General features: G+C 37.9%; 2 protein-coding genes and 1 long non-coding RNA gene across 6 annotated transcripts in view; 1 reads left to right on the forward strand and 2 right to left on the reverse strand.

The window, feature by feature from the left end:
- Positions 1–214: 214 nt before the first annotated feature.
- LOC135718972 (uncharacterized) lies at positions 215–46,494 on the forward strand. The gene is made up of 3 exons (XR_012335001.1): positions 215–336; positions 1,216–1,339; positions 44,785–46,494. It is a non-coding gene; the product is annotated as an uncharacterized lncRNA (long non-coding RNA).
- A 7,235-nt stretch (positions 46,495–53,729) lies between these two features.
- Positions 53,730–92,244, reverse strand: mdfi (MyoD family inhibitor). Of its 2 annotated transcripts, XM_065241415.1 has the most exons (5): positions 91,838–92,244; positions 90,863–90,997; positions 75,810–75,944; positions 56,763–57,035; positions 53,730–55,464 (listed from the first exon to the last, which is right to left on the reverse strand). In XM_065241415.1, exons 2-5 carry the CDS (start codon positions 90,957–90,959, stop codon positions 55,211–55,213), a joined length of 759 nt encoding a protein of 252 aa, XP_065097487.1. In that variant the 5' UTR covers positions 90,960–90,997; positions 91,838–92,244; the 3' UTR covers positions 53,730–55,210. The 2 variants fall into 2 exon arrangements, with proteins under 2 accessions (XP_065097487.1, XP_065097488.1); XM_065241416.1 differs by lacking the exon at positions 90,863–90,997.
- A 13,089-nt stretch (positions 92,245–105,333) lies between these two features.
- The window catches only part of foxp4 (forkhead box P4), a 128,025-nt gene continuing 89,179 nt past the window's right edge, over positions 105,334–144,179 (reverse strand). For 2 of the 3 annotated variants that reach the window (XM_065241419.2, XM_065241417.2), the window contains exons 6-18: positions 141,399–141,552; positions 136,400–136,604; positions 135,757–135,852; positions 134,099–134,203; positions 126,313–126,400; positions 121,478–121,561; positions 118,106–118,307; positions 117,735–117,811; positions 117,368–117,469; positions 111,533–111,654; positions 110,544–110,610; positions 106,905–107,077; positions 105,334–106,575 (exon numbers count right to left, since the gene is read on the reverse strand). In XM_065241419.2, coding sequence (XP_065097491.1) covers positions 106,428–106,575; positions 106,905–107,077; positions 110,544–110,610; positions 111,533–111,654; positions 117,368–117,469; positions 117,735–117,811; positions 118,106–118,307; positions 121,478–121,561; positions 126,313–126,400; positions 134,099–134,203; positions 135,757–135,852; positions 136,400–136,604; positions 141,399–141,552 — 1,623 coding nt within the window. In that variant the 3' untranslated portion in view covers positions 105,334–106,427. The remainder of the gene's footprint in view (positions 106,576–106,904; positions 107,078–110,543; positions 110,611–111,532; positions 111,655–117,367; positions 117,470–117,734; positions 117,812–118,105; positions 118,308–121,477; positions 121,562–126,312; positions 126,401–134,098; positions 134,204–135,756; positions 135,853–136,399; positions 136,605–141,398; positions 141,553–144,179) is intronic. The other variant, XM_065241418.2, reaches the window with a different exon arrangement.

The following is a 144,179-nucleotide window of genomic DNA, read 5'->3' on the forward strand; positions in this document are numbered from 1 at the left end:
CTTATGCACACTTCAGTGTGTTTTAGTGTGTGTGATTGTTTATGTGCACGCTCATGTGTTTAGACGTGACATGTACAGATGTTTGTTTATACTGCTGGACCCCTCCAGCTGTGTTTTCTTGGGCCTCTTTCTGGCTGAATGAATCTCCAAGCCAAATAAACTAAAGCTAAGTCTGATTAAAACCCATATTTCTCCTTGTGGCTTTTACAGATCTCCTCGGCCTGCACCAGGGTATCAGCAAACAGATGAGATTCACCATACAGCAACCGGCAGATATAACAAGAGTCAGAGAACCAGCAGGGGGAAGCAGTGGTCCACATCTACCGTGTCTTCAAGGTCAGTAAATTATGCCTGAGGGCAGACTTAAGCTTGATACCAAAAATCATGTTCGGTTTGCAGCGCCTGTACATATCTAGGTGTTTTGTGAGTGTTTGTTAAAGTCATAAGTACTTAAGTGCTAAGTGGGAGCAACCAAAACCATGACCAGACTCCTTGTGTCACTAAAGAGAGCATAAAGCAGGAAACCAAACACACAAATATTGTTAGACATTATTTAAAAAACAATTTATTTTAATGGATCAAGACTCAAGTTAGCATTCAAGCACATTTCACCGTGTATAAAAGGAAGTTGATCATTTAGTTTGATTGATAGAGAGGGATGTAGAGAGGACATATATTTATTCAGTTGATGCTTGGCCCCAAAGATTGTGTAGAGAATTCAAGCAAAGGATTGTGCAATAATGCATCTGCCAAATAAAACTCTTAACACACAAAATTTATTTCACAATGACACTGTTGCAAAAGTCTTGTGCAATGAATCACTGTTTATTACACCATTTGATATTGCATAATCAAATAGAAAAAGAATAAAATCTGACCGTAATTCATGTCAAAAAATGGCACACTGAACATGTACTGTATACAGATATATATTATGTGTTTGAATAAGGGAAAGAAAATGTCAAAATAATACATATTATGGTTTTAATAAAGGTCTCATATTATCCCGAGGTCAATACTGCATTCAGCAAGAGTGGATACTGAAGATGGCTCTACACGGTCATAAATCTCACTCATTTGACTACCAATCCTTGAATAAAATTAAGGATGATACAGTCGCCCACAAAATCCCTTTCTTATATCTGTCGATTTAAAGTCTTGGACAATAGCGCTACTTCACCGATTCCACTTAAACCCACTTTCTCTTTGCTGAAGGGCCCCGAACCCAAACCTCATGAACTTCAGACGGAGCGAGTGTGTACTGAAAGTGTCAGGTCGGATCCGGTCTTCTGCTGAGATACGTGGCGACTTAAAGTTGGATTTCATTTTCACTTTCCAGGTAATAAGAAAAGTTTCTTCTTTCGTCTGTGCCGCTCGCAGGAGATAAAGCCCTGGAATGACTTTGTGGCGGAGAGATCTTAACACCACATAAGGCACCAAGAAGCTCTCCTCAACTATTATTACAGCCCTTAAAAAAGAAAGAAAAGATGGGGAGAGCAAGAATACGGTATAAGGGAAAGAAGTTAGCCGGTAAATGCAACGGAACCTGGTTACAATTAGAGGGCGATTTCCAAAAAGGTCAATGAATTCAGATAATATCCTTAGAGGGAGGGAATTTAATACCCTTTTTTGCTGAATTAATTAATTGTAATATTAGGCTCACTCAAGGGGGCTCTTTCTTGAGTGATTAAGCGAGCACATATCTTTAAAAGACTCCTTAACTCTCATGGGCTTTGTGCCTTTGAACCCAGGGTGTAGGATATATTTATATATAATGCATGAGTTTAAAATAATATACATAAATGTGAGCTTACCTCCATCGTGCTACGATTATTCAGACGATGAATTGGAGACGTTTCTTTTGCGCCATTAACTTTCCAGGACAAATTTGGAGCTACCTTTGCTTTAGTTATTTCAAAATGATTTCCATATTGATATGCCAAGTACGATATTCTGTTTAAAATCATTGGGGATCTGTGGTTTAAAAATTTTAGAAATATTCTTTAAAACTTTTTGAATTAGGTGTCTGAAATCCAGGCTAAACATAATCTAAAAATGAGATTTGGAGCATCAAAGTTGGATTTTATTCATTGATCTCACATTGATTTTAATCTTTCACATGACCTTACTCAGTCAATATTAAAAATATCAAGGTTATACTTTCACAGAACGTTCTTTACATTAGGTGGTATAATTTTATGTAGAAAACAGTAGATCACAAAAAAACGACTTGAGCTGCGTTTTTACAGGCATGCAGGGTCAAAGTTTGCCTCTTATTGTTCACTTACATGCATTCCAATAGCACCTTATTTAAAAGGCAGAGCCATATAGCTGACATTTTGAAATTTATTAGAGTCTGTGTAAAGTCAGATATTAAACATGATTTTTTCACACCACAAAAAAATAAGTAAATAAAATAAGTTATCAAAATCTTGGAAAAATAGGCAGCATTCTCTGTTCTCAAGCTTTGGGAGTGTGTTCGCTTTCGGTGCTGAAACCACGCCCACTCAAGGGAAAGCTGCCATCTCTCTCAACTCTTAAATAGTGCTAGAACCTAAATAGATGATTGCGATTGTTTTAGGGGTGGAGCCATGCACGGTGGCTCAATTGCATCATCATGCATCGTTTTAGGCCCGCATAAAAATCATGAAATTTGTTTAAAAAAACTTTTAACGATCTAACTCTGCAATTCAGTATTACATAGTTTACAGTCCTTGTGGTGTGTTTTAGCAATACATTTTTAATATTTATCAAGTGTTTAGAAACAATTTTCAAGATTCACCTTAAAGGGACATTTCACAAGACTTTTTTATGATGTAAAATAAATCTTTGGTGTCCCCAGAGTGCGTATGTGACGTTTTAGCTCAAAATGCCATTTAGATAATTTATTATAGCATGTAAAAATTGCCACTTTGAAAAATGTGCAGTTTTTGGTTGTGTCCTTTTTAATGCAAATGAGCTGATCTCTGCATTAAATGGCAGTGCTGTGGTTGGATAGTGCAGATTAAGGGGCGGTATTATCCCCTTCTGACATCACAAGGAGAGCCAAATTTCAATGACCTTTTTTTCACATGCTTGCAGAGAATGGTTTACCAAAACTAAGTTACTGGGTTGATCTTTTTCACGTTTTCTAGGTTGATAGAAGAGCTGGGGACCCATGTAAAAAGTCAGATTTTCATGATATGTCCCCATTTAAACTAGTTTTGATACTCCTAATTTTATCTGATCTTCACTGAAATATCTGGCTTCACAATAGCTAGGTATGGTCTTAGTGAGCACTTTTCAAAGTAAAGACACAATTAAGTCACTGGTGCCAACGGCTAACAAAAAATGAGGCTGGATCTTCACAATACAATGTAGGCCGTGCTGGCCCCGTAATTGCAGCTTGAAGCTATGTTTTATTAGTTCCATACTGTCACTTAAACTTTTGTATTCGGTGGGCAGAGATACCTTGTTAACATGTCAGAAGTAACTTAATATTCCAGTCCATTCTAACCTGTATATTTGAGCTGACTGTTTGGCACATAAAATCATTTCAGATACAGCCAAGCATCTCCTTGATCTTACTTTAATGTTTCCATTCTTACAACCTCGCCCTCCATTCGTTTCTGTTTTGTCCCAGGAAAGGTCCCGTCAATTGCCGTTGCCCCGGGGAGAGCTGCACAAAGACCCGCAACATGACAGCTTCCTTAACCTGCTGCCAGCAGTCCCCAATCAACCTCTCGTAATGTGCCGTGTCCAGCAGGAAAATAACCTCGCTCATTCTCTCTTAGACTGGCGAACGTGTCAGTCACTTCGTGCCCATTGAAATGTCAATCAAACCTTCTCTTTTGAAAAGCAGCTGGGCCTTTTTAATGCTTTACGGCTTTACAAAACCATTACAAAGTATCATCATTCACTTCAAATTCTGTTAGCATGCCATCATAACACTTTATCTTTAGAGACTGATCCCTCTGTTGGTTCACAGGTGGGATTTTATATAGACTAAAGACTGGAGCCATGTTATGGATTTTGACCAGCGTTTTCCTTATGAAGGTTCAGGTAGCTTATTTATCTAGATACTCCTAGAACCCATAACTGAAATAGTAAATTGTTTTCTTTGATGTTTTTCTCAATATGCCCCAGATGGAAGTCTTTGACAGTTGATTGTAACTCAAAAGCACATCTGTGGACCCTTGTGTTTTGCACTGTGCTTTTATATGATTCCTCAATAGCGTTTTTAAAAATGCAAGAACAAATTCTGTGTAAACGGCCCTAAAACATCATCTTTCCAAGGTGAGGGGTTAATGTTTTGGTGTCATAAATGGCAATCTCTTTTTAATAAACATTTGTCGAAGTTAGGTGCAGTCAGGATTGTGCTACTAAACTCTACACTTTTCCCTCTCTCCCCTTCCAAATCTGTCACATCAGGTTTCTTCCACCGGTAATGATCAAAGTCACATTAAAACAACGCTTGTTGCGCACAGGGGGGTGGGGGCAACGTGGGCGCCTCCAGCTCGGGTTCTTGAATTAATTTCCAGATGAAAATGTTGGTTTAGCGCAATCAAGTGATGTTATAAACATCCCTCCACCTCGGGCATTGTGCTACCATTCTCTGACCTTGCTAAACATTCAGGTGCAATTAATTATTTCACCGAGATCTTGCGACCGCTCCGAAACTAGTTAACATCCCTGGGGGATTGGACGTTATTTTAAAAACACTTTCTCATCATGAATTTTAATCATCGCAAAATGTATTGATTAATTATTAACTAGGTAACTTTAAGTGATGCCAGGTGGGTATCATTTCAAAAAGAATTGGAAAAATCCTTTTGGGGGTGAAAACTTTAAAGTACAGACGCTGTGAATTTATGAACCAAGCAGTTTGGCTTCTTTCATGTTCAAAAACACTTTTTATCTCCACAAAGTGAGTATTTGGTCTTTTGTTTGGACAGAGGAGACTTAGTATGGACATTTTTTTCTCTTGTTTGCACGGAGCAGCAGTTCTTTGGCCCCTAAGATATATTTAAAGAGCCCCTATTTTCCTTTTCACTTTTTTTTGGTGTGTAAGTTTTTGTTAAAGATCTACAAAGTTACAAATCCCAAAATGTACGATCTCGTGAGTTATCGTCTCCAATTGAAAACTCTTTTCTTGGATAACAATAAACACAAGATTGTAGGCAACAGTTTACTTGCGTAACGAGTCGACATTGACTTGCGTTTGTTTGTTTATTTTATTATTTTTCTTTATTACTTTTAATTTCTTTCATTCTCGTACTATGATCTAGTTTCCTTTTATAAAATGCCAACAGATAATCTGTATAAATGTCATATGTGAATACCTGTTTATTACTGAAACAAATGCATTAGCAGAAAACTTAAGAAATGTTATTTTTCACTAAAACAAAGCAAAATAGCTGATTTTTCTGGTGTGCGGTGGCTGTGTAATTTTGTTGGACCTTTATTCTACATTAGCTGTACTAAAGATTATTTAGATACAGAGTCAAGTTCAGAAACAGATAATAACATTGTAAACATTGCATTATGTATAATACAAAAATGTTGGAACAGACGAAAGAGGAAAAATACCTACATTTGTAACAATAAGTTAATAGGAACCCAATTGCTGCAATTTCTAACTTAAATGAAAATTAATAGAAAATCAAGTCTTTGAAATTTGTATAATTGCATTGTTAATATTAAATAACAAGCCCAGGTAATGCAAGTTAAATGTACTTCAAATTCCACTTCAAATAGTGCATGTTAACCTATACAGCAGGACCTGGGTGAAAACACAGCAAATTACAAATTACCTGCCTGATTATGACTGACCCCAAATATCCTACAGGCATGAATATTCATTATGAAATTTATCCCAGTCTCAAAAATTATTAATTTCTTCCTCCTCTATCTCCACTCACTCTCCGCGTCTCGTTCTCTCGTCTGGGTGGACTGTGAATAAGAATGATTAATGAAATTCTCACACATACAAATTCATCATTCTCAGGGAGCCGGAATGGTAATAAGGATCCAATTAAAGGCACAGTATGAGGCTTTAGATTCACACCGCACTCTCACTGCATTGAGGGCAAGTGAGATAAAGAAGGAAAATCACTTAGTTTGGCACAATATGCTTAGGTGATGTTACAGATGTGCCACTGAAGTTGTAAACTTTTACGGTAATTTTGCGGTAAAATTGCGGTTAATTCTAAATATAGGTTATATCTCTAAAAAAAGAACGAGAGCATGATTCAATTTTTCTTTGCAAGTCTAAAGCCTTGTTACTAAGCGCTTGACACCTTCGACCTCTCTGTTGTGTTTACTGAGGCCTAAATCGTGTTTTCTGTTGCTTCGCACCCCTGCCTGTCTGCACACTGCTTAATTTCATGTTCGGTTGGATTCTAAGACGGCTCATCCTCCAGCCAAATATTTGTTGTGGGTTGGCAGGGCAATCTATGGCTGAGTACATATACTTATCTTTTGAAGTCGGCACCGGAAAGGAAGGACGCTGGAGTTGTAGAGGGTAGGAGTCTGGGGGCATGCTGAACCCTGAGATAAAAGCATTTGGGTAAATCCTGAACATTGCCAATATCGCTTCAACCATGGGGCATTAGGGCTGAATCCACTCTGTGGGACCTCTTTACAAAGAACTTCAAGGTTGCCATTGGATGCTGTGATCCAAGCAGTGCAATGGCAAAAAACATTAGCTGCATATTTTGTCAATTAAGTGTTTACAAAAAACAGCTAAAATAGGGTGCAATTAAAAGTCACATCTAAAGAATATAAAAGAAGATCGAAGTCCCAAAGGTACTCTCACATAACACTTTTTCAGGCTCTTCCTCAGACATAGTTAATAAAGTGTTGGCTACACTTTTTTTTTTTGAGTGCCAAATCACAAAAATGTCCTCAAAAAGTAAGAATAAAATGTCCAAATTGTCAATATATGTGTTACTTTTTACTAAATCAAATATTGTCAAAAGGTTTGTGTGAAGATCTTGAATAATCGGTCTTATTATGGTAAAACAAAGCTTAAGTATTGTCTGATATATATATATATATATACTTTCTTGTGCATATAGGTAAATATATATGCAAAAATGTAATGTAATGGACATTAGAAATAATTAAATTGGTGATTATGTTCATAATAATCCTTTTTAAATCCCGACTCCAATAGAATCAGATTTGGCTCGTGGATGAAGAGCAAAGACAAAAATGTTTTTTTTTTCTGTTGCATGCCCCTTTCTGCCACACACACAATAACTTCGCCTGTGCTAATTAACAATTAGTAAAGACTCGGTGGCTAATTGTGTTATTCCTCGTAATTAAGGGGCTAATTACTAGAATGTCAATTTAGATTTAATTACTAAGTGCTTTGGTAATTCCCAGTGCCATTTTCCAGCCTTTTTCCTGTCTGTTCACAGGAAACCTTTTGACACTTCTCCATGCCCTATTCCTTTCGGTTAAAAAAGGAAAGGAGGAAATATGTAAATAAAAATAAATGAGAGGTGTTAGCCTTCCAGGCCCGTTATCAAGACTGTCACGATTAATAAAATGGTTTATACCTCTGGACCACCAACTAGAAATCTTTATCCGTTTACTAATAAATGAATAAAGACTGTTTTGCATACATTCATTTTCTCCACTAATACTGTAACAACCTAATGTAATGTTATTTACTATATCTACCGTTTATACAATACAATAGACTTTATTCATTATTAATAACAATAAGAAACAATGATATTATGCTGATAAGATGCTAATACATATGTGTGTGACTGCCAAACTCTGCAATTGAACGCTAATGGGTGCTATTGGCTTAAACATGGTTGAGTCCACGTGAAACGTGCAAATTGGCAATGGCCTACAGTACAATTCCTCTCGCTCTCCTGTTCCTTCAGCATAACGGCTTTGATTTTCATCGTAACTGTCTGACTCCCTCAAACCGCTGCCAAAATACAATAGGACAGGGTATAATATATATAATTACACCCACTTACATTAGCCATTATGCCAGTGAAGCATTCCTTGGAAAATGACACACGACCTGTCAAGACTTCATTCACGCCATTAATAAGCATCATTAGTGTCTACTTTGAATACCTCTCTTGCACATTGCAGTCATTTCAACATGTCATATATTTTAATTTGAGGCCAAAAATAGCTGTGTGGATATTATGCACTCTCCCCGCTAGTCTTTGTGATCTTTTAATGGCCAGGAAGTTCAGAGTTTGACCTTGGATCCGCTCTCATTGGGATTAAAAATTCTTGCCCCTCATAAACTATCAAATATGTGTCAGGTTGTTCTTGTTGTTCATTTTGCATCATATTAATTCGCTTAAAAAAGAAAGAAAGAAAAAAAACCAGGCAATTATCTGTTGTAAGGAATGCCAATGGGAATTGATGCACTTAAATTGAAGAGGAAAATAAGATTTCATAAATCCTCCCTTGAGCTGGATCTCACAATATACTGATCTCTCAAATCTCTCCATCCTGTCCCCCAAAAGTGTCTGCGTTTCCCCTGATGACGAACTGATAAAAGGAAACATCTTGGTGTTGCTGAAGCTCAACCAAACCTCCCACAGGTATCGATGAAAAATAAAGACAATAACGCATGCTTTGATCTAAGTAAGTCATTAACTTCTCTGCGCCTTGTTTACCGCCTTTGACAAAAAGCAGCTTAAGGGGCTAATTAATTGTTAAAGTGACACACAATGGTTAATTAGCCAGCGTCTGTTGTCAGTGATGTACCATGGCAGATTTTCGTACAGGTCTTCTTCTTAACGCTCCTCCTCCCGCTGGTACAGTGAGAGGCTTAATTTTTCATCCGGATACATGAGTGAGGCTGGCTGACATTTTAGCTGGTAAACCCATAGGAGGTCACATCAGAAAATCCTCACGGTCCCCTTTTAAAAACCCTAATGTGTAATGTGCATGCAGGGCATCGGAGGTTCAGGGGTAAATGGAGTCACGTTTACAGTAATTGACTGGCAGTTACTGGGTTTAAAGGGCAAAGGAAAGTACCATTTAAATGTATAGCGCACATCAGCGATGTCCTTGTGCTTTCGCTCAGATTAACATGTAAATAAAATGGGAGATGAAGTTATACATGCTGTGCATGTTGTTGTGATTTAAATTTTATTTTATTTGATTCAGGGCTGAACACGCTTTGGTGTAAAACAGTGCTGTATTGCCTAATTTATTTAATATAAGCAAATGAAGTGTGTTGTTAACAGCTTAAAGGAGGCAGAAGTAGCTGCGTGACTGATACTATAGCAGAGATTTTGTGATTTGATACAAAACATTTGAGAGAGAGAGAGAGAGAGAGAGAGAGAGAGAGAGAGAGAGAGAGAGAGAGAGAGAGAGAGAGAGAGAGCATTTAATGTTTTTCCGAAATGTTTTATAAATAATAAATAATAAAATATAATAAAAAAATAAAATAATTATAGTAATAAATAATAAATAAAATGAAACAAAGAAAATACAGAGCAGGTAGGAAAAAGGGGGAAAATGTTGCTTTTCACAAGTGCTTGACTTGTTTAGCTTTTCAGTGGATGAGGACCAATTAAGCTGTTATGACTTTACACCTCTGTGGTCATACGACCATAACTCCCAGCATGCACCTGCCTTGCCAGGCACCACATAGCCAACTGCTGTTTACTGCCACACACTGTGAACATCTTATATCTATCATTAACTCCCTGTAAACAGTGCTGTTATTTGTAAAGGTGCCATTTATGAGAAGACATTGCAGCTGTATTTACAGGTTTAGTCTCAGTGTATAATGTGGTGTTTATTTTATTTAGACTGTCTCTAGAAATGTCTACATAGAAACTCAAAGAAGAATATCCCTTTCAAACCAGTACCAGTTTTATCCATTAATGTGGGAACCTATGCTTCTCCCTCATTATTACAATGAAAGAATAAAAAAGCTGCAAGACAAACGTGACCTTTCAAAGCCACCCATGAGGAGTGCATTTGTCTCTCAGTTTCTGAAGGTGCTTGAAATCACAATCATCTAGACATGTTGCAATATGTTTATTGAAATGAATAATAATGACGGACAGATTCAGTGTATAAACATTTTGGGTGTGAATTCTGTTTGCTAGGTAAACGCCCCAGAGATTTGGACTGTTTACCCAGCTGCAGTTTCGTTGAGAGATTTGTGTATTTAATGGACAGTCTTTGTTCTGATATACAGTAGTGTGAAACAGACTTTACAATATACACACACTCACAAAACGAAAAATACAAAAGCTGACACCGGGGCGGGACACCTTTTTACCTAAAGGGTGCATATTCATACCTTAAAGGTGCATATTGCTACAGTACCAAATGTATGTATCTGTACCAAAATGGTGCATAGTAGGACCTTTTATAAAGGATGCTGTGCTTTTCTTCTGAGAGTGCAGGGTGATTTCTTCACAATCATTTTTGGTGGTTGTTTTTTTGAATATTTCAAAAGCTTTATCGATACTCTCATTACTTACATCAATTAAACATTCCAGCGTCATTCCAGGAGAGATTGATAGGAAAGCTTATTTTTTTTATTTAATAGCATCTTTCCCTGAATATAATGAATATACATGCTCTCACTCTTATGATTTTAGCCTATTAAAGCCAACTAGTCCAATAATAATTGTAGCTTAGAATTCGACAGACGTTTTCTTCATTTTAACTTTGCCCATTAAGTAACAAAAATATGACTGACTATATGTAAAAGAAAAAATTGGGAATAGCGGGCGAGGGGGTGGTGCTGTCGAAGATTTACATTTGAATGAGAAAAGGCACTCGACTGCCATTTTTTCTTGTGACATATTTCTCCCATTACAGTAAATTAAATTCATTCAATTAGACCACTAATCTCACAGCTTTCCACTTCAGTCACATCAGCTGAGATGTCATGAAATCTCTGTTTTATATCACAATGTTTGTGTTTTTGCAGTATGTAACATATCTGTATTCATTACACATCAGTTTACACATCTAGATAGATAGATAGATAGATAGATAGATAGATAGATAGATAGATAGATAGATAGATAGATAGATAGATAGATAGATAGATAGATAGAACATGATACAATGCAGTATTGTCTGTGTGACAGAAGTCAATATATGATATTATATTGAAGGTCAAGAAGCCATCTCTGATTACCTAAAATTAATCAAAGCCCTGAGGGCTGCCTGCTGTAAATAGACTCACAAGCACACGGGGGATTTTCACTGCATGAGGCCGACAGCAACGCGTCATTGTCACATTCAGTTTTGGATATTACGATCTGCCAGGATCTCGATAATAAAGGGGTGAGCGTGTCACGCATCCACCCCGAGACTGAGACATAAAATTGATGTCATAATCTTCTCCTGAAGCTTTAATCATTAATGTAATTGAAAGCAATGCTACAGCGGGCCTGGCACCACACACCGTAGCTTTGATCGTCTTTTTGTGCCGTGAAGTTGCACGACGGAATTCAATGCATATTTATCCATTTAGACAAAGCACGTGTGTTAGAGTGCACGTGTGGGGTCGCAGGAGTTAAACTGAGTGGATAAGAGGGGTCCTTCATATCATCTCGGCACTCACCCCACCAACGACACCACAAACTTCCCATCTCCTTCAGCTCTCCTCTAGTGCTGCCGTGATTGGCAGAGATGTAAAGTGCCATTTGACATCTGATAGGGTGAAAATTTGTGCGAGTGGGCAGTAATGAATTGGAGACGTCTGCGCAATTAAAATCACTGTTAATTTCTCCAGGGAGATGGGGGCCCAGGGGAGCCCGTGAATCACAGGACAGGAGGGGAGAGAGAAAGAGTGAAGGATGGGGGGGGGGTTAAAGGATGAGTCATTGGGTTTCGTGAATGGGTAGATGAACAGAGAGCAAGGGCTCCCTGTCTGTATCTCAGTTAACAGAAAAAACACATTGGTAGTTGTTAAGTATATTTGATTAAGAACTGTCATATTCCCTGCTTGATTTTTATTCTGCTTCTCATTTGGTGGAAATTACTTACTTTGGTCATCATTTGGAATGATGGTGGAGCTGCTGTGGATATGATTGTGGTACTTGATGTTCTAATCAGCGATCATTGACACTGATTAAGATGTGCATTGTTTAGTGGGAAAAATTTATGTTTGAGTGGGAAAGAAGGAGGCCAGGAGGCCAGTGTGTCTCCCTCTCAATCGAGAGCGATTTTGACCGCCCACAGTTTGTTTTTTGTCTATTTGATGCAAAAACTATACTATTTTAGGGAGGTAGCTCAACCCCCAGAAAACTACAACTACATTATGACATGACTCAACATGTCATAATGATTTCATCATCATTTGTGGGCATCAGGGAGCTGCTACACTGTCAAAATTCCTTGTTGCACTTACATTTTTAAGTTTAATCAACTTAAGTTTACAATTCATTTTAACTTTCTTGATTAGTTAGGAGTATAAATTGTAAAAATAAAAGTGAAATAACTTGAACTAATTCAACTTTATTTTTATGTTTTATTGCAACTCAGTAGTCAGGAAAGTTAATGTTATGTAAAATTACATTAGGTCTTAAATGGACACTACACTTTTTTTTGAAAATATGCTCATTTTCCAGCTCCCCTAGAGTTAAACATTTGATTTTTACCATTTTGGAATCCATTCAGCTGATCTCCGGGTCTTGCATTATCATTTTAATTATAGCTTAGCATAATTAATTGAATCTGATTAGACCATTAGTATCGCACTCAAACATATTTTTCTGTAATTACCGGGTGTGCCTCATAAGCCTTGAAAAGTGAAGCCTCTGGCTCTTTGATCGCCCCCTGGTGGCTGGCTGCAGTACAAGTGATAAACCCCGCCCTCTCCAATCAAACGAATGTGAGTCCGCTTTAAATAAAAAAATATTTACACTCCCAATAAAAGTTTCCGAAAGATTGTTTTGGTCCTTTCAAGTAGTTGTTATTATCACGCTGATATATGTTCAAGTGTTCATTGTTGTGGTAAGTTTCATTTTAGCTTGTAATTTGATGCTATAGAAACGGGGTGTGTCGTTATGATTGGCGTGGTTGAATTGGTCGCGCGAGCATTTGGGCGGAAGTTTGATACGCCTCTGGCTCCACGGACGATTCCTTCTGCGCATGCCTTGGCTCCAAACTGACGTTTTTACGTAACATGGCGGCAACCGTGGTCAGACATTTTTGGCTTCAATTCATTACAATAGTGGGAGGCGACGTCGCGTCGTCCATCTTTTTTTACGGTCTATAGTAATTACATTGTGTACTAAGACCGACGGAAAATTTAAAGTTGCGATTTTCTAGGCCGATCACTACATAATATCACTACGCCTGCTGCAGTCATGTTACAGCAGCAAAGACCTTGATTAATACGCCAGAATGAGAGTTTAGTTCCTAGCCATATCAGCCTAGAAAATCGCAATTTTTAATTTTCGGTCGGTCTTAGTACATGATGTAACTACAGAAGAGTCAAGTTTTCAATAGGAAAAATATCGAAACTCTTTGGTTATTTTTAGCGCGATGCTAACGGTCTAATCAGATTCAATGGATTATGCTAAGCTATGCTAAAAGATGTACCGCAAGACCCGGAGATTCGCCATTATTTTACGCGAAGTCAACGAAAATCGAGCAGGACCAAAACATTTTACAGCTGATCGCTGTCAAGAAAGTTTAGCAACGACATACCAAGGATGACAGAAGCAATGACAGTGTTCTTAATATGACAAAGTAAGTGTTTTTATTAATGCGATTAATGTTTCTTTTTTTAATCAGTGTATACCACTAGTCAACTAAGTAAGGGATAATGTAGAGGCAGCCGGTAGTTATCGGGAAATAAGCCCCGACAGTGTGATCAGGACCCGACGCGAAGCGGAGGGTCTTGTATCACACTGAAGGGGCTTATTTCCCGATAACTACCGGCTGACTCTACATTATCCCGCTTATTACACGGCTACTTGTCACATAAGAAAAAAAACTGGACATGAATATGAATTTGAAACATTTTATTGGCATATTTGTTTTAAATTAAAATTTTTATCCTTCCGCGAAACTTTGCACAGATGCATAAAATGATCGTAATACCTTATTAAGATCCTCTGCTTCATACTTGTCTGTCTCCATTTTTTTCTCTTTTAGCCAGTCTTTGAGAAGTTTTAATGCCCATTCTGTATTTTTTTGTGTGTTGGCTTCGTAGCTGTCATGCTCTATTTTGTCAAGTTCAGTCTCAGTAAGCTCTCTGTGTCTTGTCGTGGTTGTCCAGTGTTTGTCACAAGATGGCGCCAAACAGACAGTAATCTTTATTGATCTTTATTGGCGCGGAGCGATCTTACTCGTAAAAGTAGCACCGGCTATGCGTTATTATTTTGGAGCGGTTATTATTCGAAAAGAACGAACCTGCAAATGTCTCAACTGACCAATCAGAATCAAGCATTCCAGAGAGCCGTGTAATAAATGAATATAACATGGGAAAGATGAATGCACAATGATATATTGATTCAATAGATTTATAGCATTTAAAAAAAAAATTTGTCATGGATTTATTGCATTTTGCAGGGGAAAAAAAATTCCGGTTTTATAATAAATCTTTGAAAATCAAATTATGGATTTGAATTTTTATGTTTTTATAACCTAAAAATGCTATGTGAAAGTTTGAAACAGAAAATAATGTTTTTCATCTGGTCACTTTTTTGGTATAGAATTTTTTTTTACCGAAATTAGTCAAAATAGATTTATTGCGTTTTGGAACCAAACTCTTCTTTTGCAATCTGGCTTTGCAATGAGATTTAGAATTTTTTTCCTTTATGTCGTGTCAGATATTTGACTGCGTTTCCTCCCACAGGATGAGCTGGAGGAAAACGCTGTGACTTTGGCAGTTGACCCGGCTGATGAGCAGGTCGAGGGGTGCACAAAGCAAATGCCAAGCTGCAGCAGATCCGGGTAACATTATAAACTGGGAAACTATCGAGTTCAAACAGCGAACGAGTGTTTTTGTTTGCATTCGGGTAAGGCTACAATTTCCACATTTCCTTCGGTTTGTTCCGCATGAACCCTTTTGACACAGTAAACCGATGAACTCCTTTTACCATGAATTTGGTATTCCTTCGACCTCAATAATGTCACCCAAGTGATATGTGTGGACCTAACATAATGTATGAGGAAATGTAGAAGTGTAATTTCTGTCATAGTTCAAGCCAATTAATAGAGTCTGTCAAAGTCTTTTCTTTCTTTGACCAAGAAAGTGTTCTCAAAGCCGACCAGAAACCTCCAGGGGTGAGACTGACCTTAGCAAGCCCAGAGCAACCCTTGCGCTGATCAGAGTGTCACGACACCCAGGCATTCTCTGACTGCCATGTGTTTAAATTACCTCCCACTGGCATTCAAATTACAGCCCCTATCTCATCTGTGGAGATCTGGCATTACAGCGAGTCCATCTCCCCGCCACACGCACACACGCCACCCAAGCACATAATGAGCCAAAGTCATCTTCATTCGAATCCCCACTGGGTGTACCTGAGAAGTGCAAGGCCCAGATGTGCTATTTTCGAAGTGCCTTTTTTAATTTATTTCCATGATTTGGTGATAATAATAATAATTGTGCTGAAGGTGCTGTATTGAAATTAGCTGACAGTTCCTCGGGCGTTATCGCCCAGCCATCGCATCCAAAAGTGCCTCTTCCTCTCCTCGCGTGCCTTTACTTCTCCTCAGCGTTGACACAAAGGCTGTTGAAGCAGTTTCTCCCTTCATTTCCCTTTGCTTTTTTCAGCTTATTCAAATCAGGTGTTTGAAAACTAACCTTGTTTGAATTGTAACGGCGCGACGGAGGGTTTACAATTTACTGATACAGCGGCATAATAGGAAGCAGAGCGGGCCTGAATTTAAAATGAATTAAATTTCTGCTTGTCTGTATTCTAATCACAATGTTACATGATAGCTTACAAGAGACGGTCTTTCTAACTAAATAAATTTGATTTTGTAAGGGTGTGTTTGGCAGATTGGCTCCTGCATATTGCCAGGTGCTGTCATGGATAAAGTGGGTAGTTTATTGTACATAATAGGATGCAAGGATTGAAAAACATACATGGATTCTATTTGACAGAGAAATGCAATATCACAAAGACTCCCGCCCGCTCGGAGATGTCATTTACCCAGCATTCAGATGGTCCATGACACTGGGCAGAGATTAATCAGTATGCTAAATAGGGAACTAACATGTACATGTGACACATTTTACAATTCTTTCTGGCTGAATAACAGAGAAGGCACGAGCTAAATAAACCACATTATTAAAAATATTTATTTAACAGTAAGGAACACAGAGTTTATTTAAGTCTCCAGAAGTATCCTAGTTTTGTTCAGCGGTGACGTGTTTAACATAACTCCTGATGATCATCTCAGATCAGGTCTCAGGTTTCCATGTCTGAAGCTGGAACTTCACTTTGCAGAGAAACTTCCTCTGTCTTGCCACAGCTGCCATCACTATGTGGTTGTTTTTCAGGCCAGCTGAGCTCATAATTATCTGATGGAGCTCATTATGAGCTATAATAGGAGAGCTTCAGCAAGACGACTGTATCCTCTGAGAGAGAAAGAGCAATAAAATAAGCAGAAAATTGTGGGATACTGTGAACCCCTGGGCCCTTTTCTCCCCATTACTTACGTCTTTTCTGAATATGTGCAAACAACATCTCTGCAATGCAAATGATTTTCACATATATTTGTATGGGCACTCTGATCAATGACCAATTAATGACCTGAGAGCAGTCATGTGACTTCTGACCACGGTAATCGCATGTGACAGGTTGGCTGATGCACACTTGGTGCCATGTTTACAGAGAATCATAGGTTCAATTTAATACAAATTAAAGGTAATATAACAAAGAATTAATATTTGCTGCTGTGACCTTGAGTATGAGAGCCTCTCCGAAATGGGTATGTGAAATTTTTGGCATACATTTTTATTTTATTTTAATTATTAATAATGATTAGTGTATATTGGTTTTTATTATTTATAATTAAATTATTAAATTAATAATTTATTATTATTGTTGTTGTAAAACGAGTTCAGATGCGCCTGACATGTTTACTTATAAATCAGACTTTTGTGTTTCGCTGCAAAACCCTCTAAGTGCATGCTTGCTTTTTTGGCGCTTCTTTGGGCAAGATATAGTGAATAGTTGCAAAATCAATAAAGATCCAACTAGAAACATTGCAAATAATGAAAGTCTGAATTCAAAATGTAAAAAATTAAGAAATTGAGCATCACATTATGGGGCGCTGTGATGCTTGTGTCGTTTAACGGATTCTGCAATAAACTGGTATTTCTGAATGGCATCAAGCCGGGATTAAAGGTCCCGTTCTTTCTGTGTTTTTGAAGCTTTGTTTGTGTTTACAGTGGGCAAAATAAAATGTGTTCATGTTTCATGTGTAAAATATACCGCTGTTTTCACTGTTTTTAAAACGCTTGATGTCTTTCTTATTCTTTGAAGTCCCTCCTTCAGAAATACGTATTATGTTCTGATTGTGTAGTTTGTTTAGTGTGTTGTGATTCGATAGCACCTTAGCTTGCCGTTGGCTTAGTTGGCGACTGACGTATTCCTGTGGGCGGAGTTTAGTCGAAAAACTTTTCTACTGACGTCATCAAAGCAGGAAGTAGAGGACTGTAGTCCAAACTGGCCTTTCGCTGTAGGCATTTATGCTATTATAGCTACATTACACACTAACTAGGGTTTAAAAATGGGATCAGAAAGAACGTGACCTTTAAGCGGATTTGAAGCTAAAGTATTTGATGAGCGTATAATACGTGCCAAGGGCATTTGGTCAATATCATTATCTAATTTTTGACAGTGGTGGTGGTGTTTAGCAACTTTTGTATCTGAGCTCTTAAGTTCTTTTTTATACCTAATCCCTAATGGCATAAATATTTATAAGCACTTATTCTTTCCTTTAAGTCCCAACTGAGCACCAGTAACCAAGTCCCTATCAAAATGATCAAAGAAAGCAAAAAGTGAAGAAAAAAACAACACTCTAAGGCCTAGCCGGCATTGTTTTCCATCCCATCACACATGTTGAAAACATCAACCCCTTCACCCCCCTCCCCATAAAAGCGTGACGGCATCACAACTGGGACCGTTCCACTGTCCCTTTAAGATAAAATATTCTATCTTCTACATCATAATTATCTCCTTAAGGTAGAAATATTAGCATATCTTCCAATCTTATTATCTGAGAAATTGCCTCATTAAGTCGCCTGCCTCCCCTTGTGCCCACCTTGCACACCATTGTCCATATTTCATCAGTGGTCCCATAGAGCTCGAGGCTGCTCTGATTGGCAAGAGGCATATGCCTTATACCAAGTCTCTATGGGGAACGAGAGTGGGCCGAAATACGCCGGCACGGCTCTTTTTTCTGACAGCAGGACGATCATTGTTAATTTCATGTGCTTCTGCTTCTTTGTAGACAACCTACAAATGAGTGGCTTCCGTTTCTCTCTGCCATCGCCTCTCCTCCCCGTCCTTCACTTCTGAAGAGGGGATGATGCCAGTCATGAGAAAAACTTGCTCGGTTGCAAACGAGAGTCACGCACGGTGGGAGATTGAGTTCGGGGTTGAATAGCTGTCTGAATGTATGAGGAGGTAATCAGATATTTGCCTGCAGCTTTTCATGTAGATGTGTGAATGTGAATATACAGTGTGCTCAGACTTGTTTGGATGAGTGTTATATTTAGCGATGGATCACCTTGCAGGTCTCTTTATGGACACTTCACTTTTCTGAAAATATGCTCATTTTTTAGCTCCCCTAGAGCTAAACATTTGTGTTTTACTGTTTTGGAATCCATTCAGGCGATCTCCGGGTCTGGCGGTACCACTTTTAGCATAGCTTAGCATAATCCATTGAATCTGATTAGACCATTAGCATCGCGCAAAAAATAACCAGAGTTTAATTTTTTTCTATTTTAAACTTTACTCTTCTTTACTCCCCAGCTATTGAAAGTTACCATAGGGACTATTTTCAGGCACTGCGTAATATCATTGCGCCTGCTGCACCCATGGTACGGCAACAAAGTCCTTGATTATTACGCAGGAATGAGAGTATAGTTCCTAGCCATATCTGCCTAGAAAATCGCAGCTTTATATTTTTCGTCGGTCTTAGTACACAATGTAACTACAGAAGAGTCAAGTTTTAAATAGGAAAAATATTTTAATTTTTTGTGCGATGCTAATGGTCTAATTAGATTCAATGAATTATGCTAAGCTATGCTAAAAGTGGTACCGCCAGACCCTGAAATCAGCTGAATAAATTCCAAAACGGTAAAAATCAAATGTTTAACTCTAGTGAAGCTGAAAAATAAGGCTATTTTCAAAAAAAGTGGAGTGTCCCTTTAAAATACATTTTTATGGGTGGGCTAGTTAATGTCTGCTCAGAAGTGGATTTTCATCTTTTCTAGCTATCTCATATATCTATATTATATATAGTTCTATATTTATTTATATCAAATATTTTATCAAATAAATAACTATAAAAAAAATAAATACTCACAGTAAAAGTGTACAATGTACATTTTCAACTTACTATTTTTAATCTCGACTACAGTTATTAACTTTTTAGTAAGTAATGTGAAAACGTATGTTGCCATGACTTGCTGATCACAATTTTTAAATAGGTTTTTAGTTAAAAAAATGAAATAGAAAGAATTAAGCAAGGAATAAATAACTGCTAGCAGTATTTGTGGCCTAAGAAGACCCTGGTAAATTTAGGATTTTGGTATGGCAGTAAGGCTCAATGATCATGTTACCAGACCCTAATGTTTCCGGTTCAGCCCCTTTTCTACACACCGACTCGCCTATGACCCTAGTTTTTTATCCGTCTGAGAAATAACCGAGGACAAATCCCTGTTTGCAATTATAAGTTAATTGTCAAACAGATAGAAGCCCCACAGTGTTTAAGCCTGAAGTCCACTTCTGCATACATTCACAGAAATTATTTTAATGATCACCAGCACAAATTACACATAGCCACTTTCAGATATTAATGAGATGCGCTGGAATATCTCTAGCAGCTTAATCTTCACATTTTTAGGCATGAAATGAAATCTGACACCCGTTGATTCATAATGTCTTTATCCTAAATAGTGACCGAGCTGGTAAGATTTGAAATGCTGAACCTGGAGATCACATTTGGAAAAATGCAGCTGTTGACAAGTTGTGTGGATGCGAATGATTCGATTTAAGTGCATAACCATGACCTGTCTTCATTCAGCTTTGATGAGAAGAGAATGAAGATGAAATCTAATTGTGGTCTGACTGATACTGGCATTCTCTCACATGGATCGGTGGACTTGAGCCTCAGATGTTAATTGAATCTATTGCTCAGTTAAATGATTTTAATGCTGTGTTATAAATAGGTAGCCTCCAGCTTGGGTAATGTTCTGCTCCACAGCGTGTTGGTAAAAGAGCGCTCATTTAAATCTAGATTAATTTGCATAATCATAATTTTGCATTCTCGCATAATGAAACCTTTTTCCTTGAATTACTCAACGTTACAACATCTACAGCATTAAATTATCTGCCTTTATCTAAATTTCATTTATACAGGTGAACGTGAAGCCTTGCATTGACTTATGAACAATGATTCATTTCATATCAGAGTGCATTATTCATGGAAATTTAATGATAAAAGCCAGGAAATAAAAACAACGAATCAGTAAAGCTCTTAATTATTGGATTCTAATTTTTTTTAACCTCTTTGTTTCTGCAAGAAGTTATTTGTTGGATAATTTTGTCAAATGATTATTATTATGTTCATCCAAACTCATTTACTGTTATTTTTTCTGTTGATTACATTTAAGAAAAATAGTTATGACAATTTAAAATCAGATTTTGTAGATGCTTTCAGCAGTAACAATATAAACAAACGGCTTTTGTGAACTAAACGCAAATTCCGGTAGATTTCCACATAGAATCAATAACAACAGTAGTTTATTATTTATTATAACAAGAGAAATAAATGACTAATAAATAATTGTTGTATATCTAACACCTATCAACTATCCTACCCAGTCTCACGAAATTATGTACCTATAGGCAGGTAATTTTTTGATTCTTTTGCGTGATACTGTCACGAATATCCCCCCAATTTTCGTGAACGTATCACAATTTTCTGTTTATGTGTCATTATCACGTATTGGTTACTCAACTGCTTTTTCCTATTTTCAAACCATTGTCGCTTCGATTTAGGGTTAGATTTGGTGTTTGCATTAGGATGTCTCTTTAAGTATTGGTTTGAAAATTGTAAGAAAATAGGACAAACAGTTGAGTAGCAAATACGTGACAATGACACATAAACAGTAATTCGTGATACGATCACGAAAAAACGCGGAAATTCGTGTCACGATAAAGAATAAAAAAAATTACGTGACTTTAGGTATGTAATTTCGTAAGACTAGGCTGCAACTATTACACAAAATGAATGTATACAATGTTAGCTACAGGTCTTTGAATTCTTGTCTGGCTGCCAAACTTCTCCGCAGAGTTGTGATCCATGTTCGTTGTCTCCTTTCGTCTTTAGCAAATCAAAACAATTTATTTTCGACAAGGTATTTGTTTCAGAGATCAGTTTAGCCACTAGCCAGACCGATTAATAAATAAATACAGAACGGAATTTTACTTCGGCTCCGGCGCATCACTGCGACAACACGCGTGCGTCCGATGAAACTGATGAAACCGACTATAACTATACAGCTTTACTGAAAATTCCATGCTTGGGAAATTGTAATGGCTCCCAATAAACTGGAAATAATATGATGCTGCTTTGTTTAGAGGAAATGAAAGCAAGTTGCACACAGAGTATAACTTCACGAGTGCTTGTGTGGGTGAGCGAGAGGGCGGGCGAGGGTGTATGTTGTGTTCATTCTGGAGCATGTGTGGGGCAGGTTGGTCGAGTCCTGATATGCTTAACAGCCAATTTACAAAGGTCAGGTCCTATGGATTAAACCGTTCAGTAAATTGCACCTTCAAACTCATAAATGAGAAACAATCATCTTGCTAAAGGTCACAGCGCTAGCACTGTGGATTACAATAATAAAGTAAGCCACCCTGCTCTTCCACTAATTTACTCTCAAGGAACTAAAGAACATCTCCTTTGTTTCTTTTCTCACTTTCTCCATCGCTCTCTCTCTCTCTCACTCTTTGTCTCTATCCGTGACCCGATTCACAGTTTGACTGGAAGGAAACTCTCCTTCAAGAGTGTTCATTAATTTTCACAACCAGGAAAGGTGATTATTTTGAGAGTTACACTGTACACAGACACACACCAGCACCACACACCTAAAAAACTGAAACAATGACATCTAAATAGTGATCTTCATAGCATGAATTTCAAGTAATATGTCCGGTTCTTGATAACTAGTTGCAGTAATTCGATGTACTATCACACTCAGTGACCTCACTCACTTAAAGTTTTGAAATATGAAATATGATAGTAGTAAAAAGTTTGATGAGTTTTAATGAAATTATTCAGTTTGTTCATTTCAGGTATATTGCGCCAAGTTCATAAGAGCAGACATTTACCGCTGGACTCTGCCAAGTGTCAGATTACTTTTGACACCTTATTAGCAAAGCATCTATAAAGACCGACCATGACATCACCCCATCACTCAACTACTGTAGAGGCACATTCATTCACAGGTCTGAGTTTGGTGTTGAACTAAATGAACTTACCCTTGCTCTCTTTAATGTTAATATATGTTGTCATGTGTTAAAGCTGCGAAAAGAAATCTTACATTATGAATCGTTCTGAATGTGGCCTCTTGGGTATCAAAACCCACACGTTCATGCTTCCCTTACCCAAGCTCTTTAACTGGGGATGGGTGAGAATAAGAACAATCTGGGGAAAGACTGGCAGCCTAATTAAGCCCGGGGAAAGATGCCTGGGGTCAGCCAATTACAGCCTCATCTACATGCATCTGTTAGAAAGAGATCTCCAGGGAGACTGGGGATGGGAGTATGGTGACATCGAACGGACAGTAACCGAATCCAAAGCCCCAAAACGTTAGAATGTCCATTTGTTTTACTTCTGGGGAATTTTTTTTTAACTGATGAGAAGCCATTAATTTTAGAAGACTTAAGGAGTCATATGGGCCATTTTGAATAATATTTGCATGGACAAAAGCCACCAGTACACTGTCAAAAATGGCCCGGGTGAAAAAGTAGTATACACTTCCATAGTGTACTCAAAGTGCTTTATTTTCGCATACTATTTACTGTAAAAAAATTAGCTGTAATTATGCAGCTGGTTGCCAGTAACTTACTGTAGAAGCTAAAGACTGAAAATGTTTCATGTTCATTTATCTTTGAACAAACTGTTCAAAGTAAATAAGAAATGTAAAATCTATAGTACGTTACTGGCAGCTAGTTGCTAGTAATACCCAGTAATACTGTAATTTCTACAGAATTTTTTTACAGTGTAATATACTAAAAATTCATCTTTAGCACTTCTTAAGATGTTCTTAAGATCAACTAAGTGTACTTCATTGTGCTATTTTAAGACACCATAAATATGAACTAAAATGTGCTAAAAATGTATTTGGGTACCACTTGTAGTAAACATCTTTGTATGAAAGTTGAGTTCAAAAAAGTGTTAACTAAATAAATTTTTTAATACAGAGAATACGATCAAAATTATCCTCCAACAAAATTCTGGCAGTGTCAAAATTTGAGATACAATCCTGCTGTGTGACATCTCCCTACAACAACCGGCAGCTCAATAACCAATAGAAGCACAGAACCCGATGACGCATTTAGTGTGGCGACACCAACAAATCAACGCAGACAAATGTAAAAAAGAACCAGGTAGACTGTACAGCAGGAGGAGAAACTTGTGGAGTTATGGAAACAATAAAGAGTGTTTGTACAACGTGTCATCGCCACTGTACCATGATAGGATAAACATGAAGCAGCCTGGAGAGAAATCGCGCTGGAAATTCAAATGCCAGGTACTCGTCTCCTTCGTTTTGTCTTCTTTTTATGCTCGAGACAAGTCATGATTAAAATGAACAGTAGATGTTGTTTCGGTTTGTTAGCCTTCGCTTCAGCGTGTGTTTTCCCAGCCGTCGTCAATCGATGGCGTAAAACTGCGGATGCGTGCGTCCGATTTTTAAAAGTCTTTAAACTCGTACAGTCTGACATTGATGGAAACGGATATCATATAGTGTGACATGGACTTAATTACGATCTTAATCGCACAGTGTGGCAAGCAACAATCCTGAAAGACTATTTAAAATTGCACAGTGTATACCGGGCTTTAGATGATCTTAAGAACATCTTAATGCTGCTTTTACACCAACCACGTTTCAGGCGTCAAAATCGCGTCTACTGCGCCTAGTTTGCTGCTTTAACAGTTTGAATGCATTCGCGCATGTATAGTGAAGTAGAACGCGGAAAAAGCAAGCATTTGATGCACGTCAGAAGCCAAATCCGCTTCCTGTGGGAGGGGCAAGTTCTATGCGGTTGTCTGTTTGCAGGATGGCTGATGTTGATTGTGCATTTGTCGAGAGAGTTACCGGTTTGTATTTAGTCACCTTACTATAGGGGGAAAATATACGGCGCAGGACCTCCAGACGCGTGTCAACGCATCTTCACATTGACTTAAAATTCAAATCACTCGCGCTTGCCGCCTCTATCGCGTCTGGTGTAAACGCAACATAAGAAAAGCCAAAGATTAATTTTTAGTATATTAAGTACAAAATTAGTGTGCGAAAATAAAAAACTTTAAGTACATTATGGAAGTGTACTACTTTTTCACCTGGGGTCCCTAGCTGTGTAGTGGACAGTTCACTGTAGGCTTTGAAAGGCAAATTCTGTTAAAGAAAATATATCGCCTGGCAGTGAACTTTGAACTTTATCATTTTACAGGTATTATTTTTGCTCTAACAGCAACATTACACACCAACTAGGGATTAAAAAATGTGATCAGGAAGTACATGACCTTTAAGTTGACCCATAAAGACCTCTAATAGAGGTACATATTGGTACCAAAGAGTGCATATTAGTATATAAAGGTACATATTGGTACCAAATGTATACATATCTGTACCTAAATGGTTATAGATTTTATGTTCTAAAGAAAAAGAAAACCATTCAGGTTTAGAATGAGATGAGGTCAGGACAAGGACAGAAACTGATAGATGTTAATTTTTGGGTGAACTTTCCCTTTAAGATTGGTGTAGAGATGCGTACAGTCCTAGTTCACTGATAAAGGGTAATGTACATGATGCAAATCTCAGCTAGCGGCTTTTTACTCCTCCGAGTCAAAGCTAATGGGTCCGTCGATGAGACACTAATGACAGATTGGACTAATCACAGCTTCCTTCCGTATGACTGAAGTCTTCTGAAGCGCTGTTTTAGCAACACTCATTTCTCGGCCGATACTTTTTCACTCTCTTTCTCCCCATTGTCCTTTTAAGCGGACGCAAAATGATTCTGTTAGTGTATCCCCCAGCATTCACTATTCACCTGTCAAATGACACAAAATACCAAATTGCTCTGTCTTTCACTGCCTCTGGAAGCTATTTGTACAAATGCTGCGAGAGAAAAGAGACGATTGCTTACAGTGTGCAGTCATCAGGGGGTGACACGCAGACAATAGGTTTTGCTGTGAGGTAATTGCAGCCCGTTGTGGTGTCAGTCTGCCCAACAGAGGCCTGCTTACGCGCTACAGGCGTGCCGTGCCACCGTCGATGCACAAATGAGACTCGGATAATGGAGCTTCGTGCAGACAACAGGGGGCAGTATTGAGTCAAATTTCTCCTGTTGAAGGAGCTTCTTCATTTTGTTGCATCCAATCCAGAAGATGCTGGCAGGGGTCCAGGATGTGGACGGAGGCAGATTAATTACACTTTTTCAATTAATGCTGTAATGACGAACTGTTGTGTATTTGGCCGATAAGCATGTATAATCTACATGTCGAGGGGGTTATAGAGACAGAGAGAAATAATATTTCAAACCTGACTGAAGCAAATACAACCAGAACAGACATGTACATCATACAGTATACTACATTAATATGTTTTGTTTAATTCAAATTCAAACTTTACGATTTTTTAATGTCATAATTTGTCTTTGGGAGGAGTACGCAGGGATGCATCCTACACAAGGGGGAAGTTTGAGAACTACTGCACTATACTGTACGAATTTATCAGACGTTGAATGATCGTTCAAGTGCACGTGATTTGGGGCCGGTGGGAATATTGGTAATAATGATCCAAAAAGCTGAATTTCAAGTCATTTATTGGTTAGATGGCCAATTTGACCCAGTGAAGGTCTTTAGTTTAACACCATTTAGTTTAATGATGAATGGAGATGTTATAACAGACTAACAGTGATGGACTGTTCACTAAGGTCAAACTGCATTTTGTACTGGGAGCTATGGCAGTGATTTAAGCAAGTAAAAAACTACATTTTGCCATTTTAAATTGATACAACCGAATTAAAAATAACAAAAGCTTTCATTATCACATTCTAAAAATGATATGTTGGATTTACTTAAAATATATATGTACCATTTTTGCATCACACTTTTTAAGTAATCCCAACTTGAAATAATTGTACTTACAATTAACAATAAAAAATGTGTTATACAGTATGAAATTAAATATTTCAGTTTATGTAACATTCTTTAATTAAACATTTAAGTACACAAGACACAGGATTTCTTGTTAATTTTAAGTAAAATTATCCAAGTTGGGATTACTTAAAAAGTGTAATGCAAAAATGGCGCATATATATTTTAAGTAAATCCAACACATAATTTTTTTAGAGTGTACGTCCAGTCAACAAAATAATAGTTGTTAGCAGGATGATTATGCTTATTTCATTCAGTGAACACAAAATAATGAATTTATGCCCTTCAACAAAAAAATCTTTGTTCAAGTTACTTAATTATCTTTGTTGAAAGAACATTTTGAAGTTGGATTTTTTTACAGTGCATGTGCTTCACAAAATTGTAACGACAGATGTCAGAATTTTGGGTTGGAAAGGCATCATGGGAAATTTGCATATCACGTGTCTCTATAGTTACTTAAAATGTTATGCTAGATGTACTTAATTTTGACACAATTGTTATAGTAGTTGGCCTTTTTTGCATACATTTAAGTTCACCTGGTAACTTACATTTTTGTGTTACACATACTAAATATGTTAAGTAGAGGTTGAAAAGTTTTTTGTGTTTAATCTAATTACATTAATATAAGTAATGGTTGTTCAGCCAACAAATCATTTTTACACACATTCTCTTTTAAAGAGATATTTCTTAAAAAAGAAACAAAGTATACTCACTACTTATTTTACCCACAATATGAATTGTTTATAGTTTGAAAGTAAATAATTAGAATAAATGTCATTTCACATTATCATTAATATAATTATCATAGCATTTTATAAAATAATTTGTATATAAAATAAAAACATTACTGTTTTGTATCTAAACTTTTCTGAGCATGAAAAAGCATGTTTGGTAGTTTGGTCTCTATTTAATTTCAATTAATGTTTAATTCCTGTTCAAGTTCTGGCCATGTAACATGACAATATCATATCAATTATAATATTCTTCTGAAACGGCATACGGTAGTTCAAATTTTGGAGATTGCTTTAAAAACATTAGCTGTTAAACTCAGCCTTTCCTCATCTACCGAGAGAGGGAAAATAATCAGTTTTTAATTCCACAGACACTTAACATGAGTCTTATTCTCACTTTAGCTAATCAGGGCAAATTATTTCATTACACATAGTTTTTAAGATAATAGGAACTCAAAGTGTGTTAAATTAAAACACGTCGTCCGTCTATGTGCTGTGCAACATTACTGAAGGAGAATAAAATATTGGGACCAAGGGCTAGTCTTCTGTCCATTATATCATCTCCATCCAATTCATGAGAGAGAGAGAATAAAAGATCGAGAGATAGCTCCTTTACTGCCTTCTGACTATTCAACTTCCCATTAAAGTGTTAAAAAATTTAAATAATAAAAAGGAAAGAAAAAACCCTAACGCACTTTTTAATTAAAAAGGATCCTAATAATCCACATCATATTATACACCGTAGATTCATCGGTCAATTTAATAACATGGAGTCTTTTGGATCTTAATATCTTTGGAAACAGGTTTCCTTCATAACTGAGGGGCTTTGTTAATTACACACAGGGCCTAATGATTGTGAATATTCAGTGGCTCTCGATGTTTTGATAAATGGGCTTCCACTAAGATTTATTCCTAATTATCTCATTTGTCTTTCTCCATTACTTTTTATAGCTTAAATTTATGAAGTCATTAAGACGTTAGTGGCCCTGATAATGATTAGGAGAAAGAATTGTATGAAAGTGAATTATATGAAAATGATTATGGCTAAAGAAGTCTTAAAAATGAAGCCGGTGAGGAAGTTGTGTGGGCTTTGTTTAAAGGTGCAGGGAGCGTTTCAATCACGCAACCCCTGGCACGCTCTTCATTCGCCTGGGCGCAGGCGGAAATAACGGTGATTAAAATGTCTTTTTGTCACCGTTCGGCCCTTTCTCTTCCTCTCTTCTGTTCTTTCTTCCACTGATTCATCTTCTAATGTCGGCGAGTGCTGACGGTAGCAATATTCGCAGTGGGACCCGAGATGAGATGGCTCTCTGAGAAAGGGTCTATTTTTAAAATGGCCCATTTTGCACTCGCACGTTTGTTTAATTTCAGCCCGTCTTTGAAGATAAAATGAAACACATAAATACAGGCCATTACATCCACATTTGGGCGCCTTTATTATTATTACATTTTTACTGGGTTTGCAGCTTCCAGACCGACAACCGGGCAGAAACATTTACTTTATTGCTTTTCCCCTCTCTCATTCAAAACGGATTTCCTCTTTTTCTTACCTAATTAAACAAGAAGGTATTTAATATACCATGTGCCGTCTCTTCACATTGTCATCGTCTCTTATGCAGAAACATCTGGTGATCCAAACACTGGTCATGCGGTGATTTTTATTTTGAGCAATCTGAATGATGTTGGCATTTTAATAGTAAACACTTTGCTATCGCTTACACGCTGTCTGATCTTTAAAGCTGGCATATCTAGAATGATAAAGATTGCTTTCAAATACATTCCTTAAACATCCCTGTCTGCAATTGGTCATTCAAACAGGTGGTACCCTTCTAAATACAAATTAAATTCTTGCTTATAGATGTGTCTTCCTATTATGCTATGATAGGAAATGTATTTTCAAGTGAGCTTTATTGCCATTCCACTATATTTGGAAACAAACAGATCCACTAAACAAATTTAAACAAAGCTATGTGATCCAAAATGTTGATGTCTTTCTTTGTTCAGTCGAGAAGAAATTATGTTTTTTGAGGAAAACATTCCAGGATTTTTCTAATTTAAATGGACTTTAATGGAACCCAACACTTAACACTTAAATTTTTTTTTTAACTGAATTTTAAAAGACTCTGCACGATCCCAAACAAGGCATTTCTAGTGATGATTGTCATTTTTGACTATATAAAAAAATGCACTTTTAAACTACAACTTCTCGCCCATCTCCGGTCTTTGATGCGCCAGTGCGACCTCACGCAATACGTCATCACGTCAAGAGGTCACGGATGACGAATGCGAAACTACGCCCCACTGTTTACAAGTGTGGAGAAAGAGGACCGTTCCTACGTTGTTGTATGTGGAATGATACTAATAAATGTCTTTGTGTCAGTTTATTGTTTAAAATGGTCCGGAAATGTGCGTTTCATATATGTAACATGTCACCTTTCGACGTCACTACCCAATTACGTGAGGTCGCGCTGGGGCTTCACATGATCGGAGATAGACGAGAAGTTGTGGTTTAAAAGTGCATATTTTTTATTTTTCTTGTCAAAAATGACAATCGTTTATGCCTCGTTTGTGATCGTTTAGAGTAACTCTGTTGAAAAAACTTGTAAGTGTTAAGTTAAGAGTTAAGTGTTGGGGTGCATTAAAGTCCATTAAAATAAGAAAAATCCTGGAATATTTTCCTCAAAAAAACATAATTTCTTCTCTACTGTACAAAGAAAGACATCAACATTTTGGATGACATAGTGGTGAGTAAATTATCTGGATTTTTTTATAAAATGGACTAATGCTTTAACATATATCTTATAATTCCCTACCAATGTTTTAAATAAGAGTATAAAAACTAAATCTAACTACTAGTATACATACTTTACATTGATATAGAATATAGTGCAACTACTCACTACTCTTTTTTTTATATAAAAAGTCACACTTTTATAAGCTGTAAGGATTATATTGTATATGTGTGCACAGGTTTGGCCCTGGATAGGTCCAGTTTTTTTTTAAATGTAAGTGATCCTCACTAGTTAAAAAGTCATGCAAACCAACCAAAACATCACATGTTTAACTTTAAATCTGATATTAACAGGATTCTTTGAGAGTTACTGTAAGTTTATAAAACATCATTAGTCTAATAAAAAAATTTTGCACTATAAAAAAGTTGAATCAACTCAGATTTACAAGTCATTATAACTTACTTTATTATCTTGACTAGATATGAGTTGTTATAACTTATAAAATATATTTGAAAGAGGTCAACTTCATTTTATAAGTTGTAGCAACTCATCTCTTGCCAAGATACATAATAGTAAGTTGACATGCTTGTAAATCTGAGTTGATTAAACAAAAAAAAAGAAAAGAAAATTAAGTAAAACAGTAAAACATTGTTCACAGCTATCAAGCTATATGATTGTATGAAATCAATACAAGTCCAAATGTATTAATATAAAATAAAACGTGTTTGAGGATGAGAAGAAGAAGAATATCTCGATTTGCCATCCAGATGGAAGTAAAATCACATCTGTGCTTTTTACTCGCTCTCTCCCTCGCTCTTGTTCCTCTCTACAGAGCAAGACAGATCTGAAGAGGTGGTGTAAGCCCTCTGGTTAATTCATTATTTAATTATCTAATCAAGCAGATGAAGAGCATCTCCCTACACCAGTGTTAATTATGAAACAGCTGGGGCAAGTGTGCTGAAGGAATATTGAAACAGGGTTTGGCAGCCTTTAGTTTTGTCTCGTTCACTCCCTGGCTCTCTCCAATCTCCCAAGCGCTGTTTCCTCCAGCAGGGGGAGCAGGATCTCTGCCGGAGAGGAGAGTTGCATTGGGTGAAAACTTCCTCAGTATTAGGTGAGAGTTTATGGCTCAGACTTTGCATAGATTCCTATGAAGTGCATTTATGTTTACAAAGTGTGTGTATCACATTTGAGGGTGCACACATTATTATTTTTGGTCTTTGATAGGCTAGTTTTTAATGCGCAGAGACTATTTGGAGGATAGTTATTTGTGATTCAGATGTTGCTTATATTTGTGCATTCTAACAATACTGAATTGTTTGGTTGGGTAAAATATGACCCTGCCTGTGAAAGCAATTTTTTTGTACATAAAATCATCATACATAATGTACAGAACAATCTGTGAAAATATAGCCTTGATATCTTTCATTTTGACTGTCATGACAAGAATTAAAATGAAAGTGAAATCAGTGTTTGAATTCAAACTTTGATCTCAAAATTATATTATGAGACTTTAACCTGTCAGCCAATTCTATTCTAACCATCCAAACTTTGACCCTTTGTGTGTGAAGAAATATTCAAGAATTGTCTGAGACGTAAAACTGTATAACTATTAGATCAGTGAATGAGAGGAAGAAAAAGTTAAATGGCAATGAAAATCTCACTAGGACATTGCATTATTCGAACCTGTATTTCCCACATGAGCACCACAGCTTAACGTGTCTGCAGCACACGCTCTTAATTGCAATACCACCAGCATTCCTCTGCACCGAATTATCTCTCTCCTTCATATTGCCTAATTAAAGCATTTGAATAAGGATGTCAAAAATAGGCCGTCACACCGTTCAATGATTAAGACCACCCCGAGCTTCTCCCCCGTCTCCTTTCTCAACAGCAGATCCACCTAACAGAAGCCGAGCAGTGGAATTGCCTTTAATTGCAATCATCTAGACAGGCCCTCGGTGTCCGCCTGGTAGTGAGACACAGTTTCACAGGCTCCATACGTTGCATAAAATTAAAGGCAGAGTGGGGACTGGATAATTGGCTTGAGTCTCCTGCTCTCCTCAGTCACGCTAAAGGGCCGGTGTGTGCATTTCTCCGACACGCATGTTCCACGGTCACTTCCGCTGGCAGGCCAGCACTCAGCAGGCCAAGATTAATGAGAGCTGGCTTGCCTCGTTCAGCTATATGTGCTCTTTGGGTTAGGACACCCAATGTGGGGTCTGACGAACTAATTGTGCTCAATTTAGCAATGAGTGCCGTGTTCCCACTGAAAGGTCTGTAGCTGTGGCAAAGCATGTTTGTGTTTGGAATGGAAGCGGTTTTACAGCTGGACAATAGCACGCAATAACAAATACTTGGGTTTCCCATAAAAGTGATGTCACAGTTTTTCCTCCATTGCCACCATTCATTACTGTCCCTCTTGAAACTGCAAATCTTTTACTTGTAATGTGTATTCCAGTGTCATTCAGTGCATTTCATTGGTGGAAATTCACTGGTGGACTGACTGAAAGTGGGCTTTCTTGCTTTGTTTACTTCTTGCTTAATGTCGAAAATAAAAGCAGAGTACACCTTAGCGCATAAAGAGTTCATAGCAGTACCATACCAAATGTATCTGTACCTAAATGGCACATATTAGGTACCTTTTTAAAGTCCCAGTGACTTATTTTGACTATTTTTTTGACAGTGCACCACTGTCCCCTGCTTTTATTTTTGACACTTCCCACTCTGTCAAGTATAATATAAAAGCATTTTTTATTCTGACTCTTTTGACATCCACATTTCAGTTTTTGTCTAGAAACTGATTTACACACTAAAGCATTTGTTTGTGTGCAAATACAAATTTGGGACAAACTGAATCTTTATGGCTTTAATGCAACATTTTATTTTTTAAGTTTTTATCCACTTTTATATGATGAGTTTAACAACACTTCCCTATGGTGTGATTGTGTCTCATTTAAAGCAAATGAAATGGATCGCTGTGAGTTCCTGTCAATGTATAGACTGTTATCTCTTTCTCCATTCACGGATTAGTTTTCTATATTGTCGCTTAGGGACTGTTGAGTGTGTTTATTTGGGAGAATTTGGCAGAACTGAGAAAGCCGAGCTACTTTAGATGAAGGAACAGGAGAGATTACAAGGATCATATTCATCAAAATCAGCATTGGACGTTTCTGGCAACTGGAAAATTCAAGCTAATGGTATTTGATTTTCCATAACTGTTTGGCACTGCTTTATCCGGTGTGCAATTTCCTTCTCAAATTGTACATGGGATAAAGGTTTGGATGGTTAGTTAGACAGTTATCTCCTGCTGGCAGATCCTGTAAGCAAAAGCCAGCTGGATGAAGCATAACTGATGAGTTATTTTAATGTGTAGTTTAGTTTTAAAAATAGTATGTATCTATATATATATATATATATATACATATATATACAGTCTTGTTCAAAATAATAGCAGTACAATGTGACTAACCAGAATAATCAAGGTTTTTAGTATATTTTTTATTGCTATGTGGCAAACAAGTTACCAGTAGGTTCAGTAGATTCTCAGAAAACAAACGAGACCCAGCATTCATGATATGCACGCTCTTAAGGCTGTGCAATTGGGCAATTAGTTGAATTAGTTGAAAGGGGTGTGTTCAAAAAAATAGCAGTGTGGCATTCAATCACTGAGGTCATCAATTTTGTGAAGAAACAGGTGTGAATCAGGTGGCCCCTATTTAAGGATAAAGCCAACACTTGTTGAACATGCATTTGAAAGCTGAGGAAAATGGGTCGTTCAAGACATTGTTCAGAAAAACAGCGTACTTTGATTAAAAAGTTGATTGGAGAGGGGAAAACCTATAAAGAGGTGCAAAAAATGATAGGCTGTTCAGCTAAAATGATCTCCAATGCCTTAAAATGGAGAGCTAAACCAGAGAGACGTGGAAGAAAACGGAAGACAACCATCAAAATGGATAGAAGAATAACCAGAATGGCAAAGGCTCAGCCAATGATCACCTCCAGGATGATCAAAGACAGTCTGGAGTTACCTGTAAGTACTGTGACAGTTAGAAGACGTCTGTGTGAAGCTAATCTATTTTCAAGAATCCCCCGCAAAGTCCCTCTGTTAAAAAAAAGGCATGTGCAGAAGAGGTTACAATTTGCCAAAGAACACATCAACTGGCCTAAAGAGAAATGGAGAAACATTTTGTGGACTGATGAGAGTAAAATTGTTCTTTTTGGGTCCAAGGGCCACAGGCAGTTTGTGAGACGACCCCCAAACTCTGAATTCAAGCCACAGTACACAGTGAAGACAGTGAAGCATGGAGCATGATATTGGCATGATTCTCCTACTATGGTGTTGGGCCTATTTATCGCATACCAGGGATCATGGATCAGTTTGCATATGTTAAAATACTTGAAGAGGTCATGTTGCCCTATGCTGAAGAGGACATGCCCTTGAAATGGTTGTTTCAACAAGACAATGACCCAAAACACACTAGTAAACGGGCAAAGTCTTGGTTCCAAACCAACAAAATTAATGTTATGGAGTGGCCAGCCCAATCTCCAGACCTTAATCCAATTGAGAACTTGTGGGGTGATATCTAAAATGCTGTTTCTGAAGCAAAACCAAGAAATGTGAATGAATTGTGGAATGTTGTTAAAGAATCATGGAGTGGAATAACAGCTGAGAGGTGCCACAAGTTGGTTGACTCCATGCCACACAGATGTCAAGCAGTTTTAAAAAACTGTGGTCATACAACTAAATATTAGTTTAGTGATTCACAGGATTGCTAAATCCCAGAAAAATTTTTTTTTGTACAAAATAGTTTTGAGTTTGTACAGTCAAAGGTAGACACTGCTATTTTTTTGAACACACCCCTTTCGACTAATTGCCCAATTGCACAGCCTTAAGAGCGTGCATATCATGAATGCTGGGTCTTGTTTGTTTTCTGAGAATCTACTGAACCTACTGGTAACTTGTTTGCCATGTAGCAATAAAAAATATACTAAAAACCTTGATTATTCTGGTTAGTCACATTGTACTGCTATTATTTTGAACAAGACTGTATATACATACATATATACATATACATATACATACATATACACATATACATACATATACATATACATACATACATACATATATATATATTTATATATATATATATATATATATATATATATATATATATATATATATATATATACATATATATATATACATATACATATATATATATACATATATATATATATACATTATTATAGTCCCAAAAAATATGATTAATTTGTTTGTGTCCATGGCACGAAATTCGGCTTTTTTCCATGCCTTGAGCACAAATGTCTTTTTTTTATAAAGTTTTTTGTGTCGGTGGCAAGACTTTCTTTTTGTGACATTTTATGTATTGTTTTCTCTTTTTTTCGCTATATTTAAATCATTGTCGCTTGGGGCTAGATTTGGTGTTTGGGTTAGGATGTACTTTTATGTATTGGTTTCTACATGTTTTTCATCCGCTTTTAAAACTGTTCTCGCATGGAGTTGGGGTTAGAGGTGGGGTTTGGATGTCTAAAAATGTGATTCTAAACAGAAAGTAATTCTAACCCCAACCCCAAGCGACAATGGTAAGAAAATAGGAAAAAATAATGAGAATTTCATTATTTCATACATAAAATCACACGAGAAAAAAGTTGTGCCAAGAACACCATTTTTTTTTCTAGAAATTCGTGCAAGTGACACAACAAAGACATTTGTGCTTAAGGCACGAAAAAAGGCAGCATTTCGTGCCATGGACACAAACAAATTAATAAAATTGTTTGTGACTATAACACGACTTTCCATGAAATTTCACACCAGCAGCGTTAAAGGCGTCAAGCACGAGTGATTTCAATGTTAAGTCAATGTGAAGACGCGTTGATGCCTCAAACGCAGCTGGTGTGAACCCACGGTAATAGTTTACAAGTTTATTTTTACCCTTATTTTTGGTGAATATTTTTAGTAACTTTGCTAAGCTTTTGTTTTATTAAACACATTAATGTAGTAAAAGTTTCATTTATTTTATTGATTTTTTTGTTTCAGTTAATAATTGTATTTCCTCAACTTAAACTTAATTCAGTTTTTTTGCTATAAGGCAACATTTCTAATTATTGTCTACTTCAAGTTTTTCAAATAATATTTAGGTCTATGTTTCATTTGATTTCAATTAACATACATGTTTTTAATAGTTTTATTACATGGCTTGTTGGAATGCTTGATTCTGATTGGCCATTCGTGACATTTGCAGGTTTAACTATAAATATGTATTTTAATAACATATAAGACATTATATTTACAAATGATCAAACTAAATACTGTGTCCGTGACATTTGAAAGTCTTTTCTTAAAACCAAAAGTAAACGGGTTTTCATTAAAAATGAGCAAATAAAATATTTGAAATAAATATTTGATGTCCCTTACCTTACTTATGAGGTAAACAGCCATGTAATAAGTGAGATAAAGTACAGGCAGCAGGTTGTTATCGCGAAATATGCCCCTTCAATGTGATACACAATACCCTCACTTCGGGTCTTATTTCTGCGATAACAAATGGCTGCCTACATTATCCCTTACTAAGTTCATTTTAGTCACAATAATAAACCCTGAAAATAAACATTTTTTCAAGTAATGCAAGTATTTAATAATATAATTAATATAGTACATATTATATAAATATAAATATTTAAATATTTATTGACCTTTTAAATGACAATGTTAACAGATTTCTACAGCTATTGACATCACTGCACAGACATTGCTTCAAGCAATAAATGTACCATAAACATACATAAGCACTTCCAATAAACACTGCCATTGTCCAGCAGAACTGCACAACACCCAAAGAGATGTCCCCGGAAAACCAAAGGTGAGCTTTCATCAGTGCTGTTTTTCTTCTGTCCCCTGAAAAGGTTAACAGAGAGGATTTGGTGGAGCACTCACTGCATGGCACAAGTGATTGCTGTATTAATTGCCTCTCTCATTCCTCCACAAGGTCACCTCTGTCCACTGGAAGATAAGACAAAGTAATTCTTCTGTACTACACTGGAGCAAAGCATATCACAAAATTATTCAGCCTGAACCAACGAGTCTTAGGTTGGGCTGGGGTGGAGGGGGTGGACGAGGTGCCGTACCTTTCAAGAAGCTTGACATCCACAACAATACAGACCTCATTAAAAGGTAGGGATGTGCCCTTACTGGCCAATTTAGAAACCTTTGGTCACCCGTGCTGTGACTAATTTGCTATCAGCGTCAATAACGCATAGCACAAACAACTAAATTATGCTGGTAATGTTCAACAGATTAACAGGGGATTCTGATGAAACTCGCATGTAGATGTCAGATTTCTATTTTGAAATACAGACTAATTATTGCATTTTTCAAAGAAATTGGTAAACAGTTTTTCAGATATTTAGACATTCACACCTGTGTATAAAATATAAATGACCCTTTCTGTGAAATCCAGGTTAAAGTCTCACTATCTAATTGTGAGATTTGGAGCATCAACTTTGCCATGGCCTTACTCAGTCAATATTAAAGGTATCAGGATTTAATTTTCTTTACATTATGTAGGATGATTTCATGTAGAAAAAACTGTGTGAGTTTTCACAGGCACAGTCAAATTTATTTATCTATCAAATCCTCTCATAGGAGATAATCATATGTCAGGGCTTCTGCTGGTAAGGTATCCAAATGATCTCGCTCTCCTCCTTTTGCTCTCTGAAGCTTCTTTCCACAAGGTGAAAAAAGTTTAATTCTCACCTGACAACGGGGCAGATTGGACATGTGCCTGCCCTGCCCCAGATAGAGCTCAATACCATAGAGTCATTTCTAATGTGAGCTTGGACAATGGCAGTCATTACTGATTTCTCCTTGAAACATCCTTGAAAGACTGTAGCAGAGTTTTGAAACTGGGGACTGTGCCCAGCACTCCTTAATGCTGATTATAACATAATACTATGATTTTTTTTTTTTAAATCTATGCTGATTAAAGAAATTATGGCAGGACTTATCACATTTCTTACACATTTACATCACAAATTCAAGATTTTTTTTTTAGATTTCATGCATTCAGACCTTAAAAAAAATAATATTTTGTTGTCCAATCGTGATTGTATATAGTAGTATATAGGGTTATACAGACTCACTGTAAAAAAAGATTTGTTGATTCAACTTGCCTTAAAATGTTGAGTTAATTAAACTAAAAAATATTAGCAAAAAAAAAAAAACGTTGTCAACTAATATTTTTAGGTTAAATTAACTCAAAATTTTAAGGCAGCAAGAACACTCACTTTTTTAAGTTGAACCAATTAATCTTTTTTACAGCAAACATGTTTTTTTCTAACAGTTCTCCCATGTAAGCATTGGCAGGCGGTGACTTTTCTTCCAAGGGGCGGAAATTCAAAATATGTTTTCAGTGCGTCATGTGAACCATGTGCATCATCCATCATATCAAAATACGCGCCTGCTGCACACACGGCGGAAGGGTTTATGATGAAAGAGACACTTAACACTAAACTCTGGTTGTTACAAGTTAGAAGTGGAAATTTTTGCATGTAGGGGAGAACCGGGACGAAAGTAACAAAGTGATTTTCTCTGAGCACTGATATAATTAGCATCCCAAACTATGACAGCATCTTTAGCACGCAACCCTTGACAGAGCTGACAAATATTTCGTTATTTACTCACCTTTTTTCGCATGTAGATCCAGAAAGTTGTTTTTAACCATGATAAGTAAATTCTTAAAGCTGTCATTTTTTTCTTATAACGTGTTCTGTTTCTTGTTTCATGTGTTAAAAAACTGATCGATCTACAGGTTATTTAGTGCTGTAACACATCCTGAAGTTTCACTTCTCAGAGTTTTTCAAAATAAAAGTAAATCGGGTTTAAATGTCAGGAGTTCCTGTCAGGACGAAAGTAGCACTTGTTACTTTTCTCTCGCTGTTAATACTGTTGCAAAGTGTTGAAAATGTATATTATGGTAATTTGATTTAATTTCATTTTCATAGTGTTCAAACTGTTGAATTTTTTTATTTCAACAGTATTAACAGTTTAAATTTGTACTGTCGGTTGCTTTTGAAACATTTGATAAAACTGAAATTTAAAATAAAAATTTAATTTTATTATTTTTTACAGAGATAAATTACGAAATATGTTTGCAATTACATATTAACAAGCTCATGGTCAGGTATATTCACTAAAAACAAGTGTAACACAAAAATCTATCTTGTTTTGTTGACTTAACTGTAATTTCTACAGTTACTTACCACAAAATGCCCAGTAAAATACCATAATATTCTTTTCCAGTTCATTACTGTAATATGCATTGCATTATGGGTATTAACATTTAATTTACAGTGATTTACTGTATGTTTTGAATTTGCGGTAGACTGCTGTAAAACTACAGCAGTAGTGTTACTGTAGTTTAATAAAACAGTGTTATAAAAGCATATAAAATGGAAAATTTAAATATATCTATAAAATGAAATACATTTTATTTGTTATGCTTTTAGCAGTGAAGCACATTTCAAAATGTGAATTGTTTTTCAGCAGTGTAAATAATTATTGAGAATTTTAGATAGTAACCAGAAAGGGATTATGGATAAGTGCTTTACCGTCAGATTTGAATTTGACCTCAAGACTTCAAACACTAGTGATGCCAAGATTTCGCTTCTCGGAGTGTTGGGAGAGTGACAGAAAAGGCTACTTGTAACTTTTATTGAGTGACTCTGTTGCACTGTGGTAGTGTTATGAACCTATGACATGGGTGACCTGGGTTCGATTCCCCTTCAAGGCAATTTTTTTTTAAAATAAGGTTACAGTAAGGGTATTATACTGTAAAATGGAACTGCGGTAAAGGCACCATACTGTAAAAAAACATGTACAGTATGTAATGGGGCAGTTACAGTAACTGAGTTACTGCATATATACAATAAAAAGTCTAACAGTGTACTTTCGTCCCTGCTGACAGGGTCAACAATGGAATGTTCAAAGTGATTTTATACTGAAGTCGTTTTACATTTGTTCAAAATTCCACCTGGTATTGATTGACCACAGCAAAATATATCTCTGTCTCAAACATTATCTTTTAAAATGATAAAGGGTTTTGCTGCGAAAGATAGTCAAGTTATTTTAAGTAAGCAATAAGCTACGAGGGGCTGTGCTGCATTGTGAATAAGTAACGGCTGAAGGGCGTTGTTAGGCATGATGCTAAGCGGAGTTATATAGCGTTACTTATTCACGATACAGCACTTGCCTCGAGTACCTTATTGCTTTTATAAAACGTTTACCACACAATATTAAAGTTAAAAAATTTGGGTAAAGCGGTCTTGGCAGTGTTTTATTGTGAATAAAGCACAGCTATTGACCAATCAGAATCAAGGATTGGAACTAACCGTTTAATAAATACCAATAAAAATGATTAAAGTGACATTTGTTAAAATAAGGCATTTCAATTACTGACTTAACCTATTCATTGCCAATAAAGTGAAATTACTGAACCTAAACATAAGAGCCTGATGAAAAACTAATAAAAAACATGTTTTTGCATTACACCAATGAAATAAACCAGCACATATTTTTAACACATATATACATGCAGATTTGCAGTGTGTGTGTACAGTATATATACAGTATATGCATGATATGGTATAATAAAGCAAACACTTTAAGATCTGATCCTCAACCATTCTAAAAAGGCAGGAAAAGTTAACAGGAAACACATTATTTTGCTGATGTGACACCTCGTCCTGTAGAATCCCAGGGGGTTACTTGATGCTCAGGGTCCTATTGTGCTCATGTCCCTGATGTTAACACACCTGCTGTTAGTCACAAGACCCCACGCTCAGCAGGCACAGTCTCGGCACACTGGCCTTACAGATGCTGCTGATCTGTTACATATACTCTCCAAGCTGTGCAAATACAGGCTTAATCCGAGACCGTTTAGGGACTTCAAAACGCAAAGAAATAAACTTGTGCTCACGCTTCCAGAATCAATACCCAATGCTTCGGTCAACACACTGGCTCATGCTCAAAACTAGCCAGATGGATGCTAATTTGATGCACCTGGTACAGTTAGTTTACCATTCTGGAAGCTTCCGACCATTTCGCACAGTGAAATATTTCAAATCAAGCTTTTGTAAATATTAGACAAGACAAAAATCTCCAGGCGTTCAAGATGAGCACAAGTTCAAGATGAAATCGGAGTGCCAGTTAGCCCCGAAAAATGTTTACATGTGGCAAGCCTCCACGAAGGGCTGCTACGTCCTACAAGGCCACGGTCTGTGCTCCTTGTTTGCGCAAGCTGCACTGAGTCAGTGTGGGTTAAACAGAGGTCTGTTTTTCATGGCTTACCAAGCACCCCTTTGACATTTAGCTATGATACATAAAATGCTATGTGTTCTTTTGGGCTCAGGCTCTCACAAAGCACACGTTTGAGGAAACTATTTAAGATTGTGGACTGGTTCATCTCAAGTATTAACCCACCGGCAGTCCTGCATTATTTGGCTAATCACACAAATTATTATTTGTGAAATCCAGGCTAAAGTCTAATAAACTAATTCTGAGATTAGGAGGATCAAAGTTACTTTAATTTTAATGATGACCTCCCTCAGTCAATATTTAAGATATCAAAGTTATATTTTCACAGAATGTTTTTTATGTAGGATAATTGTATATAGAAAACAGTAAATCAGATTTTTTTAAACAGTATTAATATAGTATTTGAATATTTAATTTTTTTAAATAATGCAAAGTGCCATTCTGTTGAAGAAATCTGATACCCATGTGAAATTCACATTTATATTTAGTCTGTCCAGTTGAATTTTGTCTTCTGTAGACCACATCCGACAGCTACCCACTTTCATGTCACTTCACATTTTGCTTGGTTTATTAAAAATCTTAGTTAGGTCAAAATTTGAACTGCGGTCCCCTATCATAATAAAGAAATCCTGTAGACATTTACACATTCTTAAAGAAGTGCTATTCTGTTGTTTTTGGTATCACATCGGCAACGATTAATCGTGCAAATGTGCGTTTTCCCAATGAATGTATTTTAATGAATTACGTCACATCCCAAAACCAGGGGGCGCTCTCGTGCAGATAGTCCCTTTGTGCCACAGAAAAAGTAGCATTACAAACCTTTTCCAGGAATATATCGCTGTTCTTCAAATTGTTTCAGGTATTTTTATGATAATAAATAATATTTTGAATGAGATTGTTTAACGGGTGTTGCTTTATTTAAGCAACACCTTTAAATAATGTCTCTAAAATTATTTCAGTGATAGAACAACTTTTAACTGGACAAATTGTACTGTTGCTGCAACCTGAGCAGCCTCCTAGCTGCTACAAGCACACTCTGAAAGTGGCGGTGGAAGGTAAAGCACACAGCCCCACCCCTCCCCAAGCCTGCAGAAGAGTGTCTGATACCAGGCACTGCTGCCCTTTTCAACCACATGGGGGAGCTGCAAGTCATTTTTACATACATAGTGTTGCTTTAAATGCACGTTTTAAACGACTTCAACTCATAATGATTTTAGATTGATAAGGACTTCCTACTGACCAAATGCCGTAGAGGCGTCATGCCCATTCAAACTGAGGGGGCACCTTGGTTTTTTTGAGCTAAAAGGATTTTGCTTGCGACCTCAAAATCAAAGAAGTGTCCATTAATCTGTTATTTGTCTTTCAATCTGTTTAATATGCACAATATTATAAATTCTGTGCTGTTCTTGTCACTGTTCGGAGATTTTCGCCGTTTTGATCATGTAACATTACTTTATTCTGACGGCAGGTGCTGCAGACAGCGCAGTCGCAGAGGTCAGCGTCTGAGCGCGCTCACGAGCTTTGTTGTTGCTGCTGCATTTTGCTTTCTGAGGAATTAAAAAGTGTAAGAAACGCTCACAACATTTCCAAACCCCACTACGGTAATGTGCAGTTAATCTCCTATGTGAACAAAATGTATGGTTTAAAATGTGACCGTCATCTTGGTACAACGCCAAAATTCGGCAGAGTTCGGGGGCGCGGAATCACACATGCTCACATATGAGGCAAAATTTGATGCAATAATGCGTTCCTCTAATACATTTTTTTTTTAAATCATTATTGAACATTAAAATCAATCACATGACTATTAGCTTATGTCATTTTCGTTGTTTATATACTTTATATGGTTTTAAAATTACTTTATAGGATAATGCAGTTGTTGTGCAAAATGCATTAATGACACAATTAAAGAATTCATTTATTAAAACTGAAATAAATAATACATGCCGTTTCAGATGTAAATATGATACCAATATGTCATTATTCCGATTGAATAGTATTTGATATGAAAGTTAGTCAAGACTTTGATTTTGGAGGTTTTTGCATTGTTAGAAATGTAAGTGCCATGGAAAAGACTGAAAGCTCTATAATATTTCTTTTGATGTCTGTGTATGCACACATTTCTGTGAGCTGTGCACACTGTGCCCCCTTAAAAAATTGGTGCATGACGCCCCTGGTAAACGCACAAGTTGTGCATGAAACACAGAATCGATTCAAAATCGATTCTGAATCGATTTCAGAGGCATTTTAATGGGCCACACCATTAATCAACTAAAAACTCATCTCTATCGCCAGGCCTTTCCTGCTGAGTGTTAATTCTTTTTTCTTTCTGTTTTTTATTCTACTTATTATATTGTGCTCTTTTTTTATTATTTATTGTGTATTGACTTCTTGTTATGTATCTGTACAGCACTTTGGTCAGCTAGAGCTGAATTTAAATGTGCTTTATAAATAAACTTACTTACTACTTACTAATCGTTGCAGCCTTAGCACCTTACCTGGACTTTCAATGGTGCATTATAAAAAATAGCAGCATACTAAACTTCAAATGTAGTCCAGATAGGTGAGCAATGCATATTTGGCACTCAGGTGCGGTGCCCTTTTTCAGGATGCAGTCTGATGCTGGCCGTAGACCAGCGGTTGCATAACAGTATAGCCATAAAACAGCGGGGTGCATATTATCCAGGTTTAGTTGTCACATTCAACTCCACATTGGCTAAGGACAGAAAAACCGAAGCGGCACGCCAGGAGGAAGTATGCACAGCAGACGCGCAGACAATCTTACGCCCCGTCTTACATCACAGCACGCCCACCCACCAAGATCAAAAATACCGTCCTGCTGTTCTGTCTGTTTTTGCACCACAGTCTCTTTTTCGTAATCCACGTTGAGCAATACAGTATAAATACACAAGACTTCATTTTTAAATGGCATGCAAGCTTTTTGGACATAAAAACTTTCTGAGTTACATAAAACATTTTCTAATGGCTACAAATCAAAATGAGTTTCTTTTTTATTAAATTCAATGCATTAAGAAGAGGACCGATGAATGTTGCCATAAAACAAATGAGTCGAATACCTACATTCTATATTGGAGTATAAGTAAAAATCATCCAAAAAGAATACACATAAAAATAATAATTTCTTTTTAAATGAAACCAAATATTCTGTCAGTTTTGAAGAATTATCTTTATAAAACTTTTTAAATGTGTTGTGATGAGCTCCATTAGCTCGTGTGCATCCGTCTTAACGCTCCAATCATTGTTGCATTATCTCTTATATTCACTGTATGTATGGCAGGTTCATTATGAAAGCCACTTACGATAATCTCATCCATCTTTTAATTTTACCCTCCTCTTAATTTTTTTCACTTCTCTCTCCCTCTCTTTCTCCTAGACTGGTTTTTGATTAAATAAAAAGCCAAAGGGAAGGATATGGCTGTTAATTGCATGGGGCTGATGCAAGAGCTGAATCAACACAGAAGAGAGGTCATTAAACCCAGCCGGTCCCCTTCGCCGCGTTTGTCTGACTGCCCCCCGAGCTGCCCCCCGCCCAACTGTTGTGCAAATTCTGCCTTTAATTTAACTTTGCAGTGTTGGGTTGCTGCAGTCCACCGGAAATAATCTTCCCCCATCATCTTCAAACCGCTGTTATCCCCCCTGCTCGTATTGTGCGGTCACGTACCCCCTTTGTTCAACTACCAAACTTCAATTAAAAAAGGAGGAATATCTGGGCATTCATCAACTGATTCATTATTTCGCAATCCGGCACCATCGTGGTTATTTGGATAGGTTGATTAATCTCTCTGTCATGCATCTATAAAGACATATGAAGATTACATATCAAATAAAGACAGAAAAAATAATGAAATAAAACCATCATCAAGACATCGGCCATCACAAAGATAGAAGAAACGTTCAGAGCATAGGAACGAGACCCAAAAGATATCTAAATGATCAGATCTAAGTGTATGGGTTGTATACGTCAGAATTATGAAGAAAAATATGTTGGATCGACATTATGAGCCCGCATATGGGAGGTCTTGAAGATCATCTAATCTACGTTCTGGGAGTGAGAACTCGCACATTATTTATGCTGACTGTGAATTCTCAGCTGCACAAGCCTCATTGTTTGCCGAGTCTAAAGGAAAGCATTGTGCTCAACATGTGTTTCTCATGAAGACATCTGTGTGCTGTACCGCAAAACTTGAAAAACAAAGTGAGGCTGATGGAACGAGAGAGAAAAAGAGATGTGCTGCAGAAGTTTGCGAATTACTTTCATGGTGTTTTGCTTTTAGTCTGACATTGCAGAACGGCTCATCTCATCGTAAACAAGAACATATCTTGTTCCCTCTGCTAAAATCATTAAATCTTCAGAAAATGATATATACATATTTAATAAAGTCATTTGGTGGTCGTGTATACAGTAGCTGGACAAAGTTATGTAAATACATAAACAGATCAAAGATTCAACTTTGTTTAAACTTGGTTTCCAAGGAAGTGAGGTCATTTTTTAAGCCTGTGTGTCCACTTATTTTTACCTGCTATTAAAAGTCCATAAGGAATCGTTTCAGTCCTACATGTTATTCAAGCTTTACTCTGCAAGTTAAACATATCCAGACTGAATCAAATCCATCACTGGCTGCTCTATTCTGAAGGAGCCATGATATAATGCAGATTTTTCTCTTATTTTCTTTTCTTCTGTATATCCTGTAATAAATATTGTGCATAGTAATCCTAAGCACATTTGTGTTATGGGGCATGGTAAACCTGGACATTATTCTTGCTGCAGTCTTTCTTTGGAGATGTTTACTATGTGCACATTTTTTACAGTCAAATTTATCATTTGTAAAATAACAGGTTTAAATGCTTATGGTTTAAACACTGGTTTATGAAACATGTAAACATGATTTAAATAGAGCTTAAATTTATTGTATATTTTACATTTCATACAGTAAATGTTCTTTGTCAGGCTGCATTCATTAAAGAGCACATATTGTCCGATTCATGATTTTACATTTCCTTTGGTGTGTACCGTGTGTATAGTACATTTTAATGATATGCAAAAGGTACAAATCCCAAACACTGAAACAAATGATTCATTCAATTTACTTCACTTTTATTTTACTAATTTCTTTTTTTTTGTTTAACATTGATTGCAACCACTTACTGATGACGCGACTTATCGTTTTCAACATAAATCTCTTTTTTTTGATCTACAACAAACACACGGATTGTAGGCAACAGTTTACTTCCTGACAAGACCGACATTATCGTAATTCCTCCTGCTTCTGAAATACAGCCTGTAAGTTAACTCCTGTTAGCATTGCATTGTGAGCGAATCTTTTAAACATGGTAAGGAGCGTCACGTTTCCGACTGACGTCAGAGGTATTCAGACCAATCACAATTTACAGATTAGCCAATCAGCGACAGCTTTTCAGATCGATGAGTTTTGTACAAAATCAGTGCGTTCGAGGAAGGCACTCGAACACGTTGTATTATACCAAATACACAGAATAACGTTGTTTTTAGCAATGAAATGGGTGCACTTTAAAATTGTCTAGTTTAATGATATATATGGTTAAGAAATGTAAATGACAAAACTTTTCAGAAATATATAGTTTAAAAAACTGACACCGTCCATGAAAATTTGCCATGAAAATGAAGTAATGATTGTCTTACTTTCCCTTATTTTGTGACGTATATCCATGTAAAATGGCTTTTAAAATAAAAAAAGGAGGGCTGGACTCGTCCATCGAGAATTGATTGGATCATTGAAAGTTGGGTCATGTTGCTATTTACTAATTGTTGCGATCTTTTCCCGGACTCCGCCCACCTGCCATACTAAATGACTGGAAGTAAAGAGAGAATGTTTTCGAGGAGGGGAGGAGATTTGCATTTTTGATTAAAAAGATTATGGGGGCACATGAATTTAAAAAAAAATAATAAAGCTCACAGATAAATAATTAGTAAAAAATACCACAATATTTCCCAAAAATTACAGTTTTTCCCTTTAATTTTATTGTGACTTATCCGCAAAGATATTCACATTTTCTCTGTTTTTTTAGTTCTTCAAACTTTAAAAAGTTATTTTTAAAAAAGTGGTTCTTTTAGGAACCTTCGACTCCTCTGGGGAATCAAAAAGGGTTTTTATGTTACAGCTGCTTGTATAGGGGGAACCCATTTGCGCCTGATGCTGCGCGCAGAAACATTACATCTAATGCTGGGGCACGCAAATGAGTTAAAAAGCCCATGCACAGTAAATAATGAGGAAAGGTGAGGAACCAAGACCAACTAATTATAAAGATTAAATCTGGGCAAATGTAACACACGTATAGTGATTTTGCTGCGTGTAGGAACTGCCGTCCATCTGAAGGATCTCAGTGAAAGAAACAAACGGCCACAGGTTATTTATTAGGAGTACAACATGTGCTATTGCCCAAGTCCATTTGTTTGCCATTAAGTGCACTTAAGCTATAATACAGTGTGTCTGTGTGTGTGTGTGTGTGTGTTCATAAAATACAATGATGGCTTGAAGACCAGCCTCAAAGTGAACAAAATGTATAAGCCAGCTTTTCTTTTTAATGTGGGAGTACAAGATGCTTCACTGTAGAGCAACTGGCTTCAGTCCCGCATATCTGGTGACTCACCAAGCCTCTTCAGCACTGATCCCTCTACTGTGTGTATGGGTGGGTGGATTAGTGATGCCTTTGACTGTGGTTGGGCATGTACAGTACATATGCACAGATCCCACAAAAATAATCATAAAAACCACTGTCTGTTCATAACCTTTGGTATTAGTAAAATACAAACAGGAGACATGTGTTCATTGGGTTCAGCCTTCATTAACATAAACCAAAAGAAACGTTCATTTCACCGATATATTACATTACTCTCTCCAAAAGCCACTCTTTCTCTCTCTCCATGTAACTGTGGTCTCTCAGACACAGATTTTAATATATTTACATGTACATTTAAGCATTGGCAGATGCTTTTATCCAAATCATCTTGCATTCATACTGAAGTGTGGTTCAACTTAAAAAAGTAAGTTACCTGGTGGCCTTAAAATTTTGAGTTAGTTCAACTTAAAAATATAAATTAACTAAAAAAATTGTGTAAAAATGTTGTCAACTAATATATAATATGTATATATTATTTCTTTATTTATCAAAGTTAAATGAACTCGACTAAATAACTTACTTTTTTAAGTTGGACTAACTTTTCATTTTTTACATTGATAAACTCACAAGCTTTTGTGCTGCCAACTCAATTCTCTACCATTAAGCTACAGGAACACTTTGGTTAGTTTGATTAGTGATCCACTAAACAAAATCATATTTTTTTTAAATCATCCAATCCAGTTTGGTATCGGATGAGTTCTGTGAGCAATAAGGAAACATTGACTGAAAGGCGATACTGTTAAAAACGCTCCAACTGGAATCATTGAAACACTTCACAACAACTCTGAACTCCTTTGAGAAATTCGCAAAAGCGTGCCAGCTATCATTTCATCACGTCTTTTGTACTTCAGATCTTTTGAAGGTCACAGAGGGGCGTTCTCTTCTGAAACAGTCAAACTAGCAGCTCGAACCGGATTACTTGAAAAACAAAGGGAATATGGTTGTCATTGCTCTTTTTTGACCCTTGCATTAATAAAGCAGACACTATGTCTTCTGTTTGGCTTCTTTTTGAGTTCTGGAAGAAGGCAGAAGTGGAATTTCTCAGAGCTTAAGGCCAATGGCGTTTTCATGTCGGGGTTATTAATCTATGATTTTCATCACAGCTGGTGACCTCTTCACCTCTATTATAATAGCGTCTTTGTAATTTCATGGTTAATGTTCAATAGCCTCTTGTCCCCGAAGTGTGAGAATATGTGAATATCAGGAGGGGATTGTGCGAGTACACATATGCTTGTGAGAAAGAGAGACTACTAATGCATTGTGTATCAAGACGCTGAAGTCGTCAAACAGATGCAGATGTTGAAGAATGTGTTTAACCTTTCCCCTGGAGGAGTGCCTGCCTGTGTGCCTTACCACCAGCTTATATCTGTGAACTCTATCTTTAGATGCTTCGGTGTGGTTAACAACCAGGGAGAGTCTGCCAACCAACTTAAACCATATTTATAGTACACTCATTTAGATTTTTTAAAGAAACGAGTTGGTGAAAAACAAACAAAGCGAGTGAGGGAGAGAGAGAGAGAATGTAACAAAAGGAAGGCGCTATCACATATTGCACTCTTGCCTTGAACAGACATTCCTCTTTAACAATTTTGGCAGCTCTTTGAGAAACTATTAAAGTGCAGTGTTTTCTGTTGCCTAACAGAGATTTCTTGGGCAACAGAATGAGGATAGAGGCAAAAACATTTCCATACAGCAATCATTATCACAAACTACACACTGCGTAGTGTGTAAGACTAAAAATAGATACATACATTTACACAAGTGCATTTGTTATTTTTATCATCATCATATTCTTTGGGGGCTATTATATAGCTCAGTGGTAATGCAATGCGTTAGCAGCACAAAAGATCATTGGTTCAATCTCAGGGAACACTGTAAAACATTATATCAAATCAACATAAATCACAGGGGTGAAAGTACCATTTTTTTCAGAAAAACTTAATTTTTAAAGAAAATGGTAAAGACAGACATATATTTTTGCTGTGGTCAATAATGCACAAGTGTGGTCTATCAATACCAGGTGGAATTTTGAATAAATGTTAAATGACTTCAGTATAATTTCACTTTGAACATAAGTAGTGAATTGATACTTATGGCCCTCTCAGCACAGCAGGGATGAAAGTAACACACAGGTGGGTCAAAAAAAAAAGTAACACAACAGAACAAGATAGACGTTTATGTTACACTTGTTTGTATTAAATATACCTGACTATGACCTTGTTAATATGTAACTGCAAACTTATTTTGTCATTCATCTTTGTAAAAAAATAATGAAATTATATTTTCATTTTATATTTCAGTTTTATCAAATGTTTCAAAAGAAATCGACAGTACAAACTTAAATTGTTGAGAATAAAAAATTATTTCAACATTTTGAACACTATGAAAATGAAATTAAATCAAATTAAAGTAATTTAAATTTTCAACATTTACAACAGTATTAACAGCGGGACAAAAGTAACAAGTGTTACTTTCATCCAGAGTTGAATAGTACTTAAGTATTTGTACTTTCTGCATAAAAGTAAATTTTCATTTAATTAATTAGTGTTTTTCTTTGGAAAAAATACATTCCAAAACAAATTATCATAATTTTTACTCCACTACATTTCATAATTTCAAGTTTTTGGTTTATATTTAATATTTAAGTACATTAAACATCTAGTAATTTTTTTTACTTTTACTTAAAGGTAGGGTAACAGATTTGATCCTGAAACATTTTTAGTTATGCTGGTTAAAAGTCTCCTCACATCCTGATAGCAATCACTGTGTTAAGTTGTTTAAATGTATTTGTAGAAATTTATGTCATCTGTGAAAGGCGTAGGACCAAAAAATTTTCAACAAATCATAGATTTCGGTCCGAACGGACGTTTCCTTTTTTGTCCCTCATACGTAAGCGTAATTTGAATTCCCACCGCGCAGCGAGTCCACGCAGATACCATACGTCATCGGCGCGTTCACATGCGCTCTGTCTGTAAACAGCGAGAACAGCAAACTTTTCTGCTGAATTGACAACCTACACAGGAGCAACAAAACTAAAGGCATCTTTTATAACAACAACAGCAAAAATGGCTTGGTCAGCAAGAGCAAAAACCCAAATTAACATCGGTAACTTTACTGCTTTACCGCGAGATGCAAACAGCTACAGGAGGCAAAGGGTCTGAAAGGGTCGTTGCACTGTTTATTTTGGTAAGGTAGGTACGCGATATGTTTGTATTGAGATGGATTCAGATATTCTACTTTGATGAAACGTTGTGTTGCTTATGAAATTTGTGTTCGTTTACGGATTAGCATAACGATATAGTTACTACGTCTACACAATCGAACGTGTGCTTAAACTAATTCTGATGTAAACCAGTTGTTTGTTATTTTGGAAGTGTTATTCACTTTGTACTGCAAAGTTTTCTCACTGGTGAATGAGACATGAGATGTGACCGTCTGATCTGTGCGTGTTCATGTGGTTGAAAGAGGCGTGACTTTGGATGGCACTTTGACTTGAGCGTGGGATCGGGATTTCATTGCTAGGCGGCTACCGTTAGCATTTTTCAAAATGTGTTACCCTACCTTTAAGTAAAAAATTTTTTCGTACTTTTACTCAAGAAAGTAAAAGTAAAATTTTTTTATGTAATTAGGCATTAAATCAATTTTAATATGCAATATATAATGAATACACAGTATGATTCTATGCTTTAGAATGTAGTGACATTTTTTTAGTAAAGAAAAGTAAATTTTTCCTAAGACAAATACTCTGATAAAGCACAGATGCTTGGAAAATGTAACTAAAATACTTAAGTATTATACAACTCTGCTTTCATCCCGACTGGATCTTTTCACATTTAAACCCGATTTACTTTTATTTTGAAAAACTCTGAGAAGTCAAACCTCAATATGTGTTAGAACACTAAATAACCTGTAGATTGATCAGTACTGTAACACATGAAACAAGAAACACAACGCATATAAGAAAAAAAATGACCGCTTCAGGAATTTACTTTTTATGGTTGAGAACACCTTTCTGGATCTACACACGGAAAACGGTGAGTAAATACCGCGATATTTGCTATGTTCATTTGATATCAGCTTTGTTAAGACTTGCGTGCTAAAGATGTTGTCAAAGTTTCGAGAAAATCGCTCTGTTACTTTTGTCTCGAGTTACTTTCGCCCCGGTTCTCCCCTAATAACTTAACAAATTAAGTTAAACAATTTCAACTTGTTTTTCTAAGTTATGTCAACTTATCACAGGCCAAAACCTAAAATTTACCAGTCAACATTTGAAGTGGGTTAAAAACGTTCATCAAGGTTGTCCTAAGACAAGAAGGGATATTGGTTTTAAGACAACTTTTAGGAAAGGTTTTGATCCACTTCAAATGTTAATTAGTGTAGTTGAATTAACTTGCAAAACTTTTTTTAAAGAGCACCTATTGTCCAATTCACGTTTTTAAATTTCCTTTGGTGTGAGTACATGTAACAATTTGCAAAAGTCATCATCTCCAACATAAATCTCTTTTCTTGGACTATAACAAACACACAGATTGTAGGCAACAGTTTACTTCCTGGGATTGGTGATGTAGACAAGACCGACATTATCATAATTCCTCCCGCTTCAGACTCACAGCCTGTAAGTGAACTCCTGTTAGCATTGCATTGTGACCGAGTCTTTCAAACATGGTAAGGAGCGTCACGTTTCCGGCTGACGTCAGAGGTATTCAGGCCAATCACAACGTACAGATTAGCTGGCCAATCAGGGACACAGCGTTTTTCAAATCTGTGCGTTTTAGGTAGAGAGTAAAATCTGTTGCCAGTTGCATAAACCTTTAAGACTAGTCTTAAAAGTTAGTCATACATTTTTTCTTCAAGGCTGATCATAACTGTTTTAAGTATGTTACATAGAAAGGTAGTCTAATTTAAATCCAAATAATAAGACTGATTAGCCCTAACTAATTGCTAGTTAGTCAGAATCATTCTTAAGACGGAGTCTTAACATCATGGCTATGTTTATGCAACTGGCCACTGGAGCTAAAAAAATGTGCGGTATGTTGAAAATAATGTTTTTTTACCATAAACCACACAAGCACACTGTATTATAACAAATACACCAAATAACGTTGTTTTTTAGCAATGAAATAGGTGTTGTTTTAACTTCATGCTGCATTTTATTTACAGTGTTGTAATGCACTGGTGGGGTGCATGATCTTTGAAAGCCAATGTTGATATTTGAAATCACCTTAACAAACACGCCCCTACCCCAATAGAATCTGGAACTTCTTTTGATAGACCCGCCCCAAACATACGCAACACAGGCAACAATGTCGGTTAGTAGACACACCCCTTACTGTTGACTGGCTACAAGTGTGTTTTGGTACTCGGCCCGACTCCCCTTTCCAAAGTGTTTTTCAAAAAGCATGCACCCCGCCTTTAAAGCATCTGCCAAATGCAGAAATGTAAATGATATTTGGGAATTGAACTCATGACCTTGGTTTTCTTATTATACCAGTTGAGCTACATAAGATGTCAATACAGATGATGTACAGTAATCTAAAGGAGGCAAACTGATTTATTTCCCTAATGAAATAGGACCTAAAATGCATTTTAGGATCTCTGGCAAGGTTTGGATTCTGATAACAGACACTACCCAAAATAATAACACAAAGAAAACCCAATATGTAACAGTGATTGATTTCTTTTTATTGCATTAGCATGGGATTGGTGTTTAGCACTTTACTTTTGTCCAGTTAAGAAAACGTTTTTACTCCAGTTTTAAGGCAAGCGAGAATAAGGAAACGCCTGTAAACAATTTGAAACAATACACCGTTTTCACCATTTGATCTTCCTGTGAGATGAATATATAATGTGGGAAGTACTTTCAAGGTATTTTGATTCTCACAAAAATGCAGTGTGCTTTATAATATGCTGTAATAGACCACTTGGGAGAAGAAAATGTAACAATAATGTAATTTACTACATGAATAATAGGTAGATACGTAAACTAACATTTAGAGTCAAACAAGATTCATGTAAATGTAAAGTTAGGGATTTACAAGAAAATCATTTCACATTGAATAAGAATACAGGAGCAATTCACAACGGCTTACAGTATAATATTTCAGAATGGAAATTAATAAAACGCTAAAGAGTGATGAGGTGAAAATGATGGAAAGAGTGTTGAAGAGAGAAAAAGTGTCAGCTTTTATAGTCCTTAACATCAGTTTCTAATTTAAGTATATTATATTGCACTAATTCTGTTTTTGCACTGCTTTTTGTATTCGTATGTAAATGCTTACAAAATGGCAATACGAAAGCAACATTTGTCATAAGGCACACTTAAATTTAGAAAGAAAGACAATAAAAATATGGGTAAAATGACAGACCTGTCACCTGACCTCACGCACAAGTACAATCTATTATACAGCTGTAATAAGGCACCATATATTAAATACACACATCTTTCTCCCACTCGAGTCCCACACTCACAGTTTATGGCTTCTGTAATCCTCAGCACTGTGGCCGGTGGCTGAAGGACTACACCAGTGTACTACTGAAAGTGTGCATATTGAGAGCGTATATTTGGAATTAATGATTAAGATAATGGGTGCAGTTTCAGTAGGAAGAGTGATGAATAAAAATATTTCAGTTGTTGAAATGAATTTTAAAGATGGAAATGTTTTGTGCAACACATCAGGACCGTAACCCAAGCACTTTTAGTGTGGATTCTTATCCAAGTGATAAAACCTGGCAATATATACGCAATATAAAATAAACATTGACATTTACGCTCAAGCACTCGTATCTAGTGTCTGGACCAGGATGATCTCAAAAGTTTTGTGGATTTTGCATTCATCATCTTGCCAAGCCAGACTCAACACACATTTTAAAATGCATTCAAGTTCAGAAAAGACCAAGGTTGCTGGATCAGCCCATCTTCATATGTACAAAAAGATTTCCTGTAGGACACCATTAGTGAACAACTAAGCTTGCCGTTAAATAGTCAGTCTAGAAGAAAGCAACTGGAATGTAATGAGAACGACCGTGCTCTTTAACGTGCAAGCCCAATGTCTGCTCATCTGATTCATTTTGTGCTCATTCCAGATTCCCATTCTTCCCTTGTTTCTGAATCGACGAAAGAGGCAGCGCCTCCTACAGGAGTCTCAGGACGAAAAGCACAGCCCACAGCATTCCATGCAGATCTCAAGACAGTCTGCAGACTCGCAGCATGCGTCAATGATGCCGCAGTCCATGTCGCAGGGAAGGTCGCAGTCGCCGCATTCTTCGGATGCGCAGCAGCAACAGAAGCATGAGTCGTCCGATGCGCAGGAGCCACATGTTGCGCAGTCCAGCATAATGTTACAAAGCGTGAGAAACTCGCAGAACAGGCAGGCCAGGATGCAATGGACACAGCAATCTGAGTGTAGGTCACAAAACGAATCTTAATGGCTTTACTTAATACGGGTGGTATATTTAAACAAGGATGAACAAGATTTTTTTAAGATGTCAAATACATTTTTGGTGTCCCCAGAGTACATATGTGAAGTTTTAGCTCGAAATACCATATAGATAATTTATTATAGCATGTTAAAATGTCCACTTTGTAGGTGTGAGCAAAAATGTGCCGTTTTTGGGTGTGTCCTTTTAAATGCAAATGAGCTGATCTCTGCACTAAATGGCAGTGCCGTGATTGGATAGTGCAGATAAGGGGGCAGTATTGTCCCCTTCTGACATCACAAGGGGAGCCAAATTTCAATGAGCTATTTTTTCACGTGCATGCAGAGAATGGTTTACCAAAACTAAGTTACTGGGTTGATCGTTTTCCCATTTTATAGGTTGATAAAAGCACTGGGGACCCAATTATAGCTCTTAAACACAATATGTCCCCTTTAAACAAGGACATAACTAAATATGTTACTGCTTAACCTGCCCACAGACAAACATTGACGTTAAAATGCTTACTGTAAAAAAGCATCTTTGATTTCACAGCCTGCTTTAGACACTGCAAGACTGAGAAATGTTACCAAAAAGTCATTTTTATATTCAATAAAGATAAACATAGAAAAACATTTTTTTACTTTCTTGACTCCTCAGGAGTTGCTGTAAATTATAAAAAATAAAGTTGAATTAGCATAAGTTACTTCAAATTTAATTTATAGCAACTCTTCACTAGTCAAGAAAGTTGAAAATAATTGTCTTTTCTTAATTGATTAAACTTAAAAAATTAAGTGCAAGAGTCTTATGATTGTTAAAAAATTATTTTCTCATCTAACATAATATGATTCAGCATTCCCGGGCAAGCTCAGGCTATGTCAGGTGCCGTGGACGGGGCATTTACCTCCTAAGACCTGAGTTTTGGTTTGTCTTATTCAGATTTCTCCCAGCTATTTTGGGGTTAGGAAGAACCAAAAAATATAAAAAAGAAATATTTTTCTTTGAACATGAAGCAGTGCAATTGTCCATGTTTGTATACATGTTTCACAGAATTAAGTATTATGGTGCAAACAACAAAAAATTTGATGTATGTGGACATCCAGGTCTTAGGAGGTTAAATAAATGTGTTAATAAATGTGTCTCAAAATACATGTGCCAAACTAGTTCTGTCATTTTTTGTGGTAAAAACAGATCAGGCACCTGCACTGGCACCCTGTGGATGGAAAATGAGCACCCATTTCTCTCTCTTTCTCTCTGGCCCATGCTTTAGATCTGACTCACCGTTTTGGGCATCTGTGGGGATCTGCGAGCTGTTGGATTTGGAGCTGCCTTTGCTCCTCTTGCTACTCTGGCTGTTGATGGATGGGTTGGACTGCAGCTTCTTTGGGTTTTTCTGAGCTGAGGACGAAGATGAAGATGAGGATGCAGCTCGCGAAAAGGTTCCGTTTCTAACCCCGTTGCTATGAGGCTTGCTAACGTTCCTCAGCAGCGACGCTGATCCGTATGAGCTAGCTAGCGTGGGGTGTATGGGCGTAGACCGTGCTTGAGGTTGATCTGGAGAACGAGAAAGAAAAACAAAAGGTGAACAGGGTTATAGCTGGCTTTTATGTCGGTTTTTTTCCGGCTGTGTAATTATTCTCTTTATACAGCCTGAGGACGTGCACAAAGAAAACAGCAGCTGCATATTTGGCTGGTAAACTTAGTTAGCATCTTGTTTCTTTTAATGGAATCAGCCTTTTTCTCGCGCGCTCCAATCATCTTTCCAAAAAAGATGGGCTTCAGGCAGATTCTTGTGTAATGTCTAAAAACAGTTCCCACTGTACAGAGAGGGAGGGGTAAGCTACTATGGTTTTGTATAAGTAGACCTTAATCCTGGATCTTCTATATACCATGTCCTAAGACCCAAAAAATGTCTTGAGAAACCTTAATGTAACATTGCCAACAAAAGCAGACGGGTTCATATATCGTATATTAACTATATCAACCCTAGTCTTGATATTTCAATCCAAGCAGGACTGAAAAGACTCAAAGTGATTTTTACACCAAAGTGGGGTTCGGTTCTGGAAAAGTGCCTTCATTCTGTAAAGACAAAGTTCCTGACAGGAAGTGTGCATGTGTTTACAATATCCACTTGATGCTGGTCTGCAGAAAGCATGCGTTTGTGTCTAGACTGTTGATTTAGCTAGAAATATGATATGAAATTCACTTCATTAGTTTATTATTTCATTTGCCTCTGCAATAGCTAGTTTACTCTTAATTTCTTCAAGTAAAACGGATTCCCCAACCAGCTTCAAATGATTATGAAGAAACAGACAGGCGAATGAGTAAATGTACTGTAACTGAGATCAAACACCCAGATTGGATTAGCATATGATCACTTTAGAGTTGAGGAAGTGTACACAAAGGAAGTGGGAACAAATAAACAAACATGAGATTAACATAATCCATCATTTTCCCACAGAGATCCACTGACTATATACAAATCAAGCAACAGAACAAAAGTTTCAGGAAACATTTGTGTGACTAGAAAATGAAAGAATAAATAAAGTCTTGAGGTCCGCATGGAAATAATTTCTGAAAACAGGACAGTTCCAATAACTGTAGTCAATTCCTGTACAAAAAAAAATTCAAAATGTTCCCCCAGCTGTCACTGTCAAAGGCCTAAATATCTACCCTTTAGGTACAAATATGTATACATTTGATACCAATGAGGTACTAATATATACACAGTTAAGGGTACCGGCCCAGTGACAGCTATTGATGAATATCAGCTGATGTCACTCACATCTCAAACTTGTCTTCCGCCATTTTGAGTACCTGAAGTGGTTGCAAAAGAACTAGAAGCTATGCCTTCAATATGTTGTGAGCATCAAAATCGCTATTTTTACAACACTGAGAAGGCTCGACACAACATCATACTTTGCTCAAAGTATCATCTGTGTCTCTACATGTGAACTCAAGCATTGAGAACATTGTTTGTGAACACAGAGTTTACTAAAAATAAGGTTTTGAACAACTGACTTTGGTTCCCTTGGCGTCCGCTCGCCGCCATCTTGCCAGTCAAGACGTATCGATCTCCGAATGCGACGTAAGGAGGGAGGAGAGTAAAGATGGATAGCTCCTAAAGCATAGTTTCATATAAATGCACGGATAATTTGTTGTTTTGTCGCAAGTGAAAAACAATATTGACCTTCTAGTTGAAAAAGGAGCCTCATATGACATTCATTCATTCACATTCGGAAATCGATTCTTTATGTCTGGCAAAGATGACGAGCTAAAGCCAAAACAGCCAAAGTCAGTTGTTCAAAACCTCTCTTTTTAGTAAACTCTGTGTACACAAACAATGTTCTCAATGCTCGCGTTCATGTATAGAGATCCAGGTGATACTTCGAGCAAAGTTTCATGTTGTGTCGCACCTTCTTAGTGTTGTAAAATAGAGGTAGTTCGGTACCAGAACGCATCAGGGATCGAGTAGGCATCACATTTTTTTTTTAAAGTATCATTTCTTTTCATGACAGTCGAGGTGCGAAAGTTGTCTTTCGTAGCCCTTTCCTGTATCCGTAAGAATCATAGACAGTAAAAAAAAGAAATACGTAAATCGTAGCAAGCTAGCCAATGCTTGTCAGTAGCCTACTGGTACTCGGTAGGTACTCAAGATGGCGGCAGGCAACTGGAATGACGTTAAAGGTCACATGACTGATATTCGGGAATAGCTAGGGAATATTTTTTCTGACAGTGTAACTCCATCTGAACCCTGTGAAATTTCAGCAATATATTAAGCTAGGCGTACACGGTGCGAATTCTGATGGTCGGAACGTCGTGCGCTCTCGCACACGACACGAGTGAGTTTATGCGAAAATAATTTGTATGCAGTCACACACGACAAGATTTTACTGTACGACTTGACGAATTCTGACGTAAGCATTTTCGCACCTGAGTGGCAGAATGTACAAAAAATAAAACAAGAAGAATACGACAAAGATATTGGCTTAAGTGCAGAAAACAGCCTGGAATTTCTGTTCTTTTGTATTTCTGTTTATGCATTCCGAAATTGCAATATAGGTCTGTGCTGTGGCGGTGAAGGAATTTCTCTAGCAGTGACTCCGCTATTTTTCGTGGAAAGCGCATTTGCGGTTTTACCGTCTTAATATATCATGATTGTAGTGACAAGTAAATATCTATATTGCTATTATTAATGTTACATATATTGTTGCTTTTTTTTATAAATATGACCGTTTAAAAAACAAATTCAGTGGGCCTATTTATTTATTTGTAAATGCAGAATGAGGAGCAATGAGCTAAAACGCAAGGTAAGCTAACGTCTTTCCCTTTATGATTAAATTATTAAGACAATACATCTACAGCCAAATATTAATTTGTAAAACGAAAATCATTAAATTTAATATAAAGCACATTGTCTAGGCTTGTTTGCATTGTCTAGTGCAAATGTACGGACCCTCTGTCAATGCGGTGTCTTAAAGTAAAAGTGAGCCCGCAGCAATTGTGCTCCTGTAACTGTACAAAATAAATGCCATACAGAAGGCATTGCATATTAATATATGGCATTTTCTCAGTAGGCCTATGTAAATTAATACAATACAAATATAGTATGAAAACAAATTAATCATTATTTAAATAAAGTTTCAGAGATAGCCTACATTTGTTGTCATTTAAATATTCTCATCATTTAGAACAAGCTAAGGCTACCATAACAACTTACATTGGGCTATATCATGTGTTCCTTTGGTCGAAAATATGTAAAAATATATACATATATATATATATATATGTGGGTAAAAAATACCGAACAAAAACGTTTAAGCTCACTTGTTAAAGCAGAAGCTCCATAATAATGTGTAAAACATCGTCTCCGCGTATGATGATCATGTTTAATGTAATCTTGTTCGATGACAATTTATTTTGCATTTATTATACGTGTAAAGTGTAAAACAATAAATGCATATCTTATAGCCTATTAAACATGGACATTCCGTTGCTTTTTATTCTCTGTCGCGACAGCCCTTTTAATATCCATTCATTTATGAAACTGTACTACAGCGACTTTGGCACAGCTTGGATTACACAAAAGTTGCGACATTCTTTGTCCATCCTGTACTGTTTAAACCAGTGGTCTCTGCACGGAGTCTAATCATTTTTATATTTATTTATTACATATTTTAGTTGGCTTATTTTATGTTTAGATTAATGATAAAACATACTAACAAGTACAGAAAAATCAACAAGTAAATCAAAAATGTTTTAATATAAAAAGTAGCCCTCGTTTTATGCATTATAGCCTATAATCAGTGGTATAGCCTAAAACAACTACACTCTCTCCTGTTTCCACACACATCCAAAGCTGTGGCCGGACATAACAAAAACACGTATGACAGGCAAAGAAGCTGATCAAGAGGTCGTCACTGAAAGGATCTGTCATATTTGTCATGATGTCCGGTCACCGGAGTGTGTGTGCGCGCGAAACATGGCCAGCTGTAAAGTTGTCGTCCAGATTTGAGGTAGCAGTGCCACATTTTTCTTTCTTCTTGTGTGTTTTGTACATTCTGATTGGTCAACTTCAAGTGCTTTGCCAGATCGTCTCGTTCACCCGCACCAACACTACGAATTTATACCGACAGCTCCCGAACTTTTTTGACATGTTTAAAAATTATCGGGAGGTCGTGAGGTGCTCGTAACCTGCTCGGCTCGTAATTCCTCTCACATGGTGCGAGCCGCGACCATACGATTATGAACGATTTGCTCCCGAGAAAAAAAATCGCATGCGAGCCCCTACGACAGCAAAAGTCGCACTGTGTACGCCCAGTTTTAGCCACTTATAGTAAGATCTTATAAAAGTCAGTAGCATTAAGGTTTAATTATCAAATGTGTTGCAGGCAAAAAGCTCTGATTAAACAAATGCTCAATTAAATTCCTGAATCTGGGCACGGCAAAGTGGACAAGTGTTTGAAATGGACCGCGTTTCAAGCAGCCTGCCATCGAAAACAAAAAGCAGCGTACAGTGATACGCCACGAGCAGCCAGATCAGGGTAATATAAACAGAGAACGGCATATCAGCAAAGTTATGAATAACGTTATGACTGAAGCGTCAGTCCTTTTTGAGCCGGGTGTGAGGATGAGGCCAAACCTTTCAGCCGGGGCTCGTGTTCTGAAGTTCAGACACAGTCTCCCTGTGAGTTTACAGCCTACAAATGTTCTAGTGTTCCTCCACAAACTGCCCGTTGAGTTGACTTTGGCAAGCTATCCACAGCACTTCGTATATTTTACTTTAAAAGACTAATTACTCTGAAAGAAAGAAAAACTATGTGAAATGCAGACCTTCGAAGCCAAAGGAAATAAACCCCCCAAACAGAAAGAGGCTAAATGGACTTTTTGCCTGAAATGTTTTGTTATATTTTTTTTGTGGATGATGATAGTATTTAATCCCATCTTTTTGCTGCACTAAACAATCCCTTTGGCCTTAACTCACACGTTTCAGGTCATATGAGAAACGACTGGATGAAGTATAATATTATATTAAAGGAGAGGCATAGAGTTCATACTGTAGGATGAGGTCTGGTGCCCATAAAGAGGCATGTGGAGTCCAGGAAAAACATAAACTAACACACCTTATTCTGTTCAGAGTCTAACGCTTGAAGATCTAGCTAAGACAGAAACAGCAATCAATGTTTAAATTAGATAATAGCTGAAGGGACACAAGCCCATAGCGTCCTGTGTTGAAGCCTGGCAAGGGTCGTATAAGCAAAGCAAATCACTTGATTGGATATTTTGCCATTTCAAACCTCACTCCAGATGTTCAGATTGTTAGGAGAAAATAAAGAAAAATAACTATGAAATGTAATAAATGACAGAGTCTATGAAAATATTAAGTGCCAGCATCATTGCTTTGGATTTGAAAGCAATTTCTCCTTTCAAAAGGGTAAACATTAGCACTGGCCCGTATGGGCAGCGTAAGATTGACTGGGTTTATAATAAACTACCGCCCTCATTGTTTGCTTGGCTTTATTGTGCATGATCTCGGGTTCGCCAGGATCTAGTTTTAAGATCTGCATTAAAGAAACAGTTACAGTTCACACTGGATTTACATCTGACATTTGAAGCTGTGATGTGGGGAGATTTTTGTGTGAGTCTGTCACACTTCAGAAACAAAGAGAGAAATCTTGAAACACTTCATTAACCAAATTACCACCAGCTGCTACAGAACTTACATAATGAATATGATCTTATGTCCACAAAAATCTTTTGTGTTTTCTTACAAATATGTCTTCAAAACACAGGATCCCATTGATTTCAGTGCTTTTGTTGATTGTTAGTCTACACTGTCAGAAAAAAGTACCTTTCCCGTCACTCATAATACGAGGTTGTACAATTAAATGTTTTGTACGCCTAAATTTGTTCCTTAAGGTACACAATAGGTTCTTCATGTATAATATTGTACCTCAAAGGATACAACATTTTAATGTGTTGTGTACCCATAAAGGTACAAAAATGAACCTTTGATGGTACAACCCCAGCAAATATTGTAAATGCTTAATTCTGTACAAAGAGTGAGAGATAATTTACATGAATGGCAACCACATTCCACAACCAATTGCTAAAAATGGTTAGTTCTTCTCACCAACTTTCCATTAAATATGTGTAATCTGGTCAATTAAAAGAAAACAGTTCCCTGCCAATGATGCTTTCCTGACAAGTTTTACAGTAATCTTTAATCCAAGTTTATAAAAACTAAAGCAAAAACAAATGTTTTAACATTTTAAACCCTGTGTATGTTTTCATCATCATTCAACAAAATTCCTTTACAAAAATTTGGTATTTTTGAAGAAACCTACCCCTATTTAAGAGGTTGTAAAAGAGAACCAATGAAGATAGGATTAAAGTTTTTTTTCCCGTTTTGTTTGTTTGAAGCAGATGGTCTGTTCTTACATTTGATATATTTGTATTTTTACATATCTATAGAAGAAAATTTTCCTGGGAGGCATTTTGTGAAACTTTTGTTTGTGAAAATCACAAAAAAAAAAAAATGCTAGCAGGCAACTTTTTAAAAGAAAGCTGGCGGGGAATGAATTTAAACTCAACAGGTACAAAGAAAAACACTTCATGAAGAAAAGCTTTATTTTTCCTGTCTGGAACCTTACATTTTAAAAATGATCAACATGATATATTCTGATCTATAATCTTTTAACCACCCACACGGTCAGAAATAAATGGTCAAAAATCAACCCAATGGGTCTCATTCACTAAGTGCACGCAAAAATTTGTTCGTAAAATGTGCATACGGACGTTTTAAATTCATGATTCAACAAAACTTTCATACTAAAATTTATTTTAAATGTATACAAAAACGTAAGAACAACTTAGACCACATGTACCCAATAATCATGAACAAGGAAAAAAATATATAAAAATATAACACAGATATATTTATAGGGTTCTTTTTCCTTGTTCATGATTATTGCGCAGGTGTGGTCTGAGTTTTTATTCCGTTAAAAGAAATGTTAGTATGAACGTTTTTGTTGAATCATGATTTGTAAGTTAAAACATCCGTACACAGTTTAGTGAATGATACCCATTGTCCCCAGGACCCTTTAAATAGGTACTAAAATTGACCATTTAGGAGCAGATATATACATTTGGTACAAATGTGATTTCTTCAGGTTCAAATGTGTACATTTTGAAATGTTGCTTTTTGTCCCCAGTGACAGGTAGAGACCCCTTTTTGATTATTAATTTCAGACAGTGCAGAATCTTCACCATTATGATGTATTACATAGATACATATAGACAAACAGATTTGGTGTTGGAACATGAATCACCTTTTAATAACTACATTTTCAAAAACAAAAAGAATAAAATGTGTCATCAAAATTGATTTAGACTGTGACTCATCTTAACGCCACACATGCCACTTTCCAACCTATACACAGACTTTTTCTAACATTACATTCAATGTCTATTGTAGGGTTGAAGAGATGCATTAGTGCCTCTCAGAACAGCACTCTATTGTATACTAGTTTAGATACACCCACAGCATTTCATACTTTTTTGTGACCTAAATTAAAGTGTGTACGTGGTTACAGGGTGTAAACATATTCAAAAGGCCACTGGGCAATTTTTTTTTTGGAAAGCTAGTGGTCAGGAATTGAATCCACAATAACATAGGGCATATTTGTGTTATTCTGCAGTTTTTGGACTGAAGGATGTTACTTTGTTAGTGCACAAGTGTTTAGGCAGTAAACATACAGCGTCAGTCGGTCTCCTGGTCTTCTGCCAGAAATTGACTACCGTATAGTCAGAACTTTCCTTACTAACAACCAAAGGGCACACTATGATATGTTAAGCACATGTCTTGCGTATCAGTATCTAAGACAAAGTTCATGTACACACCAACGTATTTTCCTCACTAACACGGTCAAAGCTTCAATACATTGCTCCATAAACATTCACATACTGTATACACACACAAACCACCTCAGCCACAAAATAACACAGCCTGTAGATGGAGAATAGAGTCATTGTTAGTCTGTGGCTAAATCAATATTAAAACAGACATGTTGTCCTACCATCAATTTTCTATCATCAAGTATGCATCCAGAAGCCAAAGAGCAAGCAAGATAAAAGGAAACGGAGAGAATACAAGCGAGAGAGTCATGAAGAATTGCATTGACACTGATGAAAAATGACAGGAAATAAATCAAATCTGTTTTTAGGAGTGGCGGGTCAGCCTCTTACCCTTACAGGAACAGTACACCCAAATAAAAAAAATCTCCCAAAAATTACACTGATATTTGTTTCAAACAATATGACTCAGAATGTCTCCTTTTATGTGCCACATAAGAATGAATAGTGATGCTACTCTTCTCCATATGAAAGCAAAGTGTATCTGTCTGTCTCAGATTCTGCCTGACATTCTGTTTTTTTTTTTTTTTAAGTTGTACATGAGTTTATTTAAATGATGATGTTGTGGATAAACAACAACTACAGTCATCGCAGTCTAAAATCATTTGTGTATTTAAACACTCAGACAAGGAGTGAATCAGCATTAGGCTGCAGGTACAGAGTGGCCCAATACAGACAGTTTATAGAGGAACAAACTGGGACGGGAGTGCAAACTGAGAAATATGCGTACAAAAATGTTACGCAGGTCCATCAGGCATCTATTGCCCTTGGCGAAATTGAGTGGAGCAAATCCAAGTGTGATAACTTTTCTGAAACAACGAACTTACTTAAAACCATCCATCTATATACAAAGTCTCTTTAAGACACGTCAATCAAATGCAGCCATACTGAGAACACCCCCAGGCAGTTATTTTCAGTCCTGCAAGTATAACTCCGGTCTACTTTAATAGAAAAAATCTCAAAAACAGTTTTTTAAAGGGACACTCCACTTTTTTGAAAATATGCTCATTTAAACATTTGATTTTTACCTTTTTGGAATCCATTCAGCTGATCTCTGGGTCTGGCTGTAGCACTTTTAGCTAGGGCTGAGTTTCGATTCAAATTTCAAGAATCGATTTGATTCCGATTCTCAAGATCTTGAATCAATTATCATTGTTCGATTCGATCCGATCTGATCCGATCTTCGAGATTTATGTTATGTCAAACAAAACTAAAATATTTCAGAAACACGACAAACACGAGAAACCATATTACACGTTTCCACCCAGAGGAGGTCTGCTAGTTCAGACACACATGTTTTTTTCTGTTGGTTCTTTGCAATGTTAAAAAATATATTGGAAGTAAATTCTTCATGGGTCATTACTTGGTACTTTTAAAGCAAAGTATCTATAGTCACACAAAAAAAATTTAGATAATCGTTTTAGCGTCGCATAGCCGCCCTCTGAATTGTAATCGAATCGAATCATGAGGTGCCTAGAGATACCCACCCCTATTAGCATCGTGCTCAAAAATTACCAAAGAGTTTCGATATTTTTCCTATTTAAAACTTGACTCTTCTGTAGTTACATCGTGAACTAAGACCGTCGGAAAGGTAAAAGTTGTGATTTTCTAGGCTGATATGGCTAGGAACTATACTCTCATTCTGGCGTAATAATGAAGGACTTTGCTGCCGTAACATGGCTGCAGCAGGTGCAATGATATTACACAGTGCCCAAAAATAGTACTCTGCTATTGAATGTTACCAAGGGGACTATTTTTAGGCGCTGTGTAATATCATTGCTATTTAGTTATTTTTGAGTGCAATGCTAATGGTCTAATCAGATTCAATGGATTATGCTAAGCTATGCTAAAAGTGATACCACCAGACCCGGAGATCAGCTGAATGGATTCCAAAACTGTAAAAATCAAATGTTTAACTCTAGGGGAGCTGGAACATGAGCATATTTTCAAAAAAGCGGAGTGTCCCTTTAAGATAACATTCACACCTCAAACTAAGGTATAAAGTCTAAAATCAGCAACTTTTACTTTTACCCCTACAGTCATTATATTTATTTAGTGTTTCACGTTTTTCTTCCTTTCATGGCAGGTCCCCATTTGTGCTATATAGCTGTTGCTACAGTGTATACAGTACAACATACAGCAACAGCTTTCAGTATCTCACACTGTTTCACTAAAACTCACTTTAGCCCCTAAAGTAACATGTGTAATCTGTTTCTCTAGCTTTCTAGAGTCACTCAGGAACCCTATATCATCTGACCATACAGTAAGTTTCTCTGGACCCCTGAGACCCCAAGATGTCAGTTGCATTATCTCATCCTAAATTCCCCTCTGAGGGCCCCAGGCTTCCCGAAACACCTCATTTAAAGACCCCTGCTGCCCGAAACAGTCATGAGTAATACTACCTTCTGTTTTAAACCCACAGGACCAAATAACTCTGTTAGTCAGCATGTTGTAATTTATAAAAAAAAAACACACAAACACGATAAATCCTCAAGGCCATCAACAAATATTTGTCTGCGTAGTTTCTCTTTATTGCAGATAAAGACATAGCATGCGATTAGATGGAAATCCCCTTTCTAAACAAGGATGCGTCTCATTGGCAACTATCATAATGTGGCAAAGGCTAAATGATAAGGCTCTATAAAAATCACAGCCAGATTAAACAGGGTGGTCTTGAATACTGCATGGAAACACAAAGTAGTCTTTAATCCCGCTCTGCCTGAGCTCATTTCAATGACAATCTCTTGCGATGAAGACTCTAATCAGAAAAATTTTAAAGCTGTAATTTAAGATAGCATTTTTTCTCACTTACTTTGAGAAGTTTATTTCCCCTGATGGAGGCCCCACTGACGATTGATAATGGATGAGTGAAAAACAGGAATTGAGCTTAAGGTTGTGCTAAAGTGAATTAATTCGCTATAAAAGGCCCGAACGGGACTGAGAGATGGGATTGCATTCCTTTACATGATATGCAATGAGACTATTCTCCATTCAAATTCAATTTTTATCTTGGCTTCCCCTCATCTCTTTACAGAAGCAACATTTTTATACAGTATTAATTATACAGTAGTTATTTTTTTCAAGCTGGTGTTCTGACATATAAACTAATGCTAATATACAGTAGCATCCTGATATACACATAGTATGTAATACGTGAATAAGCAAGCATAGATCTGTGTGCTCGTGCAGAAGATGACAGATAGGGTAAAACCACTGATGAGGTAAGCATGATAATTGTTTTAAATATGATAACCCATGAGCTCTCTAAGCTAAACACACCCAGAAAAACACAAAGACTAGACTGAAATTACTGATTCATATGGTGAGCTCTAAACCAGACTGGCACTGTTTTTTATATAAAGGACTAAGGAGCCTCTAAACATCACCTCCGACATAAATGAGATAATGATATTAACAAAATGCTAGTTTCGGCATGTATAATATGTCCATCAAATACTTTGCTTTAAACACACTTAATCCTGGTCTCAGGCCATTTAGAAATACCGGTTTGTTGGCAGAATACATTAAGAGTCTGATTAAAAATGCTCATTTACAAAGAAACATTTTAGATGCACTTAGAGGGTTTTGCATCTGAGCACTTCAATTATAATACGCATGGGAACTTAGATGTCACACTAGAGACAACATTTATTACACATAGTCTGCTGGAGGACCTGAAGCTGAACCCATGTTCTCACTCTCTTTTCTCATTTTTCACGTACTTTAAGAGTTCCAGAGCAAAAAAAATTAACAGCCCATTCGGCACTTTCAAAGAGTCTGTCGACAGCAGTCAGTCTAGACGTGCACGCTACATCAATGACATCATTGCCCTGACATCATCACCCTGAGCCAGAGCATCTGGATCTGACAGATTAATACTTCTGTTTTTAGGTTGCTTGTTTCTGTATCGCAGTACAAAATGAGACACGCTTCATCACTATTAAGGAATGAAATTTTTCAAGATAAGCAAAAATTCAATTATGGAAAAAGAAAAGATAAGCAGGCATCTGCTTCAAAACAACAACTGCATCCATAAAATACTGCACACACCTACTGTAATAAAGTTGATGATGCAATAGTCTTCAACGTTTTATGAGTCACAAACAGGCACATCTCATGAAAAAAAATTAATTGTGACAAAGGAGAGTTGGGCCGAGCTGTACAGTACATTTTGTCTGTTCGGTTATGCAATTGCAGTGCTGGCATTTTTATCGGCATGCTTAAAAAATTAGCAGGAATAAAAAATGTGCAATGCATGACCTTTATGTTTTCTTTTAAGCAACGTGAAATACTCGGTCTTTGTGGGGTCCTAAACTCTCCAATTCTCTGGCCCAAATGTTTACACAAATCAGCCTTTAGAGAGTCTTCATTGCACCCTGGCCAGCACATTACTGGGAACTATAAGGTAACGTCATACCTCCTCACCAATCCGCACATTATAACTACACTGAGGTGTGACAGATTTGTGGTAACTAGCTAATACTAACATGTGGTGTGCTTTCAGCATAGCTGTTATGCGAGCAGTCGACTCCCACCACCCGGAAAGCCTTCCAGGTTACTTTGGCTGGCGTCTGGGCCTGATCGCATTCCAGACGCCTCGCACTAAACTATACCACACTGCCTATTAAATATATGCCTTAAAGAGCATTTAACATGAACATAGTTCTTTTTAAATCAACTGCTGCTGGACTGTGAAGCTCTCGCAGAAAGTGAGATCATGTTACAAGCCTTGCAGCTCCCCAAAAATTCCAGTCATGGTACTTGCAACCGCTGAAAACTATTTTCTTTTAAGGTGGTGCCTTGGTTTTCCTGTGAGATAAAGTCTGGATAGTTGTATACGCAGATGTGCTACAAGGGTCTCCAGAAGGAGGTTAATGTGAAATAGCAAACAGTTTCTTAACACATAGCTGGTCTGTGGCCACCCCAGCAGAATTATCCCTGTAAACAAGCAGCAGTAGGTGTCTGGAATGTGTCAGCACACAGACTGTGACTGGACAACCGTCCAGGGTATAACCTCACTAACCAAACACACACACAGTTAGTGACTGTCCTTACTACTTGACCTGGCAATAAGTGTGCCTGAAACACAACAAGCTGTGACAGCCTAGCAGAGGACATACATGGCACAAAAAAGACAAGCACTAAAACGTTTTTTGGTCACGCACATGAATGAGAGGCTTATCTGACCAGCTCTGGTTCAATGTTATGACCCACACATTGGTCAGCCACAAACAAATAAAAACTAATAAATTAAAGGACCAGGTTTTAGATTTAAGCAGCATCTAGTGGTGAGACTGTGAATTACAACCAACGGCTTAGTCCACAGCTCATCCCTCCCTTTTGAAACGGATACTGAAGCTACGGTAGCCACTAGGGCTGGGCGGTATGAGAGTATATTCTGTTACCGTGAAATAAAACGTCAGACATACTTTAAGCAAGCTAAGACAAAACTCACGTTTATATCAGTGACACGTGCCTTACTGGAGCGATGCAGTTTGATGCGCCATTTGCTCACAATACAAACATCTTTGATCAGAAAGACAAGAAAGAGACACATTGGTTAGGGTCTAACTGTGCGTTCACACCAGCCGTAGAGCGGTAGAGGCGGCAAAAACGCGCTATTCGCGCATAGTCGGATGCTTAAACATTTTGAGTTTACTCGCTTCATTCGTGCGTAAAAGCCGCGCGTGAAATTCTAGTAATTTGCGCCATGGGCTTCTGCGACTCCGCTCGCTCCCTTTAATAACGTCACTACTAGAGCAAGTTCCTGATTGGTTAACATGGCGCGAAAATCCGCCAAAGTTTAGATTTTTTAACTCGCGCGTGTCCTGTGGCAATGCTCAATTTGAGCGAAACTCGCGCCATCCGCGCCGCATGTTCTGCTGCATTCTCACCGCGTCATTCATGCTTACCGTGCCACAGGATGCCTATTCGCATCTTTGCATTGACTTAACATGTAAATCACTCGCTTGCCGCCTCTTCCGCATCTAGTGTGAATGCCACATAACAGACAGTAAAGAGCGTCAAGACCTTAAAATAGACTCCATGGACTTCATAGCACAAGTCATATTTACAATATCCATATCTAGAGATCTGTCTCTCATATACCGGTATTTATCCTGCCTGTAGGTTTGTGCATATATTAATATTTTTACATAGTACATACACTATTTTTAATTTCCTGTATGCATAAATCCGCCAACCCCTATTAGCTGCCACAGGACAAACACGTTATCGTCTGAGACAACGTAGTACCAGAAAGCGCCCTATAGAACAATTTGTCCATTTAGGGCTTCTGTAGAAACATGGCGGCGCGTAATTGCGACTTCCATGTAAGGGGTCGCTCATGTAAATAAAACGACTCCATCTCAGGTAATAAAAACAAAACAGTTAATTTTTGTCTTTATACACCACTGATAAAAGAGTTATGTATATTATATTGTTACACATATACCTTCTTAAAGTTACACATTGCACCTTTAAATAAAAAAATAATCCACACTACGTAATAACTAATCAAGCCACCAACTTATTTTCCCAAAAAGTTCAACCGGCTTATCAAACCTTTTGTTGATCATTAAGGAAACTTAATATTTATTTATTTAATTATATATATATTATTTAAAATAATAATTCAAAAGTCAAATATAACTGTATACATATACATTTTGTTCATCATTTGTTAAGATAATTGGCAATTTTGAATAAAAACTCTAATTCTGAAATTTCACAATCCTTCTCATCAGGGTCAATAGTTTCAGGTGTATTAGGATTGTTGTAAGGAAGATAACAAACCAATATTAATAAAACGTATTAATATGCTGTGTTAATAAGTCTATCAGTGCACTAAGTGCATTAAGTTCAGTGGACCAGATGAAGGGTTATCAGCAACCCTTTAGACACCATGCACACTATTTGGTGTCGGCTATTTGGTGTTATGATAGTTGCTTGTGCCAACAAAAAAAGGCTCTCAACTTGTCTGCTTTACCTGGAAACTGCAACACATTGCATTGTTTCTTTCCTCATGTTTTACCCAAGTAAATGTCTGCTTCCAAGGTTTGGCTTTATTGGTTTGGCCACATAATGAGGGCCCGCCGTCTTAACATCTCTTTGCTCTACCAGCTGACTTAACACGCAACAGTGTCCACAACTTCAACCAATAGGGTAGAAGAAACCTCTTGACTGCTGAGAAGTTAACGTTTGCAACGCTTAAATTGGATCTCGATGGTAATATTGCATAAGAATACATACAGACAAACGACCACAGGCAAAAAATTATATTTTAGTCATTAAGGGCAAAGCACTGGCCCGTAAATACTATTTTACTTCCCGGAGTGTCTTTCACACTGGCCCGGGCCACCGGGCAGTCCTTTATGTTGAGCCCTGTTATATGAACACCTGTGACTGCTACCAAATTTAATACGCAAAATTGCTAAATATTTTGGTAACCATGAATAACTTCACATTGTCATTTCCTCTACTGCTGCATAATAAATACAATCACGCATATCATACAACTGAAGGACATATCTAAAGCATGTTCGATGTGAAGAAAAGTTGAAACTATGAAAAAGACAATGAAACACTAGCCTTAATTTATGCTCTGGAAAGCTGTAAGAAAGTTGGTGTTGAGTGCCAAAAGTGCAGCGCTATAACTCACCTGGCACTGTTGTCAAGGCAATACCACAACAATGGCTGTAACCACCAAAAACATCAAATCTCACTTATTAAATACGGCAGGTGCTCCATTTGCCCATTTCGTGCAGACATTTTTTAAACACCTCGTAAAAATCATAGGAGACCCTATGCCATTGTTCTGTCAAATTTAGTCACAGTTAAGTTTCAATAAACCCTTATGCACTCTTACTGCATTTTACATGTATATCTTTAATAATTTAATACACTTACATACATACATACAAACAGCTAAATGTAAGTGACTCAGTAGAAGAACAAATTCACAATCAGCCTGTTAGTCAGATGACTTAGTCACAGTTTAATGCAGACTAGTACCCACCCAGTCTCTATCCACACACACCCAGAAGACTTCTCAGGACAGGTATACAATCCTTTCCTCAAACTAAAGTACAACAACATATATACACAACCTGCGTTAATAACCTGAACATTGCTCAAGATATTATTAATTGACAATTGTCACACTCACTCTGACATACAGTGTCAAGTGGTATAGCATTGCGTAAGAAGCGCAAAGTATATGGGTTTGATTCCCAGGGAACACACTTATTGTTACATGTATGCTTAAATGCACTATACTGTAAGCCGCTTTGGATAAACATGTCTGCCAAATGCATTCATTTAATTGTAGTGTTAATACAGTCCTAAGATATGACTTCAAATTTATCTCTTGCAATGTGCAGATCCTATTTCCCCAAAATGTCCTGTGCTCTATTAAAAACAGAATTTTTGTTAAACTCACAAACCCAAATCCACTGGGTTCTTACATAACAGAGATCTGTCTTAACATCAACTAACAGTTTTGGGAGACCGCAGAACCCAGGCTGGATTTGTTGGCTTTTATTAACTCCAAACTTATTCTGAAGGAGGTCATACACTGGACGAGAAGCACTTTGCTGCACCATTTCTTTAAAGAGCACCTATTTCATTGCAAAAAAACAACAACGTTTTTTGTGTATTTGGTATAATACAATGTGTTTGTGTGGTTTATGGTTAAAAAAAAAAAAAAATCCACATACCGTACATTTTTGTAGCTCCAGATTTCACTCTCTTTCTGAAACGCATGGATTTGAAAAGCTCTGTGTCCCTGATTGGCCAGCTAATCTGTACGTTGTGATTGGCCTTAATACCTCTAACATCAGCCGGAAATGTGACGCTCCTTACCATGTTTGAAAGATTCGGTTACAATGCAAAGCTAAGAGGAGTTAACTTACAGGCTGTGAGTCCGAAGAGAGAGGAATTATGATAATGTCGGTTTTGTCTACATCACTAATCCCACGAAGTAAACTGTTGCCTACAATCTGTGTATTTGTTGTAGTCCAAGAAAAGAGATTTACGTTGGAGACGATAACTCGCATCATAATTTTTTTCACTTTGGGGTATGTACCTTTTGAATATCATTAAAATGTACTAATACTAGGGATAGGACGATTACCGGTTTCATGATTAACAATGATAAAATGTCCTGACGGTTAGTATTATCGTTTAAAATTTAATTATCATTACAACCGTGTTTGATTACCGTGATTATGAAAACTTGCGGTAAATCCTGTCCAGCCAGAATCAGTTTGACGCAGGCGTGCACATGCAACATAGATTTTTGCACAAGAAGGTATTTAAGGGATAATGTATTGTATTCATCAGGGGCGTCAGTTTGTGTTGATAAGTGGTGGGGACAAAAGATCAGATGAAAAAAACATTACAGCAGGACGGGAAAAATATTGAATAACGGCGCATCAAAAATGGGCATAGTGTAGGCAACAACACAAAAATACTCAGAATAAAACCCTCAACAATGTCGACTGCACATGTAACAGTCCCTGCAACACCAGCTCAACCGAACAGTGCCAAAGCACCATACTGTAGAAAACAGCAGCATGTCAATGATTACAATGAATTTCATTACATATGTAAAAGAAAACACACTATAAGCACACAACGAAAAACAAGAAAATACAGAAAAGAGATCTCGTTTTTAGACAAAAATTTAAAATTTAAGTCAATTTGTGTTTAAAACAAGCAAAAATATCTGCCAATGGGGTGAGAAAATTTTGCTTAAATTAAGTGTTTAAGAAAAAAGAAATCTTATTTTTAGATTTTTTTCTCTCACACCATTAGCAGATATTTTTGCTTGTTTTAATCACAATTTCACTAAAAACTGTATATTTTTTGTCTAAAAACTAGACTTATTTTCTTAGGTCATTTTGCCCATCAAGAAAAAGCATCTTGGTTTAATAACTTTTGATATTTCTACTGAAAACATTTTAAGCAAATGCTTTCAAAAAGTGGTGGGGACAAAATCAGCCATTTCAAAAAGTGGCGGGGACATGTCCCCAGCGTCCTCAGTGTAAAAGACATGTATTCATTCACGGTAAACTTATTAGACAGATTTAATTTTTTACCACAGAAATAATTTCAGAGACATGAAATATTAAAATGTGATTTTCAAATATAAAACTTGTCAAATGTTTTCAGTTTGTGTATCAGTTTTTTTTAACATTTCCATCTTATTTTAAGAAAACCATGATAATAATGATAACCGTGATAACTTTGGTTACTATAATCATGATATGAAATTGTCATACCGTCCCATCCCTAACTAATACACACTTACACACCAAAGGAAATGTAAAAACGTGAATCGGACAATAGGTGCTCTTTAAAAATGAACCACGTTGTTTTTTTCACATGTGACGGCGGTGCTCAGCTACGACTATGAATGCTGTTCAAAATCCTGTCACGGCACTCACGTAGTTTGACGTTAAATTAAATGATAATTTTTCAAAATCATTTTTAATGTACATATACTCACTTTACCCTGCAAGAAACGTTGATCTGTTTGGAAGCAACGAAAAAAAGGCATTAATGCAGATAAAGTGGAATGTATATAAAACTTGCCAGTTACAGTATGTATAAAATGTGGATTTTAGACATTATCATATCAAATAACCAGTGTGCTTAAAGTTTTCTGTCGGGCTAGCTAACTTAAGGTACAAACTGGCCCATCTTGAATCAGTAGTTGACTTTAAACCTGTGAGTTGTTCAAGACACAACGCGGCAATGCGTTACTCGTCCAGTGTGTGTGACCGCTATAAGATTGTTCATCTAGCTACTGTACTGTATATGCAACAAGCCTCAGGAAGACCAAGTACATACATACAAACTGAAAGAAGCTGCTAGGTAATGTACTGTAGTCCCATTGTTCTGGGTGCTTACATGTTATGCTCTTGCCATGAGGACTGGTGAGGTCTGGCTGGGATAAACTGTTGTTGTTGTTGCCATTTTCCAATTCTTCTGTCTTCTCCATAAGTGCGCTGGTCTTTGTTATTTGCTCACTGGATTCGTCCTCTTCTACGGCCAAAAAATGGAAAGAAAAAATTAAACGAATGGGAGATAACACAGAATATCTGATATTTTATACGTTTCTGAACTTTTTGACCCTGTGTTACTGCAAAGTCCTTAAGCCAACACAGCACTGTTTGGAAGGATGTTTATATTCACGCTAGCTATTCTGCTAGCTCGTCTCTTTACATGTGGAACAGTTTATCTGTGCTTTCATACGTGCGGTAACGCGCATGCGTTTAAGAATGCGCTGTGCTCACGTATCCGTGAAGGAGCATTTATGCGGTCAGCAGCATGTGTTTGTGTGTGCGTGTTTTATAAGTTAGCACTGGAGCCAAGTGGTCTTATTATGCGGCCTGGTAATTATACAGGGCTGTCTGAAGAGGTTAGAGCAGCCTGACATCAAAGCGGGTCAAGACTGGGTCTAAGAGAGAGGCGCTGTGTTTAGCTGAGCTGGGTACAACGCAGTTCTCCCTTCATATTGGCCTCTGACCCATACCTACCCAAATGGAAGCCAGCTGGGCTTTACTGGCTGTCTGATAAACACACGGCATCTCTTGTAACATCACTTCACTGTTCTCTTGTTTATTTGCTTTAGTGACTCTCTGCCTTTTTGCCCTGGTTTCCTTTTCTGAATCTTGGCAAACTCTAGTTGTACTTTTTAGCGTCTTTTGTGCGAGCTGAGCACGTTAGGGAATATGGACCTTTCGTTCTTCACCTTGTACTTTTGTGAGGTGGACAGGAAGAGAGGGATTTTTAAAGAAATAAGAGACACACACAGAGAGAAAATAGGTCAAGAGACGTAAACGAAACAAAGGGAGAGGATTGAGTCTGAACGACAGGGATCTACTGTACCAACATCAGCTGATGACACCGCTTAAGACTCCATGCACTTATTTATTTTCTCAACAAGACTCCTTCACCTCTGAGCAGACAAACATAACTTGTAACTGAGATGACTCATGGGGGCTTCCGCCTCATTTCCTCAACCAAAACGCCAACAACAGACGAATTGTCCGAGCTTTAGCTCATGACTCACAGAAAACTTTCTTTCTATCTCAGAGAAATAAAGGCACAACTTGTTTGCAACACCTCTTCATGCCACCATAAGCCCTGACGCTTCGCCTGCTGAGGTTTGAAAGTATCCTGTGGTTCTGTGCAGACCCTGGGGCCTTATATCCTGCATGTGCCTGTGAAGTAATGAAGGGCTGGAATTGGTAAGACCACATCTGGAAGCAGCTGCTGACGGAGCAAAAAAATCACAATAACAGCAGCAAAGTCACAATAATCAACCTCTAACCATAGCAGAGAACGTGTGGCCATTTCCTGAAACAATTTCTATCTGACTGACTTTCTACTATCTGGTGGCTTAATATAAATAATCTATTCTACATGATACAATATAAATAATACATTTATACATCTGTGATACAGTCCAATCTACAGTATATCATATCAAAACTACAGTACAGTCTTTTGGTCAGTATTAGTTTATGGAGTAATACCAGACATGAAACTAGCACTAGCTGCGGTTTCATTAAAGATTTGCACAAAACTTTAGCGTTACTTTCTAAATGTCAACAAAAAACTGTTGTGAAATAACAACGTTTCCATCTTAATCTTGTTGTCTCGCAATAAGTAATCCAAAAACTTTGTGACGGGTATGTCCGACTTTCTACTGCGTTGTGCCCAGTCCGACATTCGGATGACATCAAAATACCACCAAAGCGACTTGAAAGCATTCAGAGCAGTCGACTCCATAATAAGTATTTTGATGCCATGTGCTTGTTGTTTCTTGTAATGCCACATGAAGTCAAACACACCTCTTCTGTCTTGTCCTCCAACCAAACATACCGCGCCATTTTAAAGGTAACATAGAACGATTGAACAGGGGATTTATCCTTGTTCTGTGATGTGACATTTCTAAAGGAGGAATTTCTATGAAACGGAGATGTTCAGAATGTCTAGCACTTTTCATATGTTCATGAATGCGGGTAGACTACCGTTATTTAACTAAGACAAAAACATATTTTCATTCTCTGTCCCCTTTAAAGGAATGATCATCCGACTTTATGCACATCAGGTGACCTTTTTGGAGACCACATCGCTCGAACATCATTTTTTTGCGATATGTGGCAGTTTCCATTGGGTGCATTTTCAATTTGCACAATTTGAAAGATAATAAAAATGCACATTGTAAGCAAGCAACACAAAGACAAGAAAAACAAAATGGAGAGAGTATAACTGCAAGGTTCAGAGAGTTTTTGTGCATTTGTGGGTGAGTGTGTAAGCAGGGAAGAGCAGATCTTGAACTGTGGACAGACAGGGATCAGGTTTATGAAGCATTTTAGCTTCAAAATGCAGACTGACGAAGCCTGTCTGTGTAATGCTGCAGAACAGAAGTCTCTCTTTATACCGCTGTGGCACTGAAGCATGCGTCAGCTCCTTCTGTTCTCTCATTGCAGCGGATCATCAAGCATTAGCAACTGGAACCCAGCGTTTATCAAAGACAGGATTTTAATTCCTCATCATAATCAAGCCGTACGGAGTAGGCAAGAGAGATTTGTTGTTCAGGCATCGCAGTTTCAGCTCAGCCTTCCATATTATATATTATTTGGTTGAAGCAATGAGGAATTTCAAGAAACTTAATGATCTTAGCAAATATGCCATATTTGCAACACTTTTCAGAATTAGACATGCTGTTTAAAACCTGGCCAAATGCATTAAAAATAAACTACTGTAGAAGCACAATGCTGTACTATGAGGTGTAACTGCTTTAGGATTGTACTTGTATGACTTATGCAAACGATGTGTGTGGATCCCCGAGGCAGAGAAATTGTCTAAATTTTACTTGACTTGTAAACAGGACATTTCCTGGTAAAAAACACAATAACATAAAAATAAAAATATAGTATGTGGGTAATGGTCATAAAGAGTTTATGGCATTAAAGGCATTATGTTACTTATATAATGCAGGGAAATAAAGGTCCACCTAAATTTTATAGTACTTTCCCACGATAACAAAAATGGCTTGGAACATCATACACAAGCATATTTCCAGTTGACTGAAATCCAGTGAAGGTTTACGGGATATTACACTGAGATAAAGACACGGTGACATGTGCAATTTCGGTGTCACTGGTGTCAATAAATGAAATTGCAAAGAAAGACTACCGTATTGTCCGGACTATAAGTTGCTCCGGATTATAAATTGCATCAGTCAAATATGCGTTTTAAAGAGGAAAAAACATATAAGTCACGTTTATTTAGAAAATGATTTCACAAAATCCAAGCCGAAAAACAGACATTTAATCTGGAAAGGCAAGTTATTCAACTAAACAATAGCACAGAACAAGAGGCTGAATAGGTGTCCGTACATGTTAAAGTAACATAAACAGTTATTTACATAGGCTGAATAGGCTAAATTAACACGACAAGCCATATCAAGTTCAAAAAGGTCCAGAAGTCATTCTGTATCACTGAATCCATTTAATTACATAAATACAGGAGCAGCATAGAGCGGACTCTCGCAGCTGTAGATGGTAATGGTTTCTCTTGGTTCATATGAAATAATTTTGACGTATAGACCGTTTCATCGGACCCACGTGTTGACGCGATACACGTCTGCATCCGAACTTTTTTTTAATGGTCTGACTAGTTGCTAAACGGAAGTGCCTTGTCAAAAATAACAAATGTTTTGGTTTCCTAGGTAATCTATGTATTGTTTTTTTGCTTGTTATATAAATAAACTACGTTTAAAGAACTTTGTTGTTATTTATTCTTAGCGGAGTTTACCGGAAGTTACGTGCGGACCACGACAGCTGCTTGTTTATGTTGTTACTGCTGAAACCGTCTATAAGTCGCACCTAACTATAAGTTCCAGGACCTGCCAAACTATGAAAAAAGTGTGACTTATAGTCAAGAAAATACGGCATTTTCAGACAGGTTACTCAAACAGTTCCCTTGAGTCAAACAAACCAAAAGTCCTAGCCCAGATTTGCACAGTTGGTTCAGCCATCCACCAAGGCTGCTCAGGCTTCTCAAAAATCAACAACAACAACAAAACAGACCAATATTTTGATAGTGCTACATAGCTACAGGAGCTTTTCAAAGAAATCAACCTATAAATGGCTTATTTACAGTCATCTATGCATATTAAACTGAGTTATACACTTCAGCTTCAAAAAGAGAGGAGTATTTTTCTGACCGTGTGTATAACATCTGCCTGTTACTTGGCCAAGATTCTCATACTCTGCTGATTCTGAGTTACCATCCCTGTTGAATCTTCCCATCTGTCTCTCTTTCTTGCCATCTTTTTCTCTAAGTTGTGATATCACTTTCATTGCATTTCTTTTCTTTCTATGGTATTGCCTTATTTACTCTTGAGGTCTGGGAGAGCACAGTGAGACTTTCTATAATCTTCGAGCAGTCAGGTATGAGGCACGGTATTAGATGCTGAGCAGCCTTGTGGCTTTACAGGGACACTTTGAAATTCTCTCAACCCTCAAGCCCCTGCCTTTCTTTATTGTTGCTCTTTCTTTAACAACCCCAACTAATGCTCTTTTAGAAGTTGCTATCCAGAGTAAGAGACCAAAAAACGAGACACTGACAAGAGACCTTAAGAGATATTTTGCACCCCCTCTATCTCAGTGGAATAGCTAAAATGAAGACTCTGGCGATAGAGACAAGCTAGTTGAAAACTTTCTCCAACTCTGACATACACAACTTCTCTTTTAACTCAATGAGACCTTCACTTACATGACATTACAACCATAATGGACAATTTAGCTTTTAACGGAATGCATAAGATTGAATAGACTTTTCCTTGTGCGGCAGTGAAATAACACCCCTTTCCAATCTAAAGATAATTTCCGTGTGAAAGTGTAAAATTCACTCCTTTTAACATTAAACAGATTCCATGGAGAAAAATCTACTGGGCGTAAGTGACAAAGAAAACTGTTAAGTATCAGCCAATCTCAGAGGCCTAGAGAAGCAGTGCATCGGCCACTTGTGTTGTGAGGTAATTACTTGTCATTATCCGACTAATTAAAATCATCACTCTTTAAAAATCCACTGAGGGTCATATAAATCTAACACAGTGAACGAACTGGGGAAAAATAGAGGGCGAGGAAAAATAAGAAAATAAATGGGAGCATAAAATTGAGGTTGATTTTATGCAGCTGTAAGCTAATATTCATCATCGTGTTCAGGTTTGCTGCTCTGCAGGCATCTGGAACAATGTGGCAGCCACTGGGCACAGGGAACAGAGAGGGTGTTAAAGGGATGCAGAAGCAAACTAAGCTGCAGGCTGCGTTTCTCAAATTCACGGGCACAACCGGTGCAATTTGAGATCGCTTGAAGAGCAAAGATGGTGCCTTAGATCTTTTTTATGTTAAAGGGATAGTTCACCCCAAAATGAAAATAATGTCATTAATGACTCACTCTCATGTCGTTCCAAACTCGTAAGACCTCCGTTCATCTTCACAACACGGTTTAAAAGGATAGTTCACCCAAAAATTAAAATTTTGTCATAATTTCTCTCATATTGTTACAAACCTGTATAAATTTTGTTGTTCTGATGAACACAAAGGAAGATATTTTGACAAAATGTTAGTAACCAAACCGTTCGTGGACCCCATTCACTTCTATAGTAGGAAAAAATAATACTATGGAAGTAAATTGGGTCCACGAACGGTTTGGTTACAGACATTTCTCAAAATATCTTCCTTTGTGTTCATCAGAACAACGAAATTTATACAGGTTTGTAACAACATACGAGTGAGTAAATGATGACAGAATTTTCATTTTTGGGTGAACTATCCCTTTAAGATGTTTTAGATGTAGTCCGATAGCTTGTTGACCCTTCATTGAAAATCTACATACGGTTTACTGTCCATGTCCAGAATGGTAATAAAAATATCAACAAAGTAGTCCATGTGACAACAGTGGGTCAGTAAGAATGTGTTGAAGCATCGAAAATACATTTTGGTCCAAAAATAACAAAAATTACAACTTTATTCAGCATTGTCTTCTCTTCCGCTTAGAGCTGGACGATATGGCCAAAATTTTTGTTGCCGGTATACTTCTAAATTTCGGTCGGTACGGTATAAATCCAATAACAGTATGAATGTTGAAAAAGCCTTGGGATAAACTGCAAAGAATGCCCAAAACTAATGTCTCTACATACAAACTTCTAAACAAATGAATTTACCAAGTCTATGAAGCCTACATAAAACTACATAATATTTACAAAAATAAAAAAATGCATTTAGCCTTCATAAAATTTTTAATGTAAACTCACTGCCAAATAATCAGACTTTAGGGCTCACCTTTAATATTGATAAAGTTCATCTGAATGTCAGTCAGTTATAAATGCTGTAATGCAAGGGTCTCAAACTAATGGATCATTTTAATAACAAATTCTTCAGTCACAGTCTTAACTTTCATAGTTACATAATTTTGATCAATTTACTATTATAGTAATATGTGGAAAAATATTATTAAATAACAGTGAAAGTCACCCTAAAACTTTTTAATGGTAGTAGGCTATTTAATGATACATAAGATAGTTGGACAGAAACATTTATATCAAAGCTCTATTTATAATTGTATAGCAAGCTACATAATTATACTGTATATTAGATACTAGCATACTACGTCATATACATGTACTCATAACAAGACCAATAGCTGCCTACATAATTTTATCTATTGCATGTTTTTTCCCCCTTATTTCACACGTGAACCTGATTTATGATTTTTCTCATCCGTAGTTCAGTTTGTACTGCATTACATTTTCTTTTCTCCCTCCCTATATGGTGTCACCATTGGAAGCTGTGACTTGACGGACCTCCTTCTCATATTCTGAATGACAGCTCTTCTGGCGAACACCAGATTCATTGATCGCATAATAACAATGATATGATTTGACACGAGGCACAGATGAGCGATTGAAATCCGATCAGGCATTACGTTTTCCGGCACTACACGCTCTGAAGGAAGAAGCGCATTGACCGGCGTTAAACACGTGTTTTTAGACGTGACATGAGAAGGGCCACAGGACGCTGTTGAATATCGGAAATGTGTTAAGAAGCCATATCAACATTATTGAAAAAATATATACCGCGAGATATATATTGATATGGAATTATTGTCCAGCCCTACTTCTGCTTCTTTTGTGAAGTGCATGCGCGAGACTAAAGTCATGTGACTGCAGTGACGTGGCTGATGTGTTATCTGGTGCGCCCCAGCTTTTTTTTGTGCCCGGGCTTCGTTTACAGTCTGAGGGAGATGCACGCTGTAAGTTTGAAAAAAAAAAAATTCCGCACATGTCTGAGGATAACACGTCATCCGCGTCACTGTAGTCACGCGCATGCGCTTCACAACAGACGCAGAAGAGAAGACAATGCTGAATAAAGTCGTAATTTTTGTTATTTTTGGAACAAAATGTATTTTCGATGCTTCAACACATTCTAACTGACCCACTGATGTCACATGACTACTTTGATGATGTTTTTATTACCTTTCTGAACATGGAAAGTATACCGTACGTAGATTTTCAATGAAGGGTCAACAAGCTCTCGGACTAAATCTAAAACATCTTAAACTGTGTTCCGAAGATGAACGGAGGTCTTACGAGTTTGGAACGACATGAGGACATGAGGGAGAGTCATTAATGACATTATTTTCATTTTTGAGTGAACTATCCCTTTAAACTGCGAAGATAGAGGGCAAATACATCTCTCATCAAGAATAGATTTCAAATGTGTTGTATCATGCCTGCAATCTCATGAGTGAGATTTTAAACGCATAAATTTCATGTTATGCAACCTGAAATTTAAAACATGCCAGTTGTTTGGGAGTGTCTGAGCTGACTTTGGTTATGTAAGGTAAAAGTTTTGCTTTTGTAAAAACCATTTAAAAGCATCAAAATGTGTTTTTTTTTTGTTTGTCAGAAATGCACTGCCCTGGATGTGAGCCAGTGAGATCCATAAACTTGAATCTGTCTTGCTCTGCATTCTTTCTTTTATTTTGCTGTTCAACTGTCCAGAAATGTGCACCATGCATTTCATATTCCATCCATATGGTTCGCAAGGCCCGTGAGTCAATTATCTTCTGCCATCATCTCTCCCAGTAACAATAAGTCAAACATACAGACTTTCTACAACTGCTGCATATTTATTCTCATTCATCTGTACCTTTTTTAATGACTGCAATGAGTCGAAACAGGTGGTGTCATTTAGTGGAGCATCTCAGACGGATTAAAACAAAGCGCCTCATTTAAAACCCCCCTTCATCCACTTCTGTTACACGTTTGTGAGCCCATCATGACTTTGACACAATTATTTTGGCGATGACCCCTAAGGGATGTAATTAGGGGAGCCAAAAGAAAATAATTAAGCAAATGGCTGATCCTCTGAAGAGACATTCTGATAACTACTGTATGTTAACATCTTTACTAAGCTTGGCTCTGAAACAATGGAGTTTAATCTGGCCTTGTAAACTGGCCAAAAGTAAAAGCGCACACGCTTGGGAAGAAAAAGCTTCAAAGAACTGTTTTGGAATTTATCCAAAATCACAGATTATTTAGCAAGTACAATAGAGGAGGGGAAAACACTGTAAGCTCATTAAAATAGAAAATGGCTGGTATTTAACAGGCTTTGGGGAGGATTTAAGAGCGTATATCTTGTTTATGAAAAATTTTGTATGGGTATATAACCGTGTGAATAATGTGGGGGGTCTATATCGCTGTTTGAGGGTTTGGCATCTTCACGCGTGACGCAGTATGGTTCTCTTTAACATAAACACATTTACTTTTGCACAGTCACGCACCTCTGCTGGCTCAAAAAGCAACAGGAAGTTTCAAATACACTGGTGAGTGGCCAACAACTGCCTCATAGGTCAGCATTGATTTGTGCTTGCCATTTTTCTCTCCCTTTTACCCACTTTCTTATTTAATCCTTCTTGTTCAAAAATATTCACAACTTACGAGAGCTTAAGAACAGTGAATGTTTTCAAACAACCACTGCTACTTTATCATTTTAATGCCATAATCTTTGACAGAAGTAAAAGCTGGAGTGACTCCCCTTATACGAGAACCTCAATGACGATCTGAAACCATCAGGTCAGGAATTAAAGACAGACCCCACAACGCTCCACCATGATGAAACCTCTTCAATCTTTCCCATACAAAGGAGACAGGCAAGTCATATCTGCTCATGATGCCAAAATATACATCTTGAAAAACTAGCTGAGCATTTGCAACTAATTATGTGGTGAGAATATCAAGCCATTTAGAACCGGAGGGCTCAAAGTTTGAATGAAAAGACGCCACTAAAACTTACACTAAAGTGTTTGTTTATAGAACTGTCATCAATTTGATCTATTAAATCTATTCTATCTAAATCTATTCTATCTATTCTTTTTGAGTACACATCAACCACTAAAAGTGTCTGAATTGATGATTTCTCCACACAAAAATTTGTGCTAAATAGCATTAAAAGCCATAATCATAGGTGAACCACTTTTAGTGCTACATAGCACTTATGAAACACCTATGAAGAACCGCCCAGGGGTGATATAGCACCACTATAGCACCAGTAGGTTCCCATATCTTAGTTAACTTTGAAGGACTTTTCAGGTCCAATACCCTCAAATTCAAAAACTAAATGTAGGGACACATTTCAAGTGTGAGAGCAAGGTTACATTGTGTTACCTTTTAAGATACAGTAGTCCACATTTGAAGTGGATCAAAAAATTTCATCAAAGTTGTTCTATAAGACAAGAACGGTATTGTTCAAAATTTTGACACAACTTTTACAAAAGGTTTTGATCCACTTCAAATGTTGACTAGTATACATTGTTACAGTTCCCTTTTCAGGGATCTCGCGCTGCGTCCCTGTGGTGACACTTTGGGGACGCCTCCAGGGGTAAGTGCGTCTGAATGTGTAAATCAAATTCAACCAATGGTGAGTAGGGCTGGGACAACGCGTCGACGTAATCGACGACGTCGACGCAAAAAATACGTCGACACAAAATATGCGCGTCGATTCGTCAGACCCAAAAAGGCGGTGCAGTAGAGTAGTAGCAACGCGAGTGGCTCCAGTCCACACAGGCTTCACAGCAAGTGTGAGCAGTGCGTAAGCGGCGCATGTTTTTTCAGCGCCCATGTTAACAAGCATGCACCCTGCCGCATGAGCAGCGCGAGCTCGCGGCTCTGTAGCAACAGTGTTGCAATCGTTTCTGCGTGGTTCTGCTGCGCTGCTCAAGCTCAATTAAAGTGAAAGTGCTTTGTTTATGGGTTAAATGCTCGTGGATTGACGCGAAAGAGTGTCATTTTACCATAAAATCATGAATGTGATGCCAAGTGTGTTTTAAACAGTCATGACTGAGCAATTTAACAAAAAGCAATGATATATGTCACTGTTGCCAGATGACTGCGCTTTTATTCACTCTCTGTACAGCAGTAAATGAGTCCTCATCTATCTTAATAAACTTAAGAGAAAGAGATGTAATAATGTATGTGCTTCTTAAGTTTAATTGTGTTTGTATCTGTCATTACATGGACTAAAACAGCACGAAAACAATGTGGATTAAACAAATCAAGTTATAAAAATTACACTGTGTGACCATCAAAAGGCACATTGAAGAGGTTTTGCTCATAAATGCATGCAAAATAAAGTCATTTGAACTTGAGATTTTTATACTGTTACTAAACTGCACAGTATGCACTGCAAACGCTTTATTAAATGCTACCTCTGACAAAGAATGCATTATTTTGCACTTGTATAGTCTTTTTTATTTTGAAATTTCAAGAGCAATCAACATATAATTGAAATTTTTACATTCAGATATGTAAATCAACATGTATAAATTGCTATTAGTTAATTAATGGGGAGATAATCGAAAATCGAATCGAAGTCGAATCGGACTGATAAAATGAGTCGTTAGATTAATCGATGCATCGAAAAAATAATCGCTAGATTAATCGTTTAAAAAATAATCGTTTATCCCAGCCCTAATGGTGAGGCTTAACGACAAAGACAGGGTAAGGGAGTCAGGAAGTAGCCTGGTCCAACCAGACTTTCGTACATTCATTTCATTTGTACAGAGTCTGGCTACGCTCCATTGCAAAGCGTTACTTCCGTTAAGGAGGGTCCTCTGTTGAAGTTTAAAACTATTGGATCTGCCCAGAGTCACTCAGGATCTGCCATAGCCAATCACTAACGTGTGGTCGTGACGTATATCATGCACCGAAACCATCCGGAAAGAACAAGTTCGAATGATCAGACCAACAAAACTTAGCGAACATTGTTCTTGCTCCGGCTTTAACTTCTGTATATTCGGCAGTTTTGCAACAACAGACCGAATAGCTTTTCTCACGTCTTTCTCTGCTGCCATTACTGAACTACAACTCAAACTAACGCACAACCTCAACGTCATCGTTCTTAGCCACCCCCATCTGTTCACTGATTGGACCTGCAGATTTTTGCAGGAGAAAACGAAACTCTACACAGCGGTCCCAGACGTAGTACTGAAGCGAAATTAAAATTAAGCGGAAGCACGTAGGAGGGCGGAGCCAGGCTAGTCAGGAAGTATATCGCTATCTGACATCGACTATACTCCCAAAGACGGTGTTGCAGGGATGCAGAAAGTATGGCAAGGGAGACACAGTGTCTCGCTCCCTTCTCAGGGAACAACAGTCAAATATGTAACCCTAGACGTTTTCATTTGTCAAACACAACCATGCAAAAATGCATTTTGGTATGAATCAACATTCACATACAAAAGATATAAGCATTTAAAACTAACAATTTAGCATGTGTGCTTAAAAAGTCTAGAATTTTTATTTTGTTATCCTACACTACACGGAATAATATGATTTTTTTTCCAGAAAACTTTGACCAGGGCCTTGATCATACTCTTAGATCATAATTCCAGCATAGTAACTCTAGCAATTCAAGCATAGCATATCCAGAGATGTTTGACAGTATTTGTCTTAAAGTTTCAAAACGCCTTTCTAAATTTAAGAATAAAATGAAATGGCGAAAACAGCTTTACTCTGGAGAGCAGAGTGGGTTTAAGGGAGTTAGTGTGGACAGATCATCTCCCAATATGAGTCAGGCCTGTACACAGTACTGTGGCACTCGACTGAAAAATCCAGTCAATGCATGCAGTGTCTGGCCCATGCGGGTGCCATATCCATAATCAAACAACCGCATGCAAGCGTGTGTGTTCATGAACTATGAGTCCAGATCTGAGATCATGTTATTATTGTTGGGCTAAATATAACAAAAAGAAAAATAACCAAACTGACTTGAAGACAGTTCTTATATGCTGTAATGCTGATAGTGAAAGCAACTGTGCTGTGAACCTTCTGAAGCAGGACGGACTGCACGCAACAAAACGATCATTTATAACGTCAATGTTTAGATTTAAATGTTGCATAGTAAATGTAAATACCAGGATGGCCAACTCAAGCACAATGTCTAAATGCAGCAAGGTGAGAATTCCTTGCAGTCTAAACAAGTGTGCTTCATGTCGAGGCAAAACCTCAGATGTTTAGGAACAATTCAGAGCTAAATGTAATTAGCGGTTATTGGGCGGATCTCATATATGCCCGGTGGCCTAATTTTGACTGTGGCTGGCTCACCATGGTGCATTGGCTGTGGCAGTCACACAGGAATCAACACGCAGCACTGTTGTGCAAACGAAGGATTGAGACAGAACTTGCCCTCTCCCACAGTAAATACGCCTGTGGATCTGATTTCTTTGGAGGGGACTGTGGCACTTTGCAGAGGTGGTGCGCTCAAAAGCCACTTGTTGTTTGCACACATGCATGTCCGAAGACACACTGCATGTCCGTAGGCCCCCACTCCAAAGACGAACAACTTTGACGCCACATATGCATATTCTGCAGTGCCCTTTGTAGAGAGCACCATGACTAATCTGGAACTTTCAACCATATCTAACAGGACAGACGGGTCTTAAAGGGACACTCCATTTTCCAGTTAAAAATTAGATTTGTATTGTTTTGGAATCCACTTTTAGCATAGCTTAGCATAATACATTGAATCTGATTAGACCATTTAGCATCGCTCTCAAAAATAGGCACAAGGATTTTGCGCATTCCCCGAAAATAGTCCTCTGCTATTGAAAGTTATTTTCAGGCACAACGTAATTTAATTCCCCGTCCTACAGCCATGATATGGCAGCAAGTCCTCGATTATTAACCCAGAATGAGAGTATAGTTCCTAGTCACATCAGCCTAGAAAAACGCAACTTTTAATTTCCGTCGGTCTTAGTACATGATGTCTTAGTACAGAAGAGTCAAGTTTGAAATAGGAAAAATATTGAAACTCTTTGGTTATTTTTTAGCGTGATGCTAATGGTTTAATCAGATTCAATGGATTATGCTAAGCTATGCTAAAAGTGGTACCGCCAGACCCGGAGATTGGCTGAATGGATTCCAAAATGGTAAAAATAAAATGTTTAACTCTAGGGGAGCTGGAAAATGAGCAAAGAAAAGTGGAGTGTCCCTTTAAGAGAAGTCACGAGTGGTCCATTCCCCCACTGAAATTCAGAGACCCTCTGAGTGCCATAATGATTCCCTATAAAGAGTCTGTTCTGTTCTTAAAGTATTGCATGAGCAAACCAATCTTTCTGTAAGATGCATGCATGACTCCAAAGCTAAGTTACCAAGCATATACTCTTAAAACCACAGAACGGCTCACTAGAACTGTGAGCCCTGTTATGAAGACTTCCACAAGCGCAAAGAACGTCTGCTTATATGTTTTATATGTCATTTGAAGAAAAAAAAAGTTTAAATTCTAGAAACCCATTAGAGGGTTCCCACACCTTAGTTAACTTCAAATTCAAGGAACTTTCAAGGACTTTCCAGGTCCAATACCCTCAAATTCAAGGACTAAATGTGGGGAGACATTTCAAGTGAGAGCAAGGTTACATCGTGTTACGTTTTAAGATACATTGTTACAGTTCCCTTTCGAGGGAACTAGCCTGCGTCACTGCGGTGAAACTGGGGATGCCTCCAGGGGTAAGTGCATCTGAATGTGTATATCAAATTCAACCAATGGTGAAGCTTAATGACAAACACGCGGGTGCCAGGAAGTATATCGCTATTTGAAATATTGCCAAAGACGGCGTTACAAGGACGCAGGAAGTATGGCAAGGGAGACGCAGCGTCTCATTACCTTCTCAGGGAACAACAGTAACATACGTAACCTGAGACGTTTTCATGTGTCAAACACAAATATGCAAAAAAGCAATTTTGGTATGAATCAACATTTGCATACAGATAAGCATTTAAAGTGAACGGTTTAGCATGTGTGCTTAAAAAGTCTAGAATTTGTATGTATATTTTCAATAACGTCCCAGGGCCTTGAACTTTTTCCCCCAGATTCACAAACTTTCAAGGATTTCAAGGACCCGTGGGAACCCTGCCATTACAGTCATTGATCTAAATGTGTTTGTAATTTACGTTTGAATCTGCAGACAAACCATCATCTGATCTCAGATAAATTCTCACACGTTGCTGAAAACGTTCTCCATCACTTCACACAAATCAGCACAGCACGCACCCAACCACAACGAAAAGATCCTAGAATTGCATCCTAACTAAAAATGACCGTGAAATACTGAAAATAAAAGACATTATTGTATATTTTGAATGAATGAAAATAACAATTTACGTGTTTTGGTCAGTCCTACTGGGTCAATGCAAATCACAATTCGGTCATTGACTTCATGCATGTACTTCATGCATGTTTAAGCTTTATCTTGTGGTCAAGTTATATTTTTCATACAGTACAACAATATGCATGGTGATCACTAGCTATCAAGTGTATACTGAATTTGGACTGTTTGATTTAAAAGAATTCTTCACCAGATGCTTGCTGTGCCTAATATACCTGGGCATGGGGTGGTGGAGGCTTCCAGCGGCTGACTGTCCAGTTGTGCTCCATCTGGAGGTTTGGGTGGATTGTGACTGTGCTCCTCCTCAGACATTTGTTCTGCAGCCAGGTGCCAGGTGACTAAAAATTACCCTACAACAGAAACACACAGCAAGCTTCAAGCCTGTGAACATACGTCTGTCCTTGTTCCCGCTATCACTTTTCCCTGCTATTGTTCAACTGATGTCAGTGGGCCAAAGCATGTAAAAACTAGCCGCTTGGGAAATAATGCTTGGCAAAAGAAGAAACTAGAATGGCATGAACAGAGAATTCAAGCCAAAAACAAATGCAAAGATGATGCATCAAGATACAATGCGATATAAGTTGTCCAAATACAAATTTGAACACGAGCATTTGAAACTCATGACCTACACAAACAAACAAACAAACAAACTGTAATCCTCACACCAAACCATTCCTGTGGTTAACATGCTATTTCAAGTGTTTAACTGCGCTACAAGAAACCCTAAACTTAACTCAAGATCATCCAGTACTCTCCATGACGTTTCCTGTATATGAAAACATCATATATGAAAATATCAGAGTTATTTAATAACTGCCGTATTAATACTAATAATACAATAGGCTACTGCAAAACAAAGCACAACATGGTTTGTCTGTGGCGAGTCTCTGCACGCTTCTGCTGAAAACCTGTTGAACGTGTCCAGTTTACCGAATAAAACTCAAGTTGAACTTTTACAAAACACTTAGAATTGCTAAATGTCTACACACTTTATAAAACTTTATTGTATAAAACTGCAGGCGAACTTTTATAAAACACTCAAACCTGTCGAACGTGTCCACAGCTTACTGTACAAACCGAAGCAAAACATTCGACACTGTTGAACACGTGCATACTTTATTGTATGAAACTGAATTTGAACTTTTACACAACACTTAAAACTGTTAACTAAGAACTGTTAACCGTCTTACCTGCAAACGGTTACTTGGTACCAGTGTGTCGGTTCAGTAATACATGTTTTAATCCTCAAACTTATAACTCTCCCGTTGAGCGGTGAAAAGTTTCTTTCTCTTCATGCATCTTCAGTAGTTTTTTGTTTACATTACTGTTGACACTCGTTGCTTCTCATATAAATCACGTAGTTATCTTGATTCTTCTTCTTCTTCTTGGAATTATTTTCGTCTTTTAGAGCCTCAAAAAAAAAAGACTACTGCTTTTTTCTAACGCTATATGCTTTTAAAAAATAAACAAATACTATAGAAATAGTTACAAAACTGTTTGCTCAGAATTGATTTGCAGAAGTGATGAAAGTTACTCGAGCGCTCGTCCGTGTTGACGCTCCGGACTCTCGTGCAGCAGTCGCGCGCAGCCAGCTTCAGACTCTTGGACAGGAAATGACATGAGGTCTGATTCCTCTTTCTGACTCCCTTTAGGCAACACATGCCTGTACTCTACAATTACACTCTTCAAAACCACAACATACAAAAGCACATCAACAGTACACAAATCAAAACAAATATAATATAATATAATATAATATAATATAATATAATATAATATAATATAATATAATATAATATAATATAATATAATATAATATAATATAATATACTTTATTTCAGTGTAATGCAATGCAATATAATAATGCAAAGAACAACTTATTAATTTTACTTTTAATTCAACTTATTTATTAATTTAGCAGGTACTCAAAAGAGCATTCAAAATTTTACCTCATGAGCCAACAATAAGCATAGTAGGCCTACACATACATTTATAAGGAATAATGAAGGGGAGAAGAAAACAACATAAAAAGAGGCTTTTAATTTAATTAATTACAATAATAATAATAATACCACAACAACTACAAAATTAATAATGATAATAACGACCCATTTTTGTAAGTTGTTCAAGCTAATGTTGCTATGGGCAGCAACAGAGTTATGTTAATAATGCTGCAGAACCACAGTATTGTCATTTTTTCATCATCCTTTAAAGCACTTGCCAAAGATCATAAGAGATATTTTAACATCAAACATTGACACACAGCACCATTAAACATGTTAAGGCAGAACATACAGAAATGAACTGAGATTTTAAATCATTTTAGACATTTCATACCTCCATGCCAATAAAGTCTTTCTTTTTTGTGCAGGGCGAAATAATGATTTGACACATTCCAACGTTTATGCAGTTATGTCCGTTTTATTTCTAGATTCCATGTTTACGGTCCATTCAACATTCTCTTTGAAGTTTTTTTTTTTTAGAAATGCTTTGCACATGTAAAGGGATACTAAAGTTCTTTTTAACAACGTCATAGGGGCTCTTTAATTTCCACCATATTTGTAGATGCATCAAACATACCATGTGATTGTTGAATATGATTATTTAATGATTATAGAAATCAATTCAGATATTTCTGACTATGTTAAGGTCTATTGTCCAGGGCTGTAGCTAGAGCATTCTGGACCCCCACCACCCTTTAGCCATATCATATACTGTGTAAAGATATAAGCATGTAGCTTATACGAACCAACTACAGTAATAAGAATTTCGGTAACAATTTACAAAAAGGTTAATTAGTTAACATTAGTTGATGTATTAACTAACACGAACAAACCATGAGCAATACATTTGTTACAGTATTTATTAATCTTTGTTAATGTTAGTTAATAAAAATAAAGCTTTTAATTGTTTGTTCATGTTATTTTACAGTGCATTAACTAATGTAAACAAGATTTTAATAAAGTATTAGTAATTGTTTAAAAGAACATTAACAAAGATTAATAAATGCTGTATAAGTGCAGTTCATTATTAGTTCATGTTAACTGATGTAGTTTACTAATGTTAACAAATGAACCTTATTGTAAAGTGTTACCAGAATTTATTACAGAATAACAAAACAGATACCTTAAATAGGCTAAATGCAAATTTAGATTTTCACTGAACATCAGCCAAAAGCAACATACACAAACACTTTTGATAGCTACCCAGTAATATAAATATTAAATCAAATATTGCTATTATTAATATTGCTATTATTGAATACTATACATTAATAACTAAATATAAGAAATTGTTACATGATAATAAAATACCATTTAAAAAAAGTTTCCAGTTTTTTTTTCAATAGTTGTATCAGTCTGTTATCAAACAGGTGAAGTAAGCAAATGTAAATGTAAAAATAAAACCACTTAAATTATTACTTGTCTTAATTTTGAAAGAAGAAATCATGGTACAGAATATATTATATATTTTATGTATTATTTAATACAGCTAATAGATGTATTCATCAACAGTGTGTACATGTCTCTTTCTCTGTTTGTTTCTGTTCACAAGCTAAAAGTTGGGACAGAATAATGAACTGAATCATTTAAAAACTATCTTTAAAGGCGGGGTGCATGATCTCTGAAAGCCAATGTTGATATTTAAAATCACCTAAACAAACACTCCCCTACCCAGGGCCGGCGTCATGGGGGGGCATTCGCGGGCAGTGCCCCCCCGAACAGGTTGTTGTGCCCCCCTACAAAGTTTTTAATTACTTTAAAATATATATAGAATAATAAAAATAAATTAAACATTGAATGTTTCATAATGTAATCAAATGAGGAAAATATAGTTGATATATGTTTTCTTTAATTAAAATAGACCAGTTTCTCTGATTGGATGTATTGCCGCGTCTCACCCATCTTACGTCTTTAGCATTTGTGACTTGATACTAGCAACGTGTTTTTTCGCGGCATTTTATGGATCGTGTAAAATATGAATATTAGAACATTTAGAATGAACCAGCACCGCCTGCTCCATCTTCATGCAAACACAGACTGGCTCAAACTCAGAGATTAGAGGTTGAGGTGGAATTTACAAATCTACAGGACACTTTTTTAAGGAAGTCTATTGTTCTTACACGCCGTCTTCAGCTATTTCAAAGGTAAGTTAGCGTTGTTTTAAATTACGTAAGCTTAATGTGAAGTGTGGCTATAGACCGTTAACTGCATTACGAAGTGATTATGGTAAAGCGGCTTTTTTTAAAGCTAGAATGAGAAACTCATTCATTTCAATGGCTTGCGCCGCGCGAGGGCGGTTTGTTGTTGCGTTGAGTGAGCGCGAGCGCAGCGGAGCTCAGCTTGCGCTCACGCCGCGGTCGAAGTTCAATAGTTTTGCGCATAGTTTGTGGTCTTACGGGAAATGAGCTGACAGTCTGTACCAGTTGTATGAGTGTGTGCTTGCTGTATTTGTTGTTTTAATGTCTTGTTTTTGCAAGTTATTGTTGCTATTGCGTGCCCCCCGTTGGAAGCCGAGTGCCCCCCTGTTAGTTATGGTCTGGCGCCGGCTCTGCCCCTACCCCAATAGAATCTGAACCTTCTTTTGATAGAACCGCCCACACATACACGACCCAGGCAATGATGTTGGTTAGTAGTCACACCCCTTACTGCTGATTGGCTACAAGTGTGTTTTGGAATTCAGCCCGACTCCCTTTTCCAAAGTGTTTTTCAAAAATCATGCACCCCGCCTTTAAATCATTCTAATGGAGGGGAGAGAAAAGATATTTGGAAGCATTTACATTTTTTGTTATTTTATAAAAATCTTAGGCATGGAACTTATATATTAATAATAGAATCTGAGTCTTTATAGTATAACTTCTTGATTTTGTGGGGTCCTCTGGGCAGTGGGGGCCTCTATAATTGTTACCACCTTTCACCCCACTATGGCGACTGCCCTGGTCATGTCCACACCCTCTGACACACCAAATTCAAATAGCACTCACAGACACACACCTACTAGCCTTGTTGACAGGTCAATAACACAAAACCCTTCATTGTGATAATTAACCTGATGTTTTCCAGGTACCATTCTGCTTAGTTTTTCTCACCATAGCCCAAGATCATGGTGGTCCTTCAGGCCCACACCCCATTGAAATGCCTCCATGGCATTGCTTTTAATTCTCCAGTATGGACAAAATTGGGCATAACAGTGAATGACAATTGGTAAATTTGCTTGAATATGTCCAATAACAAGATCCATATCATTCCATACTGGTTATTGTAGGATAATTGAATAAAGGAAATGGTCAAAAAATGGCCCCTTGCTATGGAGCAGTACCCTTTATAAAGATCCTTATATGTTCCATTTAGGTATATATTTGCTCTCAATTTGTAGCTTTGAGGTACTAATATGCACTTTTTGGTACAAATGTGTACCACTGAGGGACTGATATAAACTCTGATATGATGATGCAAATGGGAAGGGGACCACCCCAGTGACAGTTTTTGACCTCTTTCCATACCTAATCTTTGTGCTTCCTTAAAAAACTGTCAGTGGTATCAGAAGCTTGTCTAAGTTCATCTAAAATATTACGTCAGTACAACATATGACAATAGCAATAACAGCGTGTAATAACAAGCACCTCGACAAAATAATTGCAGGTAAGATTTTTCAATAGTTACACAGCACTTACTCTTGGATGTTATTTTAAACGTTTGACACTGATTGTTTGTAGTGAATTTGAACAGTTTGGCACGGCTAGGAAGGAAAGAGGGATGAAAATGTGGTTCTAATCATTCACAAAGATGCTTTTGTTCTGTAAAGGCCTTCTGTAAGCCTGTGGTCTAGTTTGAGGTATTCTGTCAGAGCCGTCTTAATTAGACTCATTATGCAGGGTTTGGAGGAAGCATAATACACTTATTTTGTATTTTTTATTTATCTAGACGGATAAAGGATGTGGATTCTGTGTTTTGAGAGGACGCTCAGTAAGTTGGAGTCACTATGAAAACAATGTTAAATCAGACTACTGACTCAGTTGGTCTCTCAGGCCTGCAGTGTTTGCTCTGACCGAGACTTATTTTCAATATTGGCAGATCCGTAACATATTACGTAAATGAATGAGTCTTAATATTTCATAACTATTCCCAGCAGTACCTGAACTCACCTAAGTCTACAGCTTCCTTTCCAACACGTTTTGAGTAGTTTTCCTACCTCAACCAAAACTGCGACTAAATCCAACAGTCAGCGTTAAATTCCTGCCTCTCAATCTGTGGAATAAAATCACTCAAAATATTTGAATCACCTAAAAATTGAAACTTCAAAAAAATTTCATTAATATTGCGGGAACACTTCTAGAGAGCAGAGGTTTGTGTGTTTTGAAGATAAGCTTTCAGGGAATATTTCGGCTGGAGCAGAGCTATGGTAGAAAAAAGCAGAGAACCTTATCCAAGGCCGCCTTAATGCACGGGCTTACCTGGGCTGAAGCCCAGGGGCCTCCCAAGTTCAGGGGCCTCCCAAGTTCACGTTCATATTGTTTTGCAACTTGTCAGGTTATCTGTCAATCACTCTAACTGCACGTTACATGGCTGCTGATTGGTCCGTGGTAACTTACCGTGAAAAAAAATATCAGACGTAACAGATTTTTCTATTCCGCATAATGTAATTTAGTGCGCGTTGTAAACTTGGCATTCCTGTATGTTACACTGAGTGTGACAGAGAAACAGGAAATAATCCACCATCAAATGAAAGAGTAATTTATGAAATTTCATAATAAGCACTGAGGTGCAGGTCTCTCTCTCTCTTTCGCGCGCGCGCTCGCGCTCTCTGTGCTCGTGCAAGCTGAGTCTCTGGCATGCAGAAGTCTCTCCAACTGCGCGCAAGATACTGTGCCGCGGCCGCCAAATAAAGAAAGGAGTTCCCGAACATATTAATGCTGTTCGTTGTTATAAAGTTTAAGTTTACTCGCGTTTATATCAGTGACGCGTGCGCAGCTGGAGCAATGTAGTTTGACGCGATGTAAGCTCACAGTACGCACATCTGTTGGTTTAGAAAGACGACGCAACGGTAAATGTGCAAGTCAAAGCGCGACAAGACCATCTCAAACGATCATGTTCCCTGTCTGTTTTGTGCATATTCATACGTGTTCGTTTTACATGCGTATGCATAAATACCAAATACAATGCATACTATATCTTCAATAGCCTACAAAATAATTGACTGATTAAAAAACAAGATTCTGTCTATAAAGACGTGTCTTTTGTTAACATTAATGCATTTTCACTTTAAAACTAACTTTAACTTCTTATATTTTTAAAACTGTGGTGAGCATTTAGTTAGTGAGTGGGAATTTTCTGCAAATTTGTATATTCCAAAAACTATATAAACATAAAGCTTATAAACACTTTCATACATTTTGGTTTTATTTTCACCACAAGTTGCTGTGTGTGGTTGTTAAATAAAGTGTCTTGTGTTTATGCTCAAGTGGGCTCAGTGATATGTTAATAATGATATTATGGTGTTTTCTGGGTCAAAGAGGGAAAACTCACTGTTGTATGTATTGAAAGAAACTAATGCATTTTGTGATGTAGATTACCTATTACACTTTTTTTTTTAAATGAGACTATAAATTTAGGGGATGGGGGGCCTCCAAAACCTCTCAGCCCCAGGGCCTCACATTAGGTTAAGGCGGCCCTGCTTATCCCGGTCTAAATAGGTTGAAATAACATTCTCCACCCTGTCTGTATGTCAATATGAGATTTTCTCAGAGGTCTGAAAGGGCTCTCTAACTGGGTCTGTCTTAGACTATATTTTCAATATATTCTTTCTGTCCCGTTTAGTTTTTGGCTGGTTTATTTACCCCTCCTGGTGGACAGAGCATGCAACACAGCAACAAGGCCATCAAAAGGCCAGGCTTAATGCATGTCCATGTGGTTTCACACATGGCTTTAAAAAAGTGACCCAGTTATTCTAATTAACCTGATCTACTGTCACCATTACCGGGTTGAGATTACTAGAGAACTAGATAACAGAAAAAAACACAGATCATGTAATGCAAGCATATTGAAAGATAGGTCAAGGGTCATTCGTGCAATTTAAAATTTCATTTTTTTATCACTTTGAGTCATTATGGATTTGTGACACATAGTAAGTGAGTGTTTTGTTAGTGATGACGGTTTTATTGGGAGCTGAGTGAGATCATTTCCTGGCATATAAAAACATTCAGAGTGACAAAGGTTTCCACATTTTTAAGCACATACATACCACGATCACATCAGATCAGATTGCACTTGAACAGAATTCGGTTGTCATTAGCAGGTAATCAAAATAATGGTTTGGTAAATATATGGCAGTGCAGGTTTAACACATATCTGCATTGATTTGAACAGCTGGCAGCATTTAACCTCTTCTGATGAGGTCACCGTGTTAGTGGTTCAGATGGGACATTCTGGTTATGCAGTACTTTTGAACTTTGTTACCCAAAATAAAATGAATGTGCCTTGTGTTATTATACACTGTCAGAAATAAAGGTACAAAACTGTACCATTTCTGTCACTGGGGCTGTACCCTAAGTTTCCGTTTGGTACCTTTACAGGAATACAAAACAGAATACAATTTTGGGTAGATTACCGTACCTCAAGGACAAAAAGTCAAAATATGTACCCTAGCTGTCAGTGGGGCAGCACCCTTCAAAAAGGTAATTGTATGGACCATTAGGTACAGATAACATTTAGTACCAATATGTACCTTTGAGATACTAATATGTTATTTTGAGGTACTAATGAGCTCGCTTTGGTCCCAGTATGTTCTTCTGAGGTACTAAAATGAAATCCTTAGGTGCAAAGCTGTACTTTTTGAAAGGGTACAGCTCCAGTGACAGAAAAGGTAGAGTTTTTGTACCTTTATTTCTGAGAGTGTATTTTGTACACTGTAAAAATAATATCATATAAACATATATGTGTATGTTACTTTAACTTAACAAATTAAGTTATTAATTTTATTAAATATTTTATTTAATTGTATTTATTAAACTTATTTTTCAAAACTTAAACATGTAGGTTGAATTGACTTACACAATTAAGTTTTTTAAACTTTATGCTGCATTTTTTTTTACAGTGTACTGTAAATATGTATTTCTATAAAAATAGATTTTTCTTTTAATTTTAGAGTTGTTTTAAAGTGAGACAAAATTAAAAATTTACATTTGTTTGTATGGGGTTTTTGCATGGGGACATGCCATTTATATATTATCAATTTATATATATTTTTAAAGTATTTATTTATTTATTTGCTTTAAAGATTCTGATTACTAAAAACAACTGTAATATTTGAAGAGTTTGATTCCAATCCATTTTGACAAATTTCGGTAAAAACGTGTTTTTTATATCAAGAAAGTGACAAGATGAAAACCACTATTTTCTGTTACAAACTTTCACATAGCATCTTTAGGTTATAAAAACATAAAAAATTCTAATCCATAACTTGTTTTTCAAAGATTTATTATAAAAACGAATTATTTTTTCCACAAAATGCAATACATCCATGACAAGTTTTTTTTCAAAATTCTATAAATCTATTCAATCAATGTATAAATGTGCATTAATTTTTGCCATTTTATATTCATTTAGTTGAACAGTGGTATACACGGATTAAAAAAATAAACATTAATGGCATTAATCAAAACACTTACTTTGTCATATTAACAGCATTGTCATTGCTGCGGTTATACTTGACGTCATCGCTTAACATTTTTTTCAGCGATCAGCTGTGATTCTCGTTGACTTTGAGTAAAATTATGGAAAGTTTTTCATAAGATCCCCTGTGGTCAATGTGTTAGCACGAGAGGAGCTAGAAGCTGTCGGGAGAACAAGCGATCGTCTCCCGAGTGCCTCTTGCGTAAATTATAAGATGTTGATGGCTTACATTTCTTTCCCGTCACAGAAAACCAACACAGGTTTAACAATGCCATTAAAGTTATATTTCATTTTTGTTTGTTTGTTGATCACGAAGTACAAAGATGAGGAAAACTAGGACTCCGTGTACTCAACGCGCCGCCATTGTTTGTTTACATTGTGTGGAATGGTGCGCTGTAATTTGTGGAGCGGATTTATTGCATTCTGTAGAAAAGGAGGAGTGGGGTTTATTGCGTTTTGGGAAAAAAAGGGAGAAAAGATGACAGAATAACACGGCAGATATTGGATTTTGCGTAAAATTAAGAATTTACTTTTAAATACTGACCTGATATAATACTGATTTTTTTCAAAAATGCAGTTTATTGCGTTTTGGAACCAAACTCTTTATGTGTTACTTAACTGCCACAACGCTACATGTCAATGTAGAAAATAAGTTACTGATATTCATCATCCACTGGCTATTGTTCAGGGAACTAACTTGACAGATTTTTACTTTGTTCTGTTCCCTATCCACATCTCAAAATAAACATCAAATGAACCTGCTCGTGGTGGATGAAGTTTAATACTTTCAAGCATGGCAATTACTCTATAGACTCTTGCCAGTAAAGTTCTTGATGCTGCGGCCCTTGCTTTCAGTTTCAATCATCCATTTCACACTAAAGTCAAGTGTGGCCATGGTAAGTGTTATGCCATAGCTTTTTGGGAAGAAACCTCCCTAACTTGCCCTTAATTAAGAGCACATTTACTGTACTTGAACACAATAGAGAACTTTTGTAGCTAAAGAAATAGAAACAGTAGTGAGCAAGCTGGCAAGGTTGTTGAACTAGTGAATAAGATCATTAATAATCAACAACCCATAGGCGAGTGTTAACAAATAATGTTCAAACTAAGAAAGAAATCACGGGCAATGCACAGCCTTAGACAGTGTAATAAGTATTTTTATTGCATTTTATAATGCCATTGTCAATAATTAGTACAGATTACATGCAACTAGACCTACTGTACAGTTTTTTTATTGTCTGCATGGACAGACACAAGAAGATTCAGGTTACAAATACACAGATATATGTGTTTTTTATACAGCATGAGGAAAAACGGCAGTGACTCGCATAAACATGGTCACCGGGGTTAGAACGAGAAAGGTGGGTGGCTAGTTGCCTTTTTTCATTTTCTATACCATTTCAACGCCACCACCTATTCCTCCCCCAAGTCTCATCTGGAAAAGCAAAACAAATGTAAAAAAATAATAAAGAGAAGTAAACGAAACAATTAAAACGAAACTAAGTACATATAAGTCACTGTTGAAAATGTACACACATTCGTAAAAATACAATGAGAGGAGAGTCGAAGTGGTAGTTCCATTTAATTGGCTGAGGAAGTTAATCCCATCAGGCAAAGCTCCCGGGCAGGGATCTTTTACCTGGAGAATGGCAGCTCAAAGCTATTAATCACTGGGCAATGGAGCTCTGAGCCTATCAAAGACCTTGAACGGGCGTAAAGACCACGCTAAGGGTTATAGCGCGGATAACTGCTGTCGCTATAAAGGATAGTGAGACATAAAATACTGCTCTGTCACCTTCGTCACGCATTTGTTTGGTTACAATGGCAGACTTTATCAATTTGCAATATGGATGTCTACCAACAACCCCTTTGGTGGTGACTAAAAGCCTAAAAATCTTATTTGGTATGCTATTGTGGAAAAAGTCTCACTACATGCACAGCAGTTAGTGTTTTTATGATACCAAAATGGTCTTTACTGTATGAATGTTCCCATTTGGTCCCATTTTTGGTGCTACCAAGCTAAATCTAGAGCCCTGTTGCTTTATGAAAGACAGCTTTGAGTGCTAATGGTAAATAAAGGAATGATTTGATTTAAAGGGAGTCTGTACACATATTGGCACCAAAAAGGACCAAAAATAAAAAAACAAAATACCTTAGATTTGCTCTTTCTTATAAGCAAGAGAGGGCTACATAATTTTCTTCAATTTTTTTCTCTTTCGCTGAAATTTTGGTCCTGTCTTTTGAGAAAAGTCCTTCTGAGGTATCATTACACAATGAGTTCAACTTTTTAGTTTGTTTTCTCTCTTTTTTCCTTAAAAATGCATAAATGCACTACAGAGACAAAAAGTATCAAAATAGACCTAGCTAAGATAAATATACAAACAGGTGTGTTACCTAAACCACTTATCTAACTTTTAATCTTTTCTTTTTTCTGCGAGATAATACACAAAAACAAAATCTAAATAAAAAATCAATTAAAACTGGGAAAACAAAAATCAAAACCCAAAAGCATAACCATGATACCTGCAGCACATATATGATAAATACATACACTTTAGCATAAGCAATACAGTATAGGAACTCTGAGCTCGAAACTTTACAATAGCTAAACAGGTGCAAAAAAATAAAACAATAACGAAAAAGTAAAAAAAAAAAAAGGAGGGAATGCCCTTGAGAGCTAAGCCAAAGCTGTAATATACAATAACACATCATTATACATGTTTGTATACAGTAATACAACATGTCTGTAAAAGTAATGAAGAAAATCATGGCGATCGCTAATACCGATGTGTTTCAGTCTACATCTTTATAAAACAGCTGTGTTTACAGGTGTACCTTAAAGCACAATTGTAGTCCATTTATTGAATGCAGCAATTTGTTTTTGAATTCCTTTGCAGTTCTCAGTCATTATTGTAGCACGATGTTTCTCTTTGGATATTTTGGTTTCATCTGCAGGCATTTAGTGCGTTCGCTCTTCGAGTGGTCTACGGTAAAAATAAAAGCCTGTTTTACCAGAGTAACCGCTACCAGCAGCGTGATGATCTCTCAAGGATGCTTGTGTGCACGTGCGAGCTATACTTTGCATTAATTGGGAAGCGGGGTCCATGTAAGATTGGCCTACGTTAATGCATTCTGCCTATCATCATTTCTGACAGCCAACTGACTGGCTCATTGAGTATGCTCTAATGACCAGCAGGCTCGATGGCTCTCATTGGCCTGGCCTTTCATTATGCATGCAGAATTAGAACAGACAATTAAACCTCCGCATTGAGGACCTGTACATAGACACTATGCTAATAGATCACTTAAAGTGGGCAATATGTGATTTGGAGTAGACCCTTTTAAATATGTTGACCACTAAATGCCTCACACTTAACAGGACTCGGCATCTTTTTCAGAAGGGGATGGAGAGGTAGACTTTTTTATTGTGTCTCATTTATTTGCTTCCATTCATGCTAATGAATCTGGAATTGAGAATCGGTATAACAATCGTATTTTGGTTGTTTTTTGACTACACTACAAAGGACTACACCTTGAAGGTGACTTTCATTGGCCTTTTCTATTTCGTGAACCATTTTGAAAAGGAGGTAGAATTATTTTTGGTTTTAATTCCTTACAGATGTACAGTATGAGCATACAGCTCTCTTCTGTGACCTTAAAGACAACAAGCAAAAAGATCATCAAAAATGGGGGAAATTATTCAAAAAGTCTTTTTGTCCCTTGTATTTAGTTCTCTATTATTTGTGTGGTAAATAATACTGTTTAATGCGCTAGGAAAGTATAGATAAACAAGAAACTGAAGTTAAGGGTTTCAATGTCTGACAGATTTATTTTTTTGGTATTTTGTTATTTTAAAATACTGCTAAGAGAGTAATTCTGGTAGGTAAACCATAATGCTGAGTAATTCGCATGAAAGTACATCACTGTTATTCAAGTGCCTTTTGCAATCTCCGAGGATGAATCTTCCTCCAAGACTGCAATCTCAACACCGCAATCGCCTGAGCACAAGATGGGGTAGAATCAAATCCTAAGTGCTTCTCATATTAACTAATGAACAGCAAGAGGCTTTTTAATACTGCTTTTTTGCATTTTTATTTCCTTATTTGGCCTTTAAACATATGTAGTGTTAATAACTCATCAGGTTAACAACATATATCTAAACAGTTCTCTCCTTTTATGAAAAACAAGCATATGCATTTTACACTTTGGTTTTTGGAATGCTCTGTAGTGTAAGTTAAAAACAAATTATTTAACGGAAAAAAACAAACATATTATTTTAAAATGACGCGTTTGTTTTCTTTTGGCCAGTTCTTTAGGAAAAGAAAGGATAAATTAAAAAAAAGAGTTTTTTTGGTTTACTAAATATTTCTTTGGTTACCTGTAACGAAAGTAAAATGGGGAAAACGAAAAAAGCAACACATATTAAATTAAAACTTGGAATTTGGCATGACACTATACTGAGAAACGTTTCTTTTATAGTTCAGCAAAGCAAAATCTCACATGCTAATCAGACACTTTCTACCGACACAGTGAATTGCAAATAACTTTTATATATCTCCTAACTACAGAACTGATAATGAAAGAGTCACCGTGTTGGTTAACCACAGCACAAATCCCCTTTGTAATAACAGCATGAGGGGGCAAACACTGTGTTCTGAGGTATTCTGTGACTGTGTTATCTTTTACATTAAAGCAATATTTTGTATCGCAGCTGATATCAATTGGCTTCCACAGAAAACTTTGAAATAAAACATATAAATGGTGCAAAATAAAAATGCAATATTTGTGAGAAACAAATAATTTTAGGATCTTACAGGGAGCCCTGCATTGTGTATTACACCTCGTCTCTCTTTAGTTTCAGCTTCTCTCTGCTTTATAATGGTTTGAGTGGTTTGTTACCTTAGTATTTGATGTTAGATCTGTGGTACCGTTCACTATTTCCGCATCTGTCACTTAGTAAGTGCTATCCTCATTCATCTAACTCTGGGGGTAAGTTTGGAGGGTTTTTTTGGGGGGGGGGGGGTGGGTGTTTGGAACTTCTCTCCCGAACGTAACCTTTTTTTTTGGAATGATAAGAGAGAAAAAAAATCAACAGAAGACATATAATAATTGAATAATACCACAATGAAAAACGTTGATCATTTAGAAATAAACAACTATGACGGTAAAGCAAAAGGAGAAATCGAAAGCTACTGCACACATATTATAATCAACAATACAGTCAATAGAGTCTCTGAGCCGGTCCTCCTCAAGCCTCGGGTCAGTCTGGCTGTCATAACAGCACCACAGGAGAACAACAGCAAAAGTTCATTTTCCTGAAATAGGCCTTTTTGGGGGTGGCAACATTTTCTACTTTAAGTTTGGCTAAAGATAAGGAGGGCGCGCAGCCACTGTCTGATCAGAGAGGTTAGTCAGCACACCTCCCGCTGCGAGTCCAGTCATGTAAACGGGAAACAGACAAAGAAAAAGGTGGTGACCAGGGATGCCGTTGCCAGTCTTACAGCTTGTTGTGTTTCAGTCTTTGCTTTGCTTTTGTCAGGAGTGGTGAGCTTAACTGTGTGGCGGCAAAGTTACGGAGTCTTGCAGCATCCCCTTGAATGAATATAGAAAAAATCTGGATGAAAGCAGAAGTCATTCTAAAGATCATATTTTCCCTCTTTTTTCTTTCTGAGGTAAATCACCTCCGTGTATGTATTCCATAGAAAAGCGGTGTTCTCAGGCCCAAAGAACATTAGAGCTAAAAAGACTTAAAACAGAGAAACCTCAGGTGACTTCAGAAAAGGAAAAAAAAACGACTATACACACTTGCGTGAGTATACTGATGTTATATCTTGTCAGGTTTCCCTCAGTAGCTCTGTGGTGGTCCGTACTTCTAACCTAGCATATTTTAAAACACAGGCGCAAAAGTGTCTTTTTGAGGATACTGACCGAAGAAATAAAAAAAATAAAGGGGATAAAAGCATGTTGTGTTTTTTGCTCTATGAACTGATGAGGTCTAACCCTGTTTTGGTTTTCGAAGTTGTAGTTGGTTTTGTATCTTTGTTTTCTTGAACACCTTGAATATGAGGGAGGGGCTAGGCCAGTAAGCTCCGCCTCCACCACATCGCTTTTACTCCAGCTCCTCTGTTGGAAGCTCCTCCTCCATGTCACGCTCGTCACCGGGCATGCTCATGTTTTGAGTGACAGACGCCATGAGGGACATGGGTCTGCTATCCTCTTCCATCTCAGCTGGCTCCTCCTTCACATGAACCTGGTGTCTGTAACGCAAATTAAGAGATTAAAAATTGTTACTTAAAATGAAAGTTTGAGCTATTTATAATCATGCAAATCAAGTGAAATAATATAGTATCAAAATAAATAGAAAAATTTAATAAAAAAAGGTTTATGTATCATAATTTACAATTTCATGCTAAATATGAAGAGTTTCATCACAAATGGTTTCATCACAAATCTTATTAAGAAATGTTTTCACACAATTTTCCGAATCTTTACTATTAACAACAAAACTACAGTATGTGCTGCTGATAACTAAACTACAGTCATACGAGTTAGCTAGTAATTATGTTGGTTGGTTGACTGCTCTTACCCATACTGGTGTGGAGAGAGGCCAGGGCTGCAGCTGCCGTTACTGTTGACCTGTTCAACAGTGCTGCTGACATCATCGTGACCGACGTGCAGCATGTTAAGGCTCGCACCTGTGCTGTTGTTCAACAGGGTGGGGCTGTTCAGAAGACCAAGACTGCTTTCCGCAAGTGCAGCCTGCACAAATATACACACAGATCACAATGAAATATAGCATTTAATATGGAACATAAGATATTTAATTAAGAAAGAGTGGTTAGGTTATCATTAAGTTTTACAGTGCCAAATACAGCAAGGCACAAGAATACACATACTGATAAAATATGTGCACCTTAAAGACACTGTAAATTACTCGGGATAAAAGCATACACCCAGTGCAAAATGTAAATATTGCCTGTTGCAAAAAAAAAAAATTGCCTGTTGCAGAATTGTGCAAGGTCTAAAATAATTGTTATGGTAAATATAATGTGTAAAAATGCAAGTTGTACACATGTTAAGGCAAACAGCTGGATGTATTTTATTCTCCTGTGTGTTTTGAGAGATTTGAAGGCAGTGGATCTGTAGGTTGTTTCGTTTCACCACTAGGGGTCTCCTCACTTCCACACAACAGACTCCACTGCTCGCTGAGACTAACACAAACACCCCGATATATATTCCTGTCAATCATGTGCTCAGTATTTCTAACAGTATCTCTATATTGCTCTCAACATCACAGAATAATCTTTACATTTACATTTTTACTAAATCTATACAAAACATATTTTGCCCGTTTTGTTTTAGAGACAAAAAGAAACTAAACTTAAGTAAAAATTATGAATCAATGTATTTGGGTTCAAACATTGGTTGTAAAAAAAAATATTATAATATATTATCCGCATATTGAGTAATAAGATGATAAAAAAACAATAATAATAATAATAATAATAATATGAAATTCAGAATTTCTTAAATTTAAGCACGTTATTTTTCTGCTTTATAAATGTACATTTAATTAATACAGATTTTATAAAACCAAGAAAAACATAAAAAAACCTTACATATATACTTTTAAATATTTCCTAAAATTGTTTAAAAATATTGTTTGATGTTATTTTATTTGTATATTTTTAAGATGAATTTGTGCAATTGTTTTTTTAATTTTTATTTTAAATTTCAATCTTATATTTTAATGTTCATTCATTTCAAAAACTGCTTTACTGAGTTCATAAACTTCTGCTCTTGAAAGGATTTTTAATCTTTTTAATTTAAAAAAGCCTTCAAATAAGCTCCCAGTATAAGCAATGGCAAATTCATATTCAAGTAAATACAAATCGAAATACTTATAATTATACATATGGATATTTTAATGTTTAATGAAAGGTGGAACGGAAAGCAGTTCTGGCCGGTTTCCTGCATCTCCCAGCATTCGCTTCTGAACGAGTGCAACTGAGAATTTTATGTGCTGCTTGTGCCAATTCAAACTGTCGTGACTGGCCGAAATATGCTGAGACGGGAGAGAGAGAAATGAAAAGAGTTTGAGGGATATTCATTCTGATTCTGTGGAGACGGGGTGGTGACAAGAAAGCTGATCAGGGTCAGGCAACGTTTATCTGATGTAAAAGGGGCCATTTTCTCTATAAATATCCAAAACATACTTCCAATCTTTCAAAACTTTTTTATATTACGAATTGTAAATGATTATTGACTGTCTAAAATAATAAGCAGGTTGATGTCAGGCCAGATAAAACTTGCATTACTTAATTTAAAAAAAAATCCAGTTTAGGAGGATGCAAAACACAACACACCACTTAAAGAGTTTTCCTAATGGAAAACTAGAAATAATTATCCAACAGTCTGTTTTACTGTTGTGCTTTTCTCTGTGTTGGCTCTTTTGTTAAAGATTTAGTTTATCTGTGGCCTTTTCAGGATGAGCAATTTCATTTCCATAGAGATGGCCTGCGGGGTCAGAACGGGACAAACTGGGCCAGGGTGGTGCATGTGCGTGTGTGTGTTGGTCCATGATTAGCTGGCTGTTTGTTTGTCAGGCACTGACATGGCTTGTCCCGTCAAGAGACGGATGAGCACAGACCTGACAGAGAGAGAGCGAGCCACACACCCAGACCAGAAAGCCAGCACAAAGGCTAACCCTCCTAGATCCATCTCTGTCTCATCACACAGCGTTCTTGGGAAAAACACACACACAAACACTCGAGCAGAGCTGGGTGAGCGTCGCACAACTCTGACATCTCAGAACAGAGAAGTTTGGTGACGTGGTGATTTCTAGGACAGATGCTAATTTTATGCCGTGACCTTCATTGTCAAATATTTGACACTATAAATCACACACGGCTGAGTGGAAACATGTGCACCTGGAGGGAGGAGAAGCGAGGAGGTTTGGGAGAAGGAGCTAATTACGAGAGGAAATTGTTATCAGTGCCCCTTGTGTGGTTGATCTGGTCTGCACCGGGTCACCCATTTTTTTTCTTGATCTTTCTATAACCTTTTGTCCTTGGCCATACAAGATCATTTAAGTTTGGGAAAATGTGCAACTGAATCATTCAGAGCGATCTGTGAACTGGTTTGATGGATTCATTGAAATGATTCACTCAGAAGTGATTCACTCACAAGCAGTGTTGGGTGTAACTAGTTACAAAGTAACTAGTTACTGTAATAATATTACTTTTTTCAGTAACTAGTAGTGTAAGGCATTACCCGTCTGAAAATGGTAATATTATTACAGTTTTCCTGAGCTAGTTACTTGAGTTACATTCGCCAGTAGCACCTTCATCACACAAGGCACAAAACACAGAGAACAAAAGGGAAGGGGAGGTGGGCGTGAATGGAACAGTGATTGGTCTAAGTTTGGCACGAGGTATCATTTACCATCACCGATTGGTCGACACCCGGCAGCCAGCAGCACAGAGCGGCAGCGGCACACTCAAAGACAGATCGGGAAAATGGAAGGGTCAACAACGGCAAGCTCTTTTTCAGAGGAAGGTTCCCAGCAACAGAAAGCTAGTTTCGACGGGTGGAGATTCAGTCATATTTTATTACGTTCAACGGAAGGAAAATAACTTGACGGTGAAGTGCACACTCTTTAATGTTTCTCCGAACGCTGTGCCCCACGTCCGGTAGCGGGTAAGGAAGCCAGCATTTTCTTGGCCGTGGCTTGCCCAAATAAACATTCTTGTCCAGAAAAAAAATGTAACTAGTAATATAACTAGTAATATAACTAGTTACTTTCTCCAGGGAGTAATAAAGTAAAGTAAGGCATTACTATTTTTGAGAGTAATATGTAATACGTAATATATTACTTTTTTGAGTAACTAGCCCCAACACTGCTCACAAGTATGCCATGCAGGTAATACCAAGACAGAACTAAAATATTTTCATTATAGAATTACTATTTATTGTTTATACTTTAAATATTTTTTTGACTTTCCGAGACACTCCCCCCCCCAAAAAAAATCATGATCCCATTAACAGTTATATTTTCACAATATGTTTTTTACATTATATTGGATGATTTTATGTTAAATCACATAAAATGGGTTTCACATACTGGGTCACAATTTTTCTAATTCCCGGAATTTTTTCCTGTGTCTTTTAATGACTGTAGGAACTCTTTGTGTGTGTTATTTTGATGCATGGAAAACACACTCACCTGATAACTGGCATTCAGGGAGCCAAATCCCAGTCCGGAAATCATATTCTTCACGAGTGTGGGACTTCTGAAAAGAGGAAAGTATAACATGGTCAGTTACAGTAAGTGCAAGTGTGGAAAACTACAGATCTTGCTCATCTGATGACACGTACAAACACCAGAGAATACCCAACGCATTCTGACACAGCATATTGCACAAAACGCACACACAAAATTCTGTTTGTTGCCGTTTGTGAACTACAAGGCTGAGATCTGGAGCGCAGGCCGTCGGCTGGGTAATTTGCCGTCATCTCTCTGGCAAAGCTTAAGACGGCGTGTAACATCTGTTTGTACAAATGCAAGCAGGCACGCTTTTCTGCTGTGGATCTGCTCACAATGTACCCTAAACAGTGTAGACACAGACGGGAAAAACACACACGCGCATAAACACGTACCGCCAAATGCAAGCAGACGAGGTACAAAAGAGACCTTTGTGCTTCTGACTGGAGAGTCCATAATAAGGTAATGATGGGAAGCCCATTAGGGTAATCATACATGCCAATAACCATTATAGCCCCACTTACAGACCAGGCTTACAAGCTTATGGTTTAGCTAAAGGAATAAAGCCTGTTTTGGGAAATTTGACTGAATAAATAGTTTTCATCTTGAAGAATGCTGTTTTAATCCAATGTTACACAGGTTATTTTAAATGAAGTATGACTTTGCTCATTCGGGCGGTTAAATGCAGGCTCGCGTTTGAGATTTAAAAACTCTTGGGATTCTGGAATGTCAAAAATGTAGTTTATTACTTACACAAAGTCATTTAGGAGACTTGATTTATATAGTGCATAAATCATATGAACCAGTTTTGTGTTGCCTTTATGATGCTTTTAGTCATGTTGCATCTTGGCTGCACCTATCCACATTCTCCTTTTGTGTGGTGCAAGGTTTTAAAATAAGACACAAGATTGTTTCTGGTAAGGGACAGGTGCATGCATAGGTCTACCCACCCGGTCATCTTTGGTGGTCTCCTCTTTTGGTATTCCACTTCGTCCACGGTCCAGACGGCACCCTTGACGTTCTCCACTCGCACAAAGCACTTGTGCAGACTCAGGTTATGGCGCACAGCATTCTGGGTAACAAAGAGACAGAGAGCAAAAAAGATGAAGTCAGTTTTTCTCTACGCCGTAGGTATCTTAAGCAAAATCGTGACTGCTTTGCTCTCATTGCTGGAAATGCAATTATAGCGAAGTCTGATATAAACAGCCTTTAATAATGGCATAAATCTTATACCTGCTTTCTAATTAAAACAGCGCACGTGATGATGGGCACAAAAGATTGTATGGCTCAGATAGGGACGCGTCGAGCGAGCGTACAGTATCTCTTCATCTCAAACTCGCCACCCCCTCATACACACACACACACACACACACACACACACACACACACAAGCAATTAAGTGCAAATGCTATCATGTAAAAGTGACAATGTGGTGCCACACCATCACAACAGTAGGAGTTTTTAACGCAAAAAAATAAAACGATGCACCATACAAGACTCCCTCCCCCATAACCGGCAAACCAACCCCTTGCTTTTTATTTTAAATTTTACTAATCAGCCACTATCTAGAATAACACCCCCAAGGGACGCCCCTTCCTTTTCATCTGCTATTTGTAGTTTGTTCATGCCCAATTTCATTACCAATTTTAATTCGTGTATAATTAAATCCTGTGTATTTTTTCAGACGCGCTCTTTTTTTTCCAATCCATGAGGGAGGGACTGCTGATTCTAGAATCACTCCTAACCATAATTACAAGTGCCATAATCAGGCGAGGCCTCCCTCCTTTGAATAAATTTCCCCGTGCAGGAGGCATGATGCTTCGTTTTGCAAATGAGTATGACCCCAATTTCAGCCTGCCACCTCACCGATTTTATTTGCATTCCCATCCGTGATGAAAGACTAATTCTCTCAGTTAAAACATTAGCAGCAATTTAAAGGGGGTCAGCCTTGGTAGACATAAACAAAATGCCTTCCTAGCCGTGTGTGACTGGAGGGGTGCTCGCTCTGGAGGAGGTTGGGGTGCATAGCGATATTAGAAAGATGGCACGCGTGATGTGCGTCACACGGGTCTTGGATCTTTTGGTGGCGTTGTCTACACACAGACAGAGGACACAGCGGCCACCATTTTACTGGTGTCTCATCAGCCCGAGCAATCACTGTTTTTGTATGCATATTAATAAGATGAGAAATAGTGGTGGATGTATGTAATATACAGTTTACAGTCAACACAAAAAGGCATTCCCAACCTGTTTTTATCTCTGTAATGTGATTATTTCTGGTTTAAACAGAATGTATATATAAGTGGAAGGGTTACAATTATTTGCCAATGTGTCAAGAAAAAAATCTTTGCCTGCAATGTAAATTAATTGTATGCATTAAGGAAGAAAGCAAGGTCTGTGTCTGGTTTTCTAAGGAAACCAGACACAACAGTGGGTTTAAAAATGATCCTTTTTTTTTGCTGCTGTCGCCCTGTTAACTTGCTTACTGGGAGACTGCTGACATTAGTTTAGTTTAATGTTTTGTAACAAAATAGCTTTTCTTGTAATGGACCGGCTACAATCTAAAAAATGTCACTGTTTAAATGTTTTAGGTGTGTGGTGCAGACGTGGCGTTATTGCAAATTCTTTATGTAACGCTCGTATATAATTTCTTTCTTTTAAGGGCCATTTGCATGTAAGATGGAAAGGCATGTCTTGTTTAATATCTTTATCATGTTAATTGACTTAATGTTTGATAATTGAAGAAAAAGTATATACAGTACCATTTTATTAAATTGTAATCTATGAGGATAATGTGCATTAATATTATATATTAATTTCTATATACTACATATCTAATAATTTCCTGTTTTCTGTGGTTTCTTTTCATCATCTTTTATGTAAAGCTGCTTTGAAACAATGCAACATTGTAAAAAAATGCTATAATAAAAATTTTACTTGACTTAACATGAACATAAAGCTAAATACTTATCTATAAACTACCGTGTACCAGTAAAATAAAATGCTTACTGGCGACAACAGTATAAAACCTCAGCACCAGCCTTTAATATTTGTGTTTTGCAAGAACAAGGTTCAGAGAAAAGATCAGGGTGCGCTACAAATATTTCTTAGAATTACTTTAAATACACAATTATTCATTAAACTACTGCAAAAAGGACTTTGGGATATGAATTACACAAATCGCTGACAGATCGAACTCCATATGATAAAAAAACCTTTACGAGCACATGCAAGAAGAAACGCTTAGAAAAAAACGGGTGATTTGCGTTCCCGGCTAGTGTCCATCTTGCGAATAAGAGCCGACCCTCGAACTGATCAATGACTTCCTTTGCTTTCTGTACTTGACTTTTCATGAAATATAGATGGCCATTAAGAGCACCAGGGAACATGCATCTCCATTTCTATATTTAATACCGGTGCCAAATGACTGGCAAGAGAAAAAGACGAGCGAGAATGTGGAGTTATTAAAAAAGAAGAGAGATGGTCAGAGAAGGTGCAGGGAAGAAAATAAATCGGGCTCTGTTGGAGAAGGAAAAGCGGACGAATACATTAATTGTTAAATTTCATAAAAGTGAAATGAGTTGTTAAAGATATCCCTTCCCCTGAACTCTACTCTCGCTGGCTAAGCTCACTAACTGTTCCTGGGTGCCACTGCGGTTCAAGGCTATTAGCCTGCTGTTCTATCTCACAGCCTTCTGTGTTCCCATCACACCTCACTTTTTCTCTCTCTCTCTCTCTTTCCTTCCTCATCTCCAGAGGCTTAGACACACAAATGAGCCCTGGGCCAATGTTGGCTGAATGTGGGGCAGCACCTCTTCAGCCCAGGCTGCAGGCCACGTGAACGGTTAATGAAGAAGATGACTGACGGGAAGAGGGCTACGCTATGTGGCATCCATTTCCTCTCTGGGCTGATGGTGCCTTGTCAGGCTCCTTGTCCAGAGGGGGGAGAGAGGACAGGAGGTGCGTGTTTTAGCACGTCTTTCTAAAGGGAAGGCTAATGGCCGAGCAGGCTGATGGGGATATGGGCCGATAAATGGGAAGGTTACATGGTTGACCCGGGCCTTTAATGACCGCTCGACATCACACTTCACCATAAGCCTGTAGTCTTTACTCTGGACAGAGAGAAAGAGCAGTGTGATCGGTGACAAACCCATTAAGGCGAGTTTAGAGAGAAAGTTTAACACCGGAAATGGTCATGACGCTCTCTTGCATGAAAAAATAGATGTCTGCCACCATGATCAATAGAATATGTACAAAAACATCACCTATACAAAATTACAATTTCGACTTAGTTTAACTCATGCTTAAATTTAAATTTATTTAAGATCACAAAAACTTAATATAAAACCAGATTGCAGGTGGTTAGTGAGGTAGTTGCAGGGTTTTAAAGGATTAGTCCATTTTCTTTAAAAAAAATCCAGATAATTTACTCATCACCATGTCATCCAAAATGTTGATGTCTTTCTTTATTTAGTAGAGAAGACATAATGTTTTTTAAAGAAAACATTCCAGGATTTTTCTCATTTTAATGGATTTTAATGGACCCCAATACTTAACGGTTTTAATGCAGTTTAAAATTGCAGTTTCAAAGGACTCTAAACGATCCCAAACGAGGCATAAGGGTCTTATCTAGCGAAACGATTGTCATTTTTGGCAAGAAAAATAAAAAATATGCACTTTTAAATCACAACTTCTCGTCTTCCCCCGGTCCTGTGACACGCCAGCACGACCCCACGTAATACGTCATCACGTCAAGAGATGACATCAAAACTACGCCCCAGTGTTTACAAGTGTGGAGAAAGAGGACGGTTCCGACGTTGTTGTATGTCGAATGATACTAATTAATGTCTTTCCACGGCATTACGCAATTGTGCGAGGTCGCGCTGGCTCGTCACACAGCCGGAGGAAGACGAGAAGTTGTAGATTAAAAGTGCATTTTTTTTCTTGACAAAAATTACAATCGTTTTGCTAGATAAGACCCTTATGCCTCGTTTGAGATTGCTTAGAGTCCTTTAAAACTGCAATTTTAAACTGCATTAAAACTGTTAAGTGTTGGGGTCCATTAAAGTCCATTAAAATGTGAAAAACCATGGAATGTTTTCCTCAAAAAACATAATTTCTTCTCAACTGAACAAAGAACGACATCAACATTTTGGATGACATGGTGGTGAGTAAATTATCTGGATTTTTTTAAAGAAAATTGACTTATCCTTTAAGCTGAAGAAATTGTTTTGATTCAGATTTTAATTGAAATTCAGGTGCACTAAAATGGTACATATATGCAAAAAGACATGTAACCCTTTATTGAATTCATCCCAGGTTATCCAGAACAATGAGGTTAATATAAAGAAATTTAGAAAAAAATTATTTGTTAATATTTCTAAAACAAAAATCAAAACCTAACTTGCGCAACAGGTGTACATATCTTTGCTGATGTTTGGTATCACTTCATGTGGTTAAAGCGTCTGATCAAAGCTTGAATTCCCATACAAAATAACAGCAGCTGGTTCACAGGGGTCGGGAAAACCTGCTACTGTGCCAAATGGAGAGCTGCTCATATGTGGAGGGCTCCAGTAGAGATGCAAAGCTGATATAAATCTGACTCTGGACCAGCGGGCGCATGTTGATCAACCAGTCCAAATTAAACAGCCTGATAAGAGTCCACTGAATTACGTGCTCATAGACTGATAAAACATCACTACAGATCAATTGTGTGTGTGTGAGGTTGTATACATACACACACAGCACCAGTGGACTATGCAAGGGTCTGTTTTATTCATCCATGGAATTCCAAGATCCGACTTCCAACCACGGTACATCAGTAGACTCTAGATATCGATTGCTTTAAGTGTTAAAATGAATCAATGCACTAATGGCTGCTTTATTAATATTAACGATAGGGGTAAATAATCTTTAATATATTTGATATTTATGTAATAGCTCAAAGATAAAAGGAATGTATTTGTGGTTTGGTGTCGATGGCGGGGTGCTTAAACCTTACTGATGGGACTGTGGGGATACTTAAGATAAAATGCTGTCATATCCCAACTAGAACCTTTGTGGTTCTGGTTATTCATTATCCATGTAATCAAATGCCAATGCATTCGACTGCTCTCTCTCTCGCACAATCACAACAATGAGAAGTGCACATCAGGACACCCAAAAAAGAGGGAATATTTGTAGAGAGGAGGGAGAAAAAAACAGATGGGTTGTATCTTGTATGTCTGGGTGAAGTCAGGCATCGTTAATAACCTCACTGTTATTGGAGCACCACAGAAAGCCGTATCTCTGTTGTACCCGTTGTACCCCTTGGCACACAAGCAGGATTTATTGTTGTTTGGGTAGTGCTGAACAATGGGCCGGGTCTGTTTTTATCGCTGCGAGGCTCGCATAAAAGGAGCCTCCGGCCTCATTGCCAGCAGGCAAGCGAAAGCTCTTCTAAACAATATTATATAATGTAAGTGTTCGGTACACAGTGACCCCTGCAGAATGGTTAACAACACTATTTTTATCACACACACACAAAAAAACCCAAGATCACCCATGATCAAGTACCAAATGTATACAGTATGCGACCCTGCCTGTGAGATCCATGCTAAAGTCTTTTCATATCATTTTCAATCTTTGACATGGCCATACTCAGTGAATATTAAATATATCAAGGTTATATTTTCACAAAATTTTCTGTGCATTACACAGGGTGATTTTATGTAGTAAATTACAAAAATGACTTCAGCTGGGTTTTTATAGATTGGGTAGTGTTAAAGAATCACATGGGATGTTACCTTCCATGTAGCTGTGTTTCTCCTGAAATAGGCGAACATTCGTGTAAACCAATTGTAGATCTCATTTAGAGTCAGCTGACGGTCGGGAGCTTCCAGAATGGCCTGGTGAAAAAAGTGAAGAGAAAGCAGAAGAGATGGCGTGAGCGAGTGTCAAGAGGTGATGCAAGCGGCTGTTATTAGCGTAACATTAGCTGATGGACCGCTTCCATGCATTATGGATAGTGCCGAGAATCTCGACATGACTGACATCCAGCTACGAGATCATAAATCCTCGGTTACCAGCATGCACCTCTGAACTCAGCTCTAGTGCACTGGGGTACTAAAACCACAGACTGGATCGGTCCATTATATACACAGGTTGACTTACGTGTCGTATGAGAGAAGCATAGGTGAATGGAGGCCTGACATCAGCGTTTTTGTAGAATTCACAATTCTGTGCGAGTTCTGTAACACAGATAAGCGAGTCATAAGTACACTTCAATGGTATAGAAATTAACCCTTTAATTGGGCGTATACACCAAAGCGTTTAAACGCGGCTGAAAACGCCAGGCAGTTGCCGACTGTGGGTGCTTGCCAGTGTTTTTTCAGCTGAGCGCATTGGTTGCTTTGATACTTATTTGGTCGTTGAACAATGCGCCGGTTGGTTGTTGTGATATTTGTTGAACCCATGCCCTTTGCGCTGTCCCAGGGAACACACATACACATAAAAAAGTGAATCTGTGTGGGTACATCACTGACCCGATGCGATGGGGGTGCAGAACTTGTCGGAGTTGCGGCGACGGATGGGTCCGACTCCGTGCAGGCTGGAGGAGCTGATGACGGAGGGTCCCTGCCTCATGGGGGTGATGGGGGTGGCAGCTGAGGTTGGGGGGTGTGGCAAGCCCTCAGGAAACCCTTCGTTTTCTCGTTTCGACATTGACATACTAGAGGCCAGGTTCAGCTGGATAGGAGAAAATGGTAGAGTTTAACCTCATTTGCAATAAAACAAATTAAGATTTAAAGGGACCATGGCACAAGACTTTTTTAAGATGTCAAATAAGTGAAGTTTTAGCTCAAAATACAATATAAATAATTTATTATAGCATGTTAAAATTGCCACTTTGTAGGCGTGTGCAAAAATGTGCAGTTCCGTGTGTGTCCTTTAAAATGCAAATGAGCGGATGAAGTGCAAACACTGATCACAATGATGGTGGTTAGTTACAATTGAAACTCAATTGTGCTGTGAATTATTTTCTCTCTCTCTCTCTTTTTCTCTGCACTAAATGGCAGTGCTGTGGTTGGATAGTGCAGATTAAGGGGTGGTATTATAATAATAAGAACTCCTTATGACATCATAAGGAGAGCCAAATTTCAACTATTTTTTCATGTGCTTGTAATGCTTTATCAAAACTAAGTTACTGGGTTGATCTTTTTCACATTTTCTAGGTCAGTGGTTCTCAAACTTTTCTGCGTGCGGCCCCCTTGTGTACGGTGCATTCCTTCGCGCCCCCCCCCCCCAAAGAAAATTTTTGACAAAAAACTGTTCTAAAATTTAACATTTTAATTAAACAAAACATATTAAGTTATACAAAGAAGTGCTGTTGCTTAGTAGCCTTATTTCTTTTTAGGTTTAGTTACACAGAATTCATGATAAATGAATGTATTTTATAAAATGTCATAAAACTGGGGCCCCCCTGGCACCATCTCGCGGCCACCCTGGGGGCCCCGGACCCCAGTTTGAGAACCACTGTTCCAGGTTGATAGAAGCACTGGGGACCCAATAATAGCACTTAAACATGGAAAAAGTCAGATTTTCATGGCATGGCCCCTTTAACAATCTTGATTATGTGGTGACCTACTGCAAATGTAAGTCAGAGTATAGCAAACAATGCATGTATGTATGCCTGCCTCACTTATAATGTGACCGTGCCTGTGAAATCCAGGCTATAATTTTCAAATTAGGAGCTTTTTTTTAAGTTTGACTTTGCTCATTGCCTCAATCAGTATTAAATATATAAAGATTAAATTAAGACAGTAAATCACAAAAAAATGACTTGGTTTTCAGTCTCTACAGTACATAGCCTTGCTTGTAATTCCTATCATTTCATGTTATACAGTAATCTCCAGCGTTTCAATTACAACCCAGGAAATATAATCATTGTCAAATTGTCATTGGTCTCCTGCTGTTAGTAACGCATCCTGTGATCCATGCCAGCGCATCCATGCCAAAAGCAGTTGGCACAGCGTCTCTATTATGAGTTGATGCCGCTCAGCCGGTAAAATTCAAACAAATCTCTTTTCTCAGATGCGCACACACACATGCGAGGCTTCTCTGTTACACACTGTCTACAATTAAAGCCACGCAAGACGAGCACAACAAAATGATACATGGTGCGAGGGGGAAAAACAATCTGGCAACAAACATGGCTTGTGGTTACCTAACCTCTTTGTGGTCCTGCTCCGCCCAATTAGCTTCGGTGGGCACGGACCGCTAGGAAACAGCTTTCTTGATCGCTCGGGGAGTCTTTTGTCAAGGCTGCTTGTTTTGCTCTAATTAAAACCATCATGTGCACGTGCGAGCAGGAGAGGGAGAAAGGATGGGCGTAGCAGGGCTGAAGCTAATATGGCGAATTAAACGGCGCCGGCCCCTTTTCTCTTTATTCTCATTGCCACAGGACCCAACCTGGCCCATCTCCAGTAATTAGGAGAGCAAAATGGTTTAACAGGTACTTAATTAACGCTGGAGCCGTGCCAGTTTGCTGTGCCAAACATGCAACGATCTTAATAGCGGTCAATGCCACACAAGGGTTTGAGCTTTTGCTAAGCTCCGCCCTGATGCTAACCCTTACCACTTAATGCTAATGCTTTCTCTTGATCACACTCACAATTATCATTCTCTCTTTCTCTCTATTTTGTCTAGGTTGCTCGGCCTCCGTCCTGTTTCCCATTACTGTCTAATAGCAGCTGATCCGGAGAATTTGTCTCCAAACAGGAGACGCGCCCTACTTTCACCCCCGCCTTCATTTATATCCCTTCAAATGAAGACACTCCACTTCTAATTGACAATTAATTTCAACATCTTTGTATTTTAATAAGACGACTCATCAATCTCGGCATGAAATATTCATTACATTCCTAATAATTGCACAGGCAGCTGGTAGCTCGAGGGGAAAAGCATTCTGACGCCGGAAAGATGTGGACCGTCTAGGCTTTCTTGTTCAAAACACGTCCCTTCATTTATATTGTGTGCAATGATATAAACGCAAGTGCATTCAGATGTGCTTATGTTTTGCGTACACAAGCACTCATACCCTTAATCTCTTCTAAAGCGGGCAGCAAAATAGGTCGGCTGTAGTAATTACAAGGAGAAATCAAAGTGTGTCTTTAAGAGTGTATTTTCATCGTTACGCTTCAGTTGAAGGTGTTTTAAAGGCATGTTTGAATAAATGATTCATTCGTTTTGTGAAGCTTAAGGATCAGGATAAATCTCACTGACAGGTAGCAGGTTGCAAAGAAACTATAGAGTTTTGGTTGCTCTCCAGAAACATGATCCATGCACGCACACACACACACACACACACGCGCGCACACACACACACACACACACACACACACACACACACACGTGCGCATTCTGGTTTCCATGTTTTTTGGGGACATTCCATAGACGTAATGCATTTTATTCTGTACAAACTGTATATTCTATTCCCCTTACCTGCCCCATTCCCTAACCCCAACCATCACAGGAAACTGTCTGATACCTTAGATTTTCAAGAAACATCATTCTGTTTGATTTATTAGCTTGTTTCCTCATGGGGACATCAAAATGTCCCCACAAGGTCACAAAAATACTGGTATTCCTATCTTTGTGGGGACAATTGGTCCCCCCAACGTGATAATTACCCGGCCGCGCGCACACACACACACACACACACACACACGCCCAAAGATAGGAACAGAGCAATTTCTTTAGGCTCCAACAGAGAGCGCTCACTGGTCCCTAACACACTACGATCACATTTTATCTGAGTTAAATACGCAATAGCTACAAATACATTTAAATGTTACAGAGACACACTATAACAAAATATATGCAGGTTATCATACGGTGTGGGACTGAGATGAACTTACAGGTTGGTTGAAATGCTTTGGCTCTGATGGACGCATGTGCAGGTGGGTCATCATGGCCTGCAGACGCTCGCTCTCTTTGGCCAGCTATAGACAACACACAGAACACACACATTAGACCAATGAGCAGGCAGTATTTAAGTCACATTATTTATTCATATGTAAGTAAGAGATACGGTCAGGTTGGATGGTCATCATCACAAAATAAACCAGGTAAGGTGATCAGAGTCTTGTCATCCATCCTACTGTCAGAAAAAATACCTTGTCTGTCGCTGGGATGGTACCTGAAAGGTCCTGTTTTGTAGCTTTACAGGTATACAAAAAATTACAATACACACCTTTTTGGGTACATTACTGGACCTATTTAAAGGTAGAGTTACATTTTTTTACCCCTTATATTTAAAATGATTAGGGGGACAAAATTGGTCCTTAAAGGTACACAGTAGGTCCTTAGGGAATAATATTTTACCCCAAATGGTACAACATTTCAATGTCTTGAAACTTATGTACTGTATTTTTTATGTTTAACCCTTAAACAGGCAACGTGCACCACGGGATACGCTCTCTTCAGTGTCTTGTTTGGGGCATAAAAAAGATTTTTCAATCAAATCCTTAAATCACTTATCAAACCCTGGTGTGTCTTGAAAAAGTGGGTAACATTATTTACTTCAAGTTTTTTTTTATCGATTGGTCAGCTTGACCTAAATCCAACATGGCCACCGGAGATGCAGGACAGTTAGATTTTGTGGTGAGTAAATGAATATTAATCTTACTTTTTTTCTTTAAAAAAACATTAATACTGCTAATATTAATTGTGAACATTGTCAACATTGGTGCGGAAGAAGAAGAAAATTTGGTTATATGTTGTTCATATTGTTATTTAGCACATTTTGAAATATATGCTTCCCCTGAGATACATTGCCTGAACAGGGTATAAAAAGGATTAACCACAATTTTTTTTGACTATTGACTATCTTTGTATTTTAAGTTGAAGAATGTAATAAATGATAAAATTTGCAGATTAAACTGATATTCGTATATTTAGGTGACTGCATTTTAGCAGTATTAATGTTTGCATTTTAGCATCTTAACTGGATATTTTCTTTCGTGGCTTCACAGCAGCTCATTTTATGGTATAAGGAATGGTATAATCAATTTCGCTGTATAAGTCATCAAGTCATTTCAGCTTTTTTATTTTAAATCTAAGCTATTAATAAATTGTCACATATAAAAAAGCTAAAATGATGACAATTATCATTACTTATTAATTGCATCAGTTTTTTAGTGTACAAGTAAATTTAAGTACATGTTTATTTTTATAGTGTACAAGTAAATTTATTTGTAACTATGTTAGCAATATTTATAATTATACCATTGTGCATCTTCAGTTGTAAATTTCTTTTTTATAGCTGTATGTGGCCAAGTCTGTAAAAACTTAGCTTAAGTTTAATTCATTATTTTTTTATTTACTTATTTTACATAAAATTTCCTCTATATTGTAAAGAACTTTCTGTAAAAAATAACCTTGATATTTTTAATAATGACTAAGTAAAATCATGTCAAAGATTGAAATTAAAGTAAAAATCAACCTTTGATGCTCCTTATATCATTATTAGATTATAAGACATTAACCCAGATTTCACAGACATGTATATAAATATTATCTGTCATTATCTTTATGTAGGTTTTTTGAAATGCAGCAAAATCTCTCTCATTACAAACACACAATTATTTGTAATGCCAATAAAGCTGGTAGTGTTGTCAGTGTATGTGTAGTTTACTGTGTGTGTTATATTTCTCTTCAGAGGATAATTTTGCATTCTGTCTGTTAATGGAGTCAGCTCGCAGGGATGTTGAGGTGCCGTTTCACAGCTCTTGATACCTCTGGGAGAAAACATCTTTCTCTATTTCTCTCCATTCTTCATGCAGCATCTTTTCTGAGATACTTGCCCTGCAACCGCACTCGTCCCTGTTTGACTTTCCTAACTACCATTTATAGGAAGTGTTGGAGCGGCTGGCGCCTCCTAATCGGGAGCTCACTACCTCGCAATTCTCCAAGACTGCCTTCGTACACTTTAGTGGCACCATTTTTCACACAGAGAAACACAAACCATTGGTTTTTACAGCACCAAGTGAGACTGAATTTATATTATGTGAAATAATACTAATCTTACGTTAATGCAAAAAACTACTACTAAGTTTGTTCAAAATATTCACCAGTACATAGTTATGTCCCTTATGTTCTTAAGCAAATTTAAGCTATAAAAATTAATCGCAAGTCCATATTCTGGTGTTTGTGTTTTGTGGCTATGCCCAGCGTCGCTGAAGTCATCAACAGATCCAGACTGTTTATTCACCCATTAGTTGATATGTGCGTTTAATGAGGGACTGCCCAGTGCTGGTCAGCAGAGCAATAAAATCAATGGAAAAACTGAGTTGGTTTGTTGAGAGAGGCAGCAGGTTGGCGAAGCATGGTGCTGGTTGGTCTGGACTGGGGACCGGTTTTAAGGAGGGGGATTGTTTAGTAGGTGACAGGACAGAGGTAGAGGGAGATGGAGCAGAGAAGAAATACGCTCAGACATGCGATGACTCTCTTGTCAGTTCTCATCTCCCTTGCATCGGTCTGGACACGCGTGTAAACGCTCTGTCCTGATCACGCCGATCAAAGCTTGCTGCGTGTGCCTGGCAGGGCAGTGTTGTTTTTATTTTTTGAGGGAGAGTGTTGTTGTGAGGGTTAGGGTTATTTTTGGAAATGAGAGGAGATGAGAGGAATGAGAGGCCGACTAATAGCTCTGCCATGTTAAGCTGGAGGGTCGATGTGCCCAACTATGGAACAGGAGTTTTAAAGCTTGATAATATGCGGGGATTATACCGCTGCAGGCGTGGCAAAGTTCCTCGACCTGTGTTTTAATTCAGCAAGTGTTACTGAGGAGCACGCATACTGTACTGTAGGTCACCAAGACAACTTACCCCGTAGGTAACGCTTGCTTTGGTATGACGTAATGTGCGCTGACCTGTCACTGTCTGCTAGTCCTCTGCCAGTCATTAGACTTTTAGTGACAGCATTTGTGTCCAAACAAATTACCCACATGGAAAAAACATGGTCTGCCACTAAACATAGCGCATTTCCTAAGACCTTGCATGACTTATATATCTAAACATTTCCAGCCAACTTTAAATTAAATTAAAAACAGCTAGTTAAAAACAACATTGCTGCTCACCCGCAGTTTCTCAATTTGCTTATTCAGTTCTTTGGTCAGCAAGTTTCATAATGGTTGACCAGTTTTTTTTACTGCATGGTTTTTTTTGCACTAAAGCCGACCCCGTGTGTATCCATTTGGGACAATGAGGGTGTAAAGGCAGAAGTATAGTCAATACTTCTGCATTTACAGTGCATGTGACGCAATTTTCGTCATCAGAAGACGCGCACGACTGGATTTTTGAAACCCAGCGTATATAGTACGCATTGGTCGCATCCGCGCCTACAGGAAAATGTAGTATGTAGCCAGAAGATACACTGCATTTTGTCGCAATGCGCATGCGGCGAAAGTCTGTGTATACGTACGTAAGGAATAATTGACGACGGGCCGTTGAATTATAAGAAAATAATGCACACCCAAGGTGCAATGCGGCACGACCCGAAGCTAGGTGTGCATTATTTTCAAATAATTCAAAGGACCGGAGTCAATTATTCCTCTTATCCCACAATTACCACAAACATTGCTCTGGTGCCTATTTTTACGACATTTGACAAGTTAGGTGTGCGGTTATCAGAAATTAATGCATACCCATGGAACATTTCTCAGCCAATCAGAATACAGCATTCAACAGACCCATGGTATAAGAGTCATATAAACTATACTTTGCAAGGCTGTGTGTTCGACCATCCACATACGTTAAAAACAAACTACACTCCAAGCTTAAGTGGACAGAGGAGGTCTCTGGCACCTCCCATGTCCACCCTTCTCCTCCATGTGCATGCCATAGGCAGCCTGCAGTTCTCGCAGAGACCCCACGGCAGGGGCGTTAAGAGAGGTGCTGGGAAACTCTCTAATTGGGATCCATCAAAGACAAATATTCTGTCCTTTTCTCTCACACCCATACTCTACATCACTTTTCTATTACAAGCTCCAGTGATCTCTATCAACTCTTGTGACATGCAATGGGCAGAAAATCATGCCAGCTGTGTGTGTGTACTGTATATGAGGCAGTATGGGAGAGATCAGGAAGACAAGAGGGCTACGTTAAATCCCACTTGCTAGTTTCCTACGATGTGTATTACTATGTTGCGAACACGTATATGGGCACTTGAGATAGCTTTGATCTATTACACATTAGGATCCTGATGACTCAATTACCTGAGCCACAATTACAAGGCGTGCACACTAAAACATTGCTGATATATTCATAGCTGTTTACAAGAACAGCACTGTACAATGTGGCAAAACCGATAACCTTCTGGTGCCATGTGCTTTGTTTAGCTTAACTGGTAAAGCATGGTGGTGGTAACACCAAGGTCATTGGATCAAATTACAGGAATGGGCATAAAATGTGACTGATAATGGTAAGATGTATGGCTTGTACGCAAGGTATGTCTGCCAAATGTATATTATGCATCTTTGCTGGAGCGAATAGTAGTCAAAATGGCAGAAATTACATGCAAATTTTATAGTTGCAGCATGAAGGTGTTGGTAAATAAACAAAAACATATATTTTCTTCCAGCACCATGCAGTATTTAAAAAAGAAGTAGTCAGGTGGCTTTAAAAGTTTTGGAGAAATGTTGATTTGGCGAGATTTTTACAGAAATGTTGATTTTGCGTCTATGCCCGCATCTCACCTGTATCTCCAGCTGTTGAACGACCTGCATCTGGACCCTGCACTGGGCTGTGCTGCGATCGTCCAGGGCGTGCTCACTGTTCAGGTGCCTAGGATAGAGACATCAAGAGTTTAAATAATGCAAACATGCGGCGACGGGTCAGCGCATCCTAATACGCGGTCCACAACACGAAATTAATCTACGTGCAAATAAACCTATCCTAGGTGACCCTATCTAAACTCCCACAGGGAGACCTGTAAGCAGATTTGGACCATCTGCCACAAGCCATGTAGCTGACACCTACAAACATGCGCTACGGCTGCAGCTCAGCCTTCTGGGATTGCTTTGGAAGTTTGTGCCGCGTGTGCTAACGTGTTTGCACTACATGCCCAGACCATCACATCCTGACAACATGCACATACATACACAAATACTGAGGTCACTGAGGCAGTAGAGATCTAGTTGCAGCGTCCCGGCCAAGCATGACCTCACATAAACAAACAACTACATCAAAATGCGACGGCGGATAGTTGTTTATTTTTCCATTTGAGATGAGAAACATTTAATAGGACCACAATGGCCCATTCAGAGGAAATCCCTAACAATAGTGGATTTCCATCCGAAAAACACTTTTCACTAGGCGTATAAACTTGATTTCCTCTTGTAAGAAAATTTAAACAATATTAGTACATGAAAGACATAGAAGGACTGTGTCATATGAACTAACGTGACCGAATTGTTTTTTGGAAATGGAGATGCCGAAAATGGTAACATATTGAAACAATCCAGTCCATTTCATTTGCGGTTAACAGTTTTATTTTGTTTACCAACATTTTGTTGAAATCAAAATGACTTCAGCCCCAAACGTCTCTACAAATTAGCTCTCTACGAATGTCCTAATGTCTCGGCTATTCAGTTGAAACGCAGCTGGAGTGGGATATTATTTTGGAAACGGTTTTGTTTTTTGTCAGAAAGCTAAGTGCCGCAGGCCATGAACCCTGAGTGGGAGTCGAAAAAAAACACCTGGATGTGACATCATTTGTTTTACTCATCAAGCGCTGCTTCAAATGGGTGATTCTGCCCTGAGTTATTCAAGTCATGTTTTGTTTTTTAAGCAAACTGTAACTCCCCAAAACAAAACAAAACAGATGATCCAGGGATGAGAATCAAAAGGGTAAGCGATACCAAGACGGGAAAAAGGGAATGAGAGGAGCTGATGAGAGAACGTAGGAAATTTGTATGTTTAAATGTTGAATATTTGTATTAATATGTCAATTTATATATTTAGTCATGTGTAAAGTGGAATAATGTACAGTCAGCTGGTTATAATTGCAAAAATAAACCATTCAGGGTGGTACAAGACCCCGATCAGCCCGTTGAGGCTTTTCTAACCATGCTTATACAAACATCTCTGTATCCAAATGATGATGTCATAAAGATGTCATGCACCCTTACAGGTGTGTAAGAAACCCCTCCCTCCTCTCCAAACCCCACACCTGGTGGGATATAATAACTCAGGGGTCATAAAAGAGTCTTATGTGATATAAGCGGGGGAGAAAGGGGTAAGTAACAACAACATGATTGGGCCACAATGCTCACTTATTCGGAGCAGCTGAACTCATCACAGCTGTAAGCCTCATAAAGCAAATACTTCCCGAGGTTAGGTGGATTAAGGGTTATTTCATATTAAGGGGAAATCCAAGCTTAAAATGCAAAACACATCATCTTTCTTCTTCCTTCCAAAGGTGAATCAATCCTGCCCTGATCTACAAATTATTAGCACGCCCCACATATCTTAAGTCCATCTTATCCCAGAGACTTATCCATCAGGGAATTTCTGCGTGTTTTAACAGTATCCTCATTTGCTGGGGTGAAACACTGGGTTAAGTCCTCCGCACTGCAGGAGACCAACATATAGAAGTGAATAAAAGCCTTGCAACACACACTTATCCACGTTACATCTCAACACGCTTGGTCTCCACGACATGACTGCCAAGCATGACCGGTACGACTGAAGCAAAATTGGGGTGCACGTTCTTTCTCCATGAGAAATTAAACAAAAACAATGATGTCACCCGCTCGCCTAATCCCGGCGTAGATAGACATTTTTTCCCCGCAAGCGCATGATGATAATAACAAAAACATGATCTCATCTTTCTGTCCCTACACCCCCAGTCCCTCTCATTCTGAATAAAGGAACAGACCACAAGTTTTACAGATCATAATAAACAGTAGCAGGGTTTTTTTTCCGAGAGACTCGACAATGAGGCAGTGTTTACTCCCCGCACCCCGACAGGGATTTGAGGAGCATTTACAACGGTCGGTAAAAAAAAAGAGTCATCAACTGGCCCCGACAAAGGGCTTGAGTATTCTAACACATGTCGTCTTGGCATGCCGGAAAAAAATTGAACATCATTAAAGAGCTAAGGGCGAGGGAGGGTGTGTGACACAGAAAGAGAGAGAGTGAGTGAGAGAGAGAGCGATTAAATAAGCGTTTTATCATTTTTACACTACTTTTAAAAAAAGAAAGACATAAAGAGAGAGGATGTGGTCAAATGTAACCCAGTCTGTGAAATCTAAAAAAATATTTTTTTTGTGATTTACTGTTTTCTGGATAAAATCATCCTTTATAATGTAGTGAACATTCAGTGAAAATATAATCTTGATATCTTTAATACTGACTGAGTCAGTGATTGAAATCAAAGTGAAATCAAACTTTAATGCTCCTAATCTCACAATTAGATTATTTAGTCTGGATTTCAGAGACAGGGACACAAAATTATTATCTTTTTATCAAATATATATTAAACCATGTTGGTATGCACAGAGCTGGGTAGTAACGGATTACATGTAATCTGGATTACGTAATCAGATTCCAAAAATCAAGTACTTGTAATTAGATTAAACTACATTTTAAAATACTCGTTATCAGACTACTGTTACTTTTTTATGGATTACATGATTACATTCACAATATGACAGTAAGATGTTAACAATTTAGTAAATCATAATAAATTTACATATTGATTTTATAAGTTCATAATTGTTTGAGTTTTCCTGGGGGAGAGGGGAAGGGGTGTGGAATCGCAAAGGAGAGAAGCAACGACTATAGACATTATATACGTAGACGCCTCATGGTGTACTGGAACGTCATCCAGCATTGCCGCCATATTTGTTGGGTCTCACGGTTACAATAATCTGTCCAGTACTGATACCAGATGGGATTACTTTTCTCAAGTAAGACTGAACAATAATTTTGGTTATTTTACCACTTATAATATTATGTCATCGTAACTAACGTTACTTACGTGTACCAAACCATTTAAAAATACGGTAAAAATTCGGGGAGTTATGATTATTGTAGTTGGGGATACACCTTACTCAGTAGAAATACATTCAGGCGGGACACTGGGGACCCATTCATGATGGCAGCCGCGCGAAAACGTCAGCTCCAATAGGCAGCGTCAGTCTATGAGACGTATATAATATCTATAGCAACAACTAGGGATGTTCACATTGACCGTTTAACCGTTAACCGAAGGTAAGAATTTATGACCGATTAACATTATCAGTTAAAATAAAAAAATATTTGTTAATACATGGTGCGTGTCGTCATGAGCCGACAGACATTTCGCCACTTTTCTATCTTTAATTTGTGAATGTCCTGTAAATGACACAAATTATTGCTGCCCTGACGGTCTGATAAAGTAATCATTTGTATGAGAAATCATTTGTATGCGTGTTTGGAAGCTGAACAGAGATGCGCGCATGTCCGTGCAAGATGACGCGGTCCGTCTCGCGCACATCCGGACAGACGTTCGCTGATGGCCTCTGACCCTGACCATACCCATCTCTCTTTTTGCACAAACGGAGAAAGACGACGCAAAAGCAAAACTTTCTGCTTTAGAAATGACCACTGTGGTAGATGAAAAAGAAACAATCTGCCCTTTTAGGATATTAATCCTCTGGACTGATCGCGTGCTTTTTAATAAGGTAATGTTGCGTGAATATCTGATAATGTATGAATCCTGGTTCTGTTGTTGATCTGTCGCTGCTGTTTGCACGTTCAAATTAAATGTTTTGTTTTTACTAGTTCACAGACAACCATCAACTGTATTTTTCCTCAATGACAACTTCATATTAAAATCTTATAAGTTAACGGTTAATGTTCGGTTTAGAAGCTACGGTTGTCAGTCGGGGAAATTAACTGATATGAGCATCCCTAGCAACAATGAGACAAATGGCAAAATGGAGCAGCACTCAGCGTTTGATCACTGTCTGGATGTATAGACACCATTTCATTTTTTAGAGAAACTTGTAGTTTACTTTTATTATTAGTTTTATTTGTGAGGTGAAATTTCAGATCTAGCAAGGTTGTTGCAGTGAATTTCGTGAAATTCAATATGTTTTTTGCAAAGTTGCTGTTTTTGTTTTTATTTACTCTTGTTTGTGAAAAATATTTGAATATATTTTTTCCTCTTTATATATTTGAAATCAAACTAGATTTGTCAAAAGTAATCTAAATGTAATCCATAAATAGTCTGATTACGTTACCAACAATGTGTAATCTAAGAGATTATATTACTAAATACTAATTTTGTTATGTAATCAGTAACTGATTACAATACATAAGTAATCTACCCAGCTCTGTGTATGCAATAGCTGTTTCTGTAAAGATTTTGTGTGGGCTTTACTTCCTACTATGTGACCAGTTGGGCTATAAAATAAGAACAGAAGGAGAGCGAACAGCACGAGTTGACCATCTCTTCTCTTCCTGTCTGTAGTGATGACTAAACTGTGTTCTTACTAGGCCATTGTGCACGATACTGACTGCAATATCTGTCATTCCACCATCCCGATCCCTTCTTATCTCTTACCCCCCTCCACTCTTCTCCGCTTGCCCTGAGGCTATGTGAAACGAGACACCGTGCAACCAAACAACAGCTTTTCTCTTAAAACTTTCCCAGACTCTCCCACTCTTTGATGTGTGTGTCAGCGGCCATCATACGCGCCTTCCCGCTCCCGCCCGCGTGCACCGAGCGTGCTCCCCACTCCGTCGCCAGGGACGACCGGAGGAAATTTACATACACATCTTTCCGGCCTGTCAATACAAAGGACCCCCTGAGGAAACGCAGGCTTGGAATCAGTAGATGATCTAACACAAATATGTGACGGTCACGGTAACCCTGACAAGCTACACATTCGCTGACGGCATACACACTTTATGTATACTTTAGTAAATATGATCAACATTTAATCCTCCATTTTTTTTATCGAACTTGCTACAATGCTTTGTTGGATATCTCTTTCTTTCTGGAATAAATACAGTGTCTTACATCAGACAATAATTCTTAAGAGACAACATAATTAAGTTCCCTACCTTTCAATAGAGTCTATGATGCTTTAAAACGCTGCCTACGGAGGGTTTAAAACAGAGCAAATGTGTTGCAAGCCCGCTGGGTTGGCGGCAGTACCAACACTGCGTCTCGCCCCCCTGTGACAGCCCAACATGTCAGGACTTTCCACTCTGAAGTCTCATTATTTTAACACACAGAGACAATGGGACTGTTTACATCGTCTTCCCTGTCTGATCTCTTCCTCTCTTTATCTCCTCTCACCCTCCCAGCATCCCTAAAGACCACAAACTGGCAAACACGTGCAAAAGAAGAGATGGCGAGAAGAAAGAAGGCTGGGGAAAGAGGGAGAGTGGAGATAGAGGAAGGGAGGGAGACACTTTTTGATGTCTTTGCTTGTATCCAAGAAACAAAGGCTTCTAATTGTAAATGAGCTAATTAAGTAAACTACTAATGAAGCGTGAAAACAATTTGCTTTAGCCAGCAGTGGTGTGCTGAGGGATGGAGAGAGGGAATTGTGGGACTAATCGGCATCTGACAGCGCTGAAGAGTTACCTGACCAGATATACACTTACTATTGGGACAGGTCAAAAGGAAAAGAATGAACATGTGTCGCTATGGTTACTCATAAGTTATATGTGACCTACAGTAGTAACCTTTAAAGAAAGGCCATTTTGGACATTTTATAATGTTTGGACAATGTTACTATATGAATTTAGAAATATCCACACTTTTACATTTTTTAGGGGGCTTTTGTAATTTTGATGTGTTAATGGCTTTTTACCACCAATGAGACTTTACCCCGATTTCACTGCCGACACAGAAATCTATGATATATTTAAAGGGATAGTTCACCCAATGAGAAAATAATGTCATTAATAACTCACCCTCATGTCGTTCCAAACTCGTAAGACCTCCGTTCATCTTCGGAACACAGTTTAAGATGTTTTATATTTAGTCTGAGAGCTTTCTGACCCTCCATTGAAAATCTATGTACGGTTTACTGTCCATGTCCAGAAAGGTAATAAAAACTTCATCAAAGTTGTCCATGTGACATCAGTGGGTCAGTTAGAATGTGTTGAAGCATCGAAAATACATTTTGGTCCAAAAATAACAAAAATGATGACTTTATTTAGCATTGTCTTCTCTACCGCGTCTGTTGTGAAGCGCATGCGTGAGACTAAAGTCACGTGGCTGCAGTGACGCGGATGACGTGTTATCCTCAGACATGTTTGCAAAGTTATTTTTTTCAAACTTACAAAGTGCGTCTCCCTCACACTGTAAACGAAGCCCGGGCACAAAAAAAAAACAGCTGGGGCACACCAGATAACACGTCAGTCGCGTCATACATCATCTGCGTCACTGCAGTCACGTGACTTTAGTCTCAAGACAATGCTGAATAAAATCATAATTTTTGTTATTTTTGGACCAAAATGTATTTTCAATGCTTCAATACATTCTAACTGACTCACTGCTCTCACATGGACTACTGTGATGATGTTTTTATTACCTTTCTGGACATGGACAGTACATAGATTTTCAAAGGAGGGTCAACAAGCTCTCTGACTAAATATTAAACATCTTAAACTGTGTTTTGAAGATGAACGGAGGTCTTACGAGTTTGGAACAACATTAGGGTGAGTCATTAATGACACTATTTTCATTTTTGGGTGAACTATCCCTTTAAAACTGTACACACACACTTTTCATCAAGTTTCTGTATTGGATGGCTTTCCCGAAAAAACTTGAGTGTGTGTACACGCAACAAGTCGCTGGCTGCAGTTCACTCAACAACCACTGGTGTCGCTAATAACAACAGTTGCTGATTTCTAAACAAAGCATCTAAATAAAGTGCATATTTAAAAAAAAAATATATACTACTTGTGAAAAGGTTTAAAAAGTAAATATATAAAGACCCTAGTCTTGAGAAATAATATTTTAGGGGTTTTTACATAGACAGCAATTATATGACACTTGTAGGACTATAGAGGGCAGTCTGGTTTACTACAACTTTGTTCTCTGACCAAAATACCTGTCTATCACGATTAGCCTTCTTTTTTCATACACGTGCAGTCCCACAGCGCTGGAAAATGTCTCACGCTCTTTTCGGCAATAACCTTGCCCCCCACCTCCCTGTGGAATTCACTGGTCTCCTGTCTGTTCAAACATCACACCTGAACCCATCTGTCAGCCACCGGCTCTCTTATTGCCTGCTCTCTCTCTCACTTCAGCACAAGGGAAGGTCTTTACTTAGCAAGCGTCCTGCATGCTCATCAAAAAAAGGATGAATGCACCTTGACAGAAGGAAAATCTAACAGACAGAGGCTTGTTTGTGGGACACAGCAGGCAATGATGAACGCTTTGTTGCCGAGGGAGGTTTGGGGTTGACACGTGTAACAGGGTTGATGTAATTGCATCAGGTGAAGTGGATGTGACGGACAGCTGTCACTTACTTGATGAACTGGCCCATGTCCTCGCAGAGCGCCTCGCAGCCGGGCCACTTGCACTCGCCGTGTCCGTAGAGCGGGTGCGAGGCCGTGTGTTCCTCATGGGTCGAGCTGGCAGAGAGAAATGGTTGGTTAGTTTTATAAATTATTATTTCACACCAAACCAATAACACATTCATTTTGGTGTGTCGTGAAGCACTAATCGGTGATACGGTGAGAACATTTCTGAAGGCAAACAATAAGGACAGCCAACCACATATTGCACCTTAAATCTTTAGACACCTGTTGCTTAATCAAATCAACATTCAGTTGGATAGCTTATTGAAGCTTTTAGTTAGTAAAGATCTCACACATGCAACCAATACAAAGCAATGAAGCAATGGAAAAAGACATTCTAGTCTCAAGTGCTCCCAGTTTGAGAAAGCCGATAGCGTTGAGTCGGTTCTGTGAGCCCCCCTTCAGGACGCTCTGTACAAATGCAGTTTAAGTGAATCTGGTTAATGTAAAAATGACAGCTCTTCTATAACCTGACTGACAGGCTTCTAATAAGAGCATCTCGTTCTTCATCACAGGTTCGAATGTCCTCGGACGCAGCCAGGATCAACACGCTGCCGTTTAATTGCAGAGATGTTTTCCGGTAACGTCTCCATGCGCCTCTCTCGGCGGGAGAATGTATAAGGTGGCTAAAGACGTGCTGACAGGGCCCGCTGACGGGGCCCGGGGATAAACTCTTAGCTCTTGTTTAGTTTGAGATACAGCCACTGTATGTGCTCCGTGGCCCGAGCAGTCTGGAGCGGGTCTCCCTGGCCCGGCTTCTGTTGAGACCCATAACAGATCAGGCCTCGAACCCCTGCCAGCATCTATATCATCCAGCTATTTTTCATTTCGGCCTGGCTAACCCCCACTGCTTGCATGTAGAAGGGCAGGGACCGCAGAATCCTTCGTCATGCGTCTGACGGCTGCTAAGCATGGGCAGGGGGTTGGGGGGAGGTGCTGCCTGTAGTGGTTGAAGGTCTGGGGAACTCTTCCCAAATCCACATCAGAGCGCTGCTTAATATAAAGCAGCTTGCTCACAGATGAGGGCCTCCCGACGTGGAGCGCACACGCGCTCCCTCCTCCTCCTCCTCATCAGATGTGCTGGCAGTGGCCGGCCAATGCAATTCAGAAGCTGCTCAGCCTCTAGACATTACAAACTACTGGCAACCACACTGTCCACATGTGCCATGCATTAGCCTCACCACACAGTTTTTCTTCCCTTCGGAGTTGTGCGCGCGCGTGTGTGTGTCTGTTTGTGTGTAAATGTGTTAGGCCAAGACAGGGAGAACAGTGTTAAATGCAAACATGATAGAGGGAGCACTTTTCCTATCGTTTGTTACTCGACAGATTTGTGTTTTTTGGAGCCAGACAAAAATGAGCGTGTTTGTATAATAATACAGTTTGGGTCACCTGTAAGATGAAACATAAAACTAAACATACTGGTTCAAGGAGAAACATCTCAATGACCTCAATAAACATAGTAACACCTGAATTAACCAATGGTTCCCAGAAATACAAACATACTAAATTATGTCTAAGTAAAAGCATCCCTGTGATGGTCAGGATTTGTGGAAAGTCCCTATCATGGTAGACAAACATGACGTATACATGTGTGTATGATTACTCACTGGGAGCTCTGGAGGGGAGCGCTTTTGGAGTATGGCGTGAGATGATCATCACTGGACTCCTTGGTGAAGGACGAGATCCACTCAAAGAGTCTTGCTCTAAAAATGAAAAAAAAAAAAAAAATGAAAAAAAAAATTAAGAATTACCGTAATTCCCTGGGTCTCTCTCTCTCAGCTACACCATCACAGTGGACTTTCACCCACTCGACACACACACACTTATGTTAAAATGACACAAATGTGTCAGTCCTGCTGTTGACACACAATGTCCTGTTAAAATTGCACAAGCACAAAATATCAAATTATTATTAGTATCTGACATTACAGACTTTAAAACATTTCATTAAATATTTTACTGACCAGTGCAAATATTAACTTGCATTTGACTCTTGGTGAGACTTAATTTTGAATTGGTTGCAACATTTTTATGCATTTTGCATCATGCATTTTGGCACACAAAATGACTTGCAGTGCATTCAAGTTGTACATTTTTTATCAGTATTTCTGCTGCTATGCAACGCCTTGACGTAAGAACACAATGTTCGCAATATTTTCACATGAAATGGCAAGGAAGCATTCAAAACTCAAGCCAGGTAGCAGGTGTGCTGTGAAGTTTGCTTGTATGTGTGTGTATTTGAGTGCTCACCTGTCTCTCTTTGGAGTGTGCACAGAGTTCTGTCCATTTGGCAAAGGATGATGGGGGATCTGAGGTGAGACCTTGGAGGCCGAGTATGAGGTAGAATTGGAGCTGTTGGTGGTCAGATCGAGGCCCTCATGTTTCATGACCTCCTCTGTGCTCTGAATGCCTGCCACGTCCTTCCACAACTGCTGCAGGTCAGTGGGACACATGGCTGAGAAAGAAAGAAAGAGAGAGATTTTCAGTGCATTTACTGTATGCATTTTTAAAGAACAATAAAGAGAAAAAGCCAGTTAAACGTATTGCATTATGCATTAAACCTCAGAAAGAGCAAGAGATTAATTTTTTGTGCGAAAAGCTTTGTGAGCTGTCTGCATTAAATCCTTAAACTCCATTCAAACACAAAAGGTGCTTTAAAAAGCCATGTGTCAACAACAGGCTTCATACAATATGATGAACCAGAGGTTTGTTTATAAAGTTGTTTATTAGTGTTCCTTATATCTGTTACGATGAATAGGGTAAGCCCTGCGTTGACTGATGAGAGCTCCTTAGGAAAGCATCCAAACCTGCGTCTCTCCTTATCACACCTCCAAAGCCCCCACCCTCCCGCCCCATCCTGAACCAAAGCCAGCTGGCAGCGCATGGGCCCCAGAGATCTCAATCTCTGGTGGTGCCCTGACATTAACGTGGCAAGCCATAAAACACCAGGCACACTCTGTGCCACACTTGACTACAGGAGGGGGGCAAGCCACTGTTAAGTTCACAGGAGAATAAAAATGTAGGGGTGCCAACCAAATCAAATAGAAGCAAATGGCTAATTTCAGCATGTTTTTGTTATCTTTCAACATCTATGCAATTCCCCCCGGTTACCTCCATTTGTAATTATCATCGTCCCGAGCAACGCTGTTGCAACCTCTGTCACCAGGCGAATTAATCTTGGCGAGATGCTCTCCTGGCATATTTCCCCTCAAACTTGCTGAATTCGGGATTGCTTTTTTCCTTCTTGTCTATTCGTTTGGAAAAGAGGAGGGGGTCTGGGGTTGGGAGGGTGTTAAAGACGAGAGGGAGAAGGGGGCCAGCTGGTTCCCCACCCGAGTATGTCTAGTGCACGCTGTTCCTAAAAGCCACAGCGTGCTACACTATCTCACACGGCAAAGTCTTAATAGCAATCTAAATATTATGTCTGGTCCGCCAGCATTCTTGTCCCAGACCCCGCCAAAACAAAACTCCTTGTCTGGCCTGGGTTCTCTACAGCCACCTCCCTCGCTTTCCAGCAGGCCGAGGGCCAGAGACATGATGTATGGCCACACTTGCTGCTACAGGCTGTTGTTCACTACTCACACACAACCTGACAAAGCACCACACAGGGCCAGCGATGTATCTTGACCCTGCAAATAACTGAGAAAATCCGGTAGCGTGGCGCTGTTGTCGTGGATTAGAGAGGGGCGAGTTGCAGGATTTTACTTAGCCAGACGACAGGAAGTGGAAGGAAGGACGCAGGGTGGAGATGGAGCGGTTTACCTACAGTGAAGTGTTTTTGTTTCTCGCTTTCTTCCAAACACACACATACACACACATACGAGGGCAGGTGAGGCGTTTTCCCTTGTGGTCGGCCACACACTCTCTCTTTCCCTCTCATACACGCACTTCATACAGAAAACACTGTAGTGAGCAATAGAGCCAAACCTATGGCAGTCTATGAAAATGTTTAAGCTGATGTGCGCTAAAATCCTTTCACAGCTTAATGTCCAGATGTGCACTATAAATAAGCCATTCTTAGGTTGATTTCCACAGAAAGTATAAACAGTGTGGCTCTTTCAACATTGCTCTGTTTGTTTGAGTGGCCCGACATAGCAACATGAACACAGCCAATGGTGTGAATCTGTTTGTATGACCAATTGTTTAATCATTAGTTTGTGGCATGTAGATCCAAATTTATAGTGCTGTTTATAAGAGACCATTAAATCTTCTTGTTTCTCAATAAAGTTCATATCTGACCCTCCTCTAGCTCCATGCACTACATAGATAAGACCTGAAATAAACCAAATTTTGGTTCGGTCATTACAAAGCAGTAAGCTGAGCCCGACAGCTTTCAAACACACCCTTTGGACAGGAATACATTTTACTGCAAATGTTAAGTATGACTATAACAAAATGAACAAGCAGTCAATGCAATGAACTCAGTACTGAGTCACTCGAGGTCGTAACTCTAGCCTTTCCGAGAGAACGACTCGACACGCCAAACAAACACGAAAACAACAACAACGGTTGGCGCCACCCATGGATCAGAGAACAAATCCTTTTCAGCGTCAGCTACGGCCAAGCATGACTACCCAGAAGAATGCACATGGTTGGCTGGTCACTCATAATGGAGGGCTTCTCTTCAGAGAGGGATTGTGGGGAAATTCCGTGATTCCGTTTCGTCGCAGAATTTGCAGAAGGGATTCCAAGAGTCCAGAGTTTATTGTTCTTCAGATCCCTTGAAACAATGACATAAGCAACGGGGGCGGGGAGAGTGGGGCGCCAAAAAGATGCCAAAGCCAAAAGTTTACAGCTGTCGCGAAAAATTATTTTCATCAACCCTGCGACCTTCCTCTGCGTCCCCCACCTTTCTTTCTTTCTTTCTTTGCTTTTTCCACCAGACTACTTTTCCTAAAAGCAGTCATGTATGTGTGCGTGTGTTTGTGTGCGTGTATGTGTGTGGTAGGCCCACTCAGGATGCTGGATGACAAGGTCTATGTTTTCTTAAGACTGAAATAATCAGAAACGTCGAGTGCAATGGACGAAAATGAGAGTCATGCGCTCTAATAAAAGACCTGGATGATATTGGAAGGCATATCGGCAAGAGTGGTAAAGATCCCGGCATGGAAACTGAAGTCGGCTGCCTTTTAGTTCTGTCCTGTCGAGACTCTTGTAATATTAAGGCCGCTGTGGAAGTTGATGTGTCTAATTTCGGCAGACGGTGGCCAGTTTGCAGTCAAGATCCATTTCTGGTGAGGCTAATTGACAAATTAAGGAAAGTTGGAAAAATACATAGAACGCACTTAAAGTAAAAAAAATATTCAAACTCCCTTTTCCTTCTGTAGGATCAGTGCGTCTGGAGCATGTAAAACTCAGACGTGCGGTATAAACACGCATACACACACACACACACACACAAGCCCCCCCGCCCGCCCCTACACAAAGCCCCGTGAATTTTGTGGCATATTTTACCTATTATCCAAATGACTGCCTTCCACAAAACCAACAATCAAGCTTGGCTTTTATCTCTTTATGAGCTGATTAAGTTAACAAGCTTCACATGTGGCTCTTTGGACATGGCTGTAGTTAGTCTCCAGGGGGCTTCATCTAGCTCTAATAGATTGAGATGGTAACCACTGCCAAATTTCAGCGGAGGAATACTGAGAGATTCTTTTAACAGGCGGATTTATTGGCGTTCAATGTTGCGCATGTCAGTTTTATTACTGTTAACGGAAACTAAAGTGAAACCTTAATGAAAACATTTTTATTAGCAGAAATAAAAAATAGTAAAAAATTTGAACTTAAAATGCGCTCCTAAACTAAACTAAAAATAAAACGTCACCCTGTCTGTGCACTGTAAAACGTGAACGTTTTTCACATTTTATTTTACTTTTTCACTAAGTAAAAAAACCTAAAACTCTTTTAAAACTCTCATTAAAAACTAACCAGATTCATGTCACTAAATGTGGCTTATTTTATAGGGATAAACATATTTGACTATCAGCCATAAAATATACATAAAAATCAATAAATAAACTAAACTTGAAAAACAAAAAAAAATAAACTAACCATTATGAAGTGAAAATTATTGCAAATTAAATAAAACTGAAAAAAAAAAATTTAAAAGCAGAAATAAAACAAAACTTATAATATCTCTGGTACATTTTACATGCAGTAGTAAATCAGACTGAGAGTGTGTGCATGTGTGTGTGTGTGTCTTTAGTGTGGCTGACTAAGGAAGAAGAAGTGGGCGGTGGATGCAGGTCTGGCCTCAGTCTGAGACCACCATCTGGTCCTGGACTACGTGTATGAACACAGATGCTGCATTTATTTAGCACGCTGTATTTCCTCAGCTCCGCTTTCCCTTAATAGGCATTACTAAAGTAGAAAATCAGAGCTTCTGTGGTGTTTTTCTGGCACCTGAGGATGAAGAAAGCTCTGAAAGAGACAGACCACCAGGTTGAGAGGCCTGCGGTTGGAGCACCTTTAGCACCGATACTGACCAGCCAATTGAATTAGAGTACGAGTGTTGTACCTTAAATCCCTGTTGTACAATTTTGTTAATTATTTACTCACCCTTCCGTTGATCCAGTCCTGTTTTTTAGGTGAACTATTTCTTTAACCCTTAAATGAATCAATGTTTTGCCAATCATTTTTAGTGACCCGAAATGTATATCTAACACAATCTCTAAACTGTAATAGTTCATTAAAGGGGACATTTTACAAAAAAATAAATCTTTGGTGTCTATATAGATAATTTATTAGAACATGTTAAAATTGCCACTTTGTATGTGTGAGCAAAAATGTGCAGTTTTGTGTGTGTCCTTTCAAATTAGTTGATATCTGCACTAAATGGCAGTGCTGTGGTTGGATAGTGCAGATTAAGGGGCAGTATTATCCCCTTCTGACATCACAAGGGGAGCCAGATTTCAATGAGCTATTTTTTCACATGCTTGCAGAGAATGGTTACAAAAACTAAGCTACTAGGTTGATATTTTTCACATTTTCTAGGTTGATAGAAGCACTGGAGACCCAATTTTAGCACTTAAAACATGGATATTTTCACATCATTTTCATATCGTCCCCTTTAACAATTACGAAATGATTATGTTTTGACATTTTATTTGTCATTAAACAGATGCCAATAATACACAACATAAACATTATGCACTTAGGGACATTCCCGGTCCTCCAAGACCTTAGAAATGCATTTAAGTGTTAAAGGAATGAATGAATTTAGTGCGAGAACATAGATTGAATAGTTTACCTTGCTGCAGGCTCTGAATGGGTACGGCTCCTTGGCCCGGCTGTAGGTTCACCAGGCCCTGTCTTTGTAGATTCAGAATGTGTTGCTGCTGTAATTGTTGCATCTGGATCAGCTGCTGCTGGAAAGCCAGCTGTTTATTCCCCAACTGCTGCTGCTGAGAGACAAAGAACGACAGAACGTGTTAAACGACAAAACAAAAGCATGAGAGGAAAAGCCTCGGCGAGCTCCAGGACGGAAAGGGAGGGATTAAAGAGACACTCATTGGTTTTTATAAGCTTTCAACTTCATCCAGGACGTGTTTAGATAGGACATATCCTGGAATAGAGATGTTTTTCCCTTCAATCACCAAAGCACATCCTGAGGTGGCAGACAACAAAATGGTTCAAAGTGTCAAACTGCATTGTGAGGTCTAGAGTCTCTCATGCAATAAGAGATGATGCATTAATCTGAGTGACAGTTCCATGTGGTCCGGGGCCGACACCAGAGACGCGCTCACTCATTCCTGTGTGTAGTAATCTGTTAGCATGCGGTCGGTGAGTAATTAACACGGCAATAAACGGCGACTAACAACATCTGTGCGCAATGTTAAGAACAGTTGCTGATTATGAGGGATCAGATGTTTATCATTTTACGATAAGGCTTGGTGTTTTTCACTTCGCATTCGTGAAACTCGACAACCGTGCATCAAATCCTCTTTTCTCGTTTCATAAATATGTCTATATAGCATATGGACAGTCATATTATTCAGCTCTCAAGAGGTTTCTCTGTGTTCTCGCAGACTTTTGTGATGGTTTACACAGAGATGAAAAAATTACTGAACCTTTTTATTATGTATGACATAAGTACCCCCCTTAACTTCTATTAAAACAAGACGCGAGTGTGGACCCATCCTTTGATGTTTGGTCAAAAATGGGAAGGGCCGAAAATGCACTTTGATGTCTGTTACATGTAAAAAATAATTTATGTTTGTTTGGATGGGTTGACATGGTACTCTCTGATGAGATTGCGGAGGCACTTATTTATTCATGTATATATATATATTTATTTATTATAAATAATATATATATATATACGAAGAGTTTGGTTCCAAAACGCAATAAATGCCATTTTTGAAAAAAATGAGTTACTGCCAGAATCAGTATTATATCAGGTCAGTATTAAAAAGTAAATTCTTAATTTGACGCAAAATCCAATAAACGCCGTGTTATTCTGTCATCTTTTCTCCCTTTTTTTCCAAAATGCAATAAACGCCACTCCCCCTTTTCTACAGAATGCCATAAATCCACTCCACAGATTGCAGCGCACCATTCACGCAATGTAAACAAACAATGGCGGCGCGCTGAGTACACGGAGTCCTAGTTTTCCTCATCTACTATGTACTTCCTGATCAGCAAACAAACAAAAACAAAATAATACTTTAATGGCATTGATAAACCTGTGATGGTTTTCTGTGACGGGAAAGAAACGTAAGCCATCAACATCTAATATTTTTCGCAAGAGACGGGTGCTTGTTTGTCCGGGCCGACAGCATCAAGTTTCTGTCATGATAACACATTGACCCAGGGGATCTTATGAAAAACTTTCCATAATTTTACTCAAAGTCAATGAAAATCGAGCAGGACCAAAACATTTTACAGCTGATCGCTGTGAAAAACGTTAAGCCACGACGTCAAGTATAACCGCAGCAATGACAGTGTTCTTAATATGACAAAGTAAGTGTTTTGATTAATGACATTAATGTTTATTTTTAATAAGTGTGTACAACTAGTCAACTAAATGAATATAACATGGCAAAGATGAATGCACATTTATATAGGCTATTGATTCAATAGATTTATAGCATTTTGAATAAAAACTTGTTATGGATTTATTGCATAAATAATCAGTTTTTATAATAAATCTTTGAAAATCAAGTTATGGATTTGAATTTTTTATGTTTTTATAACCTAAAGATGCTATGTGAAAGTTTGTAACAGAAAATAGTGGTTTTCATCTTGTCACTTTCTTGGTATAGAAAACACGTTTTTACCAAAATTTGTCAAAATGGATTTATTGCGTTTTGGAACCAAACTCTTCATATATATATATATGCACAAATGTAAATTGCATACATAAAAAATGCCTCATTTCTAAAGCAAAGAGCTTCAAAATTTGGGAAGTCGAGTGTGTGTTTGTGTGTTTAAAGGAAAACACCACCATTATTCAATTTTTACTATGTTCTTATCTCAACTTAGATGAATTAATACATACCTATCTTTTTTCAATGCGTGCACTTTTAATCTTTGTACAGTGCTTCGTGAATGTGTTGGCATTTAGCCTAGCCCCATTCATTCCTATGGCTCCAAACAAAAAAGTTTGATTTTGTGCCACCATACTTACTCGTGTAACTACTCATGTAACTGTAACTATGTCTTTAAATAGAAAAAACATGGAAGTGTTTGGTGGCTTTTAAATTCAACCCTGTTTAAGGAATAAATGGGGGCTAGGCTAAATGCTAACACAATCACAACGCACTGTACAAAGATTAAAAGTGCACGCATTGAAAAAAATAGGTATGTATTAATTCATCTAAGTTGAGGTAAGAACATAGTAAAATATTGAAAAAATGTGGTGTTTTCCTTTAAGTCTAAGTGCTATGGAATACACGGCATGCGGTGATAAGGTCAGGCGGTGTCGCTGTGATAAATGTCCTCCTTCCTGAACCGGTCCGACTCGGAGCACAGTTTCCAGCAACATGCTTTTTGATGTTGCCCCAATGAGAGATGGGCCTTATCTCTTCCT

The sequence above is a fragment of the Paramisgurnus dabryanus genome, chromosome 14 (genome assembly GCF_030506205.2).
Source record: "Paramisgurnus dabryanus chromosome 14, PD_genome_1.1, whole genome shotgun sequence".
Taxonomy (NCBI): domain Eukaryota; kingdom Metazoa; phylum Chordata; class Actinopteri; order Cypriniformes; family Cobitidae; genus Paramisgurnus; species Paramisgurnus dabryanus.

Coding starts and splice junctions, on each gene's coding strand:
- mdfi (XM_065241415.1), bottom strand. CDS start 90,959: ATGTCTGAGGAGGAGCACAGTCACAATCCACCCAAACCTCCAGATGGA. Junction 57,036..75,809: donor TCATGGCAAGAGCATAACAT/GTAAGCACCCAG, acceptor CTCGTTCTCCAG/ATCAACCTCAAGCACGGTCT. Junction 55,465..56,762: donor CCCCACAGATGCCCAAAACG/GTGAGTCAGATC, acceptor ACCTACACTCAG/ATTGCTGTGTCCATTGCATC.